At 44.0% G+C, this 117,040-nt stretch overlaps 3 protein-coding genes across 4 annotated transcripts; 2 read left to right on the forward strand and 1 right to left on the reverse strand.

The window, feature by feature from the left end:
• The first annotated feature begins 18,488 nt into the window (after positions 1 to 18,488).
• On the forward strand, positions 18,489 to 22,479 carry LOC115138329 (Krueppel-like factor 11). Of its 2 annotated transcripts, none has more exons than XM_029675081.2 (4): positions 18,489 to 18,673; positions 19,824 to 20,084; positions 20,595 to 21,519; positions 21,732 to 22,479. In XM_029675081.2, exons 1-4 carry the CDS (start codon positions 18,632 to 18,634, stop codon positions 22,028 to 22,030), a joined length of 1,527 nt encoding a protein of 508 aa, XP_029530941.1. In that variant the 5' UTR covers positions 18,489 to 18,631; the 3' UTR covers positions 22,031 to 22,479. The 2 variants fall into 2 exon arrangements, with proteins under 2 accessions (XP_029530941.1, XP_029530942.1); XM_029675082.1 differs by having other exon boundaries at positions 18,500 to 18,562.
• Positions 22,480 to 44,780: 22,301 nt separating this feature from the next.
• Positions 44,781 to 97,079, forward strand: LOC115138335 (zinc finger protein 395). The gene is made up of 10 exons (XM_029675093.2): positions 44,781 to 45,093; positions 53,896 to 54,201; positions 55,148 to 55,377; positions 84,123 to 84,229; positions 84,368 to 84,579; positions 84,729 to 84,829; positions 84,994 to 85,309; positions 86,341 to 86,433; positions 94,375 to 94,493; positions 94,724 to 97,079. Exons 2-10 carry the CDS (start codon positions 54,007 to 54,009, stop codon positions 94,833 to 94,835), a joined length of 1,485 nt encoding a protein of 494 aa, XP_029530953.1. The 5' UTR covers positions 44,781 to 45,093; positions 53,896 to 54,006; the 3' UTR covers positions 94,836 to 97,079.
• A 392-nt stretch (positions 97,080 to 97,471) lies between these two features.
• Positions 97,472 to 116,784, reverse strand: LOC115138336 (prepronociceptin-like). The gene is made up of 3 exons (XM_029675095.2): positions 116,696 to 116,784; positions 102,976 to 103,125; positions 97,472 to 99,547 (listed from the first exon to the last, which is right to left on the reverse strand). Exons 2-3 carry the CDS (start codon positions 103,099 to 103,101, stop codon positions 98,927 to 98,929), a joined length of 747 nt encoding a protein of 248 aa, XP_029530955.1. The 5' UTR covers positions 103,102 to 103,125; positions 116,696 to 116,784; the 3' UTR covers positions 97,472 to 98,926.
• Positions 116,785 to 117,040: the final 256 nt, after the last annotated feature.

A 117,040-nucleotide genomic window follows, 5' to 3' on the forward strand; every position in this document is an offset into this window, starting at 1 on the left:
CTGGCGTCGTGAGGGAGTTTGTTCCACCATTGGGGGGCCAGAGCAGCGAACAGTTTTGACTGGGCTGCGCGGGAACTGTACTTCCTCAGTGGTAGGGAGGCGAGCAGGCCAGAGGTGGATGAACGCAGTGCCCTTGTTTGGGTGTAGGGCCTGATCAGAGCCTGGAGGTACTGAGGTGCCGTTCCCCTCACAGCTCCGTAGGCAAGCACCATGGTCTTGTAGCGGATGCGAGCTTCAACTGGAAGCCAGTGGAGAGAGCGGAGGAGCGGGGTGACGTGAGAGAACTTGGGAAGGTTGAACACCAGACGGGCTGCGGCGTTCTGGATAGTAGCAGTCCCAGCAACGAATGCCAAACTAAAAAGTTAGCTAGCTACTAATAAACATTTAAATACACTTTTAAAACAACAAACTTTCCAAAACAACAAACCGAGCTCATTCAACAGGTAGTGTGGTGTTCATCAAGGAACCTCCTTAGTTAGTGGGGGTTCTTGCAAGAACATTTGGATTAGAATTTGAAAGGACAGCAGGTGCAGGCACTTAACTGAAAAATGTAAAGATCTCCTCAATTTAAGGTAAGGTTTGTCTCTTGTATGATCTCAATTGATATTATTGTTTGATGATACCATCTGTCTTTTCATATTTGTGCAAATCTTTCTAAAACAGAAGATGGACACAATTCAATGGATATCAATCAACAAAGGTAATAATATGTAGGCTATAAGAATATGTTGAAGGATGCACTCAAAAAATTAGGGGTTCAACAAGCGTTCTTCTAAGATCCTCAAAGTTTTTCTAACAACCCTAGGGTTCTTGGCACTGCAAATGGCCCCCAAAAGCTTATTCCAAGAACCCCATAGGAGGTTGGGTTCATCGAGGAACCTCCTTAGCTGGTGGGGGTTCTTGCAGGAACCTAAATGTCCAACAGAAACATTTGAATTTGAAAGTACACTCGAAAATCTAAAGATTTCCTCATTTTAAGATAATGTTTGTTCTCAGTTGATATTGTTTTATGATGATACCATCTGTCTTTTCAAATTTGTGCAAATCCTTCTAAAAAAACAGAAAATGGACACAATTCAATGGATATCAATCAACAAAGAGGTAAGAATGTGTTGAAGGCTGGCTGTATTGGGTGCAGATGACTGAACTGCTCCCTTTTGTGTCTGTGTCTGCAGGTATACAGACGAGGAGGCATACGATGGTATGTCAATTGTTATTGGTATGTTTTGCAGATCACATTTACCATCTTCCTTCCTTACCTATTCAATGAATATCCCATAGGCCTTTACATTATTGACAAGGTATGCGTATGAAAATCATTGTCACGCCCTGATCTGTTTCACCTGTCCTTGTGCTTGTCTCCACCCCCCTCCAGGTGTCGCTCATCTTCTCTACCGCCCCCTGTGTATTTATATCTGTGTTCTGTCGGTTTGTTGCCAGTTCGTCTTGTTCGTTCAAGCTAACCACAGCTTTGCCTGTCAGCTATCGTTTCCCAGCCTCTCTTTCCTCGTCCTCCTGGTTTTTGACCTTTTGCATTTCCTCACCCTGTACCCGCCCACCTGACCCCGAGCCTGCCTGGATCTTCGACCCCTGCCTGTCTTGACCTGTCTTTGCCTGCCCCTGTTGCTACAATAAACACTGTTACTTCAACAGTCTGCATCTGGGTTTTACCTTGATTCCTGATAATTATCAAAACAGTTTTTTTTTTTCATTCACATTTACCACAGAAACCAAGGTGTGAATTCTGTCGTGTGCATGTTTTGTTAATCATCTGTATAATTACTATTTTTACTATTTTTATTCTTTTGACTATTTTTACTATAATTACTTTTTTGGGGATACACAGATTTCACCCTCCCTACACCTCTGATGAGTCTAACAGGAAACCTGTTAGATCACCATGCACCACAAAATCATTCTGGCTATGGATACGGAGAACATCCAGACATTAACATCAACACGCCAGAGGATATATACCCATTGGACTTGGGGCTCTGCTGGGAGTTTACCTCATATTTACATTGTTTTATTCTGCTTTGCCACAAATCATAATAAACACTGACAACTAAAATATTGTGTTATTGTTGTTATTGTTACGTGTAGTTCAAAAATTTGCCCCAAAAGGTTCTTCAAAAGGTTCTTTTGAGGGTCCATTAAAATGGGTTCTTCAAAGAACTTATAGGGGTTCCACCACAGTTTCAATTTGAAGAACCCCTAAATGACTAAATGATACTCCAGGAACCTTTTCTTTTTAGTGTGTATGAAGTGTCTCATTGGATCCTAGACACTCTCTCTAAGTACACCATTCAACAAGACAGATCGGCAGAGACCCCTAAATGGCTGGGGATGTGAATGAGCCTGGCCTGCTATAACCAAAGCATGATTCTGTCAGCAATCTAAATCTGAGGCTGAGTGGGTGGACAGAATGGAGGTATACAGCCATGACCGAGCCACTAACTGAGATTTCCGGATATGGAGATCAGAGGCAAGGCAGCCAAATGTAGTTCTACTTCCACCCAGTCGAGCTTCAGGCGCTACCCTTGAGCCCTAAACCATCTGCTCTCTTCTCCCTCCCTTTCTCTTGTCTGGCACAGGTCTGGGTAGAGGAGGAACACCCGAGAAGAAAGGCAATCTCCTGTAAAGTCCTTATTGGCTGGGGTCCATAGACTCTGCCCTTATATGGAGAGAGACAGACTTGAATAGCTTGAGGGAAGTAGTACCAGAGACTGAGTGGGCCTGGCTGTAGACTGGGGGATGGGGAAGACATGGTGACATGGTTGCTAAGCAACTCGAGTGGCATTTTCTCAGAATGTTCTGCTTTTTACCCCAAAGACTCTTTTGTCTCACCTGTGGCCACTCACATGTTTGTTTTGAGTCATTATATCCATACCAAGTCATTATTTACTCAACACACATTCAGGTTGAGTTTGAACAGTTCAGTATGTATATTATGTGGGCTATTAATACTCATTATTAATTACTATTAATAATAATATCTTGTGTAATCCTGTCTACAATTTCATTAATATATTAAGTGTGTGTTTTAATTTCAGCTCTTTGGATTGTATGTCAAAATGCTAAGGGAGTTGAGCAACGTGTTTTCGAGAACTATGTTTAGTTTTGCTTCCAAGGGCTTGTAACTCTGGAATGATCTACTGTGAGGAAAACCCCTAGGGAAAGCCTGGCTGTATAATGTTTCTTTGTTTGGACAGTAAGACAGACTTTTGGACCTCCAACGGGGGTCAACATGTGTGTTTTTAAATCTGTGATGGTTCTGTTTTAGTCTGTGTCTGTGCGAGATTGAAGAGATGTTTAGAGGGAGTCCTATTGGAGTCGACGTCCTGTATCAGTTGTATAACGTTGTTGTTCAGTCTATCCTCGTGTGTGTGTGGACTCAATTGTGAGGACTATTGACTCTGCGAGAGGCCTTCATTAATGATTGGTTGGTTCTTAGGTGTTCGGTCATGTAGCAGGAAGACATTCTCGATCACACAAGTCATGGTTAACAACGCTGGTTGAAATACTGCCGGAAAATGGTGACTAACAAAGTAATGTGGAAATAATTCCCGTAGACAGTATACAATGTAGTTTCTCAGAACCCCCGCAGACTGCTGTAGCCATACTTCAAGATATAAACGAGCCCACCGCACTTCAAGTCCTTTTTAGTCTTGGATGGGAAAGGGGATACCTAGTCAGTTGCACAACTGAATGCATTCAACCACGTGTGAGGTCATCTCACTCACCCACCAATTCACTGACTCACCTTGAACATTGTTTACATTTTTACATTTTAGTCATTTGGCAGACGCTCTTATCTAGACCGACCGTACAGTTAGTGCATTCATCTTATGATAGCTAGGTGGGACACCACATAGATGGATATATAGATATCATCATAATGTTTTACATGAATATGTACAATGATTATTTAGTTGGTGGTAATTTGACCTACACAAAAAAAACACAACACAGAATCCTCAAATGAACCCTGTTTGAGATGCTTTCCAAACCTGTCTGTCATGGGAAAGCCCTGACTTTTCTAACTCACTGTTGATCTGTTTCCTTAAGTCTGCAGGTACTTAAGCTCCGTGACCTGGGGAGAAGATACAGTATATCTGTCACACGCACACATGCACATATAATGTACACACACACATACATACAGATATATATACATACACAAATACGCACACACACACTGTTGAAGAGCAGAGATGAAGACTTTCACTGTGTCCAGCAAATACATCTGCAACCCTGTGTATGTGACTAATAAACTCGTCCATCTATCTATCACACACATATCACGCCTATCCGTGAGCGTCTACAGTATATACAGCACATCGATCCGGATGTGTCCATACACAGCACAGGGAGCTGGCAGTGGAGGTCCAGTGGACATCCATATGTGACATTATTGGGCTTTAGTGCACTTGGCCAAGGAGGGATCTTCACAGAGTGGAATCTGAAAAAGGCCTTTTAATGTATATTTGGTTAGTGGGCACAGTTTGTTTGATTATTAGAGTGTCGAATTAGATTCACCTTTCGGTAGAGCACCCATGAAGAATGAGAAAGACCATTTTTCCAGTTGTCATGGAGCTAGGACCATAGCATACATCAATATCTCTTCAACCCAATGGTTCCATCAGAGCACGTATCAAACTCATTCCACAGAGTGCCAAGTGTCTGTGGCTTTTTGCTCCTCCCTTGTACTTGATTGATGAATTAAGGTCACTAATTAGTACTCTCCTCACCTGGTTGTCTAGGTCTTAATTTAAGGGAAAAACAAATAACCCGCAGACACTAGGCCCTCCGTGGAAAGTGTTTGACACCCTGGAGTTAGAGGTTTGGTTCATTCATTTGTTGCGTACATACAAGAACCACCACAAATATCAATGCAACTGCAGATTCAGCTTGAGTTTTGCTTAATGGGGAGAGATGAGGAGCACAGATGGATGGTATATGCTGCTATCTTTTTATTGATCCTGGTGCCAAAAGCCCATATCTTCCAGGACTACACACAATAAAACAGTGGATGACAGATCCCAATAGCTTGTTCAAATAAAAATACTTCCTATTCCCTTCCACTGCAGAGGTTATCATCAAACACACCACACATGCCCAGACCGTCTCAATGGAGCACCACTAGTGAACAGCCAAGCCTTCAAACCTGACTCGCCACCCGCCGTTACCTAGACAACAGCCAGCAAATTAGCAGCTAATGTAACAGATTGGCTTTGGCATCCAATATGTACCAATCCTGAGTGAATCCTGTTGTGAATTGCTGTGTCTGTGGGAGGCGTGTCCTGTTGTCAGGTGATAGACAGTACTCTCCCAAAAGGAAAATGGACGACTTTAACGGATAGCCTAGTATGGAATATGGTTCAGCTGAACATTTAGATGGTTGCTTAACGAGCATTGCACGTTTAAATCTGGTGCGAACTGCGTATTACCATTCATTTGCCATTACCATTCAATTTTGAACTTTGATTTTTATCCTGATTTTGTATTAATCTAATGTACAAAGAAATAGAATATGGAGGGACAAAGAAGCTTGGGGTCAAATCAGTCAGTCTTAAGGGTAAGACTTTATGAGCGCCATGGAAAAATGACATAAGCCAAAACTATTTTCCAGGCTAACACACTGATTGACATCCAAGTAGAGCATAGGCCGACAATTTATCAACGACGTAAGAGGAAGAGGTACTACTAATCCCCTACCTATGACGGGCATGACAGGTATGGCACAGTGGCACAGTAGACTCTCTCCCATGCGGGTGTCCTTTCACCCAGATGCCAACTCCCCTGTGGCGACCAAGACTGTCATGGCCGACTGTCAGAGTGACATGTCATCTCTCTGAGGTATTTTAAGAAGGCCTCCCTCGGGACCTCATGGTCCCATGCCCAGTGAAGCTTCCACTAGGGGACGGGTTCAGCGTTCCTCCTGGCTGCCTGTCTGGAATGACAGAGCAGAAACACACCAGTGCAGGTGCAGACAGGTGTGTATGTAGATGTCAACAGCTGCTGTTGGTGTACTTTCCAGGAGACTGGAACCCAGAGCCATAAACAGTTCTCACCTTTGAACTAGATGTTGATATCATATGAACTGGACATAGTGTTAGAAGAACACACATTTCATTTACTATGAAAAATGAATTATAATACATAGTAGTTAGTCCTAATAAGGGCTTTGAATTTATGGTCACACTTTATTTGGATAGTCCCATATAGATGATCTACAGATGGTCATACTATCAACAAACTATGATTTATTAATCAACATTAGGGTGTTGGTTAAAATTAGAACTCTAAAGTCATCCATGTAATTTGTGCCTGTGGGATTAACTTTACCCCAGTAGTAGTTTGTTATAATGCTGTCATGCACAATGTTGATAAGCTGATCCATCATTTTGAGGGCCCCTTGTCTGTGTGTTCCATTGAGGCATTTGATAATTATTCTCATGTTGCTACCAAAACAAAATTCCTGTCCGTTGTGCCATCACACCAGCTGATTAAACCAAACCATCTGTTGTGGCGCTGACTCCTGAGTCTTGACAAAACCAAGCATGTTTGTTATGGTTAATACACACTATTTGGAGTGTAGTCTGCACAAGTTTTCGATAACGCATATCTGAGAGGGCTATTCCTGTGTGAATGACATTTCCTCTGCATATCAGTGCTAAGGTGTGGCTGGGATTCAATTATGGCCTTGGGGTTGCATGCTATATTTAACTCTAGCGAGGCGACTACCCCCAACTCCCCCTTCCTTTGTCCCCCTTGTGGAAGTTCATAAGAAGAGGAATTGGCAGGCGAGGGGAGGGGAGGTATGAGCCTAGATATGACCAGCGTTAACCTTTCCTCCAGTTTCCTTGTTGGCCGAGTTCATGCGGTTCTACCCCACTTATATCACAAACCATTTCTGCTGCTGCTGCAGTCTCTCACTCTAGCCCTCCTCCTCCTCCTCCTCCCTTCACACCGCCCCCTACTTACTGCTTGCTTCTGCACTGCTGGCACTGGGCTGCATTGCACAACCAAGCCCTGCTCAGTCCTGTTGCCTGAGGTCCTGAGGTCATGCTTATGTGACTCACATCGGGGCACTGCCTCCCCTGCAATTCCTGCCACGCCGGATGCCAGGCGGGCACACCTGCCACATTCCCGTTGGCCACGGGGCAGACTGAGGACTGTACCATTTGGGTGTGAAAACTGGTTTATTGAATTACAAAGAGAATGAAGATGATAAGTTTCATTTTAGACTCTTTCCTAAGATTTTACTGAGTTGCATGTGCTGTGCTGAGCTCTTTTCTCAGGAGTGGCGTCCGTCTGGCCACTCTCCCATAAAGTAAAGATTGGTGAAGTGCTGTAGAGACTATTGTCCTTCTGGCAGGTTCTCCCATCTCAGTCAAGGAACTCTGTAGTTCTATCAGTGGTCAAGGTTTTTCTTGCCCGGTTGCTCAGTTTGGTCGGAAGGCCAGCTCTAGGCAGAATCTGTGTAGACATTTATTCCCAATGTTTCAGACCACTGTACTCTTGGAAACTTTCAGCACTCTAGAAAATGTTTTATACACTTCCCCAGATATATGCCTCGTCAAAATTTGAGTTCGGAGATCTACGCACAGTTCCTTGGACTTCATGGTATGGTTTCTGCTCTGACATGCACTGTCAACTGTGGGACTTCATATAGACAGGTGTGTTTCTTTATAAATCATGTCCAAACAATTGAATTGGCCACAGGTGAACTCCAATCAAGTTGTACATTCTTAGCAACAAAAATTAGCTACCTAGAACCTAAAAGGGTTCTTCGGCTGTCCCCACTCCCCATTTGAGAACTCTTTGAAGAAGCACTTTTGGTTCCAGGTCGAACCCTTTTGGCTCCAAAAGTTTGGCACACCTGTATTTGAGGAATCTTATCTGCAGATCCTCTTAAGCTCTGTCAGGTTGGATGGGGAGGGTTGCTGCACAGCTATTTTCAGTTGTCTCCAGAGATGTTCGATCGGGTCCAAGTCTGGGCTCTGGCTGGGCCACTCAAGGACATTCATAGACTTGTCCTGAAGCCACTCCTGCGTTGTCTTGGCTGTGTGCTTAGGGTCGTTGTCCTGTTGGAAGGTGAACTGTCGCCTCAGTCTGAGGTCCTGAGCGCGCTGGAGCAGGTTTTCATTAAGGATCCCTCTTTACTTAGCTCCGTTCATCTTTGCCTCAATCCTGACTAGTCTCCCAGTCCCTGCCACTGAAAAACATCCCCACAGCATCATGCTGCCACCACCATGCTTCACCGTAGGGATAATGCCAGGTTTCCTCCAGACGTGACACTCTGCATTCAGGCCTAAGAGTTCAATCTTGGTTTCATCAGAGCAGGAATCTTGTCTCTCAAGGTCTAAGAGTCTTTAGGTGCCTTTTGGCAAACTCCAAGCGGGCTGTCAAGTGCCTTTTACTGAGGAGTGGCATCCGTCTGGCCACTCTACCATAAAGGCCTGATTGGTAAAGTGCTGCAGAGATGGTTGTCCTTCTGGAAGGTTCTTCCATCTCCACAGAGAAACTCTAGAGCTCTGTCAATGACCATTGGGTTTTTGGTCACCTCCCTGACCAAGGCCCTTCTCCCACGATTGCTCAGTTTGGCCAGGCGGCCAAGCTCTAGGAAGAGTCTTGGTGGTTCCAAATTTCTTCCATTTAAGAATGATGGAGGCCACTGAGTTCTTGTGGATCTTCAATGCTGCAGAACGTTTTTGTTAACCTTACCCAGATCTGTGCCTCGACACAATCCTGTCTCGGAGCTCTACGGACAATTCCTACGACCTCATGGCTTGGTTTTTGCTTTGACATGCACTGTCAACTGTGGGACCTTATTTAGACAGGTGTGTGCCTTTCCACATCATGTTCAATCAATGGAATACCACAGGTGGACTCCAATCAATTTGTAGAAACATCTGAAGGATGATCAATGGAAACAGGATGCACCTGAGCTCAATTTCGAGTCTCATAGCAAAGGGTCTTTACATTTCAGTTATTTATTTTGAATACATTTGCAACAATTTCTAAAACCTTGTTTTCGGTTTGTCATTATGGAGTATGCAAGGAGAAATCTCGGGCCTAACAACACTCGTACCAATATATCCTCCGAACACCGGCTGCTTGGGCATTATCATTTAAATACCACACACCCTTGGGCCTTAACTTAATTATACAACATCCTGCCATTTTGAGATTATACACTGCATATACAAAAGTTTGTGGACACCCTTCAAATGAGTGGATTTGGCTATTTCAGCCACTCAGCTGACAGATGTAAAGAATTGAGCAATCATTGGCAGTAGAATGACCTTACTGAAGAGCACTGAGCCCCGGTCAACTGTAAGTGCTGTTGTTGTGAAGTGCCAAGCATCGGCTGGAGTGGTGCAAAGCTCACCGTCATTGGACTCTGGAGCAGTGGAAACGCGTTCTCTGGAGTGATGAATCACGCTTCACTATCTGGCAGTCGAATGGACGAATCTGGGTTTGGCGGATGTCAGGAGAACACTATCTGCCCCAATGCATAGTGCCAACTGTAAAGTTTGGTGGAGGATAAATAATGGTCTGGGGCTAGGCCCAGCATACAATGACATTCTAGACAATTCTGTGCTTCCAACTTTGTGGCAAAAGTTTAGGGAAGGCCCTTTCCTGTTTCAGCATGACAATTCCCCAGTACACAAAGCGAGGTCCATACAGAAATGGTTTGTCGAGATTGGTTTGGAAGAACTTGACTGGCCTGCACAGAGCCCCGACCTCAACCCCTTCGACTACCTTTGGGATGAATAGGAAAACACAGACTGCAAGTCAGGCCTAATCGCCCAACATCAGTGCCTGACCTCACTAATGCGCTTGTGGCTGAATGGAAGCAAGTCCCTGCAGCAATGTTCCATCATCTAGTGGAAAGTCTTCCCAGAAGATTGGAGGCTGTTAAAGCAGCAAAGGGGGGAACAACTCTATACCAATGCCCATGATTTTGGAATGAGATGTTTGACGAGCAGGTGTCCACATACATTTGGTCATGTAGTGTATATCATACTGTGTTAACTAACCTCCAGACGAGCTTCAATGCAAGTAAAACTAAATGCATGCTATTCAATCGATCACTGCCCACCCGTCCAGCATCACTACTCTGGCCGGCTCTGACATAGAATATGTGGACAACTACAAATACCTAGGTGTTTGGTTAGACTGTAAACTCTCCTTCCAGACTCACATTAAGCATCTCCAATCCAAAATTAGATCTAGAATCGGCAACTGGGCATCCTTCACTCATGCTGCCAAACATACCCTTGTAACACTGACCATCCTACCTATCCTCGACTTCAGCGATGTCATCTATAAAATAGCCTCCAACGCTCTACTCAACAAATTGGATGCAGTCTATCACAATGCCATCCATTTTGTCACCAAAGCCCCATACACTACCCACCACTGTGACCTGTACGCTCTCGTTGGTTGGCCCTCACTTCATACTCGTCGCCAAACCCACTGGCTACAGGTTATCTACAAGTCTCTGCTAGGTAAAGCCCTGCATTATCTCAGCTCACTGGTCACCATAGCAGCATCCACTCGTAGCACGCGCTCACTGGTCTTTCCTTCCAGTTCTCTGCTGCCAATGACTGGAACGAACTGCAAAAATCACTGAAGCTGGAGACTCATATCTCCCTCACTAGTTTTAAGCACCAGCTGTCAGAGCAGCTCACAGATCACTGAACCTGTACATAGCCCACCTGTAACAGCCCATCTATCTACCTCATCCCCATACTGTATTTATTTATTTTTCTTGCTCCTTTGCACCCCAGTATCTCTACTTGCACATTCATCTCCTGCACATCTACCATTCCAGTGTTTAATCGCTATATTGTAATCACTTTGCTACCATGGCCTATTTATTGCCTTAACTCCCTTATCTTACCTCATTTGCACTCACTGTATATAGACTTTTTGTTTTCTTTTTTCTACTGTATTATTGACAGTATGTTTTGTATATTCCATGTGTAACTCTGTGTTGTTGTATGTGTCGAATTGCTATGCTTTATCTTGGTCAGGTCACAGTTGCAAATGAGAACTTGTTCTCAACTAGCCTACCTGGTTAAATAAAGGTGAAATTAATCAAATAAATAAATAAAAATACATACTTAGCCTAAGAACAGGGGCGCAACTTTGGTTTTAGAAGTGGGGGGGCATAACTTGGCGGAGGGTCTGGGGTCCTCCCATATTTTGTGGGCATCTGGTTAACCATTAATTGAAAATACATTTGATCGGTCATGCTTATTTGTCTATATGGGATCATTTGTATAATTGTGTGGAATTAAATTGGCTTGCGTGTATTTTCGTTAGTCGTCATTGAATTGTATTTGTCACAGGCATACAGCATACATAGCCTAGTTTGAGGAGCAGAATAGCCTACCACCTGTCAGACAGTGCAAGAGTGTCTCTCCTCATAAAGCCTGCAGGCTACAGGAGCGAAACCTGCTTTTGTGAGCATTTCAGCCAGTCCGCTCAGCCATCCTGAGCCGCCTGTACGCCCGACCCCCAACAGTCTGGTCAAAATTTCAACTCTCTCCCCAACGCAACTACCTTCCCATTTTTTTATGTCTCAAGGTAAAGGTTTGGAAAACAAAAGTTCAATAACAACACATATGCACCTACATTTTAAATCAGAAACAGTACACCCATATAATTCATATCATTGGCCTAATAGTACTGTAGAGCTATTTTTACTTGCACACAATATAGCTGGGTCACCCTGTCCTGCCCCTAGGGGTCCAGGGCCCTGCAGCACACCAACCCAACACACCCCACTTAGCTTTAGGATCTTAGTGAAACATTCAATATTGGAATCAGGTGTGTTAGGCCATGGCCAAAGTGACAATCAACAGAATGGGAGACCCCCAGGGCCAGGAATGATCTAAATAGGTATCTCCCCTGATGTGGGCATGTTTTCAATACAGACTCCTTTTATCTTACAGTATTCCATATAAGGCATCCAGGCCTTGTGAAAGTTGCACAGTACACCCTTAATCTTGTAATAAATAAATTCTAGTGATACATAACTTGACATTTCTCCCATCCATTGTGGGAGGATAACCAACCTTCGGATTGAAGGCAATACATTTCTTAGCTGCTATAAATGGTAGGTTACACAGTTTCTTCTGATAACAGTCTCCAGTATCAACATTTCCACGCAAACCAAAACAGTGAGAAGAGAGAATCTGTAGACATACTGAGGTAAAATAACATAATCTCTGACAGAATTCAGCCAGCCTTCACAAGACCATAACATAGGCAAATATGTTCCTTTTTGTGTTTTACATCTCCAGCAGATATTCAGTTTCCCTGGCATATAGTATGTTCTATGGATGGTATTAAACTGCACTAATTTATGTCTGAGATTATAGGAACATGATTGGGCATTCTAACATATCTGTATCCATTCATCATCATCAGTAGTGTCTCCCAGTTCTTCGTCACGTTTTTGTTTTAAATATTTTGTGTCATCGGGAAAAGCCTCTCAACCATTGGTACAGTTTGGAAATCAACTTTTAGAGGTTTGCCTGACTGCCTTAAAATAGTTTCAATCTTTGAAGCTTTTGGTTGTCCAGTGTTTGCTGCACAGAGAATAAAGTGTTGTATCTGCAAAAATTCACCTCTGCACTGTCACAGACTGGTCTTCCCTGGTTGCCTGATCCTGATGAGACTCCTCAAATCAAATCCAATTTTATTTGTCACATACACATGGTTAGCAGATGTTAATGCGAGTGTAGCGAAATGCTTGCGCTTCTAGTTCCGACAATGCAGTAATAACCAACAAGTAATCTAACTAACAATTCCAAAACTACTGTCTTATACACAGTGTAAGGGGATAAAGAATATGTACATAAAGATATATGAATGAGTGATGGTACAGAGCAGCATAGGCAAGATACAGTAGATTGTATCGAGTACAGTATATACATATGAGATGAGTATGTAAACAAAGTGGCATAGTTAAAGTGGCTAGTGATACATGTATTACGTAAGGATGCAGTAGATGATATAGAGTACAGTATATACGTATGCATATGAGATGAATAATGTAGGGTATGTAACATTATATTAGGTAGCATTGTTTAAAGTGGCTAGTGATATATTTTACATCATTTCCCATCAATTCCCATTATTAAAGTGGCTGGAGTTGAGTCAGTGTCAGTGTGTTGGCAGCAGCCACTCAATGTTAGTGGTGGCTGTTTAACAGTCTGATGGCCTTGAGATAGAAGCTGTTTTTCAGTCTCTCGGTCCCAGCTTTGATGCACCTGTACTGACCTCACCTTCTGGATGATAGCGGGGTGAACAGGCAGTGGCTCGGGTGGTTGTTGTCCTTGATGATCTTTATGGCCTTCCTGTAACATCGGGTGGTGTAGGTGTCCTGGAGGGCAGGTAGTTTGCCCCTGGTGATGCGTTGTGCAGACCTCACTATCCTCTGGAGAGCCTTACGGTTGTGGGCGGAGCAGTTGCCGTACCAGGCGGTGATACAGCCCGCCAGGATGCTCTCGATTGTGCATCTGTAGAAGTTTGTGAGTGCTTTTGGTGACAAGCCGAATTTCTTCAGCCTCCTGAGGTTGAAGAGTGGTGGAACAAACTCCCTCACGACGCCAGGACAGCGGAGTCAATCACCACCTTCCGGAGACACCTGAAACCCCACCTCTTTAAGGAATACCTAGGATAGGATAAAGTAATCCTTCTCCCCCTCCCCCCCCCCCCCTTAAAAGACCTAGATGCACTATTGTAAAGTGGCTGTTCCACTGGATGTCATAAGGTGAAAGCACCAATTTGTAAGTCGCTCTGGATAAGAGCGTCTGCTAAATGACTTAAATGTAAATGTAAATGTTGAAGAGGCGCTGCTGCGCCTTCTTCACGATACTGTCTGTGTGAGTGGACCAATTCAGTTTGTCTGTGATGTGTATGCCGAGGAACTTAAAACTTACTACCCTCTCCACTACTGTTCCATCGATGTGGATAGGGGGGTGTTCCCTCTGCTGTTTCCTGAAGTCCACAATCATCTCCTTAGTTTTGTTGACGTTGAGTGTGAGGTTATTTTCCTGACACCACACTCCGAGGGCCCTCACCTCCTCCCTGTAGGCCGTCTCGTCGTTGTTGGTAATCAAGCCTACCACTGTTGTGTCGTCCGCAAACTTGATGATTGAGTTGGAGGCGTGCGTGGCCACGCAGTCGTGGGTGAACAGGGAGTACAGGAGAGGGCTCAGAACGCACCCTTGTCGGGCCCCAGTGTTGAGGATCAGCGGGGTGGAGATGTTGTTGCCTACCCTCACCACCTGGGGGGGCGGCCCGTCAGGAAGTCCAGTACCCAGTTGCACAGGGCGGGGTCGGGACCCAGGGTCTCGAGCTTGATGACGAGCTTGGAGGGTACTATGGTGTTGAATGCCGAGCTGTAGTCGATGAACAGCATTCTCACATAGGTATTCCTCTTGTCCAGATGGGTTAGGGCAGTGTGCAGTGTGGTTGAGATTGCATCGTCTGTGGACCTATTTGGGCGGTAAGCAAATTGGAGTTGGTCTAGGGTGTCAGGTAGGGTGGAGGTGATATGGTCCTTGACTAGTCTCTCAAAGCACTTCATGATGACGGAAGTGAGTGCTACGGGGCGGTAGTCGTTTAGCTCAGTTACCTTAGCTTTCTTGGGAACAGGAACAATGGTGGCCCTCTTGAAGCATGTGGGAACAGCAGACTTGGATAGGGATTGATTGAATATGTCCGTAAACACACCGGCCAGCTGGTCTGCGCATGCTCTGAGGGCGCGGCTGGGGATGCCGTCTGGGCCTGCAGCCCTGCGAGGGTTAACACGTTTAAATGTCTTACTCACCTCGGCTGCAGTGAAGGAGAGTCTGCATGTTTTCGTTGCAGGCCGTGTCAGTGGCACTGTATTGTCCTCAAAGCGGGCAAAAAAGTTATTTAGTCTGCCTGGGAGCAAGCAATCCTGGTCTGTGACTGGGCTGGTTTTCTTCTTGTAGTCCGTGATTGACTGTAGACCCTGCCACATACCTCTTGTGTCTGAGCCGTTGAATTGAGATTCTACTTTGTCTCTATACTGACGCTTAGCTTGTTTGATAGCCTTGCGGAGGGAATAGCTGCACTGTTTGTATTCGGTCATGTTACCAGTCACCTTGCCCTGATTAAAAGCAGTGGTTCGCGCTTTCAGTTTCACGCGAATGCTGCCATCAATCCACGGTTTCTGGTTAGGGAATGTTTTAATCGTTGCTATGGGAACGACATCTTCAATGCACGTTCTAATGAACTCGCACACCGAATCAGCGTATTCGTCAATGTTGTTATCTGACGCAATACGAAACATATCCCAGTCCACGTGTTGGAAGCAGTCTTGGAGTGTGGAGTCAGCTTGGTCGGACCAGCGTTGGACAGACCTCAGCGTGGGAGCCTCTTGTTTTAGTTTCTGTCTGTAGGCAGGGATCAACAAAATGGAGTTGTGGTCAGCTTTTCCGAAAGCAGGGCCTTATATGCGTCCCGGAAGTTAGAGTAACAATGATCCAAGGTTTTTCCACCCCTGGTTGCGCAATCGATATGCTTGTTTTCAGATTAGCCTTGTTAAAATCCCCAGCTACAATGAATGCAGCCTCCGGATAAATGGATTCCAGATGACCATCCTGTCATCATCTGCTCAGATGAGGCATGACAAAGAATGACCTTGGTGTACATTTATACATTATATTATCCATGAATCGAATCGATGGTTCAATAATTGAAATTACCATTGTTCCCAGATCCCAGACTGCAGCCAACCCATCAGCTCAAGATGGAGCTTTGTATCCATTCACTGATTGTTAGAATATACTGCAAAATTCACCTGAGCTCTGTAGACTAGTATTCCCTGGCTGTCTGACCCTGTAGGGACGAACACCTGTCACCATCTGATCCTGCTAAGACATGAGGAGCATAGTGTTGTGTACTGACTTGTGCACCATGACGGTGAAGCCTGTAGAGCTGTTTATACAGTGTCAGTGTGAAAAGTAGGGAATTAGTTAGGGAAACTGACAGATTGATAACGTTTTATTGCTATACTTGCTAATAAAACTCACATTGCATTGAAAAAATGTCAGAATATCGGTCTTCAATCATTTGGCTGCTGATTTCATCATTTGATTCAGGTCTAGTGTGATTGAAGCAAAAATAATATCTAAAGTTAGTGAGCTAGCTAACGTTAGCCAACTTTTGGCTAGCTCTAGCTAATGGTACAATGGTATATGGTCAAATTTACTTCTGTTTAAACAAGAAAAAACAAAGGCTACAAAACACTTCCATATACACAACAGCTGTTTGATACTGATACCTGACATATCGCTAGAGGCTAGCTAGAGCTGAACTGCCTATGATGGCTACTAGCTAGCTAACTAGCTGCTAGTAGTTCACTTCAGCCGAGAGGGGATTGAAACATTAGCTAACCTAACATGTCAGTTACACTACTAATTCAGCACTGGGAATAAATACATTTTTGTAATGTCAAACAGCAGTTACTTTGCCAGCTAGATCAGTCAACTAAAGAATAGCCCGTTTTGGCTCTGCTTTCTTTTAAATCTTGGAGAAAAAGCACAACATAGACATCAGCTGCCTCCCTAGCTGGTCCTATATGGCATCCTTTTTTAAGCTTTGCCTTCACACAGACTGTCGGCAAGCTCTGCTCTGCTCTGTGGTGTCCTAAATCCAGCTGTCTTAAACCGGAAAACAGCCTATCTGACCACTCTAAGGCATCCGCATGTTCCTAAAGCACACCGCTGCTGCGTTTTGTATCACAGTGCAATAATGCAACTGGGAGTTACCCCCTCCGTCCCCAATGAAAGTTGCGCTCCTGCCTAAGAACATCCCTTAGCCATGGTATATTGCCCATATACCGCCTCCCGGGCCTTATTGCATAATTATAAAACATCCTGACGTTTTGAGATGATATATCTTACATACTTTGTTTTTCAGTACCATGACAAATGATGGTGGGGGTGTAACGGATGTGAAACGCTAGCTTAGTTAGCGGTGGTGCGCGCTAAATAGCGTTTCAATTGGTGACGTCACTTGCTCTGAGACCTTGAAGTAGTAGTTCCCCTTGCTCTGCAAGCGCCGCGGCTTTTGTGGAGCGATGGGTAACGATGCTTCAAGGTCTCAGAGCAAGTTACGTCACTGACTGAAACGCTAGTTAGCGCGCACTAAGCTAGCCGTTTCACATCCGTTACACTCACACCCCTTTTGACCTCCTCCTTTTCCGCAGCAACCAGTGATCCGGGTCAACAGCATCAATGTAACAATATAACTTTAGACCGTCCCCTCGCCCATACCGGGCGCGAACCAGGGACCCTCTGCACACATCAAAAGCCACGGCCCTTGCAGAGCAAGGGGAACTACTACTTCAAGGTGTCAGAGCAAGTGACATCACCGATTGAAACGCTATTTAGCGCGAACACCGCTAACTAGCTAGCCATTTCACATCCGTTACAGGGGCAAAAATGTTGCCTCTATGGACTAAAACAGAGAAGTGAGGTTGATCACAAGCGCCACCCTAGAATTCCTTGAAAGATGTTATTTACAATGGAATTCATTACGATTTTCTATTGTTACATACACCGACCGAATAAGTGCAGTGAAATGTGTTGTTTTACTGGGTCAACCATAGTAGAAGAAGTCATGGAGTTCAAGACCATAGGCCAAAATTTGGGGTTGAGGGGGAGGGTATGGATCTAAAGTGGTCTATCCTATGTCTAAAAACACTCTTTAATTCCAATATAACTAAACAATGTGTATAATATTGTGGTGTGTTGAATTTCCAATAGTCTTTAGATGAATAGTTGTTTTTTAGTTATACATTTTATGCTTTAGGCATCCTGAGGCCTCTGTAGTTCATGTTGGTCTTATAGTAGTCGAAAAATTACATGTAAGACGTGCTAAACATGTAATATATAGTAACATATATATTATAAGTAGCAGCTAGAGCATGAATGTAAACTGTGATCTGATAGAATGAAACACAGTTGTATCTTGGAATGCATATCATTTTGGAGTGAAATCATAAGAGTAAAATAGAGCATGGCGCTTTACATTTCACAAGCGACTAAATAGCAGTTTACCAGCTACTCTAACTGACAAAGAATGTGTGCCTTCATTGGCCAACTCTAAAAGATAAGATAACCTGTAAAAATGTTTTTTTAAAGTACGCCAAAAACACATGGGAGAAACTCAGGTTTCGCCTAATTCGGCACTACGACCTTTCGCCTAGTTTTCAGACTTGCAGTTCATCAGGTTCTTTCTGACACGGATGACTCCCCCTGCACGCCCACCAACAGCCACGCACCCTATTTCCTCCAATCCTCAGGCGACCATGCACTGATCACGCGTCATCTCGCCTGCCATTGGTTAATGTCTCACACACATTTGTTTTTCATTGGTGGCATGTTGCCTCCCGCCAATGTGTTGTGAATGTTGTTTTCCTTTTTTTTATCCTCATGTTTTACACAGCTGAGAGAGGACCTAGTGAAAGACGAATTCAACAGCCAGTTAACTGAGCTGGGTCAGTGTCATCGCTTTTTTTGTTCTTTTGTCGGCTTGACACTAAACTGAAATAAAATATATCTCAACAATGCCTTCACGAAAATGTTCAGAATTTGAAGTCTCATGTGGGGTAAGAAGATTATTATTTAAAGCGTGTTATTTCATATGAATTAACGTCCAGCATTCGAATAATGAGTGGGCTACTAACTGTATTTGTTTTTGTTAGTGGCTCCAGTTTATTAGTAGCACTTTACTTTTTAGGCTACAGTATTATTTAATTTGTAAATTAATCATGTCAAAAAAAATCTTAAGATTTTTAAAATGGTTTTGAGACAGTTATTTGTTATTACAGCTGGTAAATTAACACATCCAAGGACTTAACGTTACCAATGATTGACTGTTTGTCTAATATCTTTAAATCAACTGTGACCAGTTGACAGGATTTTGCAATCATTTATTAATGTTTACCCAACATCAATTTATGGTAACCATTTAAGCCTAGTAGAGTAGTCGTGTTTTGCCTTGGTGGGCTACTCTTTCACTGTGTGAAGCTGGTCACATTATTTTATCTGGGGAGTGGCCATGGGACGGGGATCATCAACTAGATTCAGCCGCGCGGAAGATTTTTTTTCTTGAGCGGATGATCAGGGGGCTGGGACATAATTACAAATAATTTGTAGACCGCAAGAATACTTTAAAGATATTTTTAAAACAATTTTATATATATATATATATATATATATATTTGCTCATTACTTGGGGGGCCAAATAAAATCACCAACTGGGCTTCAAGTTGGGGAACCCTGCAATAGGACCACTGATAAGTGTCAGTGCAGACAAGGCACTTCCTGATGCAGTGTTAACACTGGTTTACATGCCCTGTGCACGGGGGTGTCACGTGGCTAGTGGTAGGGAGATGTCACTAGTTGGTCAATATGACAATGGGAGATGGATTGGCGCATTGCCTAGGGTAGATGGGGTGTAGTCTCAAGCCTGCTCCATCTACCCTCTGAGACTAACATCTAAGCAACAGGTGCTTGAGCATTAAGCCAGTGACTGGTGAGAAAATAAACTCTTCAGATGTTCATTTGATGTCATTTTGGAAGCTTCCCTTGGTATGCTAATGTATATCTACCAGTATGGTCTTGATTGGATCTCCCTTACACATTTCCCAGTTTTTGTGGTGATTTGTCCTTCTGGTAACTCACCAGTCTTCTATTACGTGATGTCATCACCAGACCTAATGTTCTTTCCTTTTCTCCATTTGTTCTCCTCCCCAGGCAAAAGGGATGGTGATGGACCAGTGTGGCTCCTATCTGAAGAGGAGGAGACTTGACAGTAAGCAGTCCTCCCCAGGCTGCAACCTGGAGTACACAGACCTGGAGGCTGCTGAGGCTCTGGTTTGCATGAGCTCCTGGGGCCAACGCCGCCCCAGCCCCTGCAAGCCCAGACCCCTTACCCCTGCCTCGGACTCCTGCGACTCCCTGCTGCCTCAGGACCCACTGGAGCCCCCAAAGGACTTTGTTTCGCTCTCCTCCTTGGTAAGAGTGCATCCTGTCTTGGCAACCGTAACCACCACACATCCCAAAACAGCCATCACTAAGAAGCATCTGTGGGCTGTGTTTGATTAGTAAATACAGTAGTACCAGCTTTTACTTACTGTGTAAACTCCTGTTTTTTTTAGCACTTAGCATGAAGATAGTGTCTTTATCTCAGGAAAACTTTGCGAGGGTTTATAGGGGTTGGAAGGGTTAGGAAGGTTGCTGCACAGGTGGTAGGTAGGATAGACAGTTTGAACTGCAACCCATGCTCATCTCTCTCAGCTGCTGGTTGTCAACATCGCTGTTTTACAGCCACCCAGCTCTAAGTAGTTATTTAGTTTACTGTATGTACCTGCCTACTGTGGCCACTTATCTCTCCCAATAGCTGTATTGAACATCCATTTTGAAACTGAACACACCCAAACTAAGACTTATGTATTAGTACACCACATACAGTGGTTGTTCTACTTCCTGGGCACACACTAATTCTGTCTTCTCTTTGGTTTCCAGTGTATGACTCCCCCTCACAGCCCCAGCTTTGCTGAGACCTCTACCACTGCCATCCACACCATCACCTCCCCTCTGAGCCGGCCCAGCTCCAGCCTCTCAGTAAGGGTCTGTGGGGTCCCACAAATGCCCATGGTATCCATTTCGGAGTCCCCAACCAACGGAAAGACCCCACCACCGCCACCCTGCAGAGCCATGGCAACCAGTGTTATCCGCCACACCGCAGACACACACCTCTGCCAACACATTCCAGCGCCCCCCACAAAGCAACACAGAACTTCCGAGCTGATGGTCTGTCAACAGCACACAGCAAAGACTGAACAGAGCATCACACCTCCATCGGTCTCCTTCACACCCAATCCTGCCCTCCTCTCCTCCTGCAAGAAAGAGGCGGTCAAGACTGAGAACGAAGAGCCACAGGCTATCCACTCCCACTCCCACCTTCATGCTAACACCCAACCACAAAATAGCCTGCCTACACGCCTCTCCCCACCACCCACCTCCAGCCCTCCAATCATCTGCCAGATGTTCCCGGTGGGTAACCAATCAGGGATGATCTCGGCGTTCATCCAGGGCCCGGTACAGACCTCGAGGACCCCCACATCCATCCTGCCCCAGTCTGGTCCTAACGGGGCACTGCAGCAGCCTTTCCTCATGAGCCAGGCTATGCCGCAGGGCACGGTGATGCTGGTTCTCCCCCAGTCCCAAGTCTCTCAGGCCCCCCACTGCTCTCCACAGACTGCCATGACCCTGGGCCACACCAAGCTGCTACCTCTGGCCCCCGCCCCGGTCTACGTGCCCACCGGACCCTGTGGCGGCACCAAAATTGACTTCTCCCGCCGGAGGAACTATGTGTGCAACTTCTCCGGGTGCAGGAAGACTTACTTCAAGAGCTCCCACCTCAAGGCACACCTCCGGACACACACAGGCAAGAGAGAAAAGTGTTCCTCATGGATGGCTGGGAATGAGAGGGAAAGAATGTGACATTTTATGGGGATTAAATTCTAGGATCTTGATATTGTATCATGATTTTAACTGAAGACTATGAGGTTGTTTATCTGACTCGGAGCGTGTGTGGGTTTGCTGGTGAAAAAATGATGACTTGCAAACTCATTATCGCTCTGTCTCCCTCTCTTTCAGGTGAGAAGCCCTTCAGTTGCAGTTGGGAGGGATGCGACAAGAAGTTTGCGCGCTCCGACGAGCTCTCGCGCCACCGGCGGACCCACACAGGCGAGAAAAAGTTTGTGTGCCCCGTGTGCGACAGGCGCTTCATGCGCAGCGACCACCTGACCAAACACGCCCGCCGTCACATGACCGCCAAGAAGATCCCCTCCTGGCAGGCCGAGGTGCGCAGCCTCAACAAAATTGCCTTTCCCAAGTCGCCGCCGTCAAACCCCGCCCCACTCTCCCTCAGTATGCTGGTACCTGCCTCAATTTAGATTTCAGCCCAACGTCTACCCACTAGTGACTTCTTACCCAAAACCATGACAGGGATAGGGATAGCCAAGTGCACAAACTGCCATTTTACTAATGGAACATTTCTAAAGACATGCACTGGACTCTTTCCTCTACTGCAGTTTTTGTTGTTGAAGAAATGCATTATTTTTGTTTACTTTTCAGGTATTTTATGAAATTGTATGTATGCACTCTTTTGCCAAAGCCTTTGTAATGACGTTTGTCTCACACATTTCACTTGTCTTTTTTTTGGTATGTATAGTATCTATGTGAATGTATTCGTATCGTACTCTGAACTGCATGTATTAATTTGGGAAAATGTTGTAATTTGTACTACAATCTACATGGATAGTAATCTATACTGTGATAATTACTTACTCTTTAACCTTTTCATATTATTTAATACATTTGTAATAAAGACAAATATGATTAACTTGTGTTTAAACTCTCCCATTGCCCTAAACGTAACCTTTGAAAATAACAAGATGGTTCTCTTTTTCTGAAAAACATGACAAATCAGAACAGCACTCTAGTTGTTAGTCAGCATTCCTTTCCAGTCACTCCCCTAGTCCTATGGTAGAGGAATAGTGGTGTCTTGCCACATCCTGTGTGAGTCGGTGGAATTGTGTCTGACGGTCAGCTGAAACACTTCCTGCTCAATGTGCTGACTGACCACTGCTCTGGACTGGACCACATCCTGTTGGCTTAGTGGAACGTGCAGGCAGGGGACTTTGTCCCATTCAGCAGCCCTAATCCAAACTCAGCTATGAGGCATCTGGGAAGTAAAGGCACTCATATCCTTGCCTCTGTACTTACAAGATCATGGCCAATCGTTTTTTTCCCTGTAATACCGGTAAGACCTCGCAAGGATCATTATTAATAAGTAACATCACATTTTTACTCCTGTACCAATTGATAACTGATGTTATCAGTCCCCGGGCTCATTTAATAATACTGATTTATGTCTAATGGTCTAATATATGCCTTATCTTGAATAGCTTATGGCAAAGTAGTCATCCTTGAATGTTGGAAATTCCGTATTACATAAACACACACTTCCATCATTATCTGTATTCTCTTATGCTGCTGTGGTTCCACACCCGGTAACAACCGTCCTCCAATCAGATTGTGAGAAAACCGAACTGTAGGGGGGTGCGACCAATAGACTGGGTTCCTGAATTTACCCGCCTCTTTGCCATACTGACCGATTTACACAATACTTCCTCTCTGGGTTGAATGGGTTCATGCTTTCTGGGACTGTGTCTAGCACTGACACCTTGTGGGCAAAAGCAACATCATCTGACTCCACAAGTGACACCTTGTGGTCAGACCAAGTTACAATCCCAAAACATAGCTACCGTATTACATGCAATTCTATGGCTAAACTTCCAGCATTCTAATGTCAATGGCACAACATGAGTGATTTTTAAACAATAATTGTAGCTGGTGCTTTCAAAGTTGGTTATGTTATATATCATTTGAAAGGTAATTTCATGGCCTTTCCGAACCACTTGTCAAAGTTTAAAATGTATCAAGCTTTCCTTTTCAAAGCAATTTATACAGGTAATTATATGTACCCTAGAGGTCAAATTGGTTCCACATTTTGTTGACCTGAACATGCCCGAAAATGTGTCTGACAAATATCTGTGAGTCTAAGCATTCCAATGATATATGATTAAATGGTATAAGTGAACAATAACTTGTTGTATAAGGGATGGAGGGATGAAAGAAAGAGTGATAACACCCTGAAAGCTACCATCGCTGCTGCACTGCTGTCACACATTTTCCAACTCTAGGGACATAGACCAACAATTTTTTTGTTGCTATGAGACATCATCGCCCATGTGACCGATCCCTTGCTCATGGACTAATAGGCCAATTGGACTTTTGACTTGACACATTATGACGTCATAACAGAACGATGTTAAAGTTTGGCGTGCCTTGCGTCATAATGACCAAGGCTATAAAAGCACGCAGCATCATTATTGTTTCAAGTCAAACACTGATAACTCCGAGAGCCTGCTACAAAAACAGATGACCAAAGTTTAGGCTGAATATATACTCCAAGATGCCGCGCAAATACTCTTCTCCTCACCTGCGTCTCACAGTGTCTGAGCATTCCCTGGACTCGTCAAGGGTCTCCACTTTCCCGGGCGAGTGGATCCGTCAAACCTCCGAAGACGTGTTTGAGGACCAGGGTGACCAGCTCATTACTGCACCTGCCCGCCACCCGCGACCCCCCGGCAGAAGGTCGAAATCAAAGGCCGGCCGAAAGGGTTTCGCACCGGATGACTACAAGGATAAGGTGGCCGCTGAAACAGACGATGGACCCACTCCGCAGAGAGACACTGTGGATAAAACCAAGAAATACAATTTTACAAAGAGAGGCACTGTGGATGAGGCTAAACATCCGCTGACAAACTCTATGGATGACACAATGGATGGCGCAAAGATGCTCAAGACACCTGTGAACAACAGGACAAGCGACCTGATTGCAGAACTCAACTACAGTAAAAACCTGAAGATGATGGAAAACGCAGAGCTGCAAAAACTCAAAGTGTACGCCGAGGAGAATACCCTGTCTCTAAGTCAAGAGAACATTGAGTTAAAGAAACAGGTGAAAAATCTCAGGAGCACCATAGATTATTTGGACACCCTGCGTGACAATATCCGGGAGGCGCGTAAAGCCCTGCATGAGCGTAGCCACGAAAGCGCTCAGCTGGAGTCTCGGCGCCTGCAGCTTGAACAGCAGAATGACTCCATCAGGGTTAAGATTGAAACGATGAAGGATGATCTATTCATCCTTAAACCCGAGGGAAAGAAGGGCAAGGCTACAATAAAGCACCTAAACCGTTTTGTTGGACTGTTACAATATCAAGACGAAGAGGCCCAAATCACTATTCTTCAGAAAGATACATTGATCCAGAGAAAAACCTCCCAAATCGAGGAGATGCAAAGCCACTTCGCTGAATCGGTATCCTGCGTCCAGGTGTTTCAGGAGAGGTTGAAAGACTTGGCGGAGAGAATTGACGAAGCCAAGAACGCTGGAAAAAAGGATGAAGACGGCTCCGGCGCGGATAAAGACAGCGACAGTACCGTTACGCACAGGACAAGGCCTCCCACCCTCGCAGAGGAAATTGCGCAGGCAGAGCAGTATGCCGCGCAAATCGTTAAGCAAACGAAGAAGGAGGAGGTGGCATCTCCACCTGCTCGGACTGAGAGTTGGTTCAGGACAAGTATATTCGGGGGTCTGCAGAAGGCGGCCTACGGCGCAAGGGTTCTCGCCTTGACCGTGATGGTTCCACTCTGCGTAATGGCCTCCATGGTTACTGCATGCCAGGATGGACCCTGTGGTGACCTGCTGCAGGAAGCATCCAGTGGCTTTCTGAAACCATATTGTACTATGGATTTCACTGCCCTCCCTCCATTCTGAATGACGTTCATGTGTTATTAATGTGTTATTATCCTCAATAAAGATGCAGTATTTTACCTAAGAAAAATCTCATGTTGATTTATTTACAAGCGTTTGTTTATCATCATGTATTTTAGGTCTACCTTTTGTAAAGATGTTTGTTATAAGTGGCAACTGTTGTATTGACAACTACCTCGATTAGGCTACATGGTTGAACAACAAAAAATGACACGAGAAACTGACAAACTAGTGATAAACAATACGTTTCGGTTACTGGTTGATTTAAATTGGATTCATTCAGCTTGGTCACATAATAACAAAAATAACTCTATAAGGTGAGACAATGGTGGTGCATTCATAAATCATTCATCTCTATGCATTAATTCAATTAAAGCAACGAAAAAGGATAGGTTGTTTATCAAAAGATTATCAAGTGAGGAAAAAGACATGTCTAAACTATGTCTACCATTTCCTGATTATTATCACTATATGGGTGATTGATGTGATGATAGCCTACATTAATATTGAATAGATTTGTTTCTATTGTAGATTGACATTGTAAGGGATTTAAATCCCATATTGAATATTTATTTTAATTTTTTTGTCATGGAATAATGTCTCTCTCTAACACACACACACACACACACACACACACACACACACACGCACACGCACACGCACACACACACACTCCAGATTTTGTGCTTTGACAGCTCTGGGAATTCTTCTGGTATGAAGCAAACATTAAATCGGTTGGATATTTCACTCGTTGTCTGAGGACGGTGGAAAACATCCACACAAAACATCCACCTGCCCTGGGTGAGAGAGAAAATAGGTAACCTCACTGTTATTGTGGACTTATCAAAGTCAATAAAACTATATGGAATACAATACTGTCTACCCAATGACCCATGTGTTTTTGATGATATGATTGTAAAGTTAAAGATTGGTAAGTATAGTATTGGTCTTCAAGTGCTTCAGCTACTTATAGTCTTTGTAAAAATGTTTGTTTATTTTTTTTTACAATAGACATAATAGACAAAAGACAATAGACATAATAGACAAAAGACAATAGACATAATAGACAAAAGACAATAGACATAATAGACGAAAGACAATAGACATAATAGACAAAAGACAATAGACATAATAGACGAAAGACAATAGACATAATAGACGAAAGACAATAGACATAATAGACAAAAGACAATAGACATAATAGACGAAAGACAATAGACATAATAGACAAAAGACAATAGACATAATAGACAAAAGACAATAGACATAATAGACGAAAGACAATAGACATAATAGACAAAAGACAATAGACATAATAGACGAAAGACAATAGACATAATAGACAAAAGACAATAGACATAATAGACGAAAGACAATAGACATAATAGACAAAAGACAATAGACATAATAGACGAAAGACAATAGACATAATAGACAAAAGACAATAGACATAATAGACAAAAGACAATAGACATAATAGACAAAAGACAATAGACATAATAGACGAAAGACAATAGACATAATAGACAAAAGACAATAGACATAATAGACGAAAGACAATAGACATAATAGACAAAAGACAATAGACATAATAGACGAAAGACAATAGACATAATAGACAAAAGACAATAGACATAATAGACAAAAGACAATAGACATAATAGACAAAAGACAATAGACACATAATAGACGAAAGACAATAGACATAATAGACAAAAGACAATAGACATAATAGACGAAAGACAATAGACATAATAGACAAAAGACAATAGACATAATAGACAAAAGACAATAGACATAATAGACAAAAGACAATAGACATAATAGACGAAAGACAATAGACATAATAGACAAAAGACAATAGACATAATAGACGAAAGACAATAGACATAATAGACAAAAGACAATAGACATAATAGACGAAAGACAATAGACAACTGAACATTCCACAGACAGGGATCCACTAAACGAGACATGACATTGGCTGGAGCTTATATATATATTTATATATATTTTTTTTTTACAATCGCTAGGACCCGTTTCTCAATACTTATGTCACTTTTTCAAAACTCCTCACACTATGAGCACAACAGCAAGTCTGTGGAATAAACTGTGGATCATTTTTCATTGCTTTGGCACAAAATGCATTCATTTTGCATAGAGATGAATGCATAGAGATGAATGATTTATGAATGCACCACATCTTTCAAATGTCATGAATTATTTTCTCACTCAGACACAACCACCACCAAAACTCTATGTACCTACAGGCCAATTTGCACATGTTTACATACTCTTTTCAACACTGTTAAACTTAAATTCAAAACCTAACATAACACAAAATTGAATAAGACAGCAATTTGCTATATTTCTACAGTAATACAGTGTTGAAATATATTCCAAATCAAAAAAATGAAATACTATCAAAACAATTAGACCAACCACAGCTGATTCCCATTGTAGCTGAACACCTACCCAGGTGTTAGTCTTTCAATTTCATTACCATCTATACAAAAGGGGACATCTTAGGAATAATGCTGTACTGTAATGTAAACATTGACCCAGCCAGAGATAGAGAAGTGGCTGACAGAGGAAGAAGAGTGGCTGGGAGAGGGAGAGGAGTATGTATGCGTGATGGAAGAAGACTGAGAGGAAGATCAAGAACCATTGTCTCAGATGAGATTAGGGCTGCTATAATTGATTATGTAATAAATCATGGTCTATCAATGAGAGAGGCTGGTCTGAGAGTGTAGCCAAATGTGCAACACTCAACATGGCATCTATTGTGAGAAATTTCTGGCAAAACAACAGGTAAGATGTGCATTCTGTAAGGACATCTGACTGAACTGCACAGAAGTAATTGAGCAAAGCCTTCAAACCTACTTATGCTATTGTTTCTGATGACCATATCAACGATAGCAGTTTCCTGCACAGCAGTGAAAAATCCTACCTCTCTGTGTGAGGTAACCGTTCGGTCCTAAGCAGAAAAACAAAAACAATTACACACAAAACTCACAGAGATTCTGGCAGACAACATTACATTTGGAAATATTCACAATGTAACAATAACAACTATTTCTAGAGTCCTGAAACAACATCAAGCCAGGATGAAGCAGTTGTACACTGTCCCCTTTGAGAGGAACTCTGAACGAGTCAAGCAACTCAGGAACCAATATGTCCAGGTAAGATGACTATAAAAATACAGAACTGGTTTTGAACAAAACCAAACAGGACAGAGGCACACAATGGCATGTTTTCAGGTATAATGTAAACTACCGTGATAGCCTAACTCTTATGTTGCCTTGTGGATTTATTTTAGAGAGTCATGGAGATTGAAGCCAGGCAAACACCCCACATATTCATCTTTGTGGATGAGGTTGGTTTCAACTTGGCCAAAACATGGCATCGAGGAAGGAATGTGATTGGGAAAAGAGCCACAGTGGATGTCCCGGGCCAGAGGGGAGAACATCACAGTGTGTGCAGAAATATCCTCTGATGGATTTCTGTTACACAAACCACTAATTGGGCCGTACAACACCGAGCTTCTCATTTAGTTCCTGGATGACCTCTGTGGAAGGGTTGTGCCAGGTGAGGAGAGGGTTGCAGTGAGGTGAAATCGGCCAACGTTTGTAATTGTATGGGACAGTGTGACATTTCACCACTCCCGTGCAGTCACAGAGTGGTTTGCAGCCCATCCTTGGATGGTGCCACTTTTCCTCCCACCTTACTCTCTATTACTCAACCCAGAGGAATTATTTTCCTCATGGAGGTGGAAGGTTTATGACCACCATCCACGTGATCAAATGTCCCTCCTGGACATAATGAATGCTGGGTAACTGGACATATCTGCAGAAGATTGCCAGGGATGGACCAGGCATGTCCAAATATTCTTTCCTAAGTGTATTGCCCAAGATTACATAAGATGTGATGTGGATGAGAACCTGTGACCAAATGCAGATGACAGGGTTGACTTGCATTGCTAATGTATCTGTATTGGTAGATGGTGTATATACAAATTCTTGTATTTTGGAATCACTCAATGCCATAAAATGACATAAAACATATTGAAGCATATTGCATCATGTCTGATTCATTCCTGTAACATATACTGCAGTGAATTCTAAACAGTAGACAGCTGTCATTCTTGTTTTGTAAAGACATTTTACAAAAGAAAACATTATGTAATGCTACCTGTTGTTAGTGTTTTTTAGGTGATTGTTTTATGAGTGACAAAGTGTTTTTATTTATTTATTTCACCTTTATTTAACCAGGTAGGCTAGTTGAGAACAAGTTCTCATTTGCAACTGCGACCTGGCCAAGATAAAGCATAGCAGTGTGAACAGACAACACAGAGTTACACATGGAGTAAGCAATTAACAAGTCAATAACACAGTAGAAAAAAAAATGGGCAGTCTATATACAATGTGTGCAAAAGGCATGAGGTAGGCGAATAATACAATTTTGCAGATTAACACTGGGGTGATAAATGATCAGATGGTCATGTACAGGTAGAGATATTGGTGTGCAAAAGAGCAGAAAGGTAAATAAATAAATAAAATAAAAAAACAGTATAAAAACAGTATGGGGATGAGGTAGGTGAAAATGGGTGGGCTATTTACCAATAGACTATGTACAGCTGCAGCGATCGGTTAGCTGATGTTTGAAGTTGGTGAGGGAGATAAAAGTCTCCAACTTGTGTGCTTGTCGGGTGACAACCTTTGTGAGTGTTATGGAAGAATTAGTTGATTTGAGACTTGTATGAAGTGTTTTGGTAGTTTTAGTGCATTTTGGATGTGAAATTAACTGCTATGCCAAGCTGAAAGTTGATTAGGAGAACTGTGTGAAGGGTTTTCAAAGAGTGACCTAAGTATTGAGAAATGGGTCCTAGAGATTGTAAAAAACTGTAATGCCCAACCTTCAACATAAAGAAAAATTACAAATAAAGGCAACAAAAAAAACATCAACTCAGACACATGAATTCCAACAAACATTAATGACATCACACTTGCTCAAACCTACATGTTGCTACTGTGTCCATACCCATCTTGTTTGTTCTCATAATAACATTTCTCATAATAACATATAATACTAGTCTATTTGATTTGATATGAGTATGAACTACGAATCTGAGATGTGATATAGAGCCCCACAGTGGACGTGTCATAATACCCATAAACCCTAGCGGGGGGGGGGGGGGGGGGTAAATACAGGCGAATATATTGATAAACGTCACCTTGTCTGAGAGGGATTTATACGGTTCTCAAAACACCACGCCAGGGTAAGCCTACATGAAACATAGCCTTTATTTGAAGTGTTTCCCCTATGAGAAAAATGGTGAAAAAACTATTGGAACCATTTCCATGTTTGACCGCTAGGCTTTATGGGTATTATGACTCATACTGTGGTACTCTATTGTGGATAAGTTTAATCAGCTGAAATGTTACGCGTTTACCAGCAGATGGCAGAAACATATAGGCCAAGTGTGACTGTCTGCTGCTACTGTATTATCAGAATGGAAAATCACTTGTGTTGGTGGATTAATTGCATCAGTGTGAATAATTGGTAGCCACTCTCAGATTCATCTATCAAAAACAAGGATTTGCTATCAGTTGTTGCAGTATTTAGACTATACTGTGTGTTAGAGCAGGGCTGGAGCAAAAACATTGTTGTCGCTATACATTTTTTGGTGATCTTGCATTGCGCTTTGTGTATTACTGAAATAGAATAGGTAGAATAGATTTAGGCCTATGGTCACGTCTTGTAGTTCCCTCCCCTATTTATCTCTCTCTCTCTCTCGCTCTCTCTCGCTCTCGCTCTCTCTCTCTCTGTCTCGCTCTCTTGCTCTCTCTCCCTCTCTCTCTGTCTTGCTCTCTTATCTATCTCTCGCTCTCTGTCTCGCTCTCTCGATCTCTCGTGCTCTCTCTCTCTCTCTCTCCCCCTATCTCTTTCTCTATGTGTGTGTATGGACACACCAACATTTCTACTACCCTTATGTTCTTCTACAACATGCTTGTCTCTAATGGGGCAAGTAGATCAAAAGGAAAAATCTGAAACCAAATTCCCTTGAAAACATCTCTGAATCACTGATTAAAAGTCATCATTAAAATGATTTTTGTTATAGGTGAGTATTAATGTGCTGGTGTTTTGAAACCTTATACCATAGGTAACTCTTCACTCCAGATGCCTCGCAGATTGCCAACAGGACTCACAGAGCTGTAACCATAGCCGCTAATATCTCCCCCTGTAGCAAAGTGAAATTGTTTGTACTGGTGTAGGCAGACAGAGCAGCTGTAGCCTTGACTTTGGATCAAACAATAGGCTACATGCATTGAATAGTGTGTTGGGCTGAGCTCACAAAGGGTATATCCCCAAGCATCGAGATGGCAAAGGCCTTTGTATTATGAGTGAAACAAGGGGTTCAGGTTTAGTTAATGCCTTAAGTCATTTTTTGTATACTTTGAAGGGTTCATGAAAAGTATAGTCAACAATACTAAATATATACAGCATTTGGGATTCATTGGCTGTCACAATGACCACTTGGTCTCTGTATTTTCATTGGGGTTGTAACATATGGAATTGTTTTAAGATGGTCATACCATGGATCATTTAGCTATTTCATTTGGGAATTTTAGGTCCCCTTTAGGTATTAAAAATCTATACAAAACAATAGGCCTTTACTATTATACCCCATAGAAATGCATTGAATAACACATTCAGAAACGGCAAAAAAGACAGTCAAAAAATAAATCATCGTGACTAAGGTTTTGAAGTGTCTGTCCAATATCTAGGAGACATAAGAAAGCTCAAAAAACATTTTTGTTTTTTTAGGACACATACAGTGCCTTCAGAAAGTATTCACACCCCTTGACTTTTTCCATATTTTGTTGTGTTACATTTATTACATAGATTGTCTTTCTCACTCATCTACACACAATACCCCATATTGACAAAGTTTACAACATGTTTTTAGAAAGTCTTGCCACAGATTTGCTGATTTAAGTCAAAATTGTATCTAGGAAACTCAGGAACATTCCATGTCGTCTTCGTAAGCAACTCCAGTGTATATTTGATCTTGTGTTTTAGGTTATTGTCCAGCAGAAAGATGGACTTGACTCCCAGTGTCTGTTGAAAACCAGACTGAACCAGGTGTCCCTCTAGGATTTTGCCTGTGCTTATAGCTGTATTCTGTTTCTTTTTATCTTAAACTCACTAGTCCTTGCCGATGACAAGCATACCCATAACATGATGCAGCCACCACCATGCTTGACAATATAAAGAGTGATACTCAGTGATATGTTGTGTTGGATTTGCACCAAACAAAACCCATTTTTTTTCTCCGAATAAAAGGGGACAAATGTTTTTATTGCCATTTTCTTTGCAATATTACTTAAGTGTCTTGTTGCAAACAGGATGCATGTTTTGGAATATTTTTATTCTGTACAGGCTTCCTTCTTTCCACTCTGTTATTTAGGTTAGTATTGTGGAGTAACAACAATGTTGTAGTTACTTTTTAAAGTCACTATTGGCCCCATGGTGAAATCCCTGAGTGGTTTCCTTCCTCACAGGCATCTGAGTTAAGAAGGACGCCTGTATCTTTGCTGTGACTGGGTGTATTGATACACCATCCAAAATCGAAATTTATAACTTCACCATGCTCAAATGGATATTCAGTGTCTGCTTTTCTTTTTTACAGAAGGGTGTATATCCCCAAAACTCAAAATATGCATTGGAAATTCTCTAGAATACAGCTGAAGTCGGAAGTTTACATACACCTTAGCCAAATACAATTAAACTCAGTTTTTCACAATTCCTGACATTTAATCCTAGTAACAATTCCCTGTCTTAGATCAGTTAGGATCACCAATTTATTTTAAGAATGTTAAATATCAGAATAATAGTAGAGAGAATGATTTATTTCAGCTTTTATTTAATTCATGGCACGTTCTGACTTTAGTTCTTTTGTTCTGTCTTTGTTTTAGTATGGTCAGGGCGTGAGTTGGGTGGGTTGTCTATGTTAGTTTTTCTATGATTTGCTATTTCTGTGTTTGGCCTGGTATGCTTCTCAATCAGAGGCAGCTGTCAATCGTTGTATGTTTTGTGTCTACACCAGACAGGACTGTTTCGTTTCGTTCATTCTTCGTTGTTATTTTGTTTAGTGTTCTTATGATAATCAATTATCAATATGGACACTTACCACGCTGCATTTTGGTCCTCCTCTTCTCCTTCATAAGACGACCGTTACAGTTCATCACATTCGAAGTGGGTCATAAGTTTACATACACTCAATTAGTATTTGGTAGCATTGCCTTTAAATTGTTTAACTTGGGAAAAACATTTTGGGTAGCCTTCCACAAGCTTCCCACAATAAGTTGGGTGAATTTTGGCCCATTCCTCCTGACAGAGCAGGTGTAACGGAGTCAGGTTTGTAGGCCTCCTTGCTCGCACACACTTTTTCAGTTCTGCCCACAAATCTTCTATAGGATTGAGGTCAGGGCTTTGTGATGGCCACTCCAATACCTTGACTTTGTTGTCCTTAAGCCATAACTTTGGAATTATGCTTGGGGTCATTGTCCATTTGGAAGACCCATTTGCGACCAAGCTTTAACTTCCTGACTAATGTCTTGAGATGTTGCTTCAATATATACACATAATTCTCCGTCCTCATGATGCCATCTATTTTGTGAAGTCCACCTGTTCCTTCTGCAGCAAAGCACTCCCACAACATGATGCTGCCATCCCTGTGCTTCCCGGTTGGGATGGTCTTCTTCGGCTTGCAAACATCCCCATTTGTCCTTCAAACAAAATGATGGTCATTATGGCCAAACAGTTCTATTTTTGTTTCATCAGACCAGAGGACATTTCTCCAGAAAGTACAATCTTTTTCCCCATGTGCAGTTGCAAACCGTAGTCTGGCTTTTTTATGGTGGTTTTGGAGCAGTGGCTTCTTCCTTGCTGAGCAGCCTTTCAGGTTAAATCGATATAGGACTCATTCTACTGTGGATATAGATACTTTTGTACGTGTTTTCGCCAGCATCTTCACAAGGTCCTTTGCTGTTGTTCTGGGATTGATTTGCACTTTTCGCACCAAAGTATGTTCATCTCTAGGAGACAGAACGCATCTCCTTCCTTATCGGTATGACGGCCGCATGGTCCCATGGTGTTTATACTTGTGTACTATTGTTTGTAGAGATGAACGTGGTACCTTCAGGCGTTTGGAAATTGCTCCCATGGATGAACCAGACTTGTGGAGGTCTACAATTTTTATTTGGAGTTCTTGGCTGATTTCTTATGATTTTCCAATGATGTCAAGCGAAGAGGCATGGAGTTTGAAGGTAGGCCTTGAAATACATCCACAGGTCCACCTCCAACTGACTCAAATTATGTCAATTAGCCAATCAGAAGCCTCTAAAGTCATTCTATTTTTTTCTGGAATTGTCCAAGCTGTTTAAAGGCACAGTCAACTTAGTCTATGTAAACTTCTGACCCACTGGAATTGTGATACAGTGAATTATAAATGAAATAATCTGTCTGTAAACAATTATTTGAAAAATGACTTGTGTCATGCACAAAGTAGATGTCCTAACCGACTTGCCAAAACTATAGTTTGTTAAGAAGAAATTTGTGGAGTGGTTGAAAAACAAGTTTTAATGACTCCAACCTCAGTGTATGTAAACGTCCGACTTCAACTGTATAACAAACGTGTCATGTGAAGATTTCCCCTGATGTGGATGGACCCTTTTCGCACAGTGACAGCACAAATATCCAGTAACAGCAACACCCTTTCCATTGTATGTGTCACTGATGGACTCTACCTCAACTCTGCCTAGTTCTACAGATGGACTGGGGGTGCTTTTGCCAGACGGCAGCCTCAGTCATTGGATGGGAAGACAGTAATTGAAGAGCGTAATTGGCTAGGTTTTATCTGACCTGTTCAAACATCAACATTGTACCTGTTTGTGTGTCAGATATGACCTTCCTATCTGCCATTGGTAGAACAGTGACTGTGTGTATGTGTTCACAGAAACATTTATGGCACCAGCACATGGAGACTTGCAAGATGATGTTATGAAGTCCAGACTGACAGACAGGCTTGATACTGATACTGATGAATGGAGAGAGACCTGGCACTCGGCATAACATTTTTACTAGACATTGTCTTTTTTATTATTGATTTGAATGATGTCAGTCAATATGGGGAAGGACATTTCCTCCAGACGTGACGGTTGGTTTCATCAGACCAGAGAATCTTGTTTCTCATGGTCTGAGAGTCCTTCAGATGACTTTTGGCAGACTTTTGGCTGTCATGTGTCTTTTATTGAGGAGTGGCTTCCGTCTGGCCACTCTACCATAAAGTCCTTGGTAGAGTGCTGCAAAGAGGGTTGTCCCTCTGGAAGGCTCTCCCATCTCCACAGAGGAACTCTGGAGCTCTGTCAGAGTGGCCATCGGGTTTTTGGTCACCTCCCTGACAAAGGCCCTTCTCCCCCGATTGCTAAGTTTGGCCGGGCGGCCAGTTCTAGGAAGGGTCTTGGTGGTTCCAAACTTCTTCCATTTAAGAATGATGGAGGCCACTGTGTTCTTAGGGACCTCATGGCTTGGCTTTGGCTCTGACATGCACTGTGGGACCTTATATAGACAGGTGTGTGCCTTTCCTAATCATGTCCAATCAATTTAATTTACCACAGGTGGACTCCAATCAACATCTCAAGGATGATCAATAGAAACAGGATGCAGCTGAGGTCAATTTTGAGTCTCATAGCAAAGGGTCTGAATACTTATGTAAAGAAGATTGACTCAGAGGTGTGAATATGTATGCAAATTAGATATTTCTGTGTTTCATTTTCAATACTTTTACAAAAATGTCTAAAAACATGTTTTCACTTCGTTGTTGTGGGGGAAAAAAACAATTGAATAAATGTTGAAATCAGGCTGTAACACAACAAAATGTGGAATAAGGGGTATGAATACTTTCTGAAGGCACTACACAATAAAATCAATGTATTTTTCCCCATGTAAGGTACAATTCAAAATGAGAAAATATTCTTATTGGTCCGTGTGCTGGGATATATAGGAAAAATGTGTATTCTTATTTATCAGGGTGCCTACATCTCTACTGTTACTACAGTAGGTGGCAGCATAGGCTTCTCCAACCCAGCTCCTATGTAAATATTCAATTTCTCCTTTTGTAAAGGGAAGCTCTTGCAGGAAAACCACATCTGCTGACAATCTCTTTAAATGTTCAAGAACCTTATTGTCACGCCCTGACCTTAGAGAGCCTGTTTATTTCTCTATTTGGTTAGGTCAGGGTGTGATTTGGGTGGGCATTCTAGTTTGCTATTTCTTTGTTGGCCGGGTAGGGTTCCCAATCAGAGGCAGCTGTCTATCGTTGTCTCTGATTGGGAATCATACTTAGGCAGCCTGTTTTCCACCTGAGGATCTTGTTTTTGCACAGTTGCTGTATAGCCCTGCAGAACATTACGTTCGTTGATCTTTTGTTGTTTTTTGTTGTTCCTCTAAAATAAAGTAAGATGTACGCTTTCCACGCTGCGCTTTGGTCTCATTACGACGATGGACGTAACACTCATGGTTGTTTTTTTGCCATCGTGAAGCCTATGAGGGCGTTGGACAATTCCATGTATATGGAAAAGTCCTAATATGAATACATAGTTATTGTACACATTACATATATATAACATGTGAACATGTAGGCTGAGCAAACATTTAACAGAAAACACACAAAAACCATAAAGTAAGTACTTCTTTGTACTTTGAGGTGCTATGCCTTTTTAGGGCATTTAAGCTCCTACTCATCCCCTAATGTACCACGAATCTGTGGATTATGTCATTGTAAATACATTGGAGAACGACTGCCACTTAAATCATGTGGTCAAAGTATAGTGGTTGGTGGGGCTCTGCTTGGGGAGAGTGGATCCACCGAGAGACCGAAGTGAGATGAGTGGAAGCACCAGACATACTTCAAGGAAATAGCCAATAGCCACCATTGGATCTTAACTATAATGGCAAACAATGAAGAATAATGACTTGACTTTCTCTCCGATATTCATTTGACAGTAGGTTTGCAAGTCACAAATGTTTTTTAAATTAAATTGTAGTGTCCGTAAATCCTTCTTTTCCTCTTTCCCAAGCCAAGTGTGTCCCTCTCCACCACCCCTCCAAGTTTCCCTCCCACCCAAGCTAAGCTTTGGCGACCCTCCCATCCTTGTCCACCCTTACCCACCCAAGCCAAGCTTGTCACAACCTCCCTTCCTTGCCCACCCTTACCCACCCAAGCCAAGCTTGTCCCAACCTCCCTTCCTTGCCCATCCTTACCCACCCAAGCCAAGCTTGTCACAACCTCCCTTCCTTGCCCATCCTTACCCACCCAAGCCAAGCTTGTCCCAACCTCCCTTCCTTGCCCATCCTTACCCACCCAAGCCAAGCTTGTCACAACCTCCCTTCCTTGCCCATCCTTACCCACCCAAGCCAAGCTTGTCCCAACCTCCCTTCCTTGCCCACCCTTACCCACCCAAGCCAAGCTTGTCCCAACCTCCCTTCCTTGCCCATCCTTACCCACCCAAGCCAAGCTTGTCACAACCTCCCTTCCTTGCCCATCCTTACCCACCCAAGCCAAGCTTGTCCCAACCTCCCTTCCTTGCCCATCCTTACCCACCCAAGCCAAGCTTGTCCCAACCTCCCTTCCTTGCCCATCCTTACCCACCCAAGCCAAGCTTGTCACAACCTCCCTTCCTTGCCCACCCTTACCCACCCAAGCCAAGCTTGTCCCAACCTCCCTTCCTTGTCCACCCTTACCCACCCAAGCCAAGCTTGTCCCAACCTCCCTTCCTTGCCCATCCTTACCCACCCAAGCCAAGCTTGTCCCAACCTCCCTTCCTTGCCCACCCTTACCCACCCAAGCCAAGCTTGTCCCAACCTCCCTTCCTTGCCCATCCTTACCCACCCAAGCCAAGCTTGTCCCAACCTCCCGTCTTTTCCCAACCTTCTTCTCAGGCACATTTATACCCATCCATACATCGACTTACTCGTCCATTCTCCTTCTTTCACATGCAAGGTACACCCAATGCAACCACACATCCATTCTCTCCCGCCCGCCCGCCCTCCTAAACCATATCAAATCAAATGTATTTATATAGCCCTTCGTACATCAGCTGATATCTCAAAGTGCTGTACAGAAACCCAGCCTAAAACCCCAAACAGCAAGCAATGCAGGTGTAGAAGCACGTGGCTAGGAAAAACTCCCTAGAAAGGCCAAAACCTAGGAAGAAACCTAGAGAGGAACCAGGCTATGTGGGGTGGCCAGTCCTCTTCTGATACCTCCCAGATGTGAGGTATCACGATCTCTTTCAATAATGACAGGAATGGAGTAGATCTTTATCCTAGTCTGATTGCTAAGGCAAACACTGCCATGTTTAGTTTTGCCCAACCCAGGTCGAGGCACAGACACGGTCTCAATGGAAATAGCTGAGCTGACTACACTGACTGTGCTAGTGGCAGACTCTACTAAGCTGGCAGGCTTGCTAACAGCCTGCTGCCTGGCCTGCACCCTATTTCATTGTGGAGCTAGAGGAGTTCGAGCCCTGTCTGTCTTGGTAGATAAGATGAGAGCACCACTCCAGCTAGGATGGAGTCCGTCACTCCTCAGCAGGCCAGGCTTGGTCCTGTTTGTGGGTGAGTCCCAGACAGAGAGCCAATTATTTACAAATTCTATCTTTTGGGAGGGGCAGAAAACAGTTTTCAACCAGCGATTGAGTTGTGAGACTCTGCTGTAGAGCTCATCACTCCCTCTAACTGGGAGGGGGCCAGAGACAATTGCTCGATGCCGACACATCTTTCTAGCTGAAGCTATGTTGCACATATTCACATTCAACCTCCCTCACACTCCTATTCATGTGCACAGACACACACACACACACACACACACACACACACACACACATACACATACACATACACTCACACACATACACTCACCCACACCTACACCCACCCCATCCATAGAACAGTTATTGACGGCTACTTCTAACGTTACTTCATAGAGAAGAACAGTTACTTGGGGAAAGTAGAGTCTAGATTGTATTTGGGGTTGGGGGAAAGAATATTGTCTCAATTTACGATAAGCTGGTCTTGGACACTACTGTATGTCACCTAGTGTGCTTATCTCCCCCCCGCCTCTGCCTCTCCTCAGTGCAGGGGGACATCCATTTCTCATTATCACCTGTTGGCATTGAGGTCATTGTCTTGACATTTCTGAAATTCGCTGGGAGCGGCTGAAGTATCTGTTGCAATCAGAGGCAAGAGCATAACATGGTGAGAAGTGGAATTTGTCTTGTGATTTGTCAGCAGTGTGTGAACGAACAGTGTGTGTCTGTGTAGTGTGTATGGGTGTGTATGTGTGTCTTTGTGTGTGTGTGTGTGCGTGTGTGAGAGAGAGAGAGAGAGAGAGAGAGAGAGAGAGAGAGAGAGAGAGAAAGAGAAAGAGAGAGAGAGAGAGAGAGAGAGAGAGAGAGAGAGAGAGAGAAAGAGAAAGAGAAAGAGAAAGAGAAAGAGAGAGAAAGAGAGAGAGAGAGAGAGAGCGAGAGAGAGGGCGACAGAGCGAGAGAGAGAGAGAGAGAGAGAAAGAAAGAGAGAGAGAGAGAGAGAGAGAAAGAAAGAGAGAGAGTGTGTTGTGGGGGCTTTTGCATGTGCCTATGTGTGCGTTCTAGGGATTTTACATCTCGCTACTGCTAGACATTTAGTCCATTGTGGTCACATTACACCTCGGGGAGAGTAGTAAGGGGCGTGACAGGGCGGGGGTGGACAGAGGACACAAGAATGGGGGATGTCCACTCCAAACCCAACACACACTTGATGAGAGTACTTCATGATACTAAATGGAAATAGCACTTTTTTCAAAATGTATTATTTCGTTTGATGCTTTACCCAAACCATAGCTCTAACCTTAACCACTATGAATGAATGCCTAAACATAACCCTTTTGAGTCGTTTCTGTTTTAACCTTGTGACCTCGCGGAATTAACCCTGTAATCACCTGGAATTAATGGGTCAAAAATGTACGTTCATCCAATTACGTGAAATCCGAAGTGAAACTCTGAGATCATGAGGTTGGTATTATAATACGGTTCATAGGACATTATAAGGGGTCATATAGGCTCATGACAGGTCTTAGTTACAATGTATTAGAACTGCATCGCAACGTGTTACCAACTCCTCCTATTTGTCTGTAATGTGTAGGTTGTAGGCTACATCCCATGAAATAAGCCTTTAGTTTGTTTTTCAACAAGAGGACTAAAGCGGCTCATAGGAGGCCTTTTACTGTCCAACAGCCGAGGGATGAACAAGTCTTGGGAGTGTGCTTACTTGAGACTACTGTATCAGGATGTTAGTGAGGTAACACCGCAACCTCAACTTGTCAGGTTTTGTCCCCGGCTTTATAGTTTTGAAATAATAACTAACTAATCCAATCTCCTGATCTCAAACAGTGGGCAAGGAGCTTTTCATGCAGGCCCATGTGTGATCTCACGGCCAGAAGACCTTGACTACTGCTTATTATAATAGGAATGGTATTAGAGACATATGCACTAATCTGTATATCACATGAATTGTCATAATAAGGTTTTGTAGGTTAATAGATTGACATGTACAGCACATATAAGTTAAGAATTAAGAGGATATGCATACAGTTGAAGTTGGAAGTTTACATACACCTTAGCCAAATACATTTACATTCAGTTTTTCACAATTCCTGACATTTAATACTCATAAATTTTCCCTGTTTTAGGTCAGTTAGGATCACCACTTTATTTTAAGAATGTGAAACGTCAGAATAATATTAGAGAGAATGATTTATTTCAGCTTTTATTTCTTTCATCACATTCCCAGTGGGTCAGAAGTTTACATACACTCAATTAGTATTTGGTAGCATTGCTTTTAAATTGTTTAATTTGGGTCAAACATTTTGGATAGCCTTCCACAAGATTCCCACAATAAGTTGGATGAATTTTGACCCATTCCTCCTGACAGAGCTGGTGTAACTGAGTCAGGTTTGTAGGCCTCCTTGCTCACACACGCTTTTTCAGTTCTGCCCACAGATTTTCTAAATGATTGAGGTCAGGGCTTTGTGATAGCCACTCCAATACCTTGACTTTGTTGTCCTTAAGCCATTTTGCCACAACTTTGGAAGTATGCTTGGGGTCCTGACTGATGTCTTGAGATGTTGCTTCAAATATATCCACACAATTTTCCGTCCTCATGATGCCATCTATTTTGTGACGTGCACCAGCCCCTCCTGCAGCAAAGCACCCCCACATAATGATGCTGCCACCCCCGTGCTTCACGGTTGGGATGGTGTTCTTCGGCTTGCAAGCCTCCCCCTTTTTCCTCCAAGCAAAACAATGGTAATTATGGCCAAACAGTTCTATTTTTGTTTCATCAGACCAGAGGACATTTCTCCAAAAAGTACGATCTTTCTCCCCATGTGCAGCTGCAAACCGTAGTCTGGCTTTTTTATGGCGGTTTTGGAGCAGTGGCTTCTTACTTGCTGAGCGGCCTTTCAGGTTATGTTGATATAGATACGTTTGTACCTGTTTCCTCCAGCATCTTCACAAGGTCCTTTGCTGTTGTTCTGGGATTGATTTGCACTTTTCGCACCAAAGTACGTTCATCTCTAGGAGACAGAATACGTCTCCTTCCTTAGCGGTATGACGGCTGCATGGTCCCATGGTGTTTATACTTGCGTACTATTGTTTGTACAGATGAACGTGGTCCCTTCAGGCATTTGGAAATTGCTCCCAAGGATGAACCAGACTTTTTCAGAGGTCTTGGCTGATTTCTTTTGATTTCCCCATGATGTCAAGCAAAGAGGCACTGAGTTTGAAGGTAGGCCTTGAAATACATCCACAGGTACTGTCACGTCCTGACCTTAGAGATCCTTTTTATGTCTCTATTTTATGTCTCTATTTTGGTTTGGTCAGGGCTTTTTCTATTTCTGGGTGTTTGGCCGGGTGTGGTTCTCAATCAGAGGCAGCTGTCTATCGTTGTCTCTGATTGAGAACCATACTTAGGTAGCCTGTTCCCACCTGTGTTTTGTGGGTAGTTGTTTTCTGTTTTTGTGTCTGCACCAGACAGAACTGTTTCGGTTTCGTTCGTTCTCTTTGTTATTCAGTGTTCAGTTCTATTAATAAGTCATGAACACTTACCACGCTGCACCTTGGTCTTCTTCTTCAAACAGCCGTTACAGGTACACCTCCAACTGACTAAAATTATGTCAATTAGCCTATCAGAAGTTTCTAAGGCCATGACATAATTTTCTGGAATTTTCCAAGCTGTTTTTAAAGGCACAGTGTGTGTAAACTTCTGACCCACTGAAATTGTTTACAGTGAAATAATCTGTAAACAATTTTTGTAAAAATGACTTTTGTCATGCACACAGTAATGTCCTAACCGACTTGCCAAAACTATAGTTTGTTAACAAGAAATTTGTGGAATGGTTGAAAAACGAGTTTTAATGACTCCAACCTAAGTGTATGTAGACTACCGACTTCAACTGTACATCTGCTTTGCAAACTGATATCATGCAGATTAACAAGCAGTCTTCTATTATTTTTACAAGTTATTTTTTAGTTTGAATACTTAAAGTGTAAAGTCCAATCCTTGCATCTCCATGTGGAACATTTGAGTGCATCAGCATTATAAATCTGTTGGCACTCTCTTCCATTTTATATATATATTTTTAAAAAAGAGACTCAGACATGGCACCGATAGGGTAACTGCGACACACCCACGGAGTGGACCAATAGTAGGAATGTGGGGAGTGGGCTATAGGGAACCTCAGATTCTCATAGTCATGGGAAACACACGTGAGAGAAACAACAGGCGAACATCACGACCAACCTTGGCTTAATCTCAGTTAACCCAGAACTAAAAATGTAGTTTTCCTGTCAGTCCATGAGCGATTAACCTAGGCCTGCATGCCTGATTTTGTAATGGTTAACGTGCAGAGGTGTGTGTGTGTTAGAGAGAGACATGTTAGTCTGTGTGTGTGAGAGAGAGAGAAATAGAGAGATGATTTGCTGCAGTGACTAGACTATGCTTGTATTCATTTTTTTAGGGAATGGAGCACTTATTTTTGCATGATTGAGATGGGTAATTTAGTAGCCAGGTGGATGAAAACTGAGAAGGAGGCCTATGTATAATACTCCTGCTGTATCTGGGTCATTGGACCAGTGTTTCGCAACACCAGTCTCTAGAGCGCCAATGACTCACACACCCACCGTGCGTTGGCCTATGCTCTCTCAATGCAGCTGTTCAGTCTGTGTGTGTGTGTGTGAACGCGTTCGGCCGTGCGCGCATATATATATATTCGCCCGACCGACCACATGTTCACCCGAACGTAGAGCATGCGCTTGCCATGCAGAGGCGGCATGGGGATGTTAAATCTTTCCCCGGCTCAGCCGGGGAAGGTGAAAAAAATGAAAGACATAGAAACAGCATCCCTGCATCTATATTGCTGTAAAAGCATCATCCCTGCATCTATTTGGCTGTACAAACATCATCCCTGCGTCTATATTGCTGCTGTAGCCTGTTATGTAATCCATATTGGGGACTCCCCGCCCACACAAGCAATCCGCATACCAAACTGCACATACAGTAGGTATTTGTTGTTTTCACCTCAAGAAAAGGAAAACTCACAACACCTTATCATTAGTGTAAACGGAGGCAGTGTGGGCTGCATTTAGCCTACTGTGTCAGTCACAGCAAATCTCGCCCGACTCGTTTTGTCAAACGCTGCAATGTCTTGTCGAACGCTGATCAATACTGAGATTATGATGACGTCGCTACATACAAGTAGCAACATTGTTCATGTTGTGGAGGGGTATGATATGACAATAACAACACTGTAGTCCGAATAAAAATAATAGTAGATGACATATATGTATAATCAGTAGGCTTGTCTTTCTCCATTCATTCATTTCAAACATCCCCAGTTTCCCTATTGCAGCCTATGACCAGCTAGCACTGAAGCAACGTTAAACGTAGTTATTTGCTTTCTGCAGCAGGGCAGAGATACAACAATGTAACCTGGTTTAGTTACTGTACGTCCATTGTGAGCTCCACTCAAGCACGCCCAACTACAGGCCACTGTAAACAAGTGAGATTTGTGGGACGTGTGTCTTGAAAAACAGGGTTTGACCAATGAACGCCGACATCTTTACCACATGGTTAGCTTGTTTACTAGAAGACCTGAAAACCCCGCTGAATATAGAGTTTAAGAAAACCCGGAATTGAATGTCGTGTGTTAATATCAAAACTTGACACCTACAGCTATATTTCCACACTAAAATGGCTTCACCGCCGCTGATTTATCTATCCGATTGAGGCTACATGTAAAGTACACGGTTATTTGCGTCCATGGGCATTGTATGGTATTTACTTGAGACTGTTTTAGCAGAATAAAAGCTCCATTCCAATCCTGCCCCTGACTCCATATCGGGTTTGGATATAACCAGCATACAACCCCTTTTCCAGGCACAGAAAATAGCATTTCAAGTTACAGCCGGTTAAAGCGAGCTTGAAGGAAGGGGGTGTGTTAAAAAATTGGCGGAGGTAAGTGCACTGTACCCATTGAAACTTTGGGTTGTTTTTCTCAAAGAAAAGTGCTGTTTATGATGCATTTTTCACCGATGCTTGTCAATGTTCTAGTAGATTTCTTCTGTATTGCATAAGGACTCGATTGTAAGGGTATATGTTTATTTGTAAACATGAAAAAAAAACGTGTTGATCTGATCGCTGCAAAATGTATTGGGGCTCATTTTTATATGACCATGTTGATCAACTGTCGAGTGGCAAAGAATATCAGGAGGACGCAGTCAAAACAGACTCACTGTTTTTATTTGTGGGCCATCAATCATTCTTCAATGAAGCAATGCTGAGTAGTGCTGTACGGACATTTTCTTTCAAAACATAACAGAGTATCAGAATGTAGGCTGGGCTACTGTAAAAGTCATGTTTTGCATCCTAAACTCTCTTGTGCGCAGTGCTCCTTTGTTACAATAACCTTGTTAATAAATTGATTCCTTTTAACTTCCAAGATGATCCTATTATTGTGGAACCTGTAAACATGCAAAAAACATATATACTAATAAAACAATTATTATGCATTATAGTGAATAAAATATTTACATTAAAAGTGTTGTGGTGAGGATATTGCTGCATTAGGGATAACATGGTGGTATTTTCATGGTATTTTTTTTAATGTAACGCCATGGTTAGTAAGCTCACCTAGAAGTTGTTTTGGTAAGGAAAATACACAATGGGCAGTTAGTGCGGGCATGCGTGGTCATACCACTCTTTACCGATAGGGGGTGGACACTCCTTCAGAGTGATGTTTTTGTAAGCACAACGCTTCTTAATGCAATGATGATGACATTGATTGACACCTTGAATTAAAGCTTCCCATTCACCCCCTGGTCAACGTTATTATGCTGCGTTGTTATTATCATGTTATTACATTAAGTAATAGTAAAGATGTGGAGATATACACTGATGAGAATGACGATGACAGTGATAATAAAGCTATTTATTTATTTGATTTAACCTTTATTTAACGAGGCAAGTCAGTTAAGAACACATTCTTATTTACAATGACGGGCTATCAAAAGGCAAAAGGCCTCCTGCAGGGACAAAAGCCAAACTTTGGGGGGCTCTAAATAATGCTAATTTGCCGATTCCATTTCTTTAAAATGCAGTGTTGAACTGTTACAGTGGTAAATATGAATATAAAAGTGTGTTCCAAATGAAACGAACACCCCCAACTTTCTGTCATGGACAATACTCAAGGACATACTCTTCAGAGCAAACTGATTTGAAATAAAAACAATATTACTTTCCTGAAAATAATATTTAGAAACAAATATTAAGAAAGTAGAGGATTACATTTGCATGCACATGCATAGGTAGTTAAATAAAGGTTAAATAAATAAAAATAAAAGGGGCCTCATCTGTAATTCAAGGGGATTTGGGCCCCCCTTGCCCTCTTAGGTATCCTTGTGGCGCAGCAGTCTAAGGCACTGCATCTCAGTGCTAGAGGTGTCACTACCCTGGTTTGATTCCAGGCTGCATTGCAACTGGCCGTGATTGGGAGACCCGTAGGGTGGCACACAATTGGTTTGGCTGGTGTAGGACATCGTTGTAAATAAGAGTTTGTTCTTAACTGACTTGCATAGTTAAATAATAATAATCACATTCTGGTCAGAATTACAAACACCTTTTAGGATGTGTTTTTTCCCTAGTATTCCTGACAGTATGGGGCGGCAGGTAGCCTAGTGGTTAGAGCATTGGGTCAGTAATCAAAAGCTTGCTGGATCAAATCCCCAAGCTGACAAGGTAAAAATCTGTTGTTCTGCCCCTGACAGTAGGCTGTCATTGTAAATAAGAATTTGTTCTTAACTGACTTGCCTAGTTAAATAAAGGTCAAATAAATAAATAAAGTATGCCGTCTGTAACTGGCAATTGTGGCATGTACAGTAGAGAGCTACTGTAACACAGAAGGCCAATGTTGTGCAATCAAAGGAAATGCTGTTACGATCAGATCAGTTCACTATTACTACAATGAGTCAACCATTACTGGAATCAAGGAGGGGGATGGAGAGAAAAAACCTGACTGTAATTGGAGTTTTTTTTTATGGCAGTTACCAACCAGACCTTCAGAGATGTCTCCTTCTCACTCTCATTCTCCTAGTCTCTTTCATACAAATTTGGATCTTAATTTGAGCCATCTTGCTACAGCAGGAAAATGTGAATTATTATGCGGATTATAATTAATGCACATTTTTGTAGAGGTTGATCAACTTTTCATTCGGTCAAATCGAGTCTGAAATTTCAAAGTGGAAATTACAAACTTTAGAAGCCTTTTAAAAACTCAAATACACTACAAGTTTGCATTTCCTGCAGTGCAGGAAAATTCTCAGCAACAGACCCCTACCCACATGTACATACTGTATTACCTCAATTACCTCAGCTACCTCGTACCCCTGCACATTGACTCAGTACTGGTACTCCTTCTATGTACAGTTTTATACACTTTTATTTCTTTCATCACATTCCCAGTGGGTCAGAAGTTTACATACACTCAATTAGTCTTTGGTAGCATTGCTTCTAAATTGTTTAACTTGGGTCAAACATTTTGGGTAGCCTTCCACAAGATTCCCACAATAAGTTGGGTGAATTTTGACCCATTACTCCTGACAGAGCTGGTGTAACTGAGTCAGGTTTGTAGGCCTCCTTGCTCGCACACGCTTTTTCAGTTCTTCCCACAAATATTCTACAGGATTGAGGTCAGGGCTTTGTGATGGCCACTCCAATACCTTGACTTTGTTGTCCTTAAGCCATTTGCCACAACTTTGGAAGTATGCTTGGGGTCATTGTCCATTTGGAAGACTCATTTGCAACCAAGCTTGAACTTCCTGACGGATGTCTTGAGATGTTGCTTCAATATATCCACATAATTTGGAGTGGTTGAAAAACACGTTTTTAATGAGTCCAACCTAAGTGTATGCAAACTTCTGACTTCAACTGTATAGCCTCGTTAATGTTTTTATTGTGTTTCTATTTCCTTTTTATTTTGAAAATATTTGTCTTACTTTTTACCTCTGCATTGTTGGGAATGGGCTCATAAGTAAGCATTTCACTGTAAAGTCTACACCTGTTGTATTAGGTGCATGTGACCAATACATTTGATTTGTAATTAGTATCTGTACTACTCAGTCTTTGGCTTCCTTGGTGGCGTTGGTGTTGCTTACACACACACACACACATACATACACTCCCCTCCTCTCTCCCCCACCCTGCACTCTACTCCACACTCCCCACCCCAAATCTTTCCCACCTGTAAATTCTTCTTCTGTACTCTGTAGAAAGGATGACTCTCTGTGTCTGTCTTGCTCTCTGGTATTGAGACTTGCATCAGTTTCATGATGACATCCAAATATTGATTTTTATTGACTACGTGAGACAGGAAGCGTGATTGGTGGTAGAATGAGTCCTCCGCTTTGCAGGGGAACGTTCAGTAATTATTGGGAGAGTATTATTGAAGAATCCCACCTCAACTTATTGGAGACTGTTTGGAGACTGTTTGGAGACTGATTGGAGACTGATTGTAGACTTATTGGGGACTTATTGGAGACTGTTTGGAGACTATCATTGGAGCAGTGTCTTGACTTTTAGCCTTTTCCCTAAGCAGGGTAAATACAAAGTATTTTGACATAATCATGTATTTTGAATATGTGCAGGGTAACTTGAATAACATGAAATTCAACAAGTGGAAAGAGTCATTAGTAGTGCACTCTTTTGTAATAACTATGTCATTCATATTCTGTCTGGTTTGAAGAGAATATTTACAGGCTACTGTTACGTAATTGTATGTTAAAACCTAAGGTAGGCCTAAACATTCCATTGGGATGTTGAATTGCAGCTAACTTTAGCTCTGTGTGTAGATGGTCTGACCAGCAACCAGCCCTTCCTCTCTTTAAATAAGTATCAAGACAAATCTAATGATGAACAACAGTGTCCGAAATAGAAAGGCTTCAAAATAGGTCATCATGGGACATTTTTGTGTTCTAATTAGTGTTGTCACGATACCGGAATTTTGACTTCGATATCGATACAATGTTTAGTATCACAATACTCGATACCAAAACGATACCACGACAATCTTTGGGCATCTTTTGCATTGAAGTAGCCTCTTCTATCAAAATGTGCACTGTCTCTTTAACCAGTAATGACTTCATTTGCTGATATTCTTTGGGAGAGATGTGAGAGAGAGACCAAATAAGTGAATGACTAATGCTTTTGGTTGCAATTGTCTTTGAAATAAGCATATTTAGCATTATGGTTTGCACATTTTTTAAGTGCTGAGAAAAGTCCTCAAAGAATATTTCAGCCTATCAAATACTATTTTAAAGAAATGTATCATTTTTGTATAGTTATGTGATTCACAACCAAACAGTGGTGGAAAAAGTACTACATTTTCATACTTGAGTCAAAGTAAAGATATCTTAATAGAAAATGACTCAAGTGAAAGTGAAAGTCACCCAGTAAAATACTACTTGAGTAAAAGTCTAAAAGTACTTGGTTTTAAATATACTTATGTATCAAAAGTAAATGGAATTGCTAAAATGTACTTAAGTATCAAATGTGAAAGTAAAAGTACAAACCATTTCAAATTCCTTATATTAAACAATGTTTTTTTTAAATGATTGGCAGATAGCCAGGGGGCACACTCCAACGCTCAGACATCATTTACAAACGAAGCATTTGTGTTTAGTGAGTCTTCCAGATCAGAGGCAGTAGGGATGACCAGGGATGTTCTCTTGATAAGTGTGTGAATTGGATCATTTTCCTGTCAAAATGCAACAAAAACTTTTGGGTGTCAGGGAAAATGTATGGAGTAAAAAGTACATTATTTTATTTAGGAATGTAGTGAAGTAAAAGTTGGCAAAAATATAAAAAGTAAAGTACAGATACCCCCAAAAACTACTTAAGTAGTACTTTAAAGTATTTTTAGTAAAATACTTTACACCACTGCAACCAAAGTACTTGGGTAGTGGATTGATGTTAGCTTTAGCTGTCAGCTAGCAAGGGAAGCCTACAGAGCTGGAAGCTACCAGTATCTTCATGTACTGATCACGTTTACATGCACACAGTATTCCAGATAGCAGCTCATATCCCGCTTAACATTTTATTCGGGATATGCTGTTTACATGCACCTTTTGATATCCTGCTCATGAGTATCCCTGTATCCATGAATGAACAGAATATTCCTCATTTAAGTTCATATTGGTTAAATGGAAGAGTAACTGAAATCTGGACACTGACTCTAGGCCTATAACCGCTCACATGTAGTGTAATATAATATTAACTCCTGCAAAATTGTGCATTTTTGCAGTGAAATTATACAACCAATGTTCATTTTGTCTCGGGAACAGGAGTGGAGAAATATGATTTCTTTCTTTCAGCATCGCTTGAGAAAATAGGAATGTGCATCTAATGTGTTATCTCTGACACTATATCTGCAGACAGTATTTGAACCACATAAAATATGCACCCAAGATGAATGGAAGCCTTATCAGAAATGTGTTTTGTCCTTTTCTCAGCTTTTCATTTCCTAATTTCCGTTTTCCACTGTTTTGTGGAGTTTTTGTGTTTTCTCCCTGGTCCCTAAACGAAACAGACAACTTTACCAGTGTCAACTAGATTACTAATGCATTCATTCTATCAATGTAAGATATTATTCTTTATTTAGTCTTCTGGGGAACAAATGATGACAGAAGAGAAGCTGCATTTATCAAACTATAGTTGACAGACAAATGGCCTACCAAATGTTGGAAATGATAATATGGCCTAGCAAATGTCGGAAATTATAAGCAGAAACGTAATTTAATTTATAGTAAATTAATGATAGTATGCAAAATTATTATGGAATTATTATGGTGATTTGTTTGACAATCGGATGAAAACATCATCACACAACACACGTGATTTGAGAAATGGAGCCTGCGCAGACCGCAAAAACAACAGTAAAGGGGATTAGACGTTTACATGCCACAGTATCCCGTCTTAGAACAGCATATCCCAGGCATCTTATCTGAGTTTCTCATAACTGGGATACAAGCTTTTTGGGGTTATTGTAAACATGGATGTGGATGTGAATGTAAACCTGATCACTGTCAAGTGAAAATTTCCACATGCCGTGTCGCATTATTCTATTAGTCTGCAATTCAGGGCGTTTCTGTGTGTGGGCCTTCCCTCAAGCATCCCATTGGTTCCTTCATTAATGCCCCTCCGAGCATCCCATTGGTTCCTGCATGATCCCCCCCCCTCCCCCCACAGAACAGTGGGAATACTGTGTCCGACAAGCAGGGGCGAAGGACATTGTCTACCTGTCGGCTCCGCCTTCCGCCAGCTACTCTAGTGCACAGCAGGCGGGGGTGACACCATGTGCTAGCTAGCTTGCTAGTTAGTGACACCATGTGCTAGCTAAATAGCTAGTTTACTAGTTAGTGACACCATGTGCTAGCTAGCTTGCTAGTTAGCTAACACACAGTGTCTCCCCTGCCTCCCGCATGTTGTGTACCGGAGTCCTCCTAGGACTAGCTAGCTAGCACACTGTGTCCTTCGCTCCCATCTGCCGAACACCTGCCCTTAACAGAACTGCAGTACCCAACAGGCAGGTGCGAAGAACAACAGGCAGGTGCAGGTGGTGCGATGAACACCGGGCGCATTCAAGCAGATCACTTTTGTCAAGATGTTGACCAATGTTGGTCACCACCTTTCAAATGTGTTGCATTAGGGGTATAACATTTTTCTGACTTGCAACTACATGTCGACTGCATGAACTTTACAAAAATCATGTGATCAAAGGTCATACGTTTTTTTATGAAGTCGCCTTCAAGTCACTGTAGTTGCTTCTCACCAACTACACCATGCAACCATCACCTGCATTGTGGGAGGCACTATTTGTCAACCAATCATTAGGGTGTTTTTGTTTGACCCACACGAACGTGGCCAAAGACATGACTGTGAAACAGCAAACAACTTTGCCACGATTCTAAAGCTACAGGGGATAGGCTACAAATGAAAGTGATATTTGATATCTAACCAATTAATTGTACACACACACGCTATGTTTTCATTTTGTGAGTGTGGAATATGGGGTGTATAGAGAAGTTTATTTCTACATTTATAAAGAAAAACTTTTATAAGCAATAGCATCTATGTTGACACTGCCATGTTGTGTTGATCTGAGCCTTGCTGTTTGAAAAGCACTACAGTTTTCAACTCGGCTATCGCAGATGCACCTCCCTGACATCATTCGCCAAACACACCCACTGTCTACCGGTGTTGCCCCTGCTTCCCTTTAGCTATTCCGGTACACAGCAGGCGGGAAGCGGGAGTTACACCGTGTGCTAGCGAACTAGCTAGCTTGCTCGTCACCTCCCACCTGCTGTGTACCGAGTCTTACGTAGGACTAGCTAGCTAGCACAGTGTCCTTTGCTTCAGCCTTCCGAACACCTGCTCTTGCCGTCAACAGTTCCCGACGGGCAGGGGCGAAGGTCGCTACTGGGAAACACTCTTTTCACGCTACTTCGATACTGAAGTTACTTTTTTGTAGCAGGTTAGGAGAACTTACGCATCAGGTTAGGATAATTAACGTAGCAGGTTAGGAAACTGTGGTTAAGGTTAGGAAAGGGGTTACGGTTAGCGAAAATGCTCTCCTAACCTGCTACTTAAATCACTTTGTATCAAAGTAGCGTGAAAAGACTATGTCCCTTATGATACCTACTGTACTGGAGCGCCCCCACCTGTCCCAGCTTAAAAATGTAACAATACAAGTATCAAGAGGTGTTCCTGCAGATGCAAGAATGACCACATGCAGGAACGCCCTGAATTGCTCCCTTCTCCAAGACTGTTAACTTCTGTGCAGCATGAGTGTGGCGCTAACACAATGCAGCCCAGACTCCCAGTGCAGGCTAGCAGTGAGTAAGTGGAGCTAACATGAGGCAGCCCAGACTCCCAGTGCAGGCTAGCAGTGAGTAAGTGGAGCTAACATGTGGCAGCCCAGACTCCCAGTGCAGGCTAGCAGTGAGTGAGTGGAGCTATAATGATGCAGCTCAGACTCCCAGTGCAGGCTAGCAGTGAGTAAGTGGAGCTAACATGATGCAGTGCAGGCTAGCAGTGAGTAAGTGGAGCAGGCAGGGTGAGCTGAGCTATGATAAGGGGTCGGCTGCACTGATATAGACAGGCTTGATCCATGAGACACATTTGACAGAAATACCGAAAGTAACAAATATTCTCGTACCGAACCGTTTTTCGTGTTCAGTATACCGTGTAACACTAGTTGTAGCTTTATTAGCTTGAGCCATCTAATCCCAAGCCACTACACATACCGTATATAGTCAGAGGGCGGTGTAAAAAAGGGGTCGCTTCTACCCACTGATTTGGGGTCAAATTTGTTTTTATCCCTCTAATGGTCAAGGATAGGGTTGGCGGATATGGTAATCTTATCCAAGATCAGGAGCAATTTCAACCAAGAGCTTTTAAGGAGAGGAGGTGGGGAGAGGGGTACATTGTGGTCTGAGACGGGTGTTCAAAAATGCCTTCCCCGCACATTTAAACAATCCATCAAGGCTCATGGCATCAACACATGCATCTGGACAGATATGACTATGTCAATGAAGGCAACTTTATAGGGCTTTGAAGCGTGAAATACAATAGGAAATGGAGCACAAAGATTTTCTCTGTTATATAATGTATTGAAAGCAGATGGTCAATTTCTAAGGGCTGGATTCAATTCGCATCGCAGAAGTATCGCGGAAGACGTTTTCTCCAATCTTGTTTCTTCTCTTTCAGCTGTACCTCTCTCTCACTCCGTCCTATTCTACGACCAGTCTTTGCCATTGTTCCAGAGAACCAAACCTCAATAGATCTTCTGAGTCTACAGACAAAGTGTTACTCCCAACCATGTTACCCAAGACTCGTCTGGGGAAGCGTTCCCCCCTAGGGGCATTGCTGTGTACCTCCTGCCCCTCCATGGAGAGCACACTGGAGACAGGGGCCCACGGGGACCCTGAGGGGGGTGTGGGGAGCCCAACTATGGGACCACCAGGGCCCCAGCATCTCAGCAGGTTCAACTACAAACTACACCCTGGACAGAAGGTGAGGGAGAGGGGAGACAGGGAGCGGTGGGGAGAGAAGGGGGATGGCGGGAGAGAGGGTGAGAAGGGAGAGTGGGAAAGGGATGAGGGTAGAGGAGAGAAGGGGCTAGATCGACAGAGTGTAGGTGAGAGAAGAGAGGGAGGGAGGGAGAAAAAGTGGAATGCACTGTTCTTATATAACTTTTTATAACTACTACAGATGTAGGATCTTCATTTGAGCCAATTTTAAGAATCCTGCAGCAACAGGAAACCACTTTAGTTAATGGACATTTTTGAAAGGGTTGATACATTTTTCATAAGGGAAAATCATGTCTGAAATTTCAAAGTGGAAACTACAAAATTCAGAAGCCTAAACCTCAAATACACTACACATTTTCAATTTCCTGCATTGCAGGAAAGTTCTCCTGCAACAGGGTGATCTGTATCTATCCCCATGTGGTCTCAGCCTTCTGTTTTCTGCTTGAGAGAAAAACAGCCAATGTGTCTGTCTGTCACTGTCTGTTCCCATTATCTTTCCCTCGTTTTCAGTGTTGATGTAAATCAGTATATTTTGGCCTTTATCCCATCTCTTCTCATCTACAGTATTTCACTCCTCTCTCAGGTGAACAGGCTGGGCAGCAGTCCACTGTCATTCTGTCACTGTCACTCTGCCTTTATCCACTGGGCTGTTTGATGGCCAGAGTGGCACGACTACCTCAAGGAATCGCTTTCTCTCTTTCTTTTATATCTCTGTCTCGCTATGTCTTTCGCACCACTCTCCCCCTAGCTTGACACTAACTCTGACTTGTTGTTTTTGACTTGTCGTTGTACTTCTCTATCCCTCTCTCTCTGCCTGTCTCTCGCTTTGCCTCTCTCTCTCTCTCTCTCTCTCGCTCCCTCCCACTCCCTCCCTCCCTCCCTCCCCGATTTAACATGTCACTGTCTCTAAACCCTCCCTCCCTCCACAGGTGTATGTGTTGTGTGGAGGGCGTGAGTGCACAGGGATGGTGGAGCAACACAACCATGTGGATAATGAGGTGGCCATCCTGCTGCCTGCTCTGGGACAGCATGTCCTGAGGAAACTACAGGACGTCTGGACCTCCCCCACCGTCCCTCCTCATCCTCCTGCTGCAACACAGAGCACAAGCAAACCATACCAAGTGTCCTCCTGCATCGATGTTCCCAATGTGCCCAGGAGGTAAGGGTAGTGTAATGTAGTGTGGGGAGGTAAGGGTAGTGTGGGGAGGTAAGGGTAGTGTAATGTAGTGTGGGGAGGTAAGGGTAGTGTGGGGAGGTAAGGGTAGTGTAATGTAGTGTGGGGAGGTAAGGGTAGTGTAATGTAGTGGGGGAGGTAAGGGTAGTGTAATGTAGTGGGGGAGGTAAGGGTAGTGTAATGTAGTGTGGGGAGGTAAGGGTAGTGTAATGTAGTGTGGGGAGGTAAGGGTAGTGTAATGTAGTGTGGGGAGGTAAGGGTAGTGTAATGTAGTGTGGGGAGGTAAGGGTAGTGTAATGTAGTGTGGGGAGGTAAGGGTAGTGTAATGTAGTGTGGGGAGGTAAGGGTAGTGTAATGTGGTGTGGGTAGGTAAGGGTAGTGTGGGGAGGTAAGGGTAGTGTAATGTAGTGTGGGGAGGTAAGGGTAGTGTAATGTAGTGTGGGGAGGTAAGGGTAGTGTGGGCAGGTAAGGGTAGTGTAATGTAGTGTGGGGAGGTAAGGGTAGTGTAATGTAGTGTGGGGAGGTAAGGGTAGTGTAATGTAGTGTGGGGAGGTAAGGGTAGTGTAATGTAGTGTGGGGAGGTAAGGGTAGTGTGGGCAGCTAAGGGTAGTGTAATGTAGTGTGGGGAGGTAAGGGTAGTGTAATGTAGTGTGGGGAGGTAAGGGTAGTGTAATGTAGTGTGGGGAGGTAAGGGTAGTGTAATGTGGGGAGGTAAGGGTAGTGTGGGGAGGTAAGGGTAGTGTAATGTGGGGAGGTAAGGGTAGTGTAATGTAGTGTGGGGAGGTAAGGGTAGTGTGGGGAGGTAAGGGTAGTGTAATGTGGGAGGTAAGGGTAGTGTAATGTAATGTGGGAGGTAAGGGTAGTGTGGGGAGGTAAGGATAGTGTAATGTAGTGTGGGGAGGTAAGGGTAGTGTAATGTAGTGTGGGGAGGTAAGGATAGTGTAATGTGGGGAGGTAAGGATAGTGTAATGTGGGGAGGTAAGGGTAGTGTAATGTAGTGTGGGGAGGTAAGGGTAGTGTGGGGAGGTAAGGGTAGTGTAATGTGGGGAGGTAAGGGTAGTGTAATGTAATGTGGGGAGGTAAGGGTAGTGTGGGGAGGTAAGGATAGTGTAATGTAGTGTGGGGAGGTAAGGGTAGTGTAATGTAGTGTGGGGAGGTAAGGGTAGTGTAATGTAGTGTGGGGAGGTAAGGGTAGTGTGGGGAGGTAAGGGTAGTGTAATGTAGTGTGGGGAGGTAAGGGTAGTGTAATGTAGTGTGGGGAGGTAAGGGTAGTGTGGGCAGGTAAGGGTAGTGTAATGTAGTGTGGGGAGGTAAGGGTAGTGTAATGTAGTGTGGGGAGGTAAGGGTAGTGTAATGTAATGTGGGGAGGTAAGGGTAGTGTAATGTAGTGTGGGGAGGTAAGGGTAGTGTAATGTAGTGTGGGGAGGTAAGGGTAGTGTAATGTAGTGTGGGGAGGTAAGGATAGTGTAATGTAGTGTGGGGAGGTAAGGGTAGTGTAATGTAGTGTGTGGAGGTAAGGGTAGTGTAATGTAGTGTGGGGGGTTAGGGTAGTGTAATGTAGTGTGGGGAGGTAAGGGTAGTGTAATGTAGTGTGGGGAGGTAAGGGTAGTGTAATGTAGTGTGGGGAGGTAAGGATAGTGTAATGTAGTGTGGGGAGGTAAGGGTAGTGTGGGGAGGTAAGGATAGTGTAATGTAGTGTGGGGAGGTAAGGGTAGTGTAATGTAGTGTGGGGAGGTAAGGATAGTGTAATGTAGTGTGGGGAGGTAAGGGTAGTGTAATGTAGTGTGGGGAGGTAAGGATAGTGTAATGTAGTGTGGGGAGGTAAGGGTAGTGTAATGTAGTGTGGGGAGGTAAGGGTAGTGTAATGTAGTGTGGGGAGGTAAGGATAGTGTAATGTAGTAGTGTGGGGAGGTAAGGGTAGTGTAATGTAGTGTGGGGAGGTAAGGATAGTGTAATGTAGTGTGGGGAGGTAAGGGTAGTGTGGGGAGGTAAGGATAGTGTAATGTAGTGTGGGGAGGTAAGGGTAGTGTGGGGAGGTAAGGGTAGTGTAATGTAGTGTGGGGGAGGTAAAGGGTAGTGTAATGTAGTGTGGGGAGGTAAGGATAGTGTAATGTAGTGTGGGGAGGTAAGGGTAGTGTAATGTAGTGTGGGGAGGTAAGGGTAGTGTGGGGAGGTAAGGATAGTGTAATGTAGTGTGGGGAGGTAAGGGTAGTGTAATGTAGTGTGGGGAGGTAAGGATAGTGTAATGTAGTGTGGGGAGGTAAGGGTAGTGTAATGTAGTGTGGGGAGGTAAGGATAGTGTAATGTAGTGTGGGGAGGTAAGGGTAGTGTAATGTAGTGTGGGGAGGTAAGGGTAGTGTAATGTAGTGTGGGGAGGTAAGGATAGTGTAATGTAGTGTGGGGAGGTAAGGGTAGTGTAATGTAGTGTGGGGAGGTAAGGATAGTGTAATGTAGTGTGGGGAGGTAAGGGTAGTGTGGGGAGGTAAGGATAGTGTAATGTAGTGTGGGGAGGTAAGGGTAGTGTGGGGAGGTAAGGGTAGTGTAATGTAGTGTGGGGAGGTAAGGGTAGTGTGGGGAGGTAAGGGTAGTGTAATGTAGTGTGGGGAGGTAAGGGTAGTGTAATGTAGTGTGGGGAGGTAAGGGTAGTGTGGGGAGGTAAGGATAGTGTAATGTAGTGTGGGGAGGTAAGGGTAGTGTGGGGAGGTAAGGGTAGTGTAATGTAGTGTGGGGAGGTAAGGGTAGTGTAATGTAGTGTGGGGAGGTAAGGATAGTGTAATGTAGTGTGGGGAGGTAAGGATAGTGTAATGTAGTGTGGGGAGGTAAGGATAGTGTAATGTAGTGTGGGGAGGTAAGATAATAAAATGTACCTAGCGTACACGTAAATCTATTATACATAAACTTGTTGATTGTGCGATTTTACGCTCACAAGATCATGCTAGTGAACTCTCTAGTAAGAATGGGTAGTGGTATGTACAAAGGGTAATGTAGTGTGGGAGGTAATGGTAGTGTAATGTAGTGTGGGGAGGTAAGGATAGTGTAATGTAGTGTGGGGAGATAAGGGTAGTGTAATGTAGTGTGGGGAGGTGAGGGTAGTGTAATGTAGTGTGGGGAGATAAGGGTAGTGTAATGTAGTGTGGGGAGGTGAGGGTAGTGTAATGTAGTGTGTGGAGGTAAGGATAGTGTAATGTAGTGTGGGGAGGTGAGGGTAGTGTAATGTAGTGTGGGGAGGTACGGGTAGTGTAATGTAGTGTGGGGAGGTAAGGGTAGTGTAATGAAGTGTGGGGAGGTAAGGGTAGTGTAATGTAGTGTGGGGAGGTAAGGGTAGTGTAATGTAGTGTGGGGAGGTAAGGGTAGTGTAATGTAGTGTGGGGAGGTAAGGATAGTGTATTGTAGTGTGGGGAGGTATGGGTAGTATAATGTAATGTGGGATGTAAGGGTAGTGTAGGGAGGTAAGGGTAGTGTAATGTAGTGTGGGGAGGTAAGGATAGTGTAATGTAGTGTGGGGAGGTAAGGGTAGTGTAATGTAGTGTGGGGAGGTAAGGATAGTGTATTGTAGTGTGGGGAGAGTACGGGTAGTATAATGTAATGTGGGATGTAAGGGTAGTGTAGGGAGGTAAGGGTAGTGTAATGTAGTGTGGGGAGGTAAGGATAGTGTAATGTAGTGTGGGGAGGTAAGGGTAGTGTAATGTAGTGTGGGGAGGTAAGGGTAGTGTAATGTAGTGTAGGGAGGTAAGGGTAGTGTAATGTAGTGTGGGGAGGTAAGGGTAGTGTAATGTAGTGTGGGGAGGTAAGGGTCATGTAATGTAGTTTGGGGAGGTAAGGGTAGTGTAATGTAATGTGGGGAGGTAAGGATAGTGTAATGTAGTGTGGGGAGGTAAGGGTAGTGCAATGTAGTGTGGGGAGGTAAGGGTAGTGTGGGGAGGTAAGGGTAGTGTAATGTAGTGTGGGGAGGTAAGGGTAGTGTGGGGAGGTAAGGGTAGTGTAATGTAGTGTGGGGAGGTAAGGATAGTGTAATGTAGTGTGGGGAGGTAAGGGTAGTGTAATGTAGTGTGGGGAGGTAAGGATAGTGTATTGTAGTGTGGGGAGGTACGGGTAGTATAATGTAATGTGGGATGTAAGGGTAGTGTAGGGAGGTAAGGGTAGTGTAATGTAGTGTGGGGAGGTAAGGATAGTGTAATGTAGTGTGGGGAGGTAAGGGTAGTGTAATGTAGTGTGGGGAGGTAAGGGTAGTGTAATGTAGTGTAGGGAGGTAAGGGTAGTGTAATGTAGTGTGGGGAGGTAAGGGTAGCGTAATGTAGTGTGGGGAGGTAAGGGTAGTGCAATGTAGTGTGGGGAGGTAAGGGTAGTGTGGGGAAGTAAGGGTAGTGTAATGTAGTGTGGGGAGGTAAGGGTAGTGTGGGGAGGTAAGGGTAGTGTAATGTAATGTGGGGAGGTAAGGGTAGTGTAATGTAGTGTGGGGAGGTAAGGGTAGTGCAATGTAGTGTGGGGAGGTAAGGGTAGTGTGGGGAGGTAAGGGTAGTGTAATGTAGTGTGGGGAGGTAAGGGTAGTGTAATGTAATGTGGGGAGGTAAGGGTAGTGTAATGTAGTGTGGGGAGGTAAGGGTAGTGTAATGTGGGGATGTAAGGGTAGTGTAATGTAGTGTGGGGAGGTAAGGGTAGTGTAATGTGGGGAGGTGAGGATAGTGTAATGTAGTGTGGGGGAGGTAAGGGTAGTGTGGGGAGGTAAGGATAGTGTAATGTAGTGTGGGGAGGTAAGGGTAGTGTAATGTAGTGTGGGGAGGTAAGGGTAGTGTAATGTAGTGTGAGGATAGTGTAATGTAGTGTGGGGAGGTAAGGGTAGTGTAATGTAGTGTGGGGAGGTAAGGGTAGTGTAATGTAGTGTGGGGAGGTAAGGGTAGTGTGGGGAGGTAAGGGTAGTGTAATGTAGTGTGGGGAGGTAAGGGTAGTGTAATGTAGTGTGGGGAGGTAAGGGTAGTGTAATGTAGTGTGGGGAGGTAAGGGTCGTGTAATGTAGTGTGGGGAGGTAAGGGTAGTGTAATGTAGTGTGGGGAGGTAAGGGTCATGTAATGTAGTGTGGGGAGGTAAGGGTAGTGTAATGTAGTGTGGGGAGGTAAGGGTAGTGCAATGTAGTGTGGGGAGGTAAGGGTAGTGTGGGGAGGTAAGGGTAGTGTAATGTAGTATGGGGAGGTAAGGGTAGTGTGGGGAGGTAAGGGTAGTGTAATGTAGTGTGGGGAGGTAAGGATAGTGTAATGTAGTGTGGGGAGGTAAGGGTAGTGTAATGTAGTGTGGGGAGGTAAGGATAGTGTATTGTAGTGTGGGGAGGTACGGGTAGTATAATGTAATGTGGGATGTAAGGGTAGTGTAGGGAGGTAAGGGTAGTGTAATGTAGTGTGGGGAGGTAAGGATAGTGTAATGTAGTGTGGGGAGGTAAGGGTAGTGTAATGTAGTGTGGGGAGGTAAGGGTAGTGTAATGTAGTGTAGGGAGGTAAGGGTAGTGTAATGTAGTGTGGGGAAGTAAGGGTAGTGTAATGTAGTGTGGGGAGGTAAGGGTCATGTAATGTAGTTTGGGGAGGTAAGGGTAGTGTAATGTAATGTGGGGAGGTAAGGGTAGTGTAATGTAGTGTGGGGAGGTAAGGGTAGTGCAATGTAGTGTGGGGAGGTAAGGGTAGTGTGGGGAGGTAAGGGTAGTGTAATGTAGTGTGGGGAGGTAAGGGTAGTGTGGGGAGGTAAGGGTAGTGTAATGTAATGTGGGGAGGTAAGGGTAGTGTAATGTAGTGTGGGGAGGTAAGGGTAGTGTAATGTGGGGATGTAAGGGTAGTGTAATGTAGTGTGGGGAGGTAAGGGTAGTGTAATGTGGGGAGGTGAGGATAGTGTAATGTAGTGTGGGGAGGTAAGGGTAGTGTGGGGAGGTAAGGATAGTGTAATGTAGTGTGGGGAGGTAAGGGTAGTGTAATGTAGTGTGGGGAGGTAAGGGTAGTGTAATGTAGTGTGAGGATAGTGTAATGTAGTGTGGGGAGGTAAGGGTAGTGTAATGTAGTGTGGGGAGGTAAGGGTAGTGTAATGTAGTGTGGGGAGGTAAGGGTAGTGTGGGGAGGTAAGGGTAGTGTAATGTAGTGTGGGGAGGTAAGGGTAGTGTAATGTAGTGTGGGGAGGTAAGGGTAGTGTAATGTAGTGTGGGGAGGTAAGGGTCGTGTAATGTAGTGTGGGGAGGTAAGGGTAGTGTAATGTAGTGTAGGGAGGTAAGGGTAGTGTAATGTAGTGTGGGGAGGTAAGGGTAGTGTAATGTAGTGTGGGGAGGTAAGGGTCATGTAATGTAGTGTGGGGAGGTAAGGGTAGTGTAATGTAATGTGGGGAGGTAAGGGTAGTGTAATGTAGTGTGGGGAGGTAAGGGTAGTGTGGGGAGGTAAGGGTAGTGTAATGTAATGTGGGGAGGTAAGGGTAGTGTGATGTAGTGTGGGGAGGTAAGGGTAGTGTAATGTGGGGATGTAAGGGTAGTGTAATGTAGTGTGGGGAGGTAAGGGTAGTGTAATGTGGGGAGGTGAGGATAGTGTAATGTAGTGTGGGGAGGTAAGGGTAGTGTAATGTAGTGTGGGGAGGTAAGGGTAGTGTAATGTAGTGTGGGGAGGTAAGGGTAGTGTAATGTAGTGTGGGGAGGTAAGGGTAGTGTAATGTAGTGTGGGGAGGTGAGGATAGTGTAATGTAGTGTGGGGAGGTAAGGGTAGTGTAATGTAGTGTGGGGAGGTAAGGGTAGTGTAATGTAGTGTGGGGAGGTAAGGGTAGTGTAATGTAGTGTGGGGAGGTAAGGGTAGTGTAATGTAGTGTGGGGAGGTAAGGGTAGTGTAATGTAGTGTGGGGAGGTAAGGGTAGTGTAATGTGGGGAGGTAAGGGTAGTGTGGGGAGGTAAGGGTAGTGTAATGTGGGGAGGTAAGGGTAGTGTAATGTAGTGTGGGGAGGTAAGGGTAGTGTGGGGAGGTAAGGGTAGTGTAATGTGGGGAGGTAAGGGTAGTGTAATGTGGGGAGGTAAGGGTAGTGTAATGTAATGTGGGGAGGTAAGGGTAGTGTGGGGAGGTAAGGATAGTGTAATGTAGTGTGGGGAGGTAAGGGTAGTGTAATGTAGTGTGGGGAGGTAAGGGTAGTGTGGGGAGGTAAGGATAGTGTAATGTGGGGAGGTAAGGATAGTGTAATGTGGGGAGGTAAGGGTAGTGTAATGTAGTGTGGGGAGGTAAGGGTAGTGTGGGGAGGTAAGGGTAGTGTAATGTGGGGAGGTAAGGGTAGTGTGGGGAGGTAAGGATAGTGTAATGTAGTGTGGGGAGGTAAGGGTAGTGTAATATAGTGTGGGGAGGTAAGGGTAGTGTAATGTAGTGTGGGGAGGTAAGGGTAGTGTGGGGAGGTAAGGGTAGTGTAATGTAGTGTGGGGGAGGTAAGGGTAGTGTAATGTAGTGTGGGGAGGTAAGGGTAGTGTGGGGAGGTAAGGGTAGTGTAATGTAGTGTGGGGAGGTAAGGGTAGTGTAATGTAGTGTGGGGAGGTAAGGGTAGTGTGGGCAGGTAAGGGTAGTGTAATGTAGTGTGGGGAGGTAAGGGTAGTGTAATGTAATGTGGGGAGGTAAGGGTAGTGTAATGTAGTGTGGGGAGTTAAGGGTAGTGTAATGTAGTGTGGGGAGGTAAGGGTAGTGTAATGTAGTGTGGGGAGGTAAGGGTAGTGTTGGGGAGGTAAGGGTCGTGTAATGTAGTGTGGGGAAGTAAGGGTAGTGTAATGTAGTGTGGGGAGGTAAGGGTCATGTAATGTAGTTTGGGGAGGTAAGGGTAGTGTAATGTAATGTGGGGAGGTAAGGGTAGTGTAATGTAGTGTGGGGAGGTAAGGGTAGTGCAATGTAGTGTGGGGAGGTAAGGGTAGTGTGGGGAGGTAAGGGTAGTGTAATGTAGTGTGGGGAGGTAAGGGTAGTGTGGGGAGGTAAGGGTAGTGTAATGTAATGTGGGGAGGTAAGGGTAGTGTAATGTAGTGTGGGGAGGTAAGGGTAGTGTAATGTGGGGATGTAAGGGTAGTGTAATGTAGTGTGGGGAGGTAAGGGTAGTGTAATGTGGGGAGGTGAGGATAGTGTAATGTAGTGTGGGGAGGTAAGGGTAGTGTGGGGAGGTAAGGATAGTGTAATGTAGTGTGGGGAGGTAAGGGTAGTGTAATGTAGTGTGGGGAGGTAAGGGTAGTGTAATGTAGTGTGAGGATAGTGTAATGTAGTGTGGGGAGGTAAGGGTAGTGTAATGTAGTGTGGGGAGGTAAGGGTAGTGTAATGTAGTGTGGGGAGGTAAGGAGTAGTGTGGGGAGGTAAGGGTAGTGTAATGTAGTGTGGGGAGGTAAGGGTAGTGTAATGTAGTGTGGGGAGGTAAGGGTAGTGTAATGTAGTGTGGGGAGGTAAGGGTCGTGTAATGTAGTGTGGGGAGGTAAGGGTAGTGTAATGTAGTGTAGGGAGGTAAGGGTAGTGTAATGTAGTGTGGGGAGGTAAGGGTAGTGTAATGTAGTGTGGGGAGGTAAGGGTCATGTAATGTAGTGTGGGGAGGTAAGGGTAGTGTAATGTAATGTGGGAGGTAAGGGTAGTGTAATGTAGTGTGGGGAGGTAAGGGTAGTGTGGGGAGGTAAGGGTAGTGTAATGTAATGTGGGGAGGTAAGGGTAGTGTGATGTAGTGTGGGGAGGTAAGGGTAGTGTAATGTGGGGATGTAAGGGTAGTGTAATGTAGTGTGGGGAGGTAAGGGTAGTGTAATGTGGGGAGGTGAGGATAGTGTAATGTAGTGTGGGGAGGTAAGGGTAGTGTAATGTAGTGTGGGGAGGTAAGGGTAGTGTAATGTAGTGTGGGGAGGTAAGGGTAGTGTAATGTAGTGTGGGGAGGTAAGGGTAGTGTAATGTAGTGTGGGGAGGTGAGGATAGTGTAATGTAGTGTGGGGAGGTAAGGGTAGTGTAATGTAGTGTGGGGAGGTAAGGGTAGTGTAATGTAGTGTGGGAGGTAAGGGTAGTGTAATGTAGTGTGGGGGAGGTAAGGGTAGTGTAATGTAGTGTGGGAGGTAAGGGTAGTGTAATGTAGTGTGGGGAGGTAAGGGTAGTGTAATGTGGGGAGGTAAGGGTAGTGTGGGGGGTAAGGGTAGTGTAATGTGGGGAGGTAAGGGTAGTGTAATGTAGTGTGGGGAGGTAAGGGTAGTGTGGGGAGGTAAGGGTAGTGTAATGTGGGGAGGTAAGGGTAGTGTAATGTGGGGAGGTAAGGGTAGTGTAATGTAATGTGGGGAGGTAAGGGTAGTGTGGGGAGGTAAGGATAGTGTAATGTAGTGTGGGGAGGTAAGGGTAGTGTAATGTAGTGTGGGGAGGTAAGGGTAGTGTGGGGAGGTAAGGATAGTGTAATGTGGGGAGGTAAGGATAGTGTAATGTGGGGAGGTAAGGGTAGTGTAATGTAGTGTGGGGAGGTAAGGGTAGTGTGGGGAGGTAAGGGTAGTGTAATGTGGGGAGGTAAGGGTAGTGTTGGGAGGTAAGGATAGTGTAATGTAGTGTGGGGAGGTAAGGGTAGTGTAATATAGTGTGGGGAGGTAAGGGTAGTGTAATGTAGTGTGGGGAGGTAAGGGTAGTGTGGGGAGGTAAGGGTAGTGTAATGTAGTGTGGGGAGGTAAGGGTAGTGTAATGTAGTGTGGGGAGGTAAGGGTAGTGTGGGGAGGTAAGGGTAGTGTAATGTAGTGTGGGGAGGTAAGGGTAGTGTAATGTAGTGTGGGGAGGTAAGGGTAGTGTGGGCAGGTAAGGGTAGTGTAATGTAGTGTGGGGAGGTAAGGGTAGTGTAATGTAATGTGGGGAGGTAAGGGTAGTGTAATGTAGTGTGGGGAGTTAAGGGTAGTGTAATGTAGTGTGGGGAGGTAAGGGTAGTGTAATGTAGTGTGGGGAGGTAAGGGTAGTGTTGGGGAGGTAAGGGTCGTGTAATGTAGTGTGGGGAGGTAAGGTTCGTGTAATGTAGTGTGGGGAGGTAAGGGTAGTGTAATGTAGTGTGGGGAGGTAAGGGTAGTGTAATGTAGTGTGGGGAGGTAAGGGTAGTGTAATGTAGTGTGGGGAGGTAAGGGTAGTGTGGGGAGGTAAGGGTAGTGTAATGTAGTGTGGGGAGGTAAGGGTAGTGTAATGTAGTGTGGGGAGGTAAGGGTAGTGTAATGTAGTGTGGGGAGGTAAGGGTCGTGTAATGTAGTGTGGGGAGGTAAGGGTAGTGTAATGTAGTGTAGGGAGGTAAGGGTAGTGTAATGTAGTGTGGGGAGGTAAGGGTAGTGTAATGTAGTGTGGGAGGTAAGGGTCATGTAATGTAGTGTGGGGAGGTAAGGGTAGTGTAATGTAATGTGGGAGGTAAGGGTAGTGTAATGTAGTGTGGGGAGGTAAGGGTAGTGTGGGGAGGTAAGGGTAGTGTAATGTAATGTGGGGAGGTAAGGGTAGTGTGATGTAGTGTGGGGAGGTAAGGGTAGTGTAATGTGGGGATGTAAGGGTAGTGTAATGTAGTGTGGGGAGAGGTAAGGGTAGTGTAATGTGGGGAGGTGAGGATAGTGTAATGTAGTGTGGGAGGTAAGGGTAGTGTGGGGGAGGTAAGGATAGTGTAATGTAGTGTGGGGAGGTAAGGGTAGTGTAATGTAGTGTGGGGAGGTAAGGGTAGTGTAATGTAGTGTGGGGAGGTGAGGATAGTGTAATGTAGTGTGGGGAGGTAAGGGTAGTGTAATGTAGTGTGGGGAGGTAAGGGTAGTGTAATGTAGTGTGGGGAGGTAAGGGTAGTGTAATGTAGTGTGGGGAGGTAAGGGTAGTGTAATGTAGTGTGGGAGAGGTAAGGGTAGTGTAATGTAGTGTGGGGAGGTAAGGGTAGTGTAATGTGGGGAGGTAAGGGTAGTGTAATGTGGGGAGGTAAGGGTAGTGTAATGTGGGGAGGTAAGGGTAGTGTAATGTAGTGTGGGGAGGTAAGGGTAGTGTGGGGGAGGTAAGGGTAGTGTAATGTGGGGAGGTAAGGGTAGTGTAATGTGGGGAGGTAAGGGTAGTGTAATGTAATGTGGGGAGGTAAGGGTAGTGTGGGGAGGTAAGGATAGTGTAATGTAGTGTGGGGAGGTAAGGGTAGTGTAATGTAGTGTGGGGAGGTAAGGGTAGTGTGGGGAGGTAAGGATAGTGTAATGTGGGGAGGTAAGGATAGTGTAATGTGGGGAGGTAAGGGTAGTGTAATGTAGTGTGGGGAGGTAAGGGTAGTGTGGGGAGGTAAGGGTAGTGTAATGTGGGGAGGTAAGGGTAGTGTGGGGAGGTAAGGATAGTGTAATGTAGTGTGGGGAGGTAAGGGTAGTGTAATATAGTGTGGGGAGGTAAGGGTAGTGTAATGTAGTGTGGGGAGGTAAGGGTAGTGTGGGGAGGTAAGGGTAGTGTAATGTAGTGTGGGGAGGTAAGGGTAGTGTAATGTAGTGTGGGGAGGTAAGGGTAGTGTGGGGAGGTAAGGGTAGTGTAATGTAGTGTGGGGAGGTAAGGGTAGTGTAATGTAGTGTGGGGAGGTAAGGGTGGGCAGGTAATGGTAGTGTGGGGGGAGGTAAGGGTAGTGTAATGTAATGTGGGGGAGTAAGGGTAGTGTAATGTAGTGTGGGGAGTTAAGGGTAGTGTAATGTAGTGTGGGGAGGTAAGGGTAGTGTAATGTAATGTGGGGAGGTAAGGGTAGTGTTGGGGAGGTAAGGGTAAGGGTAGTGTAATGTAGTGTGGGGAGGTAAGGTTAGTGTAATGTAGTGTGGGGAGGTAAGGGTAGTGTAATGTAGTGTGGGGAGGTAAGGGTAGTGTAATGTAGTGTGGGGAGGTAAGGGTAGTAGTGTGGGGAGGTAAGGGTAGTGTAATGTAGTGTAGGGAGGTAAGGGTAGTGTAATGTAGTGTGGGGAGGTAAGGATAGTGTAATGTAGTGTGGGGAGGTAAGATAATAAAATGTACCTAGCGTACACGTAAATCTATTATACATAAACTTGTTGATTGTGCGATTTTACGCTCACAAGATCATGCTAGTGAACTCTCTAGTAAGAATGGGTAGTGGTATGTAGAAAGGGTAATGTAGTGTGGGAGGTAATGGTAGTGTAATGTAGTGTGGGGAGGTAAGGATAGTGTAATGTAGTGTGGGGAGATAAGGGTAGTGTAATGTAGTGTGGGGAGGTGAGGGTAGTGTAATGTAGTGTGGGGAGATAAGGGTAGTGTAATGTAGTGTGGGGAGGTGAGGTAGTGTAATGTAGTGTGTGGAGCTAAGGATAGTGTAATGTAGTGTGGGGAGGTGAGGGTAGTGTAATGTAGTGTGGGGAGGTACGGGTAGTGTAATGTAGTGTGGGGAGGTAAGGGTAGTGTAATGAAGTGTGGGGAGGTAAGGGTAGTGTAATGTAGTGTGGGGAGGTAAGGGTAGTGTAATGTAGTGTGGGGAGGTAAGGGTAGTGTAATGTAGTGTGGGGATGTAAGGGTAGTGTAGGGAGGTAAGGGTAGTGTAATGTAGTGTGGGGAGGTAAGGATAGTTTAATGTAGTGTGGGGAGGTAAGGGTAGTGTAATGTAGTGTGGGGAGGTAAGGATAGTGTAATGTAGTGTGGGGAGGTACGGGTAGTATAATGTAATCTGGGATGTAAGGGTAGTGTAGGGAGGTAAGGGTAGTGTAATGTAGTGTGGGGAGGTAAGGATAGTGTAATGTAGTGTGGGGAGGTAAGGGTAGTGTAATGTAGTGTGGGGAGATAAGGGTAGTGTAATGTAGTGTAGGGAGGTAAGGGTAGTGTAATGTAGTGTGGGGAGGTAAGGGTAGTGTAATGTAGTGTGGGGAGGTAAGGGTCATGTAATGTAGTGTGGGGAGGTAAGGGTAGTGTAATGTAGTGTGGGGAGGTAAGGGTAGTGTAATGTAATGTGGGGAGGTAAGGGTAGTGTAATGTAGTGTGGGGAGGTAAGGGTAGTGTAATGTAGTGTGGGGGGAGGTAAGGGTAGTGTGGGGAGGTAAGGGTAGTGTAATGTAGTGTGGGGAGGTGAGGGTAGTGTAATGTAGTGTGTGGAGGTAAGGATAGTGTAATGTAGTGTGGGGAGGTGAGGGTAGTGTAATGTAGTGTGGGGAGGTACGGGTAGTGTAATGTAGTGTGGGGAGGTAAGGGTAGTGTAATGAAGTGTGGGGAGGTAAGGGTAGTGTAATGTAGTGTGGGGAGGTAAGGGTAGTGTAATGTAGTGTGGGGAGGTAAGGGTAGTGTAATGTAGTGTGGGGATGTAAGGGTAGTGTAGGGAGGTAAGGGTAGTGTAATGTAGTGTGGGGAGGTAAGGATAGTTTAATGTAGTGTGGGGAGGTAAGGGTAGTGTAATGTAGTGTGGGGAGGTAAGGATAGTGTAATGTAGTGTGGGGAGGTACGGGTAGTATAATGTAATCTGGGATGTAAGGGTAGTGTAGGGAGGTAAGGGTAGTGTAATGTAGTGTGGGGAGGTAAGGATAGTGTAATGTAGTGTGGGGAGGTAAGGGTAGTGTAATGTAGTGTGGGGAGATAAGGGTAGTGTAATGTAGTGTAGGGAGGTAAGGGTAGTGTAATGTAGTGTGGGGAGGTAAGGGTAGTGTAATGTAGTGTGGGGAGGTAAAGGGTCATGTAATGTAGTGTGGGGAGGTAAGGGTAGTGTAATGTAGTGTGGGGAGGTAAGGGTAGTGTAATGTAATGTGGGGAGGTAAGGGTAGTGTAATGTAGTGTGGGGAGGTAAGGGTAGTGTAATGTAGTGTGGGGAGGTAAGGGTAGTGTGGGGAGGTAAGGGTAGTGTAATGTAGTGTGGGGAGGTAAGGGTAGTGTGGGGAGGTAAGGGTAGTGTAATGTAATGTGGGGAGGTAAGGGTAGTGTAATGTAGTGTGGGGAGGTAAGGGTAGTGTAATGTGGGGAGGTGAGGATAGTGTAATGTAGTGTGGGGAGGTAAGGGTAGTGTGGGGAGGTAAGGATAGTGTAATGTAGTGTGGGGAGGTAAGGGTAGTGTAATGTAGTGTGGGGAGGTAAGGGTAGTGTAATGTAGTGTGGGGAGGTGAGGATAGTGTAATGTAGTGTGGGGAGGTAAGGGTAGTGTAATGTAGTGTGGGGAGGTAAGGGTAGTGTAATGTAGTGTGGGGAGGTAAGGGTAGTGTGGGGAGGTAAGGGAAGTGTAATGTAGTGTGGGGAGGTAAGGGTAGTGTAATGTAGTGTGGGGAGGTAAGGATAGTGTATTGTAGTGTGGGGAGGTACGGGTAGTATAATGTAATGTGGGATGTAAGGGTAGTGTAGGGAGGTAAGGGTAGTGTAATGTAGTGTGGGGAGGTAAGGATAGTGTAATGTAGTGTGGGGAGGTAAGGGTAGTGTAATGTAGTGTGGGGAGGTAAGGGTAGTGTAATGTAGTGTAGGGAGGTAAGGGTAGTGTAATGTAGTGTGGGGAGGTAAGGGTAGTGTAATGTAGTGTGGGGAGGTAAGGGTCATGTAATGTAGTTTGGGGAGGTAAGGGTAGTGTAATGTAATGTGGGGAGGTAAGGGTAGTGTAATGTAGTGTGGGGAGGTAAGGGTAGTGCAATGTAGTGTGGGGAGGTAAGGGTAGTGTGGGGGAGGTAAGGGTAGTGTAATGTAGTGTGGGGAGGTAAGGGTAGTGTGGGGAGGTAAGGGTAGTGTAATGTAATGTGGGGAGGTAAGGGTAGTGTAATGTAGTGTGGGGAGGTAAGGGTAGTGTAATGTGGGGATGTAAGGGTAGTGTAATGTAGTGTGGGGAGGTAAGGGTAGTGTAATGTGGGGAGGTGAGGATAGTGTAATGTAGTGTGGGGAGGTAAGGGTAGTGTGGGGAGGTAAGGATAGTGTAATGTAGTGTGGGGAGGTAAGGGTAGTGTAATGTAGTGTGGGAGGTAAGGGTAGTGTAATGTAGTGTGAGGATAGTGTAATGTAGTGTGGGGAGGTAAGGGTAGTGTAATGTAGTGTGGGGAGGTAAGGGTAGTGTAATGTAGTGTGGGGAGGTAAGGGTAGTGTGGGGAGGTAAGGGTAGTGTAATGTAGTGTGGGGAGGTAAGGGTAGTGTAATGTAGTGTGGGGGAGGTAAGGGTAGTGTAATGTAGTGTGGGGAGGTAAGGGTCGTGTAATGTAGTGTGGGGAGGTAAGGGTAGTGTAATGTAGTGTAGGGAGGTAAGGGTAGTGTAATGTAGTGTGGGGAGGTAAGGGTAGTGTAATGTAGTGTGGGAGGTAAGGGTCATGTAATGTAGTGTGGGGAGGTAAGGGTAGTGTAATGTAATGTGGGGAGGTAAAGGTAGTGTGGGGAGGTAAGGGTAGTGTAATGTAGTGTGGGAGGTAAGGGTAGTGTGGGGAGGTAAGGGTAGTGTAATGTAATGTGGGGAGGTAAGGGTAGTGTGATGTAGTGTGGGGAGGTAAGGGTAGTGTAATGTGGGGATGTAAGGGTAGTGTAATGTAGTGTGGGGAGGTAAGGGTAGTGTAATGTGGGGAGGTGAGGATAGTGTAATGTAGTGTGGGGGAGGTAAGGGTAGTGTGGGGAGGTAAGGATAGTGTAATGTAGTGTGGGGAGGTAAGGGTAGTGTAATGTAGTGTGGGGAGGTAAGGGTAGTGTAATGTAGTGTGGGGAGGTGAGGATAGTGTAATGTAGTGTGGGGAGGTAAGGGTAGTGTAATGTAGTGTGGGGAGGTAAGGGTAGTGTAATGTAGTGTGGGGAGGTAAGGGTAGTGTAATGTAGTGTGGGGAGGTAAGGGTAGTGTAATGTAGTGTGGGGAGGTAAGGGTAGTGTAATGTAGTGTGGGGAGGTAAGGGTAGTGTAATGTAGTGTGGGGAGGTAAGGGTAGTGTGGGCAGGTAAGGGTAGTGTAATGTAGTGTGGGAGGTAAGGGTAGTGTAATGTAGTGTGGGGAGGTAAGGGTAGTGTAATGTAGTGTGGGGAGGTAAGGGTAGTGTAATGTGGGGAGGTAAAGGGTAGTGTGGGGCGGTAGGGTAGTGTAATGTAGTGTGGGGAGGTAAGGGTAGTGTGGGGAGGTAAGGGTAGTGTAATGTAGTGTGGGGAGGTAAGGGTAGTGTAATGTAGTGTGGGGAGGTAAGGGTAGTGTGGGGAGGTAAGGATAGTGTAATGTGGGGAGGTAAGGATAGTGTAATGTGGGGAGGTAAGGGTAGTGTAATGTAGTGTGGGGAGGTAAGGGTAGTGTGGGGAGGTAAGGGTAGTGTAATGTAGTGTGGGGAGGTAAGGGTAGTGTAATGTAGTGTGGGGAGGTAAGGGTAGTGTAATGTAGTGTGGGGAGGTAAGGGTAGTGTAATGTAGTGTGGGGAGGTAAGGGTAGTGTAATGTAGTGTGGGGAGGTAAGGGTAGTGTAATGTAGTGTGGGGAGGTAAGGGTAGTGTGGGCAGGTAAGGGTAGTGTAATGTAGTGTGGGGAGGTAAGGGTAGTGTAATGTAGTGTGGGGAGGTAAGGGTAGTGTAATGTGGGGAGGTAAGGGTAGTGTGGGGCGGTAAGGGTAGTGTAATGTAGTGTGGGAGGTAAGGGTAGTGTGGGGAGGTAAGGGTAGTGTAATGTGGGAGGTAAGGGTAGTGTAATGTAATGTGGGGAGGTAAGGGTAGTGTGGGGAGGTAAGGATAGTGTAATGTAGTGTGGGGAGGTAAGGGTAGTGTAATGTAGTGTGGGGAGGTAAGGGTAGTGTGGGGAGGTAAGGATAGTGTAATGTGGGGAGGTAAGGATAGTGTAATGTGGGGAGGTAAGGGTAGTGTAATGTAGTGTGGGGAGGTAAGGGTAGTGTGGGGAGGTAAGGGTAGTGTAATGTGGGGAGGTAAGGGTAGTGTAATGTAATGTGGGGAGGTAAGGGTAGTGTGGGGAGGTAAGGATAGTGTAATGTAGTGTGGGGAGGTAAGGGTAGTGTAATATAGTGTGGGGAGGTAAGGGTAGTGTAATGTAGTGTGGGGAGGTAAGGGTAGTGTAATGTAGTGTGGGGAGGTAAGGGTAGTGTAATGTAGTGTGGGGAGGTAAGGGTAGTGTAATGTAGTGTGGGGAGGTAAGGGTAGTGTGGGGAGGTAAGGGTAGTGTAATGTAGTGTGGGAGGTAAGGGTAGTGTAATGTAGTGTGGGGAGGTAAGGGTAGTGTGGGCAGGTAAGGGTAGTGTAATGTAGTGTGGGGAGGTAAGGGTAGTGTAATGTAGTGTGGGGAGGTAAGGGTAGTGTAATGTAATGTGGGGAGGTAAGGGTAGTGTAATGTAGTGTGGGGAGGTAAGGGTAGTGTAATGTAGTGTGGGGAGGTAAGGGTAGTGTAATGTAGTGTGGGGAGGTAAGGGTAGTGTTGGGGAGGTAAGGGTCGTGTAATGTAGTGTGGGGAGGTAAGGGTAGTGTAATGTAGTGTGGGGAGGTAAGGGTAGTGTAATGTAGTGTGGGGAGGTAAGGGTAGTGTGGGGAGGTAAGGGTAGTGTAATGTAGTGTAGGGAGGTAAGGGTAGTGTAATGTAGTGTGGGGAGGTAAGGATAGTGTAATGAAGTGTGGGGAGGTAAGATAATAAAATGTACCTAGCGTACACGTAAATCTATTATACATAAACTTGTTGATTGTGCGATTTTACGCTCACAAGATCATGCTAGTGAACTCTCTAGTAAGAATGGGTAGTGGTATGTAGAAAGGGTAATGTAGTGTGGGAGGTAATGGTAGTGTAATGTAGTGTGGGGAGGTAAGGATAGTGTAATGTAGTGTGGGGAGATAAGGGTAGTGTAATGTAGTGTGGGGAGGTGAGGGTAGTGTAATGTAGTGTGGGGAGATAAGGGTAGTGTAATGTAGTGTGGGGAGGTGAGGGTAGTGTAATGTAGTGTGTGGAGGTAAGGATAGTGTAATGTAGTGTGGGGAGGTGAGGGTAGTGTAATGTAGTGTGGGGAGGTACGGGTAGTGTAATGTAGTATGGGGAGGTAAGGGTAGTGTAATGAAGTGTGGGGAGGTAAGGGTAGTGTAATGTAGTGTGGGGAGGTAAGGGTAGTGTAATGTAGTGTGGGGAGGTAAGGGTAGTGTAATGTAGTGTGGGGATGTAAGGGTAGTGTAGGGAGGTAAGGGTAGTGTAATGTAGTGTGGGGAGGTAAGGATAGTTTAATGTAGTGTGGGGAGGTAAGGGTAGTGTAATGTAGTGTGGGGAGGTAAGGATAGTGTAATGTAGTGTGGGGAGGTACGGGTAGTATAATGTAATGTGGGATGTAAGGGTAGTGTAGGGAGGTAAGGGTAGTGTAATGTAGTGTGGGGAGGTAAGGATAGTGTAATGTAGTGTGGGGAGGTAAGGGTAGTGTAATGTAGTGTGGGGAGGTAAGGGTAGTGTAATGTAGTGTAGGGAGGTAAGGGTAGTGTAATGTAGTGTGGGGAGGTAAGGGTAGTGTAATGTAGTGTGGGGAGGTAAGGGTCATGTAATGTAGTGTGGGGAGGTAAGGGTAGTGTAATGTAGTGTGGGGAGGTAAGGGTAGTGTAATGTAATGTGGGGAGGTAAGGGTAGTGTAATGTAGTGTGGGGAGGTAAGGGTAGTGTAATGTAGTGTGGGGAGGTAAGGGTAGTGTGGGGAGGTAAGGGTAGTGTAATGTAGTGTGGGGAGGTAAGGGTAGTGTAATGTAGTGTGGGGAGGTAAGGGTAGTGTAATGTAGTGTGGGGAGGTGAGGATAGTGTAATGTAGTGTGGGGAGGTAAGGGTAGTGTAATGTAGTGTGGGGAGGTAAGGGTAGTGTAATGTAGTGTGGGAGGTAAGGGTAGTGTGGGGAGGTAAGGGTAGTGTAATGTAGTGTGGGGAGGTAAGGGTAGTGTAATGTAGTGTGGGGAGGTAAGGGTAGTGTAATGTAGTGTGGGGAGGTAAGGGTAGTGTAATGTAGTGTGTGGAGGTAAGGGTAGTGTAATGTAGTGTGGGGAGGTAAGGGTAGTGTGGGAGGTAAGGGTAGTGTAATGTAGTGTGGGGAGTTAAGGGTAGTGTAATGTAGTGTGGGGGAGGTAAGGGTAGTGTGGGCAGGTAAGGGTAGTGTAATGTAGTGTGGGGAGGTAAGGGTAGTGTAATGTAGTGTGGGGAGGTAAGGGTAGTGTGGGGAGGTAAGGGTAGTGTAATGTAGTGTGGGGAGGTAAGGGTAGTGTAATGTAGTGTGGGGAGGTAAGGGTAGTGTAATGTAGTGTGGGGAGGTAAGGGTAGTGTAATGTAGTGTGGGGAGGTAAGGGTAGTGTAATGTAGTGTGGGGAGGTGAGGATAGTGTAATGTAGTGTGGGGAGGTAAGGGTAGTGTAATGTAGTGTGGGGAGGTAAGGGTAGTGTAATGTAGTGTGGGGAGGTAAGGGTAGTGTGGGGAGGTAAGGGTAGTGTAATGTAGTGTGGGGAGGTAAGGGTAGTGTAATGTAGTGTGGGGAGGTAAGGGTAGTGTAATGTAGTGTGGGGAGGTAAGGGTAGTGTAATGTAGTGTGTGGAGGTAAGGGTAGTGTAATGTAGTGTGGGGAGGTAAGGGTAGTGTGGGAGGTAAGGGTAGTGTAATGTAGTGTGGGGAGTTAAGGGTAGTGTAATGTAGTGTGGGGAGGTAAGGGTAGTGTGGGCAGGTAAGGGTAGTGTAATGTAGTGTGGGGAGGTAAGGGTAGTGTAATGTAGTGTGGGGGAGGTAAGGGTAGTGTGGGGAGGTAAGGGTAGTGTAATGTAGTGTGGGGGAGGTAAGGGTAGTGTAATGTAGTGTGGGGAGGTAAGGGTAGTGTAATGTAGTGTGGGGAGGTAAGGGTAGTGTAATGTAGTGTGGGGAGGTAAGGGTAGTGTAATGTAGTGTGGGGAGGTAAGGGTAGTGTGGGGGGAGGTAAGGGTAGTGTAATGTAGTGTGGGGAGTTAAGGGTAGTGTAATGTAGTGTGGGGAGGTAAGGGTAGTGTAATGTAGTGTGGGAGGTAAGGGTAGTGTAATGTAGTGTGGGGAGGTAAGGGTAGTGTAATGTAGTGTGGGGAGGTAAGGGTAGTGTGGGCAGGTAAGGGTAGTGTAATGTAGTGTGGGGAGGTAAGGGTAGTGTAATGTAGTGTGGGGAGGTAAGGGTAGTGTAATGTAGTGTGGGGAGGTAAGGGTAGTGTAATGTAGTGTGGGGAGGTAAGGGTAGTGTAATGTAGTGTGGGGAGGTAAGGGTAGTGTGGGGAGGTAAGGGTAGTGTAATGTAGTGTGGGGAGGTAAGGGTAGTGTGGGGAGGTAAGGGTAGTGTAATGTAATGTGGGGAGGTAAGGGTAGTGTAATGTAGTGTGGGGAGGTAAGGGTAGTGTAATGTGGGGATGTAAGGGTAGTGTAATGTAGTGTGGGGAGGTAAGGGTAGTGTAATGTGGGGAGGTGAGGATAGTGTAATGTAGTGTGGGGAGGTAAGGGTAGTGTGGGGAGGTAAGGATAGTGTAATGTAGTGTGGGGAGGTAAGGGTAGTGTAATGTAGTGTGGGGAGGTAAGGGTAGTGTAATGTAGTGTGGGGAGGTGAGGATAGTGTAATGTAGTGTGGGGAGGTAAGGGTAGTGTAATGTAGTGTGGGGAGGTAAGGGTAGTGTAATGTAGTGTGGGGAGGTAAGGGTAGTGTGGGGAGGTAAGGGTAGTGTAATGTAGTGTGGGGGAGGTAAGGGTAGTGTAATGTAGTGTGGGGAGGTAAGGGTAGTGTAATGTAGTGTGGGGAGGTAAGGGTAGTGTAATGTAGTGTGGGGAGGTAAGGGTAGTGTAATGTAGTGTGGGGGAGGTAAGGGTAGTGTAATGTAGTGTGGGGAGGTAAGGGTAGTGTAATGTAGTGTGGGGAGGTAAGGGTAGTGTAATGTAGTGTGGGGAGGTGAGGATAGTGTAATGTAGTGTGGGGGAGGTAAGGGTAGTGTAATGTAGTGTGGGGAGGTAAGGGTAGTGTAATGTAGTGTGGGGAGGTAAGGGTAGTGTGGGGAGGTAAGGGTAGTGTAATGTAGTGTGGGGAGGTAAGGGTAGTGTAATGTAGTGTGGGGAGGTAAGGGTAGTGTAATGTAGTGTGGGGAGGTAAGGGTAGTGTAATGTAGTGTGTGGAGGTAAGGGTAGTGTAATGTAGTGTGGGGAGGTAAGGGTAGTGTGGGGAGGTAAGGGTAGTGTAATGTAGTGTGGGGAGTTAAGGGTAGTGTAATGTAGTGTGGGGAGGTAAGGGTAGTGTGGGCAGGTAAGGGTAGTGTAATGTAGTGTGGGGAGGTAAGGGTAGTGTAATGTAGTGTGGGGAGGTAAGGGTAGTGTGGGGAGGTAAGGGTAGTGTAATGTAGTGTGGGGAGGTAAGGGTAGTGTAATGTAGTGTGGGGAGGTAAGGGTAGTGTAATGTAGTGTGGGGAGGTAAGGGTAGTGTAATGTAGTGTGGGGAGGTAAGGGTAGTGTAATGTAGTGTGGGGAGGTAAGGGTAGTGTGGGGAGGTAAGGGTAGTGTAATGTAGTGTGGGGAGTTAAGGGTAGTGTAATGTAGTGTGGGGAGGTAAGGGTAGTGTGGGCAGGTAAGGGTAGTGTAATGTAGTGTGGGGAGGTAAGGGTAGTGTAATGTAGTGTGGGGAGGTAAGGGTAGTGTAATGTAGTGTGGGGAGGTAAGGGTAGTGTGGGCAGGTAAGGGTAGTGTAATGTAGTGTGGGGAGGTAAGGGTAGTGTAATGTAGTGTGGGGAGGTAAGGGTAGTGTAATGTAGTGTGGGGAGGTAAGGGTAGTGTAATGTAGTGTGGGGAGGTAAGGGTAGTGTAATGTAGTGTGGGGAGGTAAGGGTAGTGTGGGGAGGTAAGGGTAGTGTAATGTAGTGTGGGGAGGTAAGGGTAGTGTGGGGAGGTAAGGGTAGTGTAATGTAATGTGGGGAGGTAAGGGTAGTGTAATGTAGTGTGGGGAGGTAAGGGTAGTGTAATGTGGGGATGTAAGGGTAGTGTAATGTAGTGTGGGGAGGTAAGGGTAGTGTAATGTGGGGAGGTGAGGATAGTGTAATGTAGTGTGGGGAGGTAAGGGGTAGTGTGGGGAGGTAAGGATAGTGTAATGTAGTGTGGGGAGGTAAGGGTAGTGTAATGTAGTGTGGGGAGGTAAGGGTAGTGTAATGTAGTGTGGGGAGGTGAGGATAGTGTAATGTAGTGTGGGGAGGTAAGGGTAGTGTAATGTAGTGTGGGGAGGTAAGGGTAGTGTAATGTAGTGTGGGGAGGTAAGGGTAGTGTGGGGGAGGTAAGGGTAGTGTAATGTAGTGTGGGGAGGTAAGGGTAGTGTAATGTAGTGTGGGGAGGTAAGGGTAGTGTAATGTAGTGTGGGGAGGTAAGGGTAGTGTAATGTAGTGTGGGGAGGTAAGGGTAGTGTAATGTAGTGTGGGGAGGTAAGGGTAGTGTAATGTAGTGTGGGGAGGTAAGGGTAGTGTGGGGAGGTAAGGGTAGTGTAATGTAGTGTGGGGAGTTAAGGGTAGTGTAATGTAGTGTGGGGAGGTAAGGGTAGTGTGGGCAGGTAAGGGTAGTGTAATGTAGTGTGGGGAGGTAAGGGTAGTGTAATGTAGTGTGGGGAGGTAAGGGTAGTGTAATGTAGTGTGGGGAGGTAAGGGTAGTGTGGGCAGGTAAGGGTAGTGTAATGTAGTGTGGGGAGGTAAGGGTAGTGTAATGTAGTGTGGGGAGGTAAGGGTAGTGTAATGTAGTGTGGGGAGGTAAGGGTAGTGTAATGTAGTGTGGGGAGGTAAGGGTAGTGTAATGTAGTGTGGGGAGGTAAGGGTAGTGTGGGAGGTAAGGGTAGTGTAATGTAGTGTGGGGAGGTAAGGGTAGTGTGGGGAGGTAAGGGTAGTGTAATGTAATGTGGGGAGGTAAGGGTAGTGTAATGTAGTGTGGGGAGGTAAGGGTAGTGTAATGTGGGGATGTAAGGGTAGTGTAATGTAGTGTGGGGGAGGTAAGGGTAGTGTAATGTGGGGAGGTGAGGATAGTGTAATGTAGTGTGGGGAGGTAAGGGTAGTGTGGGGAGGTAAGGATAGTGTAATGTAGTGTGGGGAGGTAAGGGTAGTGTAATGTAGTGTGGGGAGGTAAGGGTAGTGTAATGTAGTGTGGGGAGGTGAGGATAGTGTAATGTAGTGTGGGGAGGTAAGGGTAGTGTAATGTAGTGTGGGGAGGTAAGGGTAGTGTAATGTAGTGTGGGGAGGTAAGGGTAGTGTGGGGAGGTAAGGGTAGTGTAATGTAGTGTGGGGAGGTAAGGGTAGTGTAATGTAGTGTGGGGAGGTAAGGGTAGTGTAATGTAGTGTGGGGAGGTAAGGGTAGTGTAATGTAGTGTGGGGAGGTAAGGGTAGTGTAATGTAGTGTGGGGAGGTAAGGGTAGTGTAATGTAGTGTGGGGAGGTAAGGGTAGTGTGGGCAGGTAAGGGTAGTGTAATGTAGTGTGGGGAGGTAAGGGTAGTGTAATGTAGTGTGGGGAGGTAAGGGTAGTGTAATGTAGTGTGGGGAGGTAAGGGTAGTGTAATGTAGTGTGGGGAGGTAAGGGTAGTGTGGGGAGGTAAGGGTAGTGTAATGTAGTGTGGGGAGGTAAGGGTAGTGTGGGGAGGTAAGGGTAGTGTAATGTAATGTGGGGAGGTAAGGGTAGTGTAATGTAGTGTGGGGAGGTAAGGGTAGTGTAATGTGGGGATGTAAGGGTAGTGTAATGTAGTGTGGGGAGGTAAGGGTAGTGTAATGTGGGGAGGTGAGGATAGTGTAATGTAGTGTGGGGAGGTAAGGGTAGTGTGGGGAGGTAAGGATAGTGTAATGTAGTGTGGGGAGGTAAGGGTAGTGTAATGTAGTGTGGGGAGGTAAGGGTAGTGTAATGTAGTGTGGGGAGGTGAGGATAGTGTAATGTAGTGTGGGGAGGTAAGGGTAGTGTAATGTAGTGTGGGGAGGTAAGGGTAGTGTAATGTAGTGTGGGGAGGTAAGGGTAGTGTGGGGAGGTAAGGGTAGTGTAATGTAGTGTGGGGAGGTAAGGGTAGTGTAATGTAGTGTGGGGAGGTAAGGGTAGTGTAATGTAGTGTGGGGAGGTAAGGGTAGTGTAATGTAGTGTGGGGAGGTAAGGGTAGTGTAATGTAGTGTGGGGAGGTAAGGGTAGTGTAATGTAGTGTGGGCAGGTAAGGGTAGTGTAATGAAGTGTGGGGAGGTAAGGGTAGTGTAATGTAGTATGGGGAGGTAAGGGTCGTGTAATGTAGTGTGGGGAGGTAAGGGTAGTGTGGGGAGGTAAGGGTCGTGTAATGTAGTGTGGGGAGGTAAGGTTTGTGTAATGTAGTGTGGGGAGGTAAGGGTAGTGTAATGTAGTATGGGGAGGTAAGGGTAATGTAGTGTAGTGTGGGATGTAAGGGTAGTGTGGGGGAGGTAAGGGTAGTGTAATGTAGTGTGGGGAGGTAAGGGTAGTGTAATATAGTGTGGGGAGGTAAGGGTAGTGTGATGTAGTGTGGGGAGGTAAGGGTAGTGTAATGTAGTGTGGGGAGGTAAGGGTAATGTAGTGTGGGGAAGTAAGGGTCGTGTAATGTAGTATGGGGAGGTAAGGGTAATGTAGTATGGGGAGGTAAGGGTAGTGTAATGTAGTGTGGGGAGGTAAGGGTAGTGTTGGGAGGTAAGGGCCGTGTAATGTAGTGTGGGGAGGTAAGGGTAGTGTGGGGAGGTAAGGGTAGTGTAATGTAGTGTGGGGAGGTAAGGGTAGTGTAATGTAGTGTGGGGAGGTAAGGGTAGTGTAATGTAGTGTGGGGAGGTAAGGGTAGTGTAATGTAGTGTGGGGAGGTAAGGGTAGTGTAATGTAGTGTGGGGAGGTAAGGGTAGTGTGGGGAGGTAAGGGTAGTGTAATGTAGTGTGGGGAGTTAAGGGTAGTGTAATGTAGTGTGGGGAGTTAAGGGTAGTGTAATGTAGTGTGGGGAGGTAAGGGTAGTGTAATGTAGTGTGGGGGAGGTAAGGGTAGTGTAATGTAGTGTGGGGAGGTAAGGGTAGTGTAATGTAGTGTGGGGAGGTAAGGGTAGTGTAATGTAGTGTGGGGAGGTAAGGGTAGTGTAATGTAGTGTGGGGAGGTGAGGATAGTGTAATGTAGTGTGGGGAGGTAAGGGTAGTGTAATGTAGTGTGGGGAGGTAAGGGTAGTGTAATGTAGTGTGGGGGAGGTAAGGGTAGTGTGGGGAGGTAAGGGTAGTGTAATGTAGTGTGGGGAGGTAAGGGTAGTGTAATGTAGTGTGGGGAGGTAAGGGTAGTGTAATGTAGTGTGGGGAGGTAAGGGTAGTGTAATGTAGTGTGTGGAGGTAAGGGTAGTGTAATGTAGTGTGGGGAGGTAAGGGTAGTGTGGGGAGGTAAGGGTAGTGTAATGTAGTGTGGGGAGTTAAGGGTAGTGTAATGTAGTGTGGGGAGGTAAGGGTAGTGTGGGCAGGTAAGGGTAGTGTAATGTAGTGTGGGGAGGTAAGGGTAGTGTAATGTAGTGTGGGGAGGTAAGGGTAGTGTGGGGAGGTAAGGGTAGTGTAATGTAGTGTGGGGAGGTAAGGGTAGTGTAATGTAGTGTGGGGAGGTAAGGGTAGTGTAATGTAGTGTGGGGAGGTAAGGGTAGTGTAATGTAGTGTGGGGAGGTAAGGGTAGTGTAATGTAGTGTGGGGAGGTAAGGGTAGTGTGGGGAGGTAAGGGTAGTGTAATGTAGTGTGGGGAGTTAAGGGTAGTGTAATGTAGTGTGGGGAGGTAAGGGTAGTGTGGGCAGGTAAGGGTAGTGTAATGTAGTGTGGGGAGGTAAGGGTAGTGTAATGTAGTGTGGGGAGGTAAGGGTAGTGTAATGTAGTGTGGGGAGGTAAGGGTAGTGTGGGCAGGTAAGGGTAGTGTAATGTAGTGTGGGGAGGTAAGGGTAGTGTAATGTAGTGTGGGGAGGTAAGGGTAGTGTAATGTAGTGTGGGGAGGTAAGGGTAGTGTAATGTAGTGTGGGGAGGTAAGGGTAGTGTAATGTAGTGTGGGGAGGTAAGGGTAGTGTGGGGAGGTAAGGGTAGTGTAATGTAGTGTGGGGAGGTAAGGGTAGTGTGGGGGAGGTAAGGGTAGTGTAATGTAATGTGGGGAGGTAAGGGTAGTGTAATGTAGTGTGGGGAGGTAAGGGTAGTGTAATGTGGGGATGTAAGGGTAGTGTAATGTAGTGTGGGGAGGTAAGGGTAGTGTAATGTGGGGAGGTGAGGATAGTGTAATGTAGTGTGGGGAGGTAAGGGTAGTGTGGGGAGGTAAGGATAGTGTAATGTAGTGTGGGGAGGTAAGGGTAGTGTAATGTAGTGTGGGGAGGTAAGGGTAGTGTAATGTAGTGTGGGGAGGTGAGGATAGTGTAATGTAGTGTGGGGAGGTAAGGGTAGTGTAATGTAGTGTGGGGAGGTAAGGGTAGTGTAATGTAGTGTGGGGAGGTAAGGGTAGTGTGGGGAGGTAAGGGTAGTGTAATGTAGTGTGGGGAGGTAAGGGTAGTGTAATGTAGTGTGGGGAGGTAAGGGTAGTGTAATGTAGTGTGGGGAGGTAAGGGTAGTGTAATGTAGTGTGGGGAGGTAAGGGTAGTGTAATGTAGTGTGGGCAGGTAAGGGTAGTGTAATGAAGTGTGGGGAGGTAAGGGTAGTGTAATGTAGTATGGGGAGGTAAGGGTCGTGTAATGTAGTGTGGGGAGGTAAGGGTAGTGTGGGGAGGTAAGGGTCGTGTAATGTAGTGTGGGGAGGTAAGGTTCGTGTAATGTAGTGTGGGGAGGTAAGGGTAGTGTAATGTAGTATGGGGAGGTAAGGGTAATGTAGTGTAGTGTGGGATGTAAGGGTAGTGTGGGGAGGTAAGGGTAGTGTAATGTAGTGTGGGGAGGTAAGGGTAGTGTAATATAGTGTGGGGAGGTAAGGGTAGTGTGATGTAGTGTGGGGAGGTAAGGGTAGTGTAATGTAGTGTGGGGAGGTAAGGGTAATGTAGTATGGGGAGGTAAGGGTAGTGTTGGGAGGTAAGGGCCGTGTAATGTAGTGTGGGGAGGTAAGGGTAATGTAGTGTGGGGAAGTAAGGGTCGTGTAATGTAGTATGGGGAGGTAAGGGTAATGTAGTATGGGGAGGTAAGGGTAGTGTAATGTAGTGTGGGGAGGTAAGGGTAGTATAATGTAGTGTGGGATATAAGGGTAGTGTGGGGAGGTAAGGGTAGTGTAATGTAGTGTGGGGAGGTAAGGGTAGTATAATGTAGTGTGGGATGTAAGGGTAGTGTGGGGAGGTAAGGTTAGTGTAATGTGGGGAGGTAAGGGTAGTGTAATGTAGTGTGGGGAGGTAAGGGTAGTGTAATGTAGTGTGGGGAGGGGAGGTAAGGGTAGTGTAATGTAGTGTGGGGAGGTAAGGGTAGTGTGGGGAGGTAAGGGTAGTGTAATGTGGGGAGGTAAGGGTAGTGTGGGAGGTAAGGGTAGTGTAATGTAGTGTGGGATGTAAGGGTAGTGTGGGGAGGTAAGGGTAGTGTAATGTAGTGTGGGATGTAAGGGTAGTGTGGGGAGGTAAGGGTAGTGTAATGTAGTGTGGGGAGGTAAGGGTAGTGTAATGTAGTGTGGGGAGGTAAGGGTAGTGTAATGTAGTGTGGGGAGGTAAGGGTAGTGTAATGTAGTGTGGGGAGGTAAGGGTCGTGTAATGTAGTGTGGGGAGGTAAGGTTCGTGTAATGTAGTGTGGGGAGGTAAGGGTAGGGTAATGTAGTATGGGGAGGTAAGGGTAATGTAGTGTAGTGTGGGATGTAAGGGTAGTGTGGGGAGGTAAGGGTAGTGTAATGTAGTGTGGGGAGGTAAGGGTAGTGTAATGTAGTGTGGGGAGGTAAGGGTAGTGTAATGTAGTGTGGGGAGGTAAGGGTAGTGTAATGTAGTGTGGGGGGTAAGGGTAGTGTAATGTAGTGTGGGGGGGTAAAGGTAGTGTAATGTAGTGGGGAGGTAAGGGTAGTGTAATGTAGTGTGGGGAGGTAAGGGTAGTGTAATGTAGTGTGGGCAGGTAAGGGTAGTGTAATGAAGTGTGGGGAGGTAAGGGTAGTGTAATGTAGTATGGGGAGGTAAGGGTTGTGTAATGTAGTGTGGGGAGGTAAGGGTAGTGTGGGGAGGTAAGGGTAGTGTAATGTAGTATGGGGAGGTAAGGGTAATGTAGTGTAGTGTGGGATGTAAGGGTAGTGTGGGGAGGTAAGGGTAGTGTAATGTAGTGTGGGGAGGTAAGGGTAGTGTAATGTAGTGTGGGGAGGTAAGGGTAGTGTAATGTAGTGTGGGGAGGTAAGGGTAGTGTAGTGTAGTGTGGGGAGGTAAGGGTAGTGTAATGTAGTGTGGGGAGGTTAGGGTAGTGTAATGTAGTGTGGGGAGGTAAGGGTAGTGTAATGTAGTGTGGGGAGGTAAGGGTAGTGTAATGTGGGGAGGTAAGGGTAGTGTAATGTAGTGTGGGGAGGTTAGGGTAGTGTAATGTAGTGTGGGGAGTTAATGGGAGTGTAATGTAGTGTGTGGAGGTAAGAATAGTGTAATGTAGTGTGGGGATGTAAGGGTAGTGTAATGTAGTGTGGGGAGGTAAAGGTAGTGTAATGTAGTGTGTGGAGGTAAGAATAGTGTAATGTAGTGTGGGGATGTAAGGGTAGTGTAATGTAGTATGGGGAGGTAAGGGTAGTGTAATGTAGTGTGGGGAGGTAAAGGTAGTGTAATGTAGTGTGTGGAGGTAAGAATAGTGTAATGTAGTGTGGGGATGTAAGGGTAGTGTAATGTAGTATGGGGAGGTAAGGGTAGTATAATGTAGTGTGGGAGGTTCTGTATGAGGTTGGGCATGTGTGTGTTTATGGGAGCAGGGTATACGTCTCTCTCTGTCTGTCTGTCTGTCTGTCTGTTAATGTACCTAATTCTTCTCCCTGCTCCAGGAGTCCAGAGTCAGTGGATATGGATGAGATGATGGCAGCCCTCGTTCTGACCAGCCTGTCCTGCAGCCCTGTTGTTCAGAGCCCACCTCACAGAGACACAGTCATAGGTAATTCATTGATAAGCTCTTAATTATATTTTTTCCTGTACATTCGTCATTAATCATTGCAGGTCTAATCTAATATGTGTGTGTGTGTGTGTGTGTGTGTGTGTGTGTGTGTGTGTGTGTGTGTGTGTGTGTACACAGCAGGTTCTACTGGCATGGAGTGCGGGGCAGGGGAACTCTCAGACAGCGGCAGCAGTGGCTACTGGAGCTGTGACCGTGGCTACAGAAGCCCGGCCCCATCTCCGCCAATCACAGAGACAGAAGGTCACAGCCTGGCCACGCCCACTGATGAGGGATTGGACATGGAGCTGGAGCAGGTGCTGTTTGATGAGCCTGCGCCACGGAAACGCAGGGTGAGTAGGGTAGTCACGGAAATAACCTTGCTAAAATTTACCAGAATTGACTGCCAAACACATCAGCTATTAGCTATTTGCTCTTCATTTACGGTTGAGTCAGTTCCATCAACCTTGCTTAACTGTGAACTTGTGTTCCCTCTCTCCAGAACTCAGTGAAGGTGGCCTACAGGTGTCTGTGGCCCAACTGTGGGAAGATTCTGACGTCTGTCGTGGGGATGAAACGTCACATCCGTACCCTGCACCTGGGGTAAGTGACAATAACATTTCCAATTGTGTATCCACAAAGCTTTATAAAATACTTGTATTGTTAGAATGTGGGAGTGCTTCTACTAGCAGTGGTAGTGACAGAAGAATACAAAAAAAACTACAGTTGCATTAATCTATGTACCATATGTGTTTTCCCTTCCACAGCCAGAGTGTTGAGCATGAGCGTTGCTCCCGCAGCGAAGAGGACTTCTACTACACAGAGATCCACCAGCGGGAGCTGCAGCCCCTCACCCCACCTCCTGGGGTCTCCACCCACACCCCTATCCCTACCACTAGCACCAGCACCCCCTGGTTGACCTGTGCCTCCCCCTCTGGGGTAGGACCAGGAGAACCAGAGGTAGGAGCAGGAGCTGGAGGAGACTCCCCAACAGAAGTGAATCCCCAGCCCAGCCAGCTCAGCCAGTCTGCCCCCTCCATCCCAGGGTGCTTCGGGCAGGTCCACTCTGAGCACTCCTACCAGGTAGGCACTAGGACAGGGTTCCCCAACTGGTGGTGGGTGATTTGTTGGACATAAAAGACTATAAAAACACCAGCAAATCAGATCCAAGTGATTTTAATTTGTTCCCAAAATATTCCCACACGTAATAGAGATACACTCAGTAGCCAGTTTATTAGGTGCACCCCCCATCTAGTACCGGATCGGATCCCCCTTTGCCTCCAGGGACAGCCTGAATTCTTTAGGGCATGGATTCTACAAGGTGTGGCGTTCAAACGTTGCTCAATTGGTATCAAGGGACCTAACATGTGCCAGGAAAACATTCCCCACACCATTACACCACCGCCACCAGCCTGTACCATTGACACCTGCTTACACCAATTCTGGCTCTGCCATCAGCATGACGAAACAGGAACCGTGATTCGTCAGACCAGGCAGTGTTGGTTATCACGTGCCCCCTGGAGCCTCTTCTTCTTGTATTTAGCTGATAGGAGTGGAACCCGGTGTGGTCGTCTGCCGCAATAGTCCATCCGTGACAAGGACTGACAAGTTGTGCGTTCTGAGGTGCCGTCCTGCACACCACTCTTGTATTGCGCCATTAATTGCCTTTTTGTGGACCGCCTGTTAGCTTGCACGATTCTTGACAGATGTTTTTTGTTTGGCGGACCATTCTCGGTAAACCTTTGACACTGTCGTGCGTGAAAAGCCCAGGAGGCCGGCCGTTTCGGATATACTGGAACCGGCACACATTGGCACCGACGATCATACCGCGCTCAAAGTAACTGAATGCCTCGATGCCCACCGTCTGTAGGAGAGAACCATTTCCATGAACATGATGGTGTACTGTACCTAATACATGTTTACATTTTCTCTGTTCTGGACATAAAAAGTGGAAAACAAATGTTTCTTGAGTTGAACACATTACAAGCACGCTATGAGCAGCTATTTAAACCTCTGTATTGTTTTGCAAGTGGTTGTACAGCCTTTTGTTTTGTATTTTGCATTTAATGCTCCAACCTGATTGCGACCATTGACCACATTGTTTTCTTCTGCAGGCTCCTGCTTCAGTCCAGGTGGTGGCATCACCCGTCTCTGTTTCCTCCACCTGCCGTTGGACCAAACCCACCTCCACCCCCCAACCAAGTCAGGTAGGCTTGCATTAGGATTTAAAACTGAAAGTATGCATTCATTTGACCTTGCCTGGTGGGTCGTTACACGAAATGAGTGCCTTTTGCATCCCTTTGATGTTTTAAGTAGAAATTGTCCACAAATATTGAATTTTAAAAGACTGTTATATTTAATGAAGTGCCCTTTAATATAGACCACATGGAGAATTCAATAAAGCAGATTTTTTTTTAATATGCATTTTGACATGTCCCTCCGTGTACCTTCTGTGACTTCCAGGAAGATTTTAATCCCAATCCTTAACCCCAACATTTCTCTAAAATGTCACCATCATTCTAAAGCGCTAGTTTTGTTGCTTTTGACAAAGTCATTTCTGAAGATTATTATTGATTTCATGTGATTATTGATTCATTTTAAGGTACACATTTTTACTTTCCCTCATTTTACGGTCAACCCTGTCACGTGAACTGAACTCTCATTTTAATATAGTATTCCTTTGTAAAGATTTTTTTTCAAGAGAAACATTGAACATCTAATAGACAAATAATATTTTTAAAGCAGGTGAGTTGGTTCTACTGTTTTTGGACATTTTCTGGTGTTTTGTGGAGGAAAACTGACACATCAACCCTGTTACCCATAGATAGACAGGATAGAAATGGTTTAACAATTTCATTTTTGGGTGGGGGGGGGGGGGATTTGCATTCAATTGCCCTTCCCTGTTGCACACAACAAGCTTCCATTTCACCTGTCACAAGGAGATTTATGGCTGATTTAAGCTGAAATCGTCAACCCTGTTACTTTATTTGGGATTTAATAGGCACGTACTTTAGTCATTTTATTATTTAACCTCTTTAGATGGGAAAACTTGTTTTTTTTATTGAGTTGAACATGTTTTCTTTATGACAGCATGTTAAAATTGGGTGAAATCAACAAAAAAAATCCACCAAGTTACACATCTCAAAATGCCCCCGAATTCATGTAACAACCCTGGTGTACCAGGTGGGTAGAGCTGCACTTTGGGACCAAAGGAATGTTCTCAAATGCGCAAACTCCGCCCATCCCGCGCCTCAGCTGATAATTAATACAAATGCACCTAGAAAGAAACCCTGACTCATGAGGCTCTTGAACGCAACCCTGACTGTACAATCCAATAGAATAATCTGAAGGGAAATTCCCATAGATAATTTGCGTATAAACACTCAGTTAAGAACACCACAATTGCTGTTCATGTTTCATGCTGTATGTCCAGGTATATGCTATTTTCACTTCATTTTCCCTCTTTAAACACAGAGCTTTCCATATCTCCAAGCTTTCTGAATTCATCACGTATTTTCTTGAAAAGCGTGCATTTGCATAAACATTTCCCCCTACAGAGCCTTTGCCAGTATGTGTTTGTGGAGTAGAAGTCAGTCCATCAGGGACAAAGGATAGATTTATAACCCTGCCTCCAGAGCTGCTCTATACTGCCAATAGCGTGTCGTGGATATTTACCAGGCAATCCCCTTGTTAATTTGATAATATTTTCCATTACCGAACATCTCCTTTGTCTCCACTGGCCCATAGACTCCCGTTCTGTGGTGCTACATCACTGCCACCTATCGATCGTTAGTAGGAACTGGTGGTCATTTGTATTGTAAACAACACGTGGTCACTGGGCACGATCAAGTCACTGCAGTAGATCAGCTGCAGTGCACACACAGAACAGTCATTGCACGTACCCTTTCAGCAGTAAACATGGATTGTTCAATTTGATGTGCACTAAATATGCATTGGATTTTGACAATTTGGACAGATCGTTTGTCATGAATGCTAAAATAGTGGATAAAGAGTTTCCTTGCTAATTCATCTGTGTTGTTTTGCTGGACTTTTATCTTGCAGTATTGTTAGATGTCCACCTCAAATGCAATATGTCCTAATTTATTTGATTAGTATATTTGTCAGGGACCATCCACAAAAAAATGTATTGCACCACATTTATCTTCCCCCTTCAGTTCACATCTGCAGCAGTTGTACGCAGTAGTGTATACAGAGATTTTACTACAATTTACTACAAATTAAGTGTTTTGAAAGGCTGGTCATGGCTCACATCAACACCATTATCCCAGAAACCCTAGACCCACTCCAATTTGCATACCGCCCTAACAGATCCACAGATGATGCAATCCCTATTGCATCTACACTGCCCTTTCCCACCTGGACAAAAGGAACACACCTATGTGAGAATAATATTCATTGATTACAACTCAGCGTTCAGCACCATAGTGCCCTCAAAGCTCATCACTAAGCTAAGAACCCTTGGACTAAACACCTCCCTCTGCAACTGGATCCTGGACTTCCTGACTGGCCGCACCCAGGTGGTAAGGGTAGGTAACAACATATCCGCCATGCTGATCCTCAACACAGGGGCCCCTCAGGGGTGCGTGCTCAGTCCCCTCCTGTACTCCCCGTTCACTCATGACTGCACGGCCAGGCACGACTTCATCACCATCATTAAGTGGTCCAAGCACACCAAGACAGTTGTGAAGAGGGCACGACAAAACCTATTCCCCCTCAGTAGACTGAAAAGATTTGGCATGGGTCCTCAGATCCTCAAAAGGTTCTACAGCTGCACCATTGCCTGGTATGGCAACTGCTCGGCCTCTGACCGCAAGGCACTACCGAGGGTAGTGCGTACGGCCCACTACATCACCGGGGCCACGCTTCCTGCCATCCAGGACCTCTATGCCAGGTGGTCTCAGAGGAAGGCCCTCGTCATAGACTGTTCTGTCTGCTACCGCATGGCAAGCGGTACCGGAGTGCCAAGTCTAGGTCCAAGAGGCGTCTAAACAGCTTCTACCCCCAAGGGATAAGACTCCTGAACATCTAATAAAATGGCTACCCAGACTATTTGCTTTGCCCCCCCTCTTTTACGCCACTGCTACTCTGTTATTATCTATGCATAGTCACTTTAATAACTCTACCTACATGTACATATTACCGACATTTCCTCGACTAATCGGTGTCCCCACACATTGACTCTGTACCAGTACCCCCTGTATATAGTCTCGCTATTGTTATTTTACTGCTGCTCTTTAACTACTTGTTACTTTTATTTCTTATTCTCATATTGTATTTTTTATACTGCATTGTTTGTTAGGGGTTTGTAAGTAAGTATTCGGCGCATGCTAATACATTTTGATGTGATTTGAAATCCCTGGGCGGGCCACATAGTCCAAATAGTGTGAAAGATTCCAGGATTTTTCTTTATTTTTTAAAACTGTTTTCTGCGTTATAGAATAATAGTGAAGACATCAAAACTATGAAATAACACAAATGGAATCATGTAGTAACCAAAAAAGTGTTAAACAAATCAAAATATATTTTATATTTGAGATTCTTCAAAATAGCCACCCTTTGCCTTGATAATCGGGGCAGCAGGTAGCCTACTGGTTAGAGCCAATAACCAAAAGGTTGCTGGATCGAAACCCTGAGCTGACAAGGTTCTACCCCCGACTGTTCCCTTTTAGGCCGTCATTGAATTTGAGATTTTTTGGTCCCAACCGCCGTGAGACGCAGAGTAGGTGAACGGATGATCTCCACATGTGTGGCTCCCACCGTGAAGCATGAAGGAGGAGGTGTGATGGTGTGGGGATGCTTTGCTGGTGACACTGTCAGTGATTTATTTAGAATTCAAGGCACAATTGACCAGCATGGCTACCAAAGCATTCTACAGCAATACGCCATCCCATCTGGTTTGCTTTTAGTGGGACTATCATTTGTTTTTCAACAAGACAATGACCCGAAACACACGTCCAGGCGGTGTAAGGGTTATTTGACCAAGAAAGAGAGTAAAAATATAGAGTAAAGAGAGTAAAATATATTTGGAATTGTTTAACACTTTTTTGGTAACTAAATGAATCCATATGTGTTATTTCATAGTTTTGATGTCTTCACTATTTTTCTACAATGTTGAAAATAGTAAAAATAAAGAAAAAGCCTAGGTGTGTCAAATTTTGACTGGTACTGTACAGTTTTTGAAAAAGTACTCAATTGTCATACTTGAGTAATAGTAAAGATATCTTAATTGAAAATGACTCAAGTAAAAGTGAAAGTCACCCAGTAAAATACTACTTGAGTAAAAGTCTAAAAGTATTTGGTTTTAAATATACTTAAGTATCAAAAGCAAAATAGAATTGCTAATATGTACTTAAGTATCAAAAGTTTAAAAAACATCTCAAATTCCTTATATTTTTTTATTTAACCTTTATTTAACTAGGCAAGTCAGTTAAGAACAAATTCTTATTTACAATTACAGCCTACCCTGGCCAAACCCGGACGACCCTGGCCAATTGTGCGCCGATTGGGACTCCCAATCACAGTGGGATGTGATACAGCCTTGATTCGAACCAGGGACTGTAGTAAAGGTCGACTGATTATGATTTTTCAACGCCGATACCGAATATTAGAGGACCAAAAAAGCCGATACCGATTAATCGTACGATTTTTTAAATATTTTTTTTGTAATAATGACAATTACAACAATACTGAATGAACACTTATTTTAACTTAATATAATACATCAATAAAATCAATTTAGCCTCAAGTAAATAATGAAACATGTTAAATTTGGTTTAAATAATGCAAAAACAAAGTGTTGGAGAAGAAAGTAAAAGTGCAATATGTGCTATGTAAGAAAGCTAACGTTTCAGTTCCTTGCTCAGAACATGAGAACATATGAAAGCTGGTGGTTCCTTTTAACATGAGTCTTCAATATTCCCAGGTAAGAAGTTTTAGGTTGTAGTTATTATAGGAATTATAGGACTATTTCCCTCTATACCATTTGTATTTCATTAACCTTTGACTATTGGATGTTCTTATAGGCACTTTAGTATTGCCAGTGTAACAGTATAGCTTCCGTCCCTCTAGTTAGCGCGCGCTAACTAGCTAGCCATTTCACTTCGGTTACACCAGCCTCATCTCGGGAGTTGATAGGCTTGAAGTCATAAACAGCGCAATGCTTGAAGCACAACGAAGAGCTGCTGGCAAAACGCACGAAAGTGCTGTTTGAATGAATGTTTACGCGTCTGCTTCTGCCTATCACCGCTCAGTCAGATACTTGTATGCTTGTATGCTCAGTCAGATTATATGCAGGACACGCTAGATAATATCTAGTAATATCATCAACCATGTGTAGTTAACTAGTGATTTTGATTGATTGTTTTTTTATAAGATAAGTTTAATGCTAGCTAGCAACTTACCTTGGTTTACTGCATTCGCGTAACAGGCAGTCTCATTGTGGAGTGCAACGAGAGAGGGGCAGGTCGTTATTGCGTTGGACTAGTTAACTGTAAGGTTGCAAGATTGGATTCCCCGAGCTGACGAGGTGAAAATCTGTCATTCTGCCCCTGAACAAGGCAGTTAACCCACCGTTCCTAGGCGTCATCGAAAAATAAGAATGTGTTCTTAACTGAGTTGCATAGTTAAATAAAGGTATAAAAAATATATAATTGTTTTGTTTTTTTGATCGGAAAATCTGCGCCCAAAAATACTGATTTCCGATTGTTATGAAAACTTGAAATCGGCCCTAATTAATCGGCCATTCCGATTAATTGGTCGACCTCTAGACTGTAGTGATGCCTCGTGCACTGAGATGCAGTGCCTTAGACCACTGTGCCACTCGGGAGCCCGAGTGGTGCAGACGGCATAATTTTTATTTTTTATTAAGTGACGGATAGCCAGGGGCACACTCCAACACTAAGACATCATTTATAAATGAAGCATTTGTGTTTAGTGAGTCCATCAGATTAGAGGCAGTAGGGATGACCAGGGATGTGAACTGGACCAATTTCCTGTTCAAATGTAACGAGTACTTAAGTACTTTACACCACTGGTGCTGTATATATATTTTTTATTTTATTTTTTTTTAATACATTTTCGGTATGGAAAAATGCTTTCACTGTAAACGTAAATGACTTAAACCAGATATAAAGTATCTAGGACAGATAAGATAATTGTTGAGAACTAACAATCACCAAAATAAAAGCTAGATCATCTGGGAGATTTGAAAATTCCCAAAACAATGAATTTAGCAATGAAAATGTTGTTATTATGTTTGAGTAAAACAACACAGCATTAGCCATGGCCAAATGCATAGAATTGCAGGAAATTTCAGTTGAAGTCGGAAGTTTACATACACCTTCGCAAATTTTTTTTCACAATTCCTGACATGTATTCCTAGTAAAAATCCCGTTTTAGGTCAGTTAGGATCACCACTTTATTTTAAGAATGTGAAATGTCAGAATAATAGTAGAGAGAATGATTTACTTCAGCTTTTATTTCTTTCATCACATTCCCAGTGGGTCAAAAGTTTACATACACTCAATTAGTATTTCGTAGCATTGCCTTTAAATTGTTTAACTTGGGTCAAACATTTTGGGTAGCCTTCCACAAGCTTCCCACAATAAGTTGGGTGAATTTTGACCCATTCCTCCTGACAGAGCTGGTGTAACTGAGTCAGGTTTGTAGGCCTCTTTGCTCGCACACGCTTTTTCAGTTCTGCCCACAGGGATGGGATTGGGGATTGAGGTCAGGGCTTTGTGATGGCCACTCCAATACCTTGACTTTGTTGTCCTTAAGACATTTTGCCACAACTTTGAAAGAATGCTTGGGGTCATTGTCCATTTGGAAAACCCATTTGCGACCAAGCTTTAACTTCCTGACTGATGTCTTGAGACGTTTCTTCAATATATCCACATAATTTTCCGTCCTCATGATGCCATCTATTTTATGAAGTCCCTCCTGCAGCAAAGCACCCCCACAACATGATGCTGCCACCCTCGTGCTTCACGGTTGTGATGGTGTGCTTCGACTTGCAAGCCTCCCCGTTTTTCCTGCAAACATAACGATGGCCATTATGGCCAAACAGTTCTATTTTTGTTTCATCAGATCAGAGGACATTTTTCCAAAAGTACGATGTTTGTCCCCATGTGCAGTGGCAAACCGTAGTCTGGCTTTTTTATGGTGGTTTTGGAGCAGTGGCTTCTTCCTTGCTGAGCGGCCTTTTAGGTTATGTCGATATAGGACTCGTTTTACTGTGGATATAGATACTTTTGCACCTGTTTTCTCCAGCATCTTCACAAGGTCCTTTGCTGTTGTTCTGGGTTTGATTTGCAATTTTCGCACCAAAGTACGTTCATCTCTAGGAAACAGAACGCGTCTCCCTCCTGAGCGGTATGACGGCTGCGTGGTCCCATGGTGTTTATACCAGCGTACTATTGTTTGTACAGATGAATGTGGTACCTTCAGGCGTTTGGAAATTGCTCCCAAGGATTAACCAGACTTGTGGAGGTCTACAATTTTCTTTCTGAGGTCTTGGCTGATTTGTTAGATTTTTCCATGATGTCAAGCAAAGAGGCACTGAGATTGGAGGTAGGCCTTGAAATACGTACACCTCCAATTGACTCAAATGATGTCAATTAGCTTATCAGAAGCTTCTACATCCATGACATCATTTTCTGGAATTATCCAAGCCCACAGTCAACTTAGTGTATGTAAACTTCTGACCCACTGGAGTTGTGATGCAGTGAATTATAAGTGAAATAATATGTCTGTAAACAATTGTTGGAAAAATTACTTGTGTCATGCACAAAGTATATGTCCTAACCGACTTGCCAAAACTATAGTTTGTTACCAAGAAATTTGTGGAGTGGTTGAAAAATGTTTTAATGACTCCTATGTGTATGTAAACTTCTGACTTCAACTGTATAGTGGCACCCTGTCCTTGTTTCCTTCCTTAATTTGCAGATCCTTTCAAATCAGTGCAGATGAAGGAGAGGAGACTTGGAAAAGAAGCCTTTTGATTGGATGGGATTTGCGATTCTGCTCAAATCCCTCTTCATTACCTCTAACGCAGGCAGTAATAATATGTGTATGTTCTGTAGTTTTTCTCTGCTCATCATCTGTGTGTTTCCCCCTCTGTCCACCAGGGCGCACCATTCCTTGTGCGGTCAGTCAGTGTGGGAGAACAGTGGCTGCAGCAGCAGAATGCCCCAATTAGGCCACACCCTGCCAGCACCTCTCCCCCACGCAGCCACTGGACCACAAGGTGAGCTATTATACTATACTACATACTATTACTACTGTATTGCTATTGATAACATATCTGCCTCAGTCAATTTGAGTCTAAGGTCATTTCCCTTCTCGCATCCCTCTATGCATCCCTCTCTACACTCTCTGTCCAATTCCATTCATACATTTACTGTCAACTAACTCAATCTCTGACTCTCTCCCTCTTCCATCTCCTCTCTCTTTCCCTCCCTCCCTTTCTCTCTACAGGAGGATCCGTGGCGAGGCTAAGAAGTGTCGTAAGGTCTACGGCATCGAGCACCGGGATCAGTGGTGCACCGCCTGTCGCTGGAAGAAAGCCTGCCAGCGCTTCCTCGACTGAACTCCTAACCGAAGAAGAGAGGGACGAAGAGAGAAAAAGAGATATGGAGGAGAGAAAGAAAGTGAGAGACTGCCAGAAGAGAGGAGCAGTCACCTCTTCAAGTGAAGACTGAGGAAAGATCTGGGCGTCAACCAGTGGAGCAACATGTACGTTGGTGTTTATTTCTTTTATTTTTTGATTCAGTTTTTTTGGTACTTTTTACAACTTTACTAAAAGTTTTTTATGTACTTTGTTCACGTCTTTGAGAACTTCGGGTTCTTGTGTGTTGGTGCTCACGGTGAACTTGGCGGGCGCAGCTTAATGACCTATGACCGGTAACCTATGATCTATACCTGCAGCATAGTCCCGCATCTCAGTTCCTCTGTCTTCCTGCCCAGTGAGGGGCTATACAGGAAGCAGACTTCTTCTCTTCCAAATCTTTGGCCATATCCTATAACCAGCAGCTCTTCTATACCCAGCAGCTATATAGGAGATGCCTATTGCTCTATGACATCATGCCGTCCATAACTTGGCTTGGGAACAAGGCTTTCTGCTTGTTGCCAAGGGTGGACATGAGCCAGGCAGGTGCTGAGCAGAATATCTGATCTGTAAATTAATCCAACTTCCAAATGCCTGGGCAAGAACAGATCCATATGATACAAAGATTAACCGATACATTCACGCTTTGGCTTTCTGTCAGTGTAGGTGGTGGAGAATGAACGATTAGGAGAAGAAAGTAAAGTGATACAAGGAGGGAGTTAGCCCTAAGTAGCAGAGGTGAAGCTTCATTAAATACTTCGTAACAAGCATGCTAAATACAGGACCTATGTCAGAGAGGAGAGATGCTGGCCATCAACTTGTTCAGTTATTTGTTAATAATGTATACCATCTGTTATCAATTCCATAAAGTGCGCTGATTGGCTGGGAGAATCCCCCTTGACCTATAGGATTCCATCCGCTCACGATCTACCAATCAGTAAGTTGTAACCAGTAAGTTGTGTCTTAAGCATTGAGAATTGATTGGAGAGTTGTAATTGGAGGAGATGTAAAATGCAGATTTGGGATTCAATATGCCCAACCCGTCTGATGTGTTTATAAGCCATTTATTCCTGCAAATTCGTATGTAGCTTTTTTTATTGAAATGGGCTTTTTTAAGGAAACAAAAATAATGTTTTGTCGACGTCGACTATGTCATTTGTATTGTGTGTTTCGTTATATTATCCAGCAATGTTGTGTCTATATTTTGCAACTTGTCGTTTTTTCTAAGATGTGTTAAATACAATGTTCCGCCAAGAATTACCATGTTGTGGGATATAGGAATCAATTCACATACTTTAGACCAATCAGATGTCATACACACTGATTTTCACTTCTCTGACTATGATGCAAGCAACTGTTAAAAGTTAAAGACTCAGTATCTCGTCCTTGTTGTTAGCAGCTACTGTAGCTATCCTTCCTGTTTTGCCTTAGTCTTCTTTGTTCGGGTCAACAGATAATCTGTAAGAGCAGCCATTTTGTAAGAGCAGAGTCTTTGGGGGGTACACCAGAAATGGTCTATAATATAGCCAAGTAACAGGCTTTAGTTACACTAACAGATATCATTTTAAGCACTGTAGTTTATTGTTAAAGAGACACTATGACAGAATAGGACATGGTCCTTTTACAACATGGAGGTCATTGGCAGGTTGTGTCTTACATCATTGTAATAAAATTAAACATTCGTATAATATATTTGGGCAGGAATCTATCTCCGTACATTTGTCATATACTTGGATGGCCAATAACCCATACCGCTCTCATTAGTGGCGATACACTAATTTAATTTAATTATCGCGGTTCCTGGTTAGATGTGGAATGTACCACATAGTACCAATAATAATATCTTAAATATGGTGCCAGCATTGAGTCTGAATGCATTTAACAGGCTAAGTTAGGCTTATATTAAAATGATATGCTGCTCGGGGGCATTGTGGCCCTAACCCAAACCCTTGTCACTCTACCACCTATTGTAAATGAACATGCATACATCTCTGTTGAAAAAGCCTTTAATGAACGTTCGGCATAAACAGATGTTTCATATGTTAAGACCCAAAATATATTCATGATTGTTTATTGAAACTCATGTTTCCTTGCGGTAAGCCAATGAATCCACAGAAGCAAAAAAACTAAACAATTGTATTTATATATATATTGTCCTATGTATGTACTTAGAGAAAAAACAACTGTTGAATAAAGTACCATTTGTATTATGATGCACTCATTTTATATGGAATCTGAAATGTTTTTTGTCTTTTTGATGTTGAAATATACTTGATAAAGATTTATCCTGTCAAAAGTAGTCTTTTATTTTGTAGTGTTTCAAAAAAATGTGTCCTGGGCCTTTTAAGTTAGATGTAAAGTTATATTTAAATATGCTCCAAAATATGTGACGGAAACTACTCTAGGCTTTACATTTTGGCTTATGAGCCTGTATCTATACAGGAGATTTTATTCAAGAGAACATGATGATGATAATGATTATTACTATACAAGACAATATTGGTCTGGAAATGTTCTGTGTAATAAATGGGGTGTTGTGGGATTGATACAGTATAAACTGATGTCATCATCTTGTGAACATTCTAGAACATTGGAACAAAACACCTCAAGACACAGAATCATTTGCTGCATGACAAGCCACAAAAGAAATAGTAAACTATCTTTATTGATATGTTCAATGTCTGCTATTTACAGGTTTTATACTGCACGACAAAATGGTTTCACATAATAGCAATGCAAAGAAAAGGAACACTGTTCATACATACAGTAGGCTACATCTTGTGTCTGCTTCAACAAACACACGCCAAGGTTCATTTCAAATCAGAACATTAGCTTTGCCGACAGATCATTTGTATATGAGCATGGATAACCTCCTGCAGTCTTATACAGTAGGAATAGTTTGTTGTGATGTTTTGTACCAAATTATAGTAGACACTATCAGGGTTGATATTGAAGTTTGGAGAATATTTAGAGAATATTAAGAAGTTCTGAACATGTCAATAGGTTACAGATTGAGCCATCCACACACCCAATAATGAGTTTGTGTTATATATCAAATAGTCATGAACATATACTAGCACATTTTCAATTTGAAATCTGAAAGATCATTTTTGGTCAGCCACTAGAGGGTAGCACTATAAAGAGAGTGACGCCCTGATCCGCCAAAGACAATCTCCCTCTCATGTACTGATGTACCAAAGGCAGTACAGTAGCCTATCGATAAGCAGAAACTGCTTCTCCAAGACATCCCCGATAACGCTTGTGGGCGATGTCATGGCGACGTTGGCTAGCTAAACTCTGGCGTAGAAACACGTCATCGGGTCTAACGGTCTCGCGCAGAACTGCGCATGTGCAACCTGTCCAATTAAAGGTACTCCTTCGATATACAGTTGTTTTTGACGAAAATAAAAACGTGCCAGTTTGTCACTTTTACGAGGTTGGAGTAATAGCATGTTCAACTACTTATGACATTGGCTCGAATCTAAGTTGTGCCTTTAGAGTGTTTCAATGAACATCTAAGGAATAATTTTTTACTTATCTCATTATTGACTTCTCAAACCCCAAACCTTGGTCTGCTTGGTCTGTTTCGAAAGTGTTTACCGAAGTCTCGCGATGTTGCGGCTCTGGGTTTAGAAACTTTGTGGATGGTTCAGAAAATCAATGAAAACTTCACTAGTAAGTCATTGAAATCGATGAAGTTTCCACTGAATTTACCCATGTAATACTAATAGCCAAGATTGATGAAGGCAAAAATTTGTTTGAAAAGTTACATTACAGATACAGTATGGAAAAGCAAATAAAGTGTGTTTGTGTGACTATAATAATAATCCAGAGTGATTCTCTGATAAACCATTAATAGCTGTATACATTGTATTTTTTACTATTTTTAAAATTATTTTTAGCTTTTATTCATGATATGTTGATATAGCTATCAATGAGAAATATACAAGACTGAATCTATAATGCTCCAGTGTGGATTTTCATAATCATCACCGTGGTGACGGATTTGAATATTTAGGGGAGGGTCTGGGGTTTGCTAGGTTATGGCAGGGATACGGTTGCTTTGGGCATGGCTACACCTCGTTCTGTTGGGTGATGTCAGTGGAGTAGCTGTTGTAGGACTTGCTGGCTCGGGTGCTCATGCCCAGGTACTGCTTCAGGAACTCACTGAAGCGTTTCTGGTTGTTCCACTTGCGGGCAGATTTCCGGACGCCTATGAACCCGCCGTAGCGCTTCTGCAAGGGCCTTCCAGGGCCCATCAATTTCCTGTAGCCGTGCCTTCCCTTCAGGAACCCCCCAAAGCGCTTTGACAGGCTTATCCCTGCCGCTCCGTCCTGCTCTTTCTCTGTTGCGCTATCCCCCTCTTCCTCGTCCATTTCCTCCATTTCCCGGGGCAGCTGGGAGTTGTAGGCAGCATCGGCGAGGGTTAGCTGTCTCTCACTGCCCAGCTCGTCTGTCCCCAGAGCACGGGCCACGTGGTCAAACCTCTGCAGGGCTGCTGGGTACATCAGCCCCTCATCCCCCTGTTCCTCTTCTTCCTCTGGCAGCATGGCCTCCACCTCCTCCTGGGCCCGTTTCAGCATGTCAGCGCCCCCTATGGACAGGAATGGTAACTGTGGCGGTGCCAAGACCTTGCGACACAGGTCCCAAATGAAGGCAGGGGAGACGTTACTGTCACACTCCACCAGACATACCTGAGAGGAGAGAGGGAGGAAAACAGAGCACATGATCGTTAGATAGAGAGAGAGAGCGAGAGAGAGAGAGAAAAAAAGAAAGAAAGAAGGAAAGGACAATCCAAAGTTATGATTTGTTAGTTATTGGTTCCTTCCCCAATAACCATTTTGTCCAGGGGCTGTACAGAGCAGAGGAGGCTGCTGAGGGGAGGATGGCTTATTATAATGGCTGGAATGGAGTTAATGGAATTGTACCAAACACATGAAAACCACGTGCTAGATGTGTTCGATACCACTACATTTTTTCCGTTCCAGCCATTACTATAAGCCCGTCCTCCCCAAATAAGGTGGCACCAGTATACTTTCTTTCAAATGCTGACGTGAAAATGGCTTTATGCATTTCATTGAGATAGACGATGATACACTGTCAGACACTGGGATTCCCATTGTGAGGGTGGCAGGCTAGAGCCGAAAGGTTGCTGGTTCGAGAACCCGAGCCGATATGCCCTTGAGCAAGGCACTTTACCCTAATTTTCTCCAGGGGCACCGTACTACTATGGCTGACCCTGTAAAACAACACATTTCAACCTACCTATTTGGTGTATGTGACAATAAAACATACAGTATATGTATTTTTTAAAGAATGATAGCAAAATGTTTATGATGCCCATGAAGACATCGTACTGTTCTTCTCTCGCCCGAACATAGTCCTTTCTATGTCTTACAAATACCTCACCTTGAATTAGTATGGCGTCCATGCTATCTAAATGGTCTTTGTGTGAATATATATCTAGAATCAGTCAGTGGGTTTGGGGTTTCTCTGAAAGCATCACAGTCTAGTCTCGCAGTCTCTCAGTGGAGATTCTCCACATCAGAGCTGAACCTGCTATCAACACATACACACACAAATATTATCCTTATCTCAGGGTGCCGAGTCATACCAAAGAATATAAAACATGGGACCCTATGCGTCTCTGATAGATCTGGGGTAAGGCCCTGCGATAGACTTGCGTCCTGTCCATAGGGTGTAGTTGTACATCAAGCTGCCTCACGCTACAGAAACAGGAGATAAGCTCCTGCTCCTATGAGCCGTTCGGCTTGTACAAGCCAAGGCTACTTACTTACATAGGAGAGAACGTAGCAGAATACACTGAAGCCACTAGACAAAGAGGGGGGTCGGTGGTGCGCTAAACCTCCAGCAGTGAGATGGAGAGTATGGAGAGGGCAGAACACTCACTTCTATCCTTAGGAATCAATTAGCCAGCGCAAATTAAAATCCAGATGCCGGGAGGCTGGGAGGGAATAATGCTAAGAGTCAGATATCGTCAACAATATAGGAGGTAGATTGTGGGGAGAATGACTGTGGTGAGAGGAAGGGTCGTTTTAGAGAAGGATGAGGGCAGAGCGTGATGGATGCAGGGGTGCGGGGAGTGAGGGAGATGGTAGGTGCGTCTGTGTGCGCATGCATGCGTGTTTCTCTATGGGGCGGTCCCAATCTCTCTTCGACGACGGCGAGCGCTCTATTTGTGACATCATCAATCTCTCCAGGCGGCGGCAGTGGGCCAACCAGCCGCTGTTTATTGTGTGTGCATAATTAGCCTACGCTCTAAGTTAACTGAATCACCAAAGCTGTTTAAAGCCAAAGGAGCATCTCCTGAGTGAATTAGCTCCATCACCCCACAGACAATCAACCTATTAAAGGGGAAGTGCTTTTCCTGTTTTTTTTTATATTTCCACACTATGAGGTTGGAAATAACACAGAAGTTGTGAAAATGATAATTCCCTTTTGGTGTAAGAGTTTATTAAAAAAATTTAAAAAAACACGTGGATTTTCAGCCTGTTCAGGTGGAATGGAGTTTTTGGCCCACAAGCATGACATCACAATCTGATGTGATTATTCTGACCAATGACCATTTGTATTCTATTACTTTGAAGGGTTAAACAGGTAGGCTCTAGAGTCTAGACGATCCTATCCGCCAATCATGGTTGCGTATGTAAATATTTTACATTTGTATCAACACTCCCACACGATCAGACTGAGCATTTTAAGAGCACAAGGAGGCTCAGGGAAATAAATGATCACAGATATATTTTGAGTTATTTTTATGAAATAAACACACACAGTAATTTATTAGACATACAGTGATTTAAAAATACAATTTAAAACACTGTTAGATTCAGTCAGTCCACTGGTAACACAGTCAGAGTTCCTTGAGATAGTACCCCTTTCCTGCAGTCGAGTGACCAAAAGCGCCCCCCAGAGGCCTCATGGGTGGAACGTTAATATTTGTAATAATTTCATAATTAATAAACATTATATATAGTGTATATAAAAATAAAATAAAAATCCGGTGTTCCTATGTTAAACGAATTTGTTATATTTTAGTCTTATGTGATGTATATAAAGTGTAATATTGAAATGCAAACTCAGAATTGAATACAATTCAACTCTATATATCTGACATAGTACAGGTGTCATAACCAGATCTAGATTATGACAGCGAGATGGACAACAGGGGATTTAATCTGTGTTGAAGTTGATCTCTTCGGGCATTATGTGACTGAGGCAGGGTTAGGCATAGACAGATAAGAGGAATAGAGACATATACTGAACCAAAATATAAACGCAACATGCAACCATTTCAAATATTTTACTCAGTTACAGTTCATATGAGGAAATCAGTCAATTTAAATCAATTCAATAGGCCCTAATCTATGGATTTCTCATGACTGGAAATACAGATACGCATATGTTGGTCACAGATACCTTAAAGGAAATGGGCCTCACAATGGGCCTCAGGATCTCGTCATGGTATCTCTGTGCCTTCAAATTGCCATCGCTAAAATGCAATTGTGTTCGTTGTCCGTAGCTTATGCCTGCCCATACCATAACCCCACCATGGGGCACTCTGTTCACAATGTTGACGTTAGCAAACCGCTCGCCCACACTACGCCACACACGTGGTCTGCAGTTGTGAGGCCGGTTGGATGTACTACCAAATTCTCTAAAATGACTTTGGAGGCAGCTTATGCTAGATAAATTAACATTCAAATATCTGGCAACAGCTCTGGTTGACATTTCTGCAGTCAGCATGCCAAAACTGCACATTTTAGAGTGGCCTTTTATTGTCCCCAGCACAAGGTGCACCTGTGTAATGATCATGCCGTTTAATCAGATTCTTGATATGCCACACCTGTTGGGTGGATTGATTATTTTGGCAAAAGGAGAAATGAATGCTCAGTAACAGAGATGTAAACAAATGTGTGCACATAATTTGAGAGAAATAAGCTTTTTGTGCGTATGGAACATTTCTGGGATATTTTATTTCAGCTCATGAAACATGGGACCAACACTTTACATGTTGCATTTGTATTTTTGTTCAGTGTAGAAGAACAGAGTGATAGACGGATGGAGGATAGGTGTTGTTGGTGGCTTTAGAGACCCTCACCAGTGTGTTAAAGTTGATCTCCTGGGGTAGGATGTGGCTACAGGCCAGGCAGTCTTCCTGGCAGTCACTACAGTGTCCCGGAACACAGAGACATAGCAGCAACAGGGCCCATAGGGGGGTCTTCATTCTCCTCAGTATCGATAGGACAACCTGGGACAGGACACAGGAGAGAGGTCAGAGGTCAATTCATGGTCTTCTGCACAGTCATCATTCACAGTGAACAGCCAGACTGAAAGAGGGGGAGGGAAGGAAGGAGTGAGAGAGAGAATCGGGGGGAGAGAGAGATACAAGGACACAGACAGACATCGCCGACCGACCGACAGACAAAGATAAGTGATAAACACTAAAGCTTTTGTTTATCTGGGAGTTGTATCGACCTTGGCAGTGAACCAGTCTGCTGTTTTGTGACAACGACGTAAGACACACAACAGCTGTTTGTACATCATTAACCAAACTCATCATCGCCTTAATTGAACCCTGAATTAGCGCTTCTGGCATGATGGGAGGGAGCACTATGGCCAAAAGAAACGGGGTGATTTCAGAAGCATTGAAGCATTTCGGAAGCATTGATGCATTTTGGAGTCTTTGTTTTATTGGATTAGTCATCAAGAAGAGATTGGAGAAATATGGAGAGAGGAATCTGAAGCTGTGTTGCACTTGTAACAAACAGAGAACAAGGAATATGCCCATGCACTGATGCGCACACACACACACACACACACACACACGCAAGCATGATATCACTGACCACACCATGTATATGTCAATGACACACACACAAAGGCATAATGCCCAAAAACTACAATTAATAGATGTGTAGCTATTATAGAATTAAAATAATTAGAGATTAAACTTGTTTGTCAGGGACATTACATTTGAATTGTACTGAACTATTTTATTAACTTGCAGTAACGATGATTCAATGTTATCATTCATATCCTGAGAGCAGCTTACCTACACTCTTTAAAAACTGCTTTAGTATAGATAAACAGTAGTTGGAAAAGGATGAGTGTGATTGTAGAACATCATGTGTGAATGAACACAGAAAGGGAAAAGTAGTTATCTTGAGAGTAGTTTCTCCCCTTTCGAGAACAGTTCATACCCCTTTTTATGTTTTCAGTTTTTCAAGTACTTCATTGCGTTTAGTGCTTCCAATGCAAAATGCAGGTCCCAGTGCAGCATCTCAAACCGTTCCTATTTATTTTTCATAGAAACTAAATGGACACAACAAATGAAGTCTCTACTGTATGAGACATGGGAATACACAGAGAACAGTACATACCCAGAAAGCGCTGACCATTCACGTGCGACCCCAAGGGGAACTAGTACTGCAAAGTATCAGAAAGTACAATGTGTTGTCCATTGTTGTTACTCTGCGTCATTCCCTTGAGGGAAGTACAAGAGAGAGCCTGTATTTCATGAACAATCTGTAGTGTTTACTGGTTATTATTCCCCATTGCAGTGAACTTGGACACTTCCAATCGCCTCTCTCTATTGTAGAATCAGCACTTCTACTACAAACAGTAGAAACACATCTCTTTCACGTCCAAAACTGTGACATGTTGTTCTTCTCAGCCATCCTCCTCTAACTCAGTCAAGACACAAAAGCCACTTCACCACTCCTCATCAAATCGATATCCTCCTTGAGTGAGTTTCTACTTAATGGTGTCCCGTGGAACAGCTAAAGAAAGGCCGGCAGGTGGCGAGTGATTATAATGTAGGGGAGTGAATTACAAATACGATACGAGGGGATCGGGCAGGGCGGACAAAGGAGGGGTTGCCGATGGTGTGGTTTTAAAACCACCTTATTAAGTTACATAGATTTTTGCAGGAGATAGCTTGGTTCGTTCCTCATGGCTAGACATTGGAAGGCCGGTTGAAGGGAAGGTAATGAGATTGGGGCTGAAGTATGATGTTCTCTGTGTATCCCAGGAGGTTCTATAGACTATCTACAGTACATCAGTCCCTCCAGGATTCCGCCATTCTGCGATTGCAATTTGTTTAGCAAAATCAACCATTGCATATCATGCGAGGGCTTGCAAATTTGACCAGTCATGGCACAAAACAATCAAATCATTGCAACATTATCACATAAAACGGACCCATCACCGCAGTACAAAAAGAGGGCTCGCAATTTCAACCAATCACTGCAAATTTACTGTATAATATAGTTCAATCAAGCCACACTTAAACAAACACCCTCGTCAGCGCATTTTCGCAACAAATTGGATAAAATAATTGCGTATTGCCATGCAAAATGTCAGAATCTCCATAGCAAAATCAAGCATTTTTGCTCGCAAATGTCACAAAGAATCAGCCTGGAGGTCTGGAGTGTCCTACTGTTTTTTCTTCTTCTTCTACTTGGTAGGTAATTGATTAATTGATTGATATCACTGGTTGGCCAGAGAGTCTTCTCAACTGGTGTCCCCGGTCTGAAATCAGTCCTTGATTATCTGGCTCGAAGGACCACGTTGAATTAGTGAAGGCACTCAAAAAATTCAAGAAACGCACTTAATTAAGAATGAAAATCAGCAGTGTTTCTAGCCTCAAAGCCTCCGGATTTGAGAAAAGGGGATATGGGATTGATATGAGTTAAGATAAGCCCAAGCCTCAGAGGTAACACTGCACTTGAAATGTTCAGCAAGTGAAATGTTCAATATATTTCCTTAAACATCCTCTGTGTTGTGTGCTTTTTCTTTAACCCTTGATATGTTCATTTTGACACCTGAAGGAGCATCAGGTTCTGATGGAATCTCTACCAATTGCATGTCCATCTTTTTGTGAGAAATTTAACTGGTCACTCAAAACATTTATGAATATTTCAATAAAATCAAATGTTATTTGTTACATGTGCCAAATACAACAGGTGTAGATCTTACCATGAAATGCTTACTTACAAGCCCCTAACCAACAATACAAATCAAAGAAATACAGCTAAGAAAATATTGACACTGCCTAGGATATAGGTCCTGGATGTCAGGAAGCTTAGCCCCAGTGATGTACTGGGCTGTATGCACTACCCTCCGTAGCACCTAATGGTCAGATGCTGAGCAACAAAATGTGTTGTTGTGCCCTCTTTACAACTGTCTTGGTGTGTTTGGACCATAACAGTTCGTTGGTGAGGTGGACACCAAGGAACCTGAAAAACTCTCGACCTGCTCCACTCCAGCTCCGTCGATGTTAATGAGGGCCTGTTCGGCACTCCTTTTCCTATAGTCCACGATCAGCTCCTTTATCTTGCTAACATTGAAGGAGCATTCTCACATAGGTGTTCCTTTTGCCCAGGTGGGAAAGGGCGATTGAGATTGCGTCATCTGTGTATATGTTGGGGCGGTATGGGGCATTGGAGTATCACTAGGTTTTCCGGTATGTTGGTATTGATGTGAGACATGACCAGCCTTTCAAAGCACTTCCTGGCTACCGACGTGAGTGCTACGGGGCGGTAATCATTTCGGCAGGTTACCTTTGCTTTCTTGGGCACAGGGACTGTGGTGGTCTGTTTGAAACGTAGGTATTACAGACTCGGTCAGGGAGAGGTTGAAAATGTCAGTGAAGACACTTGCCAGTGATTAGTGATGATTAGCAAATGGTTTATAAGGACCTATATTAAACATCTCATGAATTATCCTTTGAATCATTAATACAGAATTTAAAAGTTGTTTATACACACGTGAATAACTAGCTTACTAACATTTACAATTGTGAATAGATAAATAGTGAGAACTGTTTGTTCATTACTTTTAAATGGTTACCTACCCACAAATACTGTTTATTGTATGCAGGGGTACCCCATTCAGATACATCCATGATATGAAATACGGAGACCAACTCTATGAGGGTTCATTATCAGACCAAAGCAGCCATGCCAGTACCAGTGTAAATACCACTGGGTTTGAGCCACTGATATGATTGACAAATGAGCCTTGTGCTAAAAGCACCATTGGGTTCTCAAGCTCCATTGAGCACTCGTGTGTGTGTGTGTGTGTGTGGTATGGTGGGACCAGAGAAACACACATCCAGTATGATTGACAATGTCCCTATCGACAGAAATGCATAATGAGGAAGAGAAATGGAGTAGAAAGAATAAATAAACGCATGAACAATTCTGTTTATGTGCATTATGACATCACAACAGGTTGTGAGTGTGGCACTGCAAATGAAAATCATGGATAAAGGAAAATATTTAGAGAAATTTCAGCTACTGCACAAAAGCCCTCTACAGCTATTGTCAGAAAATGCTCTACAAGCACAGGAAAACTATGATAAGAGAAAACAAAGACATATTTGCAATTAAGTTGAACTTATCACTTTGCCTTGTAATAGGAGGGAGAGGCCTAGACAGGCAAATTGCTGTAGGAGAATCAGCCATGGCTGAATAATCCGGATTTAACACTTTCCTTGAGATTAGTAAATTATTTTACATTTCCTGGCCTTGATGAGGACACTGCGGTAATGAGGAAAGTGTTGAGCGAGAACAACGGAGAGATACAGAGAGATAGTGGACCAATGATGTGGCCGGAATACTAACTCATCCGGAACCATAGAATCAGAATGGGTTCAAATTCAAATGCTTTGTCCAGAACATTCTTCTGTGGAACGACGTGTCTAACATGATGAACATTCAAGCTGGACTGAAATGGAATTAAATGTTGGATACAGCAGCCAGAGAGAGAGTGAAGGATGGATGAACTGTTTGCCAATATTGGCATAGATCATTCAACACTTTTGAGACGGGGGCATTTGGATGTCTTCTGACGTACACTTCCAGCTTCAGTGTTCCACAGAGAGAGAGGGAAAGGAACCACAATCCCACACATTTATTTCTCACCCCATCCTTTTCACCACATAAGTGGTGTGCGAGAAGGGCCGGCACTGTCTTTCTCGTGTATTTTTATTTCATTTAACTAATTTTAAATTCAGTCTGTAACACAAAATGTGGAATAAGTCAAGGGGTATGAATACTTTCTTAAGGCACTGCAGCTGAGTGAGAATAACAAAGTCTATACGGGCTCCCTAGAGATCAGGGCTCCTGGCCACGTGCCCTGCATGCTGACTAGACTAACTACCAATCTAAAAAGTGTTAGCTGACATAGATGATTGAAGGACTGTCATTGACTGACATAATAAGAAAAAAACAAGATAAAAACTGCTGATGCACAACCAAATTTCAAAATTGCACCGGGTTAATGTAACAATTTTTTTTCAATTTTTTTGGACGGGGGCCCAAAGCGACCGCTTATGCCTGGAATCGGCCCTGTGTGTGAGGCAAAGAGAGGTAATGTAAGTGATCAGAGGTTAAAAAGGCTACGGCTGCCACTATCTAAGAGGTGTTTATATCATCCCTCAATTAGAAAAGGAATGTACCACAGGAGCAGAATGCGCACACACACACACACACACACACACACACACACACACTCACGATTTTGCCAGGCACAATATTGTATGAAATATTATTTTCCCAGTATCTGCAGTTTTTCCCTCACGCTCTCATTCCCTCCTTCACACCTGCAGCTCATCAGCAGGTCCCCGTCTCCAGATAGCCCAGCTATAATTGTTTAATTAACCGGCTTATTGCTGAGTAAATCACTTAATTAAACACAGTAATTGGGTTATCAAAGTCCTCTGGTGAATCTGACTGCTAGACCTGCTAATAATAACCAAAAAATGACCCATGGGGTCTGTGTCTTTCTTGACTCTGTCTGTCTGCTCCCACTACAGTCAAAGGAATAGGACCAGTGTTCTGGGGAAGGCTGGGATTCAATCCGATGGCACATTGTCTGCTATGCACCATTTGAAGGTATTTTCTGATGGAGCCGACATATTCAGTGAATACCATAAATGCGGTCTCCGCGAACATAGAAACATTGCCTTTACATGCCACATAGCAGACGAAGAAGATTATGATTGAAAATAATAATAGCTTGTAAACAAGGTGCTTCAACTTGACATCCTGTGTGGTACGTGTCTAGAACATTTCAAGCTCATGATTTCAATGGATACAATAAAGACAAGCTATTAGGATAGAATGGTACTGAGGGAAATTAACAACCACAACCTCTACCGAGAATGCCAGTCACGACAATATTCTTCAACATATTACAACTTTATCGATGAACGAGGGCGGATCAGTGACAAACGTTGATATACCATGCCAAACATCAGCCTCTGTATCAATAGTATACATCACTAACTATCAGTTAAATGTATCATCTTCCACCCTGTAAAACCACATCAGTATTGGTCCCACAGCACCACGGATCAATATAGCGATAGATTGATATTAACTTAGAGCAGTGGAGGCTCATCAGAGGAGGAAGGGAAGGACCATCCTCCTCAGTGAATTTTATTTAAAGAACAAATAATTCAACATTAAAAAGTTATCATGGTTATATAAAACTGTACTAAATATAATCACATCACCAGATAATTGATTAAAACACACTATTTTGAAATTAAGGTCTACTTTAGCCTCAACAGCACTCTGTAGCGTAGCACTATGTTGTAGCCGGAGGACAGCAAGCTTCCGTCCTCCTCTGGGTACATTGACTTCACTACAAAACCTAGGAGGCTCATGGTTCTCAGCCCCTTCCATCGACTTACATGGGAATTATGACAACTTCCGGAGGACGTCCACCCAAATGACGTTGTCCACCCAATCAAAGGATCAGAGAATGAATCTAGTACTGAAAGCATAAGCTACAGCTAGCTAGCACTGCATAAAACTTGGTGAGAAGTTGACTCAAAGAGAGAGAAAGACAATAGTTGAACAGTTTTGAACAAATGTATTTCTTCCAAAATTAAGGAGAAGCAAGAGAGAGAGATCAACATTTTTTTTCACTTTGAGATTCACTTAATTACTTAGCTAGCAAATACAGCTAGCTAGTTTAGCCTAATCAAACACCCTGCTCAAACAGAGGGATGCTACGTTAGCTAACTGGCAACCCAACACAACATTGGAACTCTTCCAACTTTTGGGCCAGCCGGTTTAAGTGCTAAACTACTAGGATTACTAACACATTATTTCATTAGGTATGTTGACTATTGTCACGTTCGCTGGAATAAATATCGGACCAAGCTGCAGCGTGATATGGTTTCCACATATTTTTTTATTGAAAACGCACAAAAACAACAAAGAATAAATTAAACAAACAACGAACCGCAACAACAGAGGTGCAACATGCACTAACTCAAAACAATATCCCATAAAACACAGGTGAAAAAATGCTACTTAAATGTGTCAGTGTCTAGGGTTACCCGAGAATGGTGCGACAAAAAGAAAAATCCAGTCAGTGGCAGTCTTGAATGTACCCGTCACGACTTCTTCCGAAGTCGGTCCCTCTCCTTGTTCGGGCGGCGTTCGGCAGTCGACGTCACCGGCCTTCTAGCCATCGCTGATCCACTTTTCATTTTCCATTTGTTTTGTCCTTGTCTTACACACCTGGTTTCAATCCCCCAATTACTTGTTCATTATTTAACCCTCTGTTCCCCCATGGTTGTTTGTGAGTGATCGGTTGTTTGTACGGTCCATTATTGTAGGACTGATTTATTGTGCTTGTATTTGTGAATATTTGAGTAAATTACGTTTATTACTCATATCTGCTGTCCTGCGCCTGACTCCTCTACACCAGCTACGCACAGGCACTATTGCAGAATCACTCACCCGCTGAATGGAGTAAGCAGGAGCAGACTCTCTCCCTGTGGTGATAGAGGAGCGCGTCCAGCAGCACGCAACCATGTTGCAACGTCTGGGCACCGCCATGGATCGCGTGCTGCAGACGATAGATCGTTGGGAGAGAGGAGGAGGTTTTCCAGCGCCTCCACCAGCCCCACTACAGCAGGCCCCACTGTCCACCCCTCCTTCACCCGGTCCCAGCGGGATTCGGCTCGTGCTCCCGAGGGAGTCCTCGGGCACCTGCAATGGGCCATGAGGCGGCAGAAGGCGAGCGCTGACCGCCACCACAGTGAGGCCCCGGTGTTCGCACCGGGGGACTGGGTCTGGCTTTCGACCCGAAACCTGCCCCTCCGCTTGCCCTGCCAGAAGCTGGGCCCGCGATTTGTGGAGCCATTCAAAGTCCTGAGGAGAGTGAACGAGGTGTGTTACAGGTTACAGCTTCCCCCCGTTTACCGTATTAACCCCTCATTCCATGTCTCTCCTCAGGCCGGTGGTGGCTGATCCACTCCAGGAGTCTGAGGTGCGGGAGGTTCCTCCGCCCCCTGGACATCGAGGGGGCCCCGGCGTATAGTGTTCGAGCCATCCTGGACTCGAGGCGTCGGGCGAGGGACCTTCAGGTCCTCGTGGACTGGGAGGGGTACGGTCCGGAGGAGAGATGCCGGGTGCCGGTGGAGGACGTCTTGGACCCGTCGTTGCTGCGGGAGTTCCACCGTCTCCATCCGGATCGCTCTGCAGCTCGTCCTCCGAGTCGTCCCCGAGGTCGGTGTCGGTGCGCTGCTGGAGCCTCTATACCAGCTACACACAGGCACTATTACAATACCGCCGTCCAATCTGCAGCAACTGCATGATGCCTTCGCATTAGTATGGACCAACATCCTTGTGGACACCTTGTAGAAATGCCCCGAAGAATGTCAGGCTGTTATGGAGGCAATGGTACTAGACCCGGTGCTAGATGGGTGTATATATCAATAATAGCATGACACACTTCAGACCTGTGATGGAGTGAGAGGCAGCAGCAGAGTTGATTTGCTGCGACAACCATGACGTGGCAGAGGCTGATCTAATAGAGAAGGCATTAAGAGATACACATGGACCTAAATCAATCTCTCTCTTTATTGAGATGAATTCACTTCACTGGAGGTTAGGAGTAGAGGTGAGGCAGTTCAGAGGTGTGTTACACACATGCGCACATATACGCAAACACATGCACACAAATGTGTATATGCATGTCCACACCTACGCACGCATACAGCCACACACAAGCACACATATCTGCAAACACCTCATCCCTGACTGTAGAAAGGGATAATAAACGGGACAGAGAGATCTCATAAGATCCTGGAAATGCACAAAGAGAGAGAGAGCCCAACTGAGTTGTGGCATTATGATTGGATTAACACACTCTAATCCTGTGAGTTTAGACTAGTCCTCACCAGGTGTTCACCACCACACACACGACCTCCGACCCCTTATCAAAGAACACCCCATGAGCTGTCAATAATGAAGGGAATGGAAAGATACAGACCTCAGATTTTTCCTCCAAACACATGTCATTGCGTGTCATTCTGTTCAGCTCCCAATTTATCCAACAAGGATGAGCCAATTAGAAAGAAGAGGAACAATACTTTTTTAAATACATTTTTCTAGGGAGATTTAGGACACTGTTCCATAGGGCACAACGTAACGAAGCATTTGCAATTGAAAACTAATATTAGAAAAACAGTCAACTAATTTCTTATTTCTCCCTCAATTGATAAAACATGTAAAACGTGTCTATATGGTATCCAGCTGTGTAGGGCAGGGTGAAAACATGTAAAACGTGTCTATATGGTATCCAGCTGTGTAGGGCAGGGTAAAAACATGTAAAACGTGTCTATATGGTATCCAGCTGTGTAGGGCAGGGTGAAAACATGTAAAACGTGTCTATATGGTATCCAGCTGTGTAGGGCAGGGTAAAAACATGTAAAACGTGTCTATATGGTATCCAGCTGTGTAGGGCAGGGTGAAAACATGTAAAACGTGTCTATATGGTTCCAGCTGTGTAGGGCAGGGTAAAAACATGTCAAACGTGTCTATATGGTATCCAGCTGTGTAGGGCAGGGTAAAAACATGTCAAACGTGTCTATATGGTATCCAGCTGTGTAGGGCAGGGTAAAAACATGTAAAACGTGTCTGTCTATATGTTATCCAGCTGTGTAGGGCAGGGTGAAAACATGTAAAACGTGTCTATATGTTATCCAGCTGTGTAGGGCAGGGTAAAAACATGTAAACGCCATTTACACACCTTTGTAATTTTGCGTGAGCTTTTACACACCTTTTGTGAAAAAAATCTATTGAAAGTATTGAAGCCACAAATAGTATACCATACTGTCTAAAATACTGTATATTCACGACTTCGGGTCCAAGGCATTGAAGAAAAAAATGCAATCCAAATGATTCTCAATTCCATTTTGTATTTCGGAAAATGTACACCTTAGAACCAATACCACCAGGCACCCCTATTTGGAATAACCCCACCTTACCTCTAGAATTTAATGACAACACCTTTAAGTCCTGCTTCCAAAGTGGCATCATTCATTGTTTACATGTGTACTATGAAGATCTCTATTGTCATTCAATCAATTACAAGAAAGATTTGGATAATCCAAGGTCAATTTCATTCAGTTCTTACAACTCAGTTTTTCAATAGGACAATGGCCCAACACACCTCCAGGCTATGTAAGGGCTATTTTACCAAGGAGGAGTGTGATTGAGTGCTGCATCAGATGACCTGGCCTCCACAATCACCCGACCTCAACCCAATTGAGATGGTTTTGGGATGAGTTGGACCACAGAGTGAAGGAAAAGCAGCCAACAAGTGCTCAGCATATGTGGGAACTCCTTCATGACTGTTGGGAAAGCATTCCAGGTGAAGCTGGTTGAGAGAATGCCAAAAGTGTGCAAAGCTGTCATCAAGGGAAAGGGTGGCTGCTTAGAAGAATCTAAAATATATTTAGAATTGTTTAACACTTTTTTGGTTAATACGTGAATCCATGCGTTATTTCATAATTTTGATGTCTTCACTATTATTCTACATTGTAGAAAATAGTAAAAATAAAGAAAAACCGTTGAATGAGTATGTGTGTCCAAATTTTGGACTGGTACTGTACATGCCATTAGACTATATATATATATATATATATATATATTACAAAATCAAACATAAACCAGACACATTTGACAGAATTTGAAAATTGTCTGTTGACCATCTGTTACGCCCTGACCATTGAAAGCTTTTCTTTCTCTATGTTGGTTAGGTCGGGGTGTGACTAGGGTGCGTCATCTAGGTGATTTATATTTTTATGTTGGCCTGGTATGGTTCCCAATCAGAGGCAGCTGTTCATCGTTGTCTCTGATTCGGGATCATATTTAGGCAGCCATTTCCCCTTTGTGTTTTGTGAGATCTTGTTTTTGTGTAGCTGCCCAAAACGTCACGTTTCGGTTTTCTTCTGTCTTGTTTATTGAGTTTATTCATTATTAAACATGTGGAATTCTACGCACGCTGCGCCTTGGTCCAATCATTATGACGATCGTGACACCATCTTTGAGAATGTTTTTTTATAATTGGTGTTTTTTTGTGTTGTATATTAAAAAATAAAACTCACAGAAAAAATATTAAGTATGGAGAGTGTTACTTTTTTCACATAACCAACCATGTATTTTACCACTACATCACTGATGGAGTCCATATTAGGAATGCAGTTTGACGACTTCCTGATATGGATGCCGTTAGTCTTGACTCTCTTTTCTCCTCAGACTGAGTGGCTGCCTAGTACTGCCGGTAGTACTACACAACTGATCCACAACTATATTTGAGGGTTTCCAACAACTTTTCAACTATTACAACATAACATAAACCGTGTCATTAACATGACTCAAGAGTAGAACGTATTTTGTGTCTATCTGATGCTGAGGCCCATTCAAACAGCTGCACAGAAGAACAACAAGAGAGCTAATCAAGGGCTAATTTCACAGTTTACGCAAATCTGTGTCGTGCCGGATGGGGAACGTTTAGAATTATTCTGCCCGCAGGTCTGAGGAGACAGCGTTTAATTGTCTTGGAATCCCTTTAAAATAACATTTATACACTCCTCTCGCTCTCTCTTACACACACACACGCAGACAAGAAAATATGCATGCAGTCATGCAGACACACGGGCGGGTGCAAAGCAAGCAAGTACGCAGATGCACGCAAACGCACACACAAGCGCACAAACACACAGACACATTCTGAGTCTAATCGGTGTAGTGAAGACGTAACGGCAGAAAAACCTGGTCCCTGAGACGATAATATTGGTCACGACTGGATTTTGAACCAGGGTGTACAGCCATGAAGCTGTACATGCCCACTGAGCTAAAGCCTAAGCATATGCTTGGGGAGCTAACGCAAGTCTTCAGGAATATGCTAAAAGGAAATAATACATTATTTCGTTCATTTGAGGAATTTCAAGTGAAAAAATGTCATCCTAAAAAAAGCCTATTTGGATTATGTTCAGGTTCACAGTGTTTATAAAGAGTATCTTTTGAGAAAAATATAAAGATCATTTGATTAAGTAGAGGCTTGCTGTGCTCTCAAATATCAGCCTGTAATGAAATTTGACCGATAGCAGCTCTGGTCGATGTGCAGCTTTAAATCTGACCTCCTGGGTCCCTCTGTGCCTTCACCACTCTGGAAGCACCAGTATTAGCCCATCAACTAGCCTTTATCGCCCAAGAGGCTGTTAGTCATGTACAGTTTAAGACAATAATCAGTTAAAAGCTCGTTAAGAGCTGGGAATCCTGATTGACTCCTTTAAATAAACCCAAATTGATATTGACTGATATTCAAAAGGAAAACCCCTCCATCAAACAAACCACTGTTAAACCAGGTTTGGAATTAACCTTTAAAATAATCAAGTTGAATCAAAGCCAATTAAAAGGCAGTAATTAATTAATTGTAGATAGCCACTCATTTAAGTGGTGGTGGTGGTCCATTAACAGAACACACAAACTGAGTCCTGGAAAGGAACAGAAACTGCCCCCGAGCTTTCGCAGGCATTATAGGCAGCTATGTGGTTCATCCTCTACCGTCATTAGATCATCAACAGTAAATGTATTTGCACCTAGTATTTTGCACCTAAGCATAAAGATTGAACATTTCATCCTCTCCCTCGGGTATTAACTGTGTAAAATAATAGTCTTGAATCGTCTCTGTGGAGATGCATTGATTTGAGGACCAATAGGATAATAATGAGAGTAATGGCAAAAATATGCTCCTGTCATGGGTCAGGACTTTAACTGTGCCACAAGCACCGGGAAGAGATAGAAAGAGCACAGAAAGAAAAACAACACCGAAAGACATTGAAGAAAGACAGCAGCGATAGAAAAGGGGGGAAGAAAGAGCGCACAGAAAGAGAAAGAGCGCAGACAAAGGGAATAAACGAGAAAGAGTGCTCGGCTTAAGCGGTGAGTGTTTACTAGCAATTACTCTTGATACACATCGCAAAACTCCCCGAGGTATGTACCGTACAACCCAATTAAATCGCTAAGAAGATAACACTAACAAGTTGCTGTAATATATTGCCATGTTACTTCACATTCTCAGGGAATTAAATGACAGTATGAGCCACACTATTTTCTGCTTTTCTCCTTATGTGTTTGTGTCACATCAGATACATCTATCAGACGGATTCAACCAACTTATTGTTGTGGTCTTTCCATTTCCCTCTTTTCAGTTCTTCTCATTTGTTTTCAGGTGCAATGTACATGCCTCGCATTTAAATGACAGTGTGGAAAAGTCCACCCAACTTCAACGAAAACCCAGAGAGAAATGATACGCTGCTCAAAACTAATTAACCCTAAAAACCCAATTCCCAACACTATAAATAAATACTATAAATAAACTAGCCGCCATAAGATATGCCAAACGGCACAATGTCACCACGTCCCATCTCAAACCAAGCCAGGTGAGTTCTCTTCCACCCCCACACCTTAAGCCAATGTCCGAAGGTCTAAGGTCAGACTTACCTGTGTATGAGGCGTTTGGGCGTAGGTCTTTTGGGTGATTTAGGTCTACAGTACAGTAGATCTAGTAAGTGTCCTGTCTTCTATCTCAGTGTATTTCATCTATACAGACAGGCTGTTGCTCAGACCTCTTATAGAGGGACACACCCCTCCCTTTGGTGCAGCCCCCTGCATCCCTCTTTTACTTTCATCACAGAGAGGAGGGGGGCTGGAGAGAGGGGGGAGAGGGTGAAAAGAGAGAAGGGGAATGGTTGGAGAGTTGGAGAGCGAGGGAGGGTTTGGAGACATGGGGAGAGGGAGAGGGTGGATGAGGAAAGAGAGGGGGAATGGTTGGAGAGTTAGAGAGAG

Source organism: Oncorhynchus nerka, linkage group LG12 (assembly GCF_034236695.1).
Source record: "Oncorhynchus nerka isolate Pitt River linkage group LG12, Oner_Uvic_2.0, whole genome shotgun sequence".
Lineage (NCBI taxonomy): Eukaryota > Metazoa > Chordata > Actinopteri > Salmoniformes > Salmonidae > Oncorhynchus > Oncorhynchus nerka.

What these genes read in the sequence shown, in the direction of transcription:
- LOC115138335 (XM_029675093.2), top strand. Translation starts at nt 54,007, where the DNA reads ATGTTACCCAAGACTCGTCTGGGGAAGCGTTCCCCCCTAGGGGCATTG. An exon ending in TCACAGAGACACAGTCATAG is followed by an intron (nt 84,230 to 84,367) that starts GTAATTCATTGA and finishes GTGTGTACACAG; the next exon opens with CAGGTTCTACTGGCATGGAG. An exon ending in CTGCGCCACGGAAACGCAGG is followed by an intron (nt 84,580 to 84,728) that starts GTGAGTAGGGTA and finishes CCCTCTCTCCAG; the next exon opens with AACTCAGTGAAGGTGGCCTA.
- LOC115138336 (XM_029675095.2), bottom strand. Translation starts at nt 103,101, where the DNA reads ATGAAGACCCCCCTATGGGCCCTGTTGCTGCTATGTCTCTGTGTTCCG. An exon ending in AGATCAACTTTAACACACTG is followed by an intron (nt 99,548 to 102,975) that starts GTGAGGGTCTCT and finishes CTCTCCTCTCAG; the next exon opens with GTATGTCTGGTGGAGTGTGA.
- LOC115138329 (XM_029675081.2), top strand. Translation starts at nt 18,632, where the DNA reads ATGCCTTCACGAAAATGTTCAGAATTTGAAGTCTCATGTGGG. An exon ending in AATTTGAAGTCTCATGTGGG is followed by an intron (nt 18,674 to 19,823) that starts GTAAGAAGATTA and finishes TCTCCTCCCCAG; the next exon opens with GCAAAAGGGATGGTGATGGA. An exon ending in TTGTTTCGCTCTCCTCCTTG is followed by an intron (nt 20,085 to 20,594) that starts GTAAGAGTGCAT and finishes TTTGGTTTCCAG; the next exon opens with TGTATGACTCCCCCTCACAG.